General features: G+C 33.2%; 19 protein-coding genes and 1 pseudogene across 30 annotated transcripts in view; 7 read left to right on the forward strand and 13 right to left on the reverse strand.

Annotated features, from left to right (window-relative positions):
• Nucleotides 1-13,098: 13,098 nt before the first annotated feature.
• LOC107031230 (heterogeneous nuclear ribonucleoprotein Q) lies at nt 13,099-20,445 on the reverse strand. 3 transcript variants are annotated; one of them, XM_015232521.2, is made up of 9 exons: nt 20,251-20,445; nt 16,836-17,869; nt 16,640-16,756; nt 16,315-16,455; nt 15,924-16,094; nt 15,235-15,442; nt 14,952-15,139; nt 13,741-13,826; nt 13,099-13,389 (listed from the first exon to the last, which is right to left on the reverse strand). In XM_015232521.2, the coding sequence occupies exons 2-9, from the start codon at nt 17,253-17,255 to the stop codon at nt 13,263-13,265; spliced, it is 1,458 nt and encodes a 485-aa protein (XP_015088007.1). In that variant the 5' UTR covers nt 17,256-17,869; nt 20,251-20,445; the 3' UTR covers nt 13,099-13,262. The 3 variants fall into 3 exon arrangements, with proteins under 3 accessions (XP_015088007.1, XP_015088006.1, XP_015088008.1); XM_015232520.2 differs by having other exon boundaries at nt 16,836-17,291; nt 20,251-20,406; XM_015232522.2 differs by having other exon boundaries at nt 13,121-13,389; nt 16,836-17,350; nt 20,251-20,394.
• Nucleotides 20,446-23,343: 2,898 nt separating this feature from the next.
• Nucleotides 23,344-26,290, reverse strand: LOC107029685 (replication protein A 14 kDa subunit B). Its single transcript, XM_015231124.2, has 3 exons — nt 26,187-26,290; nt 24,862-25,119; nt 23,344-23,761 (listed from the first exon to the last, which is right to left on the reverse strand). The coding sequence occupies exons 2-3, from the start codon at nt 25,115-25,117 to the stop codon at nt 23,697-23,699; spliced, it is 321 nt and encodes a 106-aa protein (XP_015086610.1). The 5' UTR covers nt 25,118-25,119; nt 26,187-26,290; the 3' UTR covers nt 23,344-23,696.
• A 589-nt stretch (nt 26,291-26,879) lies between these two features.
• Nucleotides 26,880-36,059, reverse strand: LOC107031804 (ABC transporter B family member 29, chloroplastic). 6 transcript variants are annotated; one of them, XM_027911785.1, is made up of 11 exons: nt 35,362-36,059; nt 34,416-34,502; nt 34,212-34,319; nt 33,712-33,852; nt 32,575-32,658; nt 31,067-31,283; nt 30,861-30,946; nt 28,729-28,916; nt 28,019-28,148; nt 27,810-27,914; nt 26,880-27,326 (listed from the first exon to the last, which is right to left on the reverse strand). In XM_027911785.1, exons 1-11 carry the CDS (start codon nt 35,965-35,967, stop codon nt 27,180-27,182), a joined length of 1,899 nt encoding a protein of 632 aa, XP_027767586.1. In that variant the 5' UTR covers nt 35,968-36,059; the 3' UTR covers nt 26,880-27,179. The 6 variants fall into 6 exon arrangements, 5 of the variants coding, with proteins under 5 accessions (XP_027767586.1, XP_027767585.1, XP_015088765.1 ...); XM_027911784.1 differs by having other exon boundaries at nt 33,586-33,852; XR_003574447.1 differs by having other exon boundaries at nt 27,217-27,326; nt 27,727-27,914; nt 33,586-33,852; nt 35,362-36,058.
• Nucleotides 36,060-36,714: 655 nt separating this feature from the next.
• LOC107029525 (FBD-associated F-box protein At2g26860) lies at nt 36,715-39,021 on the reverse strand. Its single transcript, XM_015230957.2, has one exon. It carries the CDS (start codon nt 38,805-38,807, stop codon nt 37,368-37,370), a length of 1,440 nt encoding a protein of 479 aa, XP_015086443.1. The 5' UTR covers nt 38,808-39,021; the 3' UTR covers nt 36,715-37,367.
• Nucleotides 39,022-40,607: 1,586 nt separating this feature from the next.
• LOC107030944 lies at nt 40,608-41,838 on the reverse strand. The gene is made up of 2 exons (XM_015232160.2): nt 41,635-41,838; nt 40,608-40,973 (listed from the first exon to the last, which is right to left on the reverse strand). Exons 1-2 carry the CDS (start codon nt 41,755-41,757, stop codon nt 40,821-40,823), a joined length of 276 nt encoding a protein of 91 aa, XP_015087646.1. The 5' UTR covers nt 41,758-41,838; the 3' UTR covers nt 40,608-40,820.
• Nucleotides 41,839-42,649: 811 nt separating this feature from the next.
• On the reverse strand, nt 42,650-49,826 carry LOC107031228 (signal recognition particle 54 kDa protein, chloroplastic). The gene is made up of 15 exons (XM_015232517.2): nt 49,583-49,826; nt 49,368-49,503; nt 47,685-47,752; nt 47,510-47,611; nt 47,215-47,367; nt 46,937-47,014; nt 46,639-46,764; nt 46,456-46,558; nt 45,440-45,540; nt 44,692-44,829; nt 44,462-44,605; nt 44,119-44,194; nt 43,730-43,815; nt 43,494-43,619; nt 42,650-43,026 (listed from the first exon to the last, which is right to left on the reverse strand). The coding sequence occupies exons 1-15, from the start codon at nt 49,745-49,747 to the stop codon at nt 42,919-42,921; spliced, it is 1,710 nt and encodes a 569-aa protein (XP_015088003.1). The 5' UTR covers nt 49,748-49,826; the 3' UTR covers nt 42,650-42,918.
• Nucleotides 49,827-50,679: 853 nt separating this feature from the next.
• Nucleotides 50,680-53,284, forward strand: LOC107029246 (putative pentatricopeptide repeat-containing protein At3g11460, mitochondrial). Its single transcript, XM_015230620.2, has one exon. The coding sequence runs from the start codon at nt 50,804-50,806 to the stop codon at nt 52,733-52,735; it is 1,932 nt and encodes a 643-aa protein (XP_015086106.1). The 5' UTR covers nt 50,680-50,803; the 3' UTR covers nt 52,736-53,284.
• A 225-nt stretch (nt 53,285-53,509) lies between these two features.
• LOC107029247 (4'-phosphopantetheinyl transferase HetI) lies at nt 53,510-57,658 on the reverse strand. 4 transcript variants are annotated; one of them, XM_015230622.2, is made up of 9 exons: nt 57,504-57,658; nt 57,232-57,341; nt 56,630-56,805; nt 55,593-55,660; nt 55,396-55,497; nt 55,167-55,322; nt 54,284-54,403; nt 53,864-53,993; nt 53,510-53,771 (listed from the first exon to the last, which is right to left on the reverse strand). In XM_015230622.2, the coding sequence occupies exons 2-9, from the start codon at nt 57,330-57,332 to the stop codon at nt 53,659-53,661; spliced, it is 966 nt and encodes a 321-aa protein (XP_015086108.1). In that variant the 5' UTR covers nt 57,333-57,341; nt 57,504-57,658; the 3' UTR covers nt 53,510-53,658. The 4 variants fall into 4 exon arrangements, with proteins under 4 accessions (XP_015086108.1, XP_015086109.1, XP_015086107.1 ...); XM_015230623.2 differs by having other exon boundaries at nt 57,452-57,610; XM_015230621.2 differs by having other exon boundaries at nt 57,446-57,604.
• Nucleotides 57,659-59,505: 1,847 nt separating this feature from the next.
• Nucleotides 59,506-63,865, reverse strand: LOC107029279 (rho GTPase-activating protein 5-like). Its single transcript, XM_015230661.2, has 5 exons — nt 63,345-63,865; nt 61,635-61,755; nt 61,376-61,495; nt 60,628-60,858; nt 59,506-60,391 (listed from the first exon to the last, which is right to left on the reverse strand). The coding sequence occupies exons 1-5, from the start codon at nt 63,863-63,865 to the stop codon at nt 59,795-59,797; spliced, it is 1,590 nt and encodes a 529-aa protein (XP_015086147.1). The 3' UTR covers nt 59,506-59,794.
• An 11,781-nt stretch (nt 63,866-75,646) lies between these two features.
• Nucleotides 75,647-76,472, forward strand: LOC107030771 (auxin-responsive protein SAUR41-like). The gene has a single exon (XM_015232027.2). The coding sequence runs from the start codon at nt 75,714-75,716 to the stop codon at nt 76,164-76,166; it is 453 nt and encodes a 150-aa protein (XP_015087513.1). The 5' UTR covers nt 75,647-75,713; the 3' UTR covers nt 76,167-76,472.
• Nucleotides 76,473-77,439: 967 nt separating this feature from the next.
• On the reverse strand, nt 77,440-81,761 carry LOC107031580. The gene is made up of 3 exons (XM_015232999.2): nt 80,918-81,761; nt 78,821-78,989; nt 77,440-77,965 (listed from the first exon to the last, which is right to left on the reverse strand). The coding sequence occupies exons 1-3, from the start codon at nt 81,722-81,724 to the stop codon at nt 77,523-77,525; spliced, it is 1,419 nt and encodes a 472-aa protein (XP_015088485.1). The 5' UTR covers nt 81,725-81,761; the 3' UTR covers nt 77,440-77,522.
• A 2,718-nt stretch (nt 81,762-84,479) lies between these two features.
• Nucleotides 84,480-86,086, reverse strand: LOC107031209 (1-aminocyclopropane-1-carboxylate oxidase homolog 1-like). Its single transcript, XM_015232496.2, has 3 exons — nt 85,444-86,086; nt 84,924-85,245; nt 84,480-84,843 (listed from the first exon to the last, which is right to left on the reverse strand). The coding sequence occupies exons 1-3, from the start codon at nt 85,980-85,982 to the stop codon at nt 84,592-84,594; spliced, it is 1,113 nt and encodes a 370-aa protein (XP_015087982.1). The 5' UTR covers nt 85,983-86,086; the 3' UTR covers nt 84,480-84,591.
• A 681-nt stretch (nt 86,087-86,767) lies between these two features.
• Nucleotides 86,768-87,499, reverse strand: LOC114078672 (annotated as a pseudogene).
• Nucleotides 87,500-87,635: 136 nt separating this feature from the next.
• Nucleotides 87,636-90,097, reverse strand: LOC107031208 (1-aminocyclopropane-1-carboxylate oxidase homolog 1-like). The gene is made up of 3 exons (XM_015232495.2): nt 89,375-90,097; nt 88,705-89,026; nt 87,636-88,032 (listed from the first exon to the last, which is right to left on the reverse strand). The coding sequence occupies exons 1-3, from the start codon at nt 89,938-89,940 to the stop codon at nt 87,781-87,783; spliced, it is 1,140 nt and encodes a 379-aa protein (XP_015087981.1). The 5' UTR covers nt 89,941-90,097; the 3' UTR covers nt 87,636-87,780.
• A 1,047-nt stretch (nt 90,098-91,144) lies between these two features.
• On the forward strand, nt 91,145-93,220 carry LOC107031210 (50S ribosomal protein L7/L12). 2 transcript variants are annotated; one of them, XM_015232498.2, is made up of 2 exons: nt 91,145-91,291; nt 92,201-93,220. In XM_015232498.2, exon 2 carries the CDS (start codon nt 92,342-92,344, stop codon nt 92,924-92,926), a length of 585 nt encoding a protein of 194 aa, XP_015087984.1. In that variant the 5' UTR covers nt 91,145-91,291; nt 92,201-92,341; the 3' UTR covers nt 92,927-93,220. The 2 variants fall into 2 exon arrangements, with proteins under 2 accessions (XP_015087984.1, XP_015087983.1); XM_015232497.2 differs by having other exon boundaries at nt 91,147-91,291; nt 92,197-93,220.
• An 845-nt stretch (nt 93,221-94,065) lies between these two features.
• LOC107031211 (1-aminocyclopropane-1-carboxylate oxidase homolog 1-like) lies at nt 94,066-95,235 on the forward strand. Its single transcript, XM_027919712.1, has 2 exons — nt 94,066-94,666; nt 94,749-95,235. Exons 1-2 carry the CDS (start codon nt 94,146-94,148, stop codon nt 95,125-95,127), a joined length of 900 nt encoding a protein of 299 aa, XP_027775513.1. The 5' UTR covers nt 94,066-94,145; the 3' UTR covers nt 95,128-95,235.
• Nucleotides 95,236-95,520: 285 nt separating this feature from the next.
• On the reverse strand, nt 95,521-98,042 carry LOC107030669 (cullin-1-like). Its single transcript, XM_015231940.2, has one exon. It carries the CDS (start codon nt 97,827-97,829, stop codon nt 95,622-95,624), a length of 2,208 nt encoding a protein of 735 aa, XP_015087426.1. The 5' UTR covers nt 97,830-98,042; the 3' UTR covers nt 95,521-95,621.
• Nucleotides 98,043-100,022: 1,980 nt separating this feature from the next.
• Nucleotides 100,023-108,135, forward strand: LOC107031686 (kinesin-like protein KIN-5C). Its single transcript, XM_015233132.2, has 23 exons — nt 100,023-100,342; nt 100,467-100,596; nt 100,941-101,099; nt 101,191-101,540; nt 101,621-101,759; nt 102,020-102,117; nt 102,197-102,353; nt 103,040-103,109; nt 103,212-103,288; nt 103,646-103,699; nt 103,801-103,881; nt 103,958-104,069; nt 104,144-104,230; nt 104,307-104,482; nt 104,631-104,792; nt 104,907-105,014; nt 105,163-105,321; nt 105,394-105,477; nt 105,564-105,769; nt 105,972-106,073; nt 106,786-106,895; nt 107,280-107,431; nt 107,722-108,135. The coding sequence occupies exons 1-23, from the start codon at nt 100,293-100,295 to the stop codon at nt 107,920-107,922; spliced, it is 3,024 nt and encodes a 1,007-aa protein (XP_015088618.1). The 5' UTR covers nt 100,023-100,292; the 3' UTR covers nt 107,923-108,135.
• Nucleotides 108,136-108,255: 120 nt separating this feature from the next.
• Nucleotides 108,256-110,712, forward strand: LOC107031687 (pentatricopeptide repeat-containing protein At4g21065). Its single transcript, XM_015233133.2, has one exon. The coding sequence runs from the start codon at nt 108,380-108,382 to the stop codon at nt 110,255-110,257; it is 1,878 nt and encodes a 625-aa protein (XP_015088619.1). The 5' UTR covers nt 108,256-108,379; the 3' UTR covers nt 110,258-110,712.
• Nucleotides 110,713-115,640: 4,928 nt separating this feature from the next.
• LOC107029797 (beta-fructofuranosidase, insoluble isoenzyme 1-like) overlaps nt 115,641-116,792 on the forward strand; it is a 4,745-nt gene continuing 3,593 nt past the window's right edge. The window contains 1 exon segment of the mRNA NM_001323458.1: nt 115,641-115,839. Within this exon segment, the coding sequence (NP_001310387.1) occupies nt 115,641-115,839 (199 nt within the window).

The raw sequence follows: 116,792 nt of genomic DNA on the forward strand, positions 1-116,792 counted from the left end.
CACGAAAAAAATTGGCATTTTTGACGTCGGAATCCGGATCACCCAAAAAATGGTGTGCTATATTAGCCTACGAATCTGGTGTCCTAAACACCTAATTTTTTTTCTCAAAAAAATTTATGAAGACCTATGTATTAAGTTTTGGAACGTTTACATATACTCAAATCATTTTTTGAGTCCATTTTTTTATTTACAGAAATTCGTGCAAATTAATAAATATTTTATGTGTATTAGATCATGGATCTGATGACTAGAGCACCTAAGTTTTTTTCTTAAAAAACTTTATGAGGACCTCCATATTGAATTGGGGAACCTTCACGTATACTCATAACATTTTTCACGTCAATTTCCTCATTTACATGCCATTTATTTGGAATTGCTTAAATTCCCCATTTTTATCGTGTTTAATGGCCCATGGATCTGGCCCCCGGAGCGCCCAAAATTTTTTTCTCAAAAAATGTTATGAGGACCTCCATATTGAGTTGAAGAACATTCATGTATACTAACGTCATTTTTTCATTCCCATTTTCTAATTTACAAGCCTTTTTTAGGAATCGCACAAATTTTATAATTTTTCGTGTGTATTATCCAATGGATCTGGTACCCAGAGCTCCCAGTTTTTTTCTCAAAAAACTTTATGAAGACCTCCGTATTGAGTTGGGGAACCTTCACGTATACTCACACCATTGTTTCGCACTCATTTTCGCATTTACAAGCCCTTTCTTAGAAATCACAAAAACTCCTCAATTTTTCGTATTATATTAGCCTATGAATTTGGTGCCCAGAGTACTAAATTTTATTTTTCTTGAAAAATTTTATAAGGACCTCTATATTGAGTTGGAGAACGTTTACTTATACTCACACTATTTTCTTCAAGCCTATTTTCGCATTTACATGTCATTTTTTAGAAATCACGCAAATTTCTCAATTTTATGTGTATTAAACTATGAATCTGGTGTCCAAAGTACCCAAATTATTTTCTAAAAAAAATTATGAGGACATCCTTACTTAGTTAATGAACATTCATATATACTCACATTTTTTTGCGTCATTTCAACATTTACAAGCTCTTTTTAGGTTATGCGCAAATTTCTCAATTTTTTTGTGTATATCAGCCGATGGATCTGGTGTTCAAACAAAAAAAATCTCAAAAAAAATTATGAGGACATTTGTGTTGAATTGGAGAATATTCATGTATACTCAAACCATTTTTTCGCGCTCATTTCTACATTTACGAAACTTTTTTAGAAATCACTACAAATTCCTCACTTTTTCGTGTGTATTAGCCTATGAATTTGGCGTCCGAGCTTGCAAAACTTCACTTATACTCACATCATTTTTTTCGCGCTCATTTTCTTATCTACATGCCTTTTTCAGAAATTACGCAAATTTCTCATTTTTTCGTGTGTTTTAAGCCCATAGATCTGGCGCGCGGAGCACCCTAATATTTGCTTCAACAAAAATTTTATGAGAACCTCCATATTGAGTTGGGAAACCTTCATGTTACTCACACCATTTTTCCCCCTCATTTCCGCATTTACATGCCTTTTTAGGAATGAAGCAAATTCCTCAATTTATCGTGTGTATTAGCCCATATATCTGGTGCCCGAGCACCCAAAATTTCTTTCTCAAAAAATTTTATAAGGACCTCTGTATTAATTTGGGTAACCTTCATGAATACTCTTACCAATTTTTTCGCGCCCATTTCTATATTTACAGGCTCTTTTAGGAATCACACAAATTTCTCAATGTTTCGTACGTATCAACAAATTGATTTGGCGTCCAGAGTATCCAAATTTTTTATCTCAAAAAACTATATGAGGACCTCCGTATTAAGTTGTAAAACCTTCACGTATAATCACATTTTTTTCGCAAACCATTTGCTCATTTTCATGTCCTTTTTAGGAATCACACAAATATCTCAATTTTTCGCATGCATGACTCCATGAAAGGTGTCCACATCACCAAAACTTTTTTTCTCAAAAAACTTTATGAGGACCTCCATATTGAATTAAGAAACTTCATACATATTCACATCATTTTTTTCGCGTGTATCCCTCATTACATGCCCTTTTTAGGAATCACACAAATTACTCAATTTTTCGTGTGTATTAGCCTCTTGATCTTGCGCCCAGAGTATCCAAATTTTTTTTCAAAATCTTATAAGGACCTCCGTATTGAGTTGTGGAACCTTCAAGTATATTCACCTCATTTTTTTCGCGCCCATTTTCTAATTTACATTTCATTTTTAGGAATCACACAAATTTCTCAATTTTTCGTATGTATTGCTTCATGCAGTGCGCCAAGCGCACCAAAGCTTTTTTCATAAAAAACTCTATGATGACCTCCATATTGAATTATGAAACTTCATATACACTCATACCATTTTTTCACGCATATTTCCTTATTTACATGCCCTTCTTAGGAATCGAGCAAATTCTAAATTATTTGTGTGTATTTTCCCATGAATCTGGTGTCCTGAACACCCAAAAAAAAATTTTCTCAAAAAGCTTTATGAGGACCTCTGAATCGAGTTGGTGAACCTCACTTATACTCACACCATTTTTGCGCACCCATTTTCGCATTTACCTATTGAGTTGGGAAACCTTCACGTGTACATACACCATTTTTCTCGCGTCCATTTCTGTATTTACAAGCCTTTGTTAAGAATTGCACAAATTTTTCAATTTTTCATGTGTTAATATTAACCCATGGTTCTGGCACCGAGAGCACCCAAAAAATTTTCTCAAAAAATTTTATGAGGACCTCTGTACTGAATTGTGAAACTTTCACATATACTTACACTATTTTTTCCGCGTCCATTTCTGGATTATAGATCCTTTTTTAGGAATCCAAGAAATATCATAATTTTTCGTGTGTATTATCCAATGGATATGCCGCCTAGAGAACCCGTGTATCTTACTCAAAAAATTTATAAGAACCTCTGTAACCTTCACATATACCACACTATTTTTTTGTACCCATTTCCTGACTTATTGGCCCTTTTTAAGAAATTGCGCAAATTTCATAATTTTTCGTGTGTAGTAGCCCATCGATCTGACGTTCGAAGCACGTAAAAGATTTTTTTCTCAAAAAACTTTATGAGGACCTACGTATTGAGTTTAGGAACTTTTACATATACTATCAACATTTTTTGAGCGCATATCCACATTTACAAGCCCTTTTTAGGAATCACACAAATTTCTCAATTTTTCGTGTGTATTAGCCCATGGATTTGGCGCCCGGAGCACCCAAAATGTTTTTCGCAAAAAAGTTTATGAGGACTTTCGTGTTGAGTTGGGAACCTTCACGTATACTCACACCATTTTTTGTGTCCATTTCCGTATTTACACGCCCTTTATTATGATTAACATAAAATCCACAATTTTTCATATGCATGAGTCGATAAATCTGGCACCTAGAGCACCAAAGATATTTTTCTCAAAATACTTTATGTGGACCTCCGTATTGAGTAGGAAAACCTTCATGTATACTCAAGATATTTCTTTATCGCCCATTTCCGCCTTTACAAGCTTGTTTTTCTAGAATCACACAAATTCTTCAATTTTTCGTGTGTATTAACCCATGAATCTGGCGCCCCTAGCACTCAAATTTTTTTCTCAAAAAACCTTATTGCCCAAACGAGATCCAAAGTAGTTAAATGCAAATTTTGCTGATTTTTTTACTCAGAATTACAAAATTAAAATGACCGAAAATTTTCATGCACGTTCGTAGAGACGTCAGCAATGTATCTGATTTGTCCAACAGGGAAAAATAGGCGCAGTTTCAAGTTCAAAGAGTCCAAAAATGGGTAAACTTAGATTTTTCCAATTTTCGTCCGATATAGTCCATTGAACTTCTCTGAATCAAAATTCCGAGACGAAATGATCAAAAACTTTCATGGATGTCCGTAAAGATGTTGAAAATGTTTCCAATTCGTCCGGCAGGGAAGACAGACGCATTTTCAAGTTCAAACGAGCCTCAAAGAAGGTAAACAAAGATTTTGTCGATCTTCGTGTGATATAGTGCATGAAATTTTTGTGATCCATAATTGCCAAAGTGAAACGAAATTTTTTCATGGACGTCTTTTAAGATGTTGACAATGTATAAAGTTCATCCCGAATGGAAAGAGGATGCATTTTCAAGTTCAACCGACTCGCAAAGCAGGTAAACACAGATTTTATCGATTTTCGTGTGCTATAGTTCCTGAGATTTTTGTGATCCGAAATTCCTATAATGAAATGGCCAAAAATTTTCATAGAGGTCCGTAAGATGTTGACAATGTATCCTGTTCATTCCGCGGAAAAATGAGTACATTATAAACTTCAAACAAGCCCAAAACAGGTAAATATTTATCGATTTTTGTGTGTTATAGTCCATGGAATTTTTGTAATTTAGAATTTTCAAAATGAAATGGGCGAAATTTTTCATAAACGTCTGATAAGACGTTGGCAATGTATCTTGGCCGTCCCGCATGGAAAACGAATGCATTTTTAAGTTCAAACAAGATTTAAAGAAGGTAAACGCAGATTTTATCGATTTTCGTGTTCAATAGTCTATGAAATTTTTGTGATCCGAAATTCTCAAAAATAAATGCTCGAACTTTTCATGGACGTTCATTAAGACGTTGTCAATGTATCTAGTTCGTTCCGTGAGAAAACAAATATATTTTCAAGTTCAAATGAGCCCCAAGCAGGTAAACATATATGATGCTGATTTTTTGTGCTATAGTCCATTGAATTTCATGGATGTTCGGTAAGATGTAGGCAATGTATCGAATTCCTCCTGCAGAAAAATTATTGCATTTTCAAGTTCAAACGAGTCTCAAAGAAGGTAAACACAATTTTGTCAATTTTCGTGTGCAATAGTCCATTGAATTTTTGAAATGAAATGTCCGTAAAGACGTTGGCAATGTATACAGTTCGTTCCGTGGTAAATACTGGCGCATTTTCAAATTCAAACGAGCCCCAAAGCAGGTAAACGCAGATTTTGTCGAATTATGTAAGCGATAGTCCATGAAATTTTTGTGATCCAAAATTCCCAAAACAAAATGATTAAATTTTTCTCATCGATGTTTATTGAGATGTTGGCAACGTATACAGTTCGTCCCGCATGAAAAACATGCGCATTTCAAGTTCAAATGAGCCCCAAAGCAGGTAAACGTAATTTTTTAAATTTTTTGTGCTATATTTTATTGAAATTTTGTGATCCAAAATTCTCAAAACAAAATAATAGAAATTATTCATGGACGTCCCTTAACACATTGACAATGTATTCAGTTCATCCCGCAGAAAATATTGATGCATTTTAAAGTTTAAACGAGTCCTAATACAGGTAAACGTAGATTTTGCCTATTTTCGTGTGCATAGTCCATGAAAATTTTGTTACTCGGAATATCCGAAATAAAATGGCCAAAATATTTCATGGACGTCCGTTAAGACGTTGGCAATGTATACAATTTATCCATCGAGGAAAATTGACAATTTAAAACTTCAAATGAGATTCAAAGCAGGTAAACACAAATTTTGTCAATTTTCATGTGCTTTAGTCTATGAAATTTTTGTGATACGGAATTCCCGCAATGAAATGACTAAATTTTTACAATGACGTCCACTATGACGTTTGCAATGTATCTAGTTCATCTCGCATTGAAAACAGGTATATTTTGAAGTTCAAACAAGCCTAACGCAGGTAAAGATAGATTTTTTCGATTTTAGTGAGCTATAATTCATGAAATCCGTTAAGACAATGACAATGTATTCAGTTTGTTCCACAGGGAAAACATACGCATTTTACAATTCAAACGAGTCTCAAAATAGGAAAACACAGATTTTGATAATTTTCATGTGCTAACTTACATAGAATTTTTGGGATCCCAAAACTCTAAAACGAAATAACAGAAATTTTTTCATGACCATCCGTTAAGACATTGGCAATATATACAGTTCATCTCGTGAGGAAAAGTGTCGCATTTTCTAGTTCAAACGAGCCCCGAAGCAGGTATGCAGATTTTGCCAATTTCTGTGTGCTATAGTCCATGGAATTTTTGTGATCCGTAATTCTCGAAGCGAAATGACTGAAATTTTTTCATCAACATCCGTTTAGACATTGGCAATGAATATAGTACGTTACCGCATTTTCAAGTTCGAATGAGCCTAAAATAGGTAAATGTAGATGTTGCCATTTTTTGTGTACTATAATTCATAGAATTTTTGTGATCCAGAATTTCCGAAACGTAATGAAAAAAATTATTCATGGACGTCCGTTAAGACGTTGAAAATGTATCCAGTTCATTCCACAAGGATAAAAGACGCATTTTCAAGTTCTAACGAGCCTAAAGCAGGTAAACGTAGATTTTGTTGATTTTCATGTGCTATAGTCCATGAAATTTTTGTGATCCAAAATTTTTGAAACGAAATGGATGAAATTTTTTGATGGACAATCATTAAGACGTTGACAATATATATACAGTTCGTGCCGGGAGAAAAATGGGCGCTTTTTCAAGTTCAAAAAAGTAGGTAAATGCAGATTTTGCTGATTATCGTGTGCTATAGCCCATGGAATTTTTTGTAATACGGAATTATCGCATTCAAATGACTAAATTATTTTAGGGACGTCCGTTAAGACGTTTTCAACGTATCCAGTTCATCTCCTGTGGAAAATGGGTGTTGTTTCAAGTTCAAATAAGCCTCAAAGCTGGTAAACGCATATTTTGTCGATTTTCTTGTGCTATAGTCCATTAAATTTTCCTGATGCGGAATTTCCAAAACAAAATGGCTAAAAATTTCATGGACGTCCACTAAGACGTTAGCAATGTAAACAATTTGTTCAGCGGGAAAGACATTCGTATTTCAAGTTCAAACGAGCCCCAAAGCAGGTATACACAGATTTTGCTAATTTTTGTGTGATATAGTCCGTGAAATATTTGTGATTCGGAATTCCCAAAATGAAATAGCATAAGTTATTCATGGACGTTCGTTAAGACGTTGTCAATGTATCTAGTTTGTCCCGCGGAGAAAATGGACCTATTTTTTGTGATCCGGATTTTCCAAAATCAAATGATCGAAATTTTTTATGGGTGTTCGTTTAGATGTTTGTAATGTATACAATTCGTCCCGCGATGAATATGAACGCATTTTCAAGTTCAAACGAGCCCTAAAGCTGGTTAACGCACCAATTTTAAAGTGCTTTAGTCCATGAAATTTTTTGTGATCCAAAATTCACGAAATAAAAGGCCAAAAATTTTCATGAACATCCGTTAAGACGTTGGCAATGATTCAAGTTCGTCCAGCGAGAAAAACAGGTGAATTTTCAAGTTCAAACAATTCCTAAAGTAGGTAACACCGATTTCTTGATTTTCATGTGCTATAGTCCATTAAATTTTTTTGATTCGGAATTTTCGAAATTAAATTGCTAAAAATTTTCATGGAAGTTCGTTAAGACTTAAGCAATGCATATAGTTCGTCTCGCGGAGAAAATGGACGCATTTTCAAGTTCAAACGAACCCTAAAGTAGGAAAACATAGACTTTGTCGATTTTCGTGTACTATAGTTCATGAAATTTTTGTGATCCAAAATTTTCAAAATGAAACGGCAAAAACTTTTCATAGACGGCTGTTAAGACGTTGGGAATGTATCCAGTTCGTTCAACTGGGATAACTGACACATTATAAAGTTCAAACAAGCCCCAAAGCAAGTAAACGCAGATTTTACCGATTTTCATGTGCTATAGTCCATAAAATTTTTGTGATCCAAATTTCCCAAAACGAAATGGCCGAAATTTTTCATAGGTGTCCTTTAAGACGTGTGCAATATATCTAATTTGTTCCGCGGGGAAAACTGACGCATTTTCCAGTTCAAACAAGTCCCAAAGCAGGTAAACGCAGATTTTGTCGATTTTCGTGTGCTTTAATCCATGAAATTTTTGTGATCCGAAATTCCTATAACGGAATGACTGAAATTTTTCATAGACGTCTGTTAAGACGTTGGCAATGTATCCAGCTTATCCGGCGGGAAAATGAGCGCATTTTAAGTTAAAACGAGCCCCAAAGTAGGTAAAAATAAATTTTGCTGATTTTCATGTGCTATATTCCATGGAATTTTTGTGGTCTGGTATTCTCGAAATGAAATGGTCAATATTTTTCATGGATATTCGTTAACACGTTGACAATGTATATAGTTCGTTTCGCGGGAAAAACAGACGCATTTTCAATTTCATACTAGCCCCAAATAATATTTTGCCGATTAAGACGTTGGTAATGTATACAGTTCATCTTTTGAGGAAAATTAGCGCATTTTCAAGTTCAAATGAGCACCAAAGCAAGTAAACACAAATTTTATCGATTTTCATATGCTATAGTCCATGAAATTTTTGTGATCTGGAATTTATAAAACGAATTGTCAGAATTTTTTCATGGACGTCCGTAATTGTTGGAGATTGTATTCGGTTCGTCCCGCGGGAAGAACGGATGCATTTTCAAGTTCAAACGAGCCCCAAAGTAGGTAAACACTGATTTTGTTAATTTTCTTGTGCTATAATCTATGGAATTTTTGTGATCTAGATTTCCAAAATGAAATGTCTGAAATTTTTCATGGACGTCCATTAAGACGTTGGCAATGTATGTAGTTCATCGCGCAAGAAAAACGGGTGCATTTTAAAATTCAATCAAGCCCAAAAGCATGTAAATGCAGATTTTATCGAATTTCATGTGCTAAAGCCCATGAAATTTTTATGATCCAAAATTTCCAAAATGATATGCCCAATGATTTTCATAGACGTCCGTTAAGGCACTGACAATATCCAATTCGTCCCGCATGTAAAACGGGTGAATTTTCAAGTTCAAACAAGCCACAAAGTAAGTAAATACAGATTTTATCGATTTTCATGTGCTATAATACATTGATATGACGCCTAGTGCACCCAAAAATTTCTTTTAAGAAACTTTTATGAGTACCTCTACATTGAATTCGGGACCCTTCACGTATAGTTACACCATTTTTTTCGTGCCCATCTCCTCATCTTCATGCCTTTTTTTAAAGAATTGTGAGAATTTCTTCATTTTTCATGTGTATTAGCTCGTGGATCTAGCGCCTAGAGCACCTAAAAATTTCTTTTGCAAAACATATTCGAGGACCTCTGTACTGAGTTGGGAACCTTCATGTATACTTACGCTATTTTTCTCGAGCCCATTTTCTCATTTCTCTGTGTATTAGATCATGGATCTGGCAACCAGAGGAACGAAAAAAAAATTCTCAAAAACCTTTATGAGGACCTCTGTGTTGAGTTGAAGAACCTTCACATATATTCACACAAATTTTTTTTTCCCATTTCCTCATTTACAGGCCTTGTTTAAGGAATCACGCAAATTCTTCAATTTTTCGTGTGTATTAGTCCATGGATATGGCGCCCGGAGCACCTATATCTTTTTCTAAAAATAATTCATGAGGAACTCCGTATTGAGTTGGGAACCTTCACGTATACTCACACATTCTTTTTGCGCTCAATTACGCATTTTCATGCCCTTTTTAGGAATAACTCAAATTCCTCAAAAAAAATTTATGTATATTAGCCCATAGATATGGCGCCCAGACCACCCAAATTATTTATCTCTAAAACTTAATGAGGACTTGGCATTTGGGTCACCTAAATTTTTATCCTCAAAAAACTTTGTAAGAACCCACAGATATGTTGTCCGGAGCACCCACAACATTTTTGTCAAAAAATTTTATGTGGACATACGTATTGAGTAGGGGAACCTTCACGTATGCTCAAATCATTTTTTCGTGCCCATTTTCTCATTAACGGGCCCCTTTTTAGAAATCGTGTAAATTTCTCAATTATTCGTATGTAATAGCTCATAGATATGGTGCCCAAGGCACCTAAAATCATTCTCTAAAAACTTTATGAGAATCTCTGTATTGATTTAGGGAACATTCACATATACTTATACCATTTATTTCACGCTCATTTCAGCATTTACAGACCCTTTAGGAATCAAGAAAAATTCTCAATTTTTCGTGTGTTACCCATGATCTGGCGCCTATAGCACCTAAAATTTTTTCTCAATAAACCTTATGATGACCTCTGTACTAAGTTGGAAAACTCTTCATGTATACTCGTACCATTTGGTTTGCGCCCATTTCTATATTTACATGCCTTTTTTTAGAAATTGCACAAATTCCTCAACACTTTGTGAGTATTAGCCCATTGAATGGCGCCTAAAGAACCCAAAAAATTTCTCATAAAAACTTTACAAAGATCTCTGCATTTAGTTGGAGAACCTTCACGTATTCTCATACATCTTTTCGCGCCCATATCCTCATTTACATGCCCTTATTTAGGAATCACACAAATTTCTCAATTTTTCATGTTTATTAGCCCATGGATTTGGCGCTCGGAACATCCTAAAATATTTTCTCACAAAGCTTAATGAGGACCTCCGTATTGAGTTGGAGAATCTTTATGTATACTCACACCATTTTATTCGTTTTTATTTCTTCAATATAGGCCATTTTTAGGAATTGCAGAAATTTTCAATTTTGTGTACTAGCCCATGAATATAGCGCCCAGAGCAGTCAAAAAAATTCTTAAAAAACTTTATAAGGACCTTCGTATTGAGTTGGGGAATCTTCACGTATACTCAAATTCGCGTCCATTTTGTCATTTAGCAGCAACTTTTAAGGAATCGTGCAAATTCTTCAATTTTCGTGTGTATTATTAATCCATAGATTTAACGCCCGGAGCACCTAAAATCTTTTTCTAAAAAACTTTCTGAGGATAACTGTATTGAGTTGGGGAGCCTTCACGTATACTCACACCATTTGTTTCGCGCTCATTTTTGCATTTACAGGCCTTTTTTTAGGAATCGCGTAAATTTCTCAATTTTTCGTGGGTATAAGCCTATGAATCTGGAGCAAGGAGCACCCAATTTTTTTTCCAAAAAACTTTACAAAGACCTCCGTATTTAGTTGGAGAACATTCACTTATACTCCCACTATTTTTTTCACGTCCATTTCCTCATTTAAAAGCCTTTATCTAGGAATCACGCAAATTTCTTAATTTTTCGTGTGTATTAGCCCATGGATCTAACACTCGGAACACCAAAAAAAATTCTCAAAAAACTTTATGAGGACCTCCGTGATGAGTTGGAGAACCTTCATATATGCTCACACCCATTTTTCGTGACCATTTCCCCATTATAGGCAATTTTTAGGAATTGCACAATTTCTCAACTTTTTATGTGTATAAGCCTATGGATATGGCGTCCAGGGCATCCAAAAAAAATTCAAAAAGTTTTATGAGTACCTCCGATTGAGTTGAGAAAACTTCATCGCAACATTTTTTTCGCGTCCATTTTCGCATCTACTACCCCTTTTGACAAATCACACAAATTTCTCAATTTTTCATGTGTATTAGCCCACAGAATTTGTGTCTGGAGCTTTCGAATTTTTCTTAATAAACTTTATGAGTATCTCGGTATTGAGCTGGAGAACTTTCACGTATACTCACAATATTTTTTCGTGCTCATTTCCACATTTACGGGCTTTTTTTAGAAATCAAACAAATTACTCAATTTTTCGTGTGTATTAGCCCATAAATATGACGCTTAGAGCACCCAAAAAAAATTTCTTAAAAAACTTTATGTCGACCTGTATATTAAATTGGGGAACATTCACGAATACTCACCATTTTTTCGAGTCCATTTTCGCATTTATAGGACTATTTTATGGAATCGAGCAAATGTCTCAATATTTTGTGTATATTAGTCCATGAATCTGGCACCTGGAGTACCAAAATTGTTTTCTCAAAAAACTTTATAAGGACCTCCGTATTGAGTTGGGGTACCTTTACATACAGTCACACCATATTTTTTGAGTCATTTTCACATTTACAAGCCCTTGTTTAAGAATCGTGCAAATTCCTTAATTTTTCGTGTGTATTAATTAGCCTATGGATCTAGCGCTCAGAGCACCCAAAAAGAAATCTTAAAAAACTTTATGAGAACCTCCATATTGAGTTGGGAACTTTCATGTATACTCACACCAATTTCTCGTGTCCATTTCCTCATTTATAGACCCTTATTCAAGAATGACGCAAATTTTTCAATTTTTATTGTGTATTATTAGCCTATAGATCTAGCTCCGAAGCACCCAAATATTTTTTCTCAAAAAACATTATGAGGACATCCGTACGGAGTGGGGAAACCTTCACCTATACTCACACCATTTTCTTCTACTCTCATGTCGTCATTTACATGTCCTTTTTTAGGAATCATGCAAATTTCTCAATTTCTTGTATGTTAATCCATAGATCTAGCATCCGGAGCATCCAAAAAATTTTCCCAAATAACTCACACCATTTCTTTTGCTCCCATTTGTGCATTTAGATGTCTTTTCTTTAAGAATCGATCAAATTTCTCAATTTTTCGTGTATGTGATTCTCGGTAAATAAAAATTTAAATTGATATCAATAGAAGCAAATGTGTAATTTAATATTTTAATACATGTATAACTAATATCTACGTAACTTATTTTATCTTTTATCCTGCAGATTTTATACATAGATTCCCTCAAAACTTATACATAACTTCCCTCATAATATTTGTAGGTATTAATTAATTATGTAGGATTACAAAAAGCACAATCACACCCCGTATAAAACTTAAATATGAATAACTTATACACAATATTTAAAATCCTATCAACCAAACATGTTATAAGTTCTATTGACTTTCATATCTCGCACAAAACTTTAACTAATACTATAACAACAAAAAGGCAACACATGTTTATCTAGCGTAAAATCACAAGTTCCATATTATATCTCATGGATTTCGTTTTTTTTAGTATTATAATTATCACACTGTAATCACAATAAAACTTTATTCACAAAACAAACGCGCCTTAAGAGTATGGCTTAGTAATCATATAAAATTGCTAAAACTGTATCACTAAGGAACATATTTTACTCACTATACGTTAACAAGTGAAATAGTCGAGGTGTGTGATAACTTAACGCAAACAGCACGATTCGAATAAATAAAAAAAAATAGAGTAAAGATAAATATCTACTCCTACTGAGTGAAAATAGGTAGCTCAGAGATGTGCAAAAATAAGAGACTTACTTTTAACAGAGAAGAACAGAATTTGTCTTTGAGAGTAGAGATGAGAGTCTATTCTTTAAACAGGCTACAGATACATCAGTCAAATATTGTCAAAGTGACAGCAAACATTGTGCTTTATAACATAAATGGCGTTCATTTACACCTAGTATGGGTTGTAACGGGGACGCCCTCGTCCACCACTGTCACCCCGCCTTCCGTCACTTGAACTGCCTCCACTACGTCCACCTCGTGATGTTGGAGGAGGAGAATGCATAACTCCTGGTTGTTGCCTGGATGGGAAAGAAAGATCAGAAATAGTACAACGAAAACAAGCTTAAACACCATTGAAGCATTTGGGAACAAGCACTTCTGATGGAACCTAATTAAACATCCTATTACTAATAGTATGGTATTTAATGCTTCACTAGAAGTGAAGCCTGTCTTCAGATAATATGGCATTAATGGTCTTCTATTTCGTTAATTTCAGCCACGACTCACAATAAATGGAGTTCAGAAAACGCAGAAAGAAGTTGTTTTGCTCCAGGACACTAGTTTTCCTTTATATCATAAAATCAGAGATTGGACTTTTCCATTCATTATCACGCTTAGCGAAGCAACTGCTATAGACAGGTTGTACTTACAGGACATATCCAATCCTTCCATCAGGTAAAAGCATCGGCATCATTGCCAAACCACCAGGTGTAGCTCCTCTTCCATAAACCATTGACTGTGAAGTGAGGAGCAACGAGTGTTAGTAAAGCTGCAGATTCACAAATCTATCTAAACACAAGCTAATACAAGAGGATGACAATAGAAGGCCTGTGATTTTCATCTATTTAGATTTAATCAAACTGAAATCTTGAAATAGGTATTTTTTGGTCTCTGAATGAGCATATGTAATATTAACACATCGGAAACAGGTGTTATCTCCACAGTTTTTGCATATTGCACACAGTTGACAAAATTGTGTAGATGATAAATCATCTTCATCATCATTAATAGAAAAGCCACACACAACCTGCCACATAATAAACTAACAGACCCTAGCAACTGAATACTTTGCTTACAAGCTACAGAACAGGAAAGTTATTTAAGATTAGTCTTTTATAATGGGAAAATCATTGAGGGCTAGTAGCATGCAGTACGAAACTCAATGGATAATGAGCCCATCCCTTTATACTTCTTCACTAGAATACCGAGCTTTTGTGCAGCAAGATTCGAACCCGTTACGTGCGCATAACCTACACATCACGTGCTGTGCGCTCCGCTATGCTAAAGCCAAGGGGATCAAATGTTTGAAATTATCCAAACAACAAATATCTTTTTGCTTGTTCTTTGTTGGGATGGGTGGGGCAGGTATCCATCACTGAGTATTATGGTTCAACAACGTGACAATTAAAGGTGATAAGAAGAAACAAAGTAGACCAAAATCAAGTGGAGCAAAGTTGCCTCAAAACACTCCTTTCCGAAGGTCAAGATTTAACTTGTCCCAAAACCCCAATAACCGCTCACGATCAATGCAAACTAAGTTAAGAATACAACATAAGAAAAAAACATGACATGCAAATGATACATATATAAACATTATTAACTCATTGGGATTAAAACTCCATTCATACACTTCAACTATGCCTAGGTACTATTCCGGAGTCTTTCCTTTGGAAAACGCACATCTCCGTGTAGGGAGAAGTAGTTTTGAGAAGTGTATTTTTCAAAACTATGTATTTTTACCAGACAAATTATTTAGTATTAGAATGTAATGACCTAAATATAACGAAAATTATGCAAAGACCTAGAACATCAACGGCAAATACAAGCATTCACCATCAAAGATGGTAAAAAAAGCTCTTACTTGGGCTACACCTGGACCACCAAATCCTGCACCAAAACCTGCACCTAGAGCACCATAAGGGGCTCCCATCATGCCATATCCAATACGAGGAGGGTAAGTTGGAAGAGTGGCTCCCTTTTGTGAGCTTGATCCTCCTGAAGATTTTTGATCTACCTGAGGCTTTGCAAGTGAACACTCCAGAATTTTCCCTGATCCAAAGAGAGCAGCAATGCATCAGTGTCCCTATACATTTTGTTGTATGAAGTGAACTCCAATCCAAAGAAAGAAGTGGAAACGGATATACCATCTATCTCATATTTTTCAGTGTTCTTCAGGGCCCTCATAGCACTTGACCTATCAGCAAAGTGAACAAAGCCATATCTGCTCTGTTCTTGCCCTGGTTTAGCTGGAGGAAGAACTACTTTTGTAATTTTTCCATGATGTTCAAACAACTCTCTTAGCTTGTCTTGGTTAATGTGTTGGGGCAAGTTCTTCACATACACTGCCTTAACCTATAGAGTTCCAAAGGAGACAAAACATGATGCTTACATTATAATTCCACATCTTCAGACATTTGTCAATCAACCAAGCTGGACCATATTGCAGTGTTTTATGCACCAAACAATAAACAATTCTTAAGGAAATATAGCTACTAGGTAGTACAGTAACTTAGTATAAGATACCCCAAATGAAATCCCTAAAGCAAAGAAGAATGCATATATGCCCAAAAGCATTGTATTTTAATCAGTTGGAACTGCGGCAATATTTTAGTCCTTTTCGTTATGGGGTTTGGGGGCAGGGGAGCTTTTGCAGGAGATGAAATGTTCACAGATATATTCCTTGTTAGAAAGAGACTTTACCAACAAATAGCACAGAAGAATTATGTTGAATAGAAATCACCATATGTGTGAGTATCTTAAGAAAGCACCCTGCAGCATATTAGTCTGTACGCAGAGGAAAGATAAAATTTGCAAGAATTCTGGAAGTAGGAACCTGTGAAGAAGCAGTTTCAGCATTTTTGGGATCTGCCCAGCTAACAGTTGGTGCATTATCATCAAGCTTAAAATCTGAATTTGACATCTCTTGTCTTGAATACTCTGCACATGCATGATTGTAATACTCTATAAAAGCGAATCCACGATTTTTACCGGAATTCAGAGGATCCTGCAACATAGAAGTAGAAAAAAAATTAAAGCAACAAAATAGTTTTTTTCTTGCATATAGAGAGAGGGAACTGGGGGTTAATCTTCTTTCCATGAACAGGATATAATTGGAAGAGTAACTATCGTGGAGCAGCACATGTACACCTATGACAATAAGAACTGTACCAAAAGGTGAGAAAACAGACTAACTAAACATATGTCAAAAAAAAGCCAAGTCCTACCTTCACTAACTCAATAGTAATAACCCCAGGCCCTACATTTGTTACAGCCGTCCTCATATCTTCCTCGCCCCAGGATCTAGGAACATTACCAATGAATAACTTATGTTTAGCTTGAGCTGGAGAACATTTGACCCTTTTTCCCTGATACAGAAACAGCTGTGTTAGAGAATCCAAAGAGTTGGAAACAAGAAAACAAAATTTCCGTTAACTTTCAGAAACGCACATTAGGACTGTAAACTGTAAAATATATGATTCGATTAAACTAGGGAAGATGAGAGACAACAAATAAGTACAAACCAGTTGAGAAAACTAGCATTTTGTGTACCTTCAGCTCAGTGTTGTTGAGCTCTTTAATAGCCTTGGTTGCCAATTCCTTGTTTCTATAGGTAACAAATGCATATCCTTTGTTCTGAGTTGAGTCCTTCCCTTTCATTATTCTTACCTGGCATTTTCATGCATGTCATCCGTGTAAAATTAGGGATACCAATAAAGAACAGATAATGAACAAGAAAAGAATTTACCTCTGTAACTTCCCCAATTGTCTCACAAAATTCCCTCACATCTGCCTCAGAAATATCATGAGTAATGCCACCTATGTACACTTCTGAACCATGAGGAGGAAGGGCGAGGAGCTCAGCATGCTTTTTCTCCATATCCTCAGCATCTACATCAACTTTCATTTTTACATCCTCTGACCCCTTTCCTTCACCAGCTCCATCACTTCCATTTTCCTCCTCTTCCTCCTCCTCTTCTTCTTCTTCCACCTCCTCTTCGACCTCCTCTTCTTCTTCCTCTTCCATTTCCACCTCTTCTTCTACCTCTTCATACTCAATCTCTTCCTCTTCTTCATTATCACCTTCAAAGTCAACATGCTCTTCAGTCTCAACAGGTTTCTCGGGTTCAGATTTAACAGCTGCAACACTGGCCCTTGTTCTCGGCATCTTATATTTCTATGAAGATAATCTGGCGCTGCAACTCTGACGGAACCACAGAAGCCGGAAGCATTTGCAAAAGAAAGAAGACAAATGTGGACAGGCTGAACCAAAATGAAAGGCCAAGAGGATTTCCAGAGTAAAGAATATCTCAATTGAACTTGTTCCATGAGAAATGGCCAAGGAGTTCCAATGTCCATTTTCAGTAAAAGGCTGACTAAATTTTACCAATACAAACAAAGACAGGCAAGAGAAGAATACTGAATGACTATCAAGAGGGTAATATCCTCCATCAGGTGCAAAAACAATGAACCAATGAATTCCATAAAAGGTAGATACTGATTGATTTCTGAAGGAAAGTCAGCCTTTAGTTTAAACTATAATTAGGACCAATGCATTCATAACAATGGAACAAGGAAAAGAAAGAAAAATAAAAGAATACAAGGAAAGAGAAAAAGAGAGGAGAGGAGATTATGAAAGGCTTAATCTATCCCCAGGCAATACCAGGGAAAATAGAATGCTTAAATGGGATGTTCATCAAGGTTTAGATCCCACCAGACCCCTCCCCATAAAACATAATTCCAGTTCCAAAATACATGTCCCATTCTGTAAGTGAGACCTCCCTGCAGTAAATTAATGGATATACAGTGAATGTACTGATAGAGGAGCAACCTCGACTGCACTTTTTAGAAAACCATTGCTCAATATCAGAACAGTCCGTGAGTCGTTTTACTGGCCATTAGAGTTAAAACTTGACCTCAAGAAGCAGATTAATTCATAGCTAGCTTAAGCAGAAGTCTAATCGGTCTCTTAATGATGTTAGACTGTGAATATTAATTAGTACATAAATCTGATAGCCTACACCCACGAGCTTGAATAAACGGTTAAAAAGTGAGATCAACCATTGAAGGCAATAACTAAGAAATAAACGTCACTGATGTCCTTTTCTTTTGGGGAGGGTGGTAGACAAATCCAAATATGCCATTGATGCATATGTCACTAAGTTGACTGTTGACACAATAAAATCCATTTGCAAAGTCAAGACCGGTTAAGAAATGTCAGCCAGTGATCACTGAGTTTCTTTCTCCAACTATATTTTCTAGTGGAAAGAACACAAGAGGATCTCAAAAGTACAGAACTTCTTCTCCCCTACATTAAACCTAAGCTTGTTTTTTAGGATGGAAGCAGTAAACCAGAGTTCTTTTATTAGAAATCAAAACCATTTGCTCAAAATTCCAACGTTCAGAACATAATTATTATCTCCCAAGTTCAGTAGCATCGCAATCGTGCAGTCATAACTACTTCACCAGCGATTTGCTTATTACTAAATTTTATAATATTTACTTTCTATATACTCCCTGTCCCAATTTATATGCTCACTTTTCTTTTAAGTCAGCCCAAAAAGAATGACGCATTTCAATATTCAGTAACAATCTAACTTTAAAGTACCTATTTTACCCTTACTAAAATGATTTACAGCTACACCAACATCTATAACCTATTTTAGACTGTTTTCTTAAACTGCCAAGTCAAACTACCTCACATTGGGACGGAGGGAGTAATAAACATTAGCCTTGAGCTCTAAAACTTAAGGTGAATTCTCAACTATGCAATACAGCAATATTGAACATTTAAGACTCTGAGAAGCATTCTATGTTGTAAAAGGGACAGGAAAGCTAGAACAAACAGAACCTTGTGGAGAAGTAGCCAGTCTTTAGCCTTAAAAAGATAGATAGATGAGATGACAGAGCATAATGTGAGAATAATGCATCTGGATCATGCATTGACTCTAAGTTAAGAACACTATTTTGTGGTCTTCGAAAATGCATAATATAGTAAGTGATTTTAAAGTCCAAACTAGGTATATTTGTATGATGCAAAACATTTTATAGTGCTTAATTGCCTGAAAATATTTTTTCACCAAAAGGAAAAAACAGACTTCCCTACTCTATGTGCAGATATCATTCTTCTACCCAACTATTTCAACTGTTAACTTCAAATCACTACTCTAACCAGCATTTCGACATTATTATCAATCTTTTATAACTTATTTTCATCAAAATATGCAACTTGCTACAAGGATAATCATCCATGTTTAATAAATATGCTTTTTCTTTCCATACATCAGCTAAACACAGAACATTTTTCTGAAACATCACCTATTTCTTGGAAAATGTCTACTGCGTACCACTGCAGTTTTAGAACAATTAGTCTGTAAGAGTCTAAAACAGAGAAGTACTAATATGGTGCAATGAATTCCCATCCTCCTACTACCTTCCTAGACCAATCTAAGAGCAGAATAGCTAGGTATAGCTTATTACAAATTCTAGTTCAAAGAAATTTCAAAATATTGAGCTTTATTTAATTCAGAAGATTCTCCAACACAAAATCAAGAATATTTCAGTGGTACTATACATCCTGGAAACCCAGTTATGCACTCTTTCCAAACATGTAACTTTCAACAATGACAACAACCCACCATTAATCATTTCCTTTTAACAACGCACCTCAACTATTCCACAGAATGCCTACCACCTCCCACCAGCAATATCAATTCAACCTGAAACCTCATGGTGTCCAATCCACTTCATTAACCACTAAGTCACACCCTCTGGTGTCCCGCTAAATGCCTAATGTCTCAATTTTCACCTATCAGCAAACTAACCCACATCTATGTTCTCCTTTTAGGTTTAAAAAACCAACATTATAGTGGTACAGTCTCAATATATCCTCTCTAACTCATTTAACCTCTAAAGCGGCAAAAATCAAGCTTATTCAAGGAAACAAAACAACAACATCAATCCACAGGTCATTTCAAACAGATCCATGTACGTATACCCACAAAAATTTGATAACCAGTTGCATCGCAAAGAACAAAACAAATCTAATCTGGATAAACCCGCAAAAAGGGTTCTCAAAAATAGCAGAAAAATGCTGAATTGCAAACAAACAAACACAAATCATAATTTAACAAGTAGTACTACAAAACAGAAGTAATTGTTACCCTGAGATAGAAATTGAAAACCCTTTTTCCTTCTTCAACTACGGAAGCAAAAGCGATAATCGACAGCTGATTTTAGTTTCTCTGAAAGTAAATTTCTTCTTTCTCTCTCTCTCTCTCGCTTTGAGGGGATATTATATAAACCCTAGATTGGTTAGGGTTTTGATTTGGGGATTTCTTTTTTTTTTTGCTTTTTGTATATTCCTATTTAGTCCTTATATTTCTTTTGTCCTTTGCGTGCTAAGTAAATATCTATGAGGGTATTTATGTCACTTCATATATCTAGTGAGAACATGTGGTGACACAAGGATAATCTTTTTTTTTTTTTCTTTTTTTTTGTATATTGAAGGAAGAACAATTTTAGATAAATATATATATTATTGTTTCAAACACCCACCAAATTAAATTTTCTTACAAATATCAAATCGAAATAGAGTTTTTCTATATCAGAAATTAACATTTAAAACCAAAATTATAAACGTTTAAAATTTCTCTTCTTTACAACTATATTAGTCTCTGATAAATTAGTCATAATGTTTTACTTCAAAGTTCAAACTATAACATTTAAAAAGAAACTCATCAACTGAAATTTCATATGTCGTGTCTCACCTAATTCATTATGTACTAAAAGATATTATAATATATATTGTTTGCCTTCAATATAGGCACATGTTGATTGCATATAGTTTTTTGACCAAAATTTTTTGTTGGTGTTTGTAATGATTTTATAAATTATGTGTGTTAGTTCGAATAAGTAACTATAGATATTTATAAGTTCAAATAAGGTATGTACAGTGAAATAGACTTTTTCTATACCATAAATTAATATATAAAGTTAAAATTATGAACATTCGAACTTTCTCTGATTTACAACAACACTAGTCTCTCGTAAAACGATCATAATGTTTTACTTCAAACATTAAATGATACAAAATCGGTGGCATTTGAAAGAAAACTCATCGACCTAAAAATTCATATGTCATGGCACACCTAATTCATTACGTACTAAAAGATATGGTAGATACATTGTTTGCTTCGCGAGAGGCACACATTGATTGCATTTAGTTTGTTACCAAATTTTTTTGTAGATGTTTGGGATGATTTAATAAATTATATGTGTTAGTTTGAATGGGTAATTATAGGTATTTATTAATTCAAATGAGGTACGAGCTGTGAAATAGAGTTTCTCTAAACCCGAAATTAATATATAAAGCCAAAATTATAAACATTCGAAGTTTCTCTTATATACAACTACATTATGCTTTGGTAAAATGGTCTTAGTGCTTTACTTCAAACATTAAATGATACAAAATCGATGTCATTTAAAAGAAAACTCATCAACCTAAAATTTCATATGTCATGGCTTACCTAATTCATTACGTACTAAAAGATATGGTAGTAGACATTGTTTGCCTTCAAGAGAGGCACACATTGATTGCATGAAGTTTTTCTACCAAAATTTTTTGAGGGTGTTCGTGATGATTTAATAAATTATGTGCATTAGTTCGAATAGGTAATTATAGGTATTTATAAGTTCAAATGAGTTATGGATCGTTAGATAGTATCTTTCTATACCCGAAATTAATCTAAAATTATGGACGCTCGAAGTTTCTCTTATTTACAACAACACTATTATTTAGTAAAATGGTCATAATATTTTATTTCAAACATGAAAAGACACAAATCAGAGTACATTTGAAAGAAAACTCATCGAACTGCTATATCATATGTCATGACACACCTAATTCATTACGAATAAAAGATATGGTAGTATATGTTGTTTGTCTTTAAGAGAGACATATATTGATTGCATGTAGTTTTTTGACCAATTTTCTTTGAATGTTTGTGATAATTTAATAAATTATGCTTGTTAGTTCGATTGGGTAATTATAGGTATTTATAAGTTCAAATGAGGTACGATCGTGAAATAGAGTTTTTCTATACCCAAAGTTGAAATCTAAAACCAAAATTATGAAAATTTGAAGTTTTTCTTATTTATAACTTCACTAATCTATGGTAAAATGATCCTAATGCTTTACTTCAAACATTAAATGATACAAAATCGGTGGCATTTGAAGGAGTGGCACAATGTCACCGATTTTGTATTATTTGATATTTGAATTAAAGCATTATGATCATTTTACGAGAGACTAGTGTAGTTGTATACTAGAGAAACTTCGAATGTTCATAATTTTGATGTTAGTTTTGGATATAGAAAAACTCTATTTTGATTTGGTATTATGACCATTTTAGCTAGATTGTATTGTTTGCGGCTGTTTAATAACATTTTTATTGTTGTTTGGTTGTATCGTATGGTATAGTATAGTACAATTTATAAATTTACCAAAATATCCTTAATTATTCTAGGATAGGAGATTTGACTAGGATTAAATAATATATGGTAAAAGATAAAATAGTATTATGAAATATCAAGTAAGGATATAATTGGAAAAAGAAATTAAGTAACAACGAGAACAGACCAAAATGATTGTTTTATAAAATGGAGATTTTCATTGTTATTTAACAACAAAATTTAACAATACAATACATTTTAAATAACAACCGAAACAAACATAGTATGTATGATAATAATACAATACAATATGATACCATACAATACGATACTATACAATAAAGAGTGTTAATGTCACATACATGACTTATCAAGAATGTGATTTTATAGAGACTGTTTTTGTAATTAGGATTATTATTATTAGTCTCCTACTAGATTATCCTTCGATTTCAGTTTTACTATGGGTTTTTTTTAAAATTTATTTTGCTTCAATTATCAACTTGTTGTTTGTTATAGTACTCTCTTAACTGTGTTATTTTCTTTACATACTTGATTATTGATATGCATAACTTGAGTTGAGGATCTATAAAAAATGATTTTTATATCTTCGTAAGACTATGTACACATGATTATCTTTATAAATCATATGATGTCCTACATATCATGGGGCTTGTAATAGTAGATAGAATATGGTAGTTTAATACATATATTTGAAGCTAAAAGTGGGAATTCAAGAACATGAAGATCTCACCTTTAAATAGGTTTTTGCCTAATAAAGAACACCTGAGCAAGTCTCCCATTGCTTTCGCAAACCAGTGGACATAACTCCGAAATGAACAAGTCTTCTAGAACTAGATATAGTTCATACTTACAAGTTACAACTTATGTATGTAACACAGCTAGTTTGATGTCAAGTTGACTAACTAGTGGAACCACAAATATTAGTGTTCAAAATACCAAATAGCATAAGTTGAAGAAAAACAAGTTTACATCTAAGCACAGAGCTTAACTTCTGTTGATGAAACCCTAAATAGAAGCTAAAAATCCAAAGTTTTCAGAAGTACTTCAAACTACTTATAATACATTGAAACTCTTGAACAATGCAGCAGAAATAAGAGGATGCATGTCCTCTTTTATAGCATCCAATCATCATTTCTCAGATAAACAAGTGCTTACTGTCACCATTTGCTAGTCTGCACACCTTGTCATAGCTATTAACGTCTGTCACATATCGAAGAATGTGTAGATTAGCAAGTATATATCATCAAGAGACAAGCACTAGATACATATCATAAAGTTTCTATAAACCTTAAGTCATAAGTAGAAGTTTAACTAGCTACATGAAATGCTTATACAATGTGTCAAAAATAAATGCAGTTTGGACATAATTGATGACTACATTGGTCTTGAATATGTTTGACAGAGCAAGTATAAAAACAGCTATCGCATGATGATAGGATTGTAAACAAAGTAGAACACTACCGTAAATATAGATATCATAACCTGAAAAGTCGCACTAACCAAATCTCCCTTTGTTTTAATCCTTGAATTTCATAGAGAAACAGGGACATCGTAAACTTTACCCTCCCCAGTCACCATTTGTATAGAAACATTTCAGAGAAGTGAAGGAATGAAGATAAAATTGGCCGAGTTGGGAAGGACAATAATGTTTAACTCTACAATCTATTATTCAGTTCACTTAATTGACTACAATCCACTCATCTGTTGAATATCTATAGATCTTAAGGTTTCTGGTAAATGATAACCATAAAGTTTGCATATTCATAGTGTTATCATCAATTATAGGGTTATGAACTTTATCAAAGAACACCATCCTTTTCCTTTTCAGTGATGAGTATGAAGACTATATGGTTCATTGGCCTTAGGTAGTTCTATATTCCCAACTTACAAAATGACCTTGAAAAACTACGCAGAACAAGACACAAAGAAGGGCAAAACAATAATAACAAACCCAGTGTAATTCCAAGAGTGGAGTTTGGGGAGGGTGGTGTGTATATAGTCTTACCTCTACCTTGTGAAGATAGAGTGACTATTTGTGATAGACCCTCCGTTCAAGTATAACAATCAAACTCAAGTATGGAAGAAAAATACAGTAATGAGAAAATAATGCTAAAGATAAAGGAGAAGAACAGTAGCAAAACGACAAAAAAGACGTAAATGAAGCAAAAGAAACAAGAAGTAATAAAATCATGGATTTGATTGCCAGTAAAAACATGTTTGGTACAAATTGACATTCAAATGCATTAACGGATATAGGAGAAGCCAAGTGTATATATATGAATAACATAAGCAAGACATACCAAATGTATCACCAAAATTGGTCCAAATTTCTGCTTCAATAGACTGGATAGTGTCAGCTATACCAATTACTTCAACAAAAGTTGAAAGAGCATTAGGTGGATTTCCTTTCACAACTAACTCTTTTTCATCCGTGGATTTTCCAATGACTTTATCACCATCAGATTGCATAACCTGAACCACTGTTCGAACCTTCCGTCCTACATGCTCCTTGAGGAACTCAGCATTGACAAAGACGGCAGGATTTGACATGTCCATGTCTACCAAACAAAAACAAAATAAAAGCTCAAAATTGAGATTCTGTTTCTTCATGCCATTGCATTTCCTGTCTCATGACATCCATCATTAACTTCCAATGAACAACAGAAATCAACTCAAATATATCAAATTTTCCATCTGTATCTCAAATTCATTCGCTACACGAAATTTAGGATTTTGAGTGATATATCACATCTACAAGCATTTCAACGACTAGCTGTACCAATGAAGAAAATCAAATTCAGAACTCGGAAATGCTTAAAAACCTTTCCATCTCTTTCCAATATTAAGTTTCTGGTTCAAGAGCTCTAGTAAACAAATAGTAAACCTTATACACTTTCACAAGCTCTTGCAATTAAAACTTTAAAAGACAACAAATCAGAAGCCTGTGAGTTAAAAGTTTCCTAAACCATCGAAAATCAGAATACGACAATACTATTAACAGTTGCTTATATAAAAACAATCACCTCCATCATCAAACATGCACATTACGCATCTACTAAACAAGATTAAACAATTCTAACCCGCTAAAACTTCTAACATCATATTTTACATCAAACCATTACCTCAATAGATTCCATTGTTCAAAGAATGACATAATTATCATTTGGGAATCATAATTTACCATTGACTGCATTTTTTTCAAGGATTTTTTTTAAAAAAATTGCAAAACACTTCCAAGAACCTTGATTTTTCAAATTACCCATAATTACAGAAACTACAAAACCAATTACACAAATTAACAAAGTGTAACAACCCAAATCATTAAAAAAAGAAAAGATCTATGTTATCACAATTTTGTAGCAACTTGATACACTATTAAATGTAAATCAGGGTAATCTCTACACAGAAAATTATGGGTGGACACTGGGAAACAAAAACCCATTATTAAAACAAAACTGAAGGGTTCAAAATCAAAAGCAGTAAACACACAAACTAGCCGAAGGGATTCAACATGTACATATTCTTTATATTTTTTAACAGAAGATCGGACACTGAATTCATTCACGAAGATCAAATTAACACTAATTATGCAGAGAATTTAAATTAAAAAAAAAAAAAAACTCACCTCGGCTATGGATGATTTACTGCAGAGAGTGATGAGTTTGAATCAAAATTTGGGAAAATGGAGTTTTTTCTACTCTCAAATGGCGGCAAAACTTCCCGCGCAATTCATCTTATTGGGCTAAGCTTTGCAGCCCTCTGGCCCATGGACCATATAAATGTATATTGTTGGGCCTAATTGAACAATTTGTTCATCTTTAAATTTTGTTTACGTGGTTAAACAAACATATGCTAGTTAATTAGTTATCATAGCTATAGTTTTAATTAAATATAATTACCACTCGCGACCAACATCCGGTGATCATTATATGGGCTGAGGTTTCGAGTTTGTATAATTCAAAATTTGTATAGCTTTTGTATAATATAGTTTGCATATATGTTTAGAGTTCAGATGTTTGTATTTGTATGAAATTCACTATTTTGAGTTTATACAAAGATAGCTCTATTATACAAACATACCCGTGAAACATACAAATTCACCTGCAAATTATACAAATAAGCAAGCTTAAAATATAGCTACTACAACCCGTAAATATGTAAACTATAACTATGAAACAATAATTAAGATTATTATAGTGACTTTTTGCTAATATTCCTCAATTATATTATGAAGCGAAAATATATGCTAAAAAAGTTTATTTTTTTGTCTCACGGGGGGTAAAAATTAAAGTAATTGATCTATAATCCCCAAACTTAAATTTAATTGATCATTTACCACTAGAATATACGAGGCCCAAAAAAAACCAAAACATCATTGTATTGCCTCTAGTGCATTTTCTAACGTATGTAAAGATATACAATGATATACATCACTCTGTAAGTACTTGTACGAGCAATTTACAACACTTTACAGACCTTTAGCTTCATATAAAGGGGCATTTGACGCGACGAGCAGCTTACATGGGAAGGATAAGGAAGTTGTAGAACATTACTTCCATACTAGAGCAACAAATGCATATTCATTTCCAAGAAGCAGACCTTTAGCTTCATATAAACATCATATTGTTAAACCCATCGATGCTAGTGAACCACTTTGACTGTCCAAAAGAGAGGCGCGAGGAACCTCCTGCAAGTTTCCATCCTCTAAAAGGAAAACTCGTTCAGCCATTAAAACTGTTTCCAAGCGGTGAGCAATCACTAGTACCTGCATGTAAAGATTGAGACGATAATTAGAACTGCCCTGAAGGATAGGTGTGTGTGTGTGTGTGCACGTGTGAAAGATATCGTCAAATATTCTTGGCAATAAAATGTGTCAGCAATTAGCAAACTTCAAATCAAGATGGCTTAAGACACTTCTAGTTCCAACAAAGTCGGATTTCTCACATCTCAGGCACGTTTTCAACAGCACCCAGTAAGAATGTTTGCCAGAAGCCAAGAATTTAGTTCTTTCATACGTGTGTAAAAAATTATGCAGAAGAAAATTAAATCAAACAGGGTGAGGTCTAAGGGGTATCCACAGTTTTACTATGTGGTACATAATTCAATAATGATAAAGGTACAGAACATGTAAATCAGTACCAAACATGCATATAACTACCCCCTACCAGCTGTATTGCGAGGTTCCCTATCTTGTGGAGACTGTTAACCTACGTCCTCATCACTCATTTACTGTGTCTGTGAGACTTACCCGCTTTACCAGAATAGGCATTTGCTTTTTTGTACTTCCTTTTTGGTAGGTAAGATTCGTATATATTTCCATTCCATATGCTACATCATGGTTAACAGAGAGAACCTGAATTTTAACTTCGGTAAAAATAATTACGACGAGGGACAGGAGAGGTTGAGGAGCCATGGTACTGAACTATTAACAAAACTATAGAAGCTTCTTTCACTTACAGTACGATTTTGCATCAGGTGCTGCAGAGCTTGTCTTACCAACAGCTCTGACTTGCTGTCCAATGCTGAAGTAGCTTCATCCAATATTAGAATAGATGGATCCTGATAAAGAGCCCGAGCAATAGCTATTCTGAGATGAAAATAAAAAGGAATGAGAGAATTTCCTAGATCAAACAGGTTAGCTATGCCTATGACAGCCCCTATGTTTACAATTGCAGTAAGCCTTAAGGTAACAAGAGCATTGGTATAGGTTCCATAGCAGTCCCAAAATATCTATCCCTTGAGAAGGTAGAGAATAATCTCATTCAGTAAAGAACTAAGGAGAGAATGAATTCAAACACACCCTGGATCCACAGGAATTATCCAATTAAAATTGATGAAAACAAAGAAGCTCAAGTACACGAAAAGGGGACCCAAAATGAATTTGGAAAAACATTAATCTGATGAGAAAAATCAACTGAAGAGGAAGACTACAGTCAATCCTGAGATCAAGGACTAGTCAAGATTAGATCGACTTCTCTTCCTACCATTTTTGGATTGACACAACTTTCTTGGTGTGAGATTCTGTTACTCCCTTAGTTTGAGAAGACGTTCTCAAGAGGGGAAAGTTTTCTTTCTAAAAAAGTAAGGCATACTACTGATTGATTGTGTGTGAGAAATATATAAGAAAATTCAGAAAATCAAAGGTATTGGTGGGAAAAGTATCATACCTTTGCTTCTGCCCTCCACTGAAAATTGAGCCCCTAGGTCCAACATTTGTCTCATAGCTAAGAGGCAGCGCTTCAATAAATTCTTCCGCACTTGCATTTCTGGCAGCAAGCTTCACCCTCTCCATATCAATACCAGCCATTCTATCCCTATATCCAATGTTCTCGGCAACACTTCCAGAAAATAATGTCTGATAGAATTTTTAAAAAATTGGAAAACAATTCAGCTGAGTAGTTTCTATTTCCCACTTCAGTTGACCTTGCTAGCGTGAATTTAAGGAATGTGTTTACAACGTAAGAGTTAGCTCCAGATTATTACAGAGTATCAACCCAAGTGTGAAAAGCGGACAGTTGGTTCAACAAGATGCTATCTCTTTGCTAGAAAATGTACTTATATTAAATGAAATGTTTCAATTAACTTCTAGATAATAAAAGCAATGTCCCCCCACTTTCAGGAACAGGTATTTTGAATTGAAATGTAAAATTTGAAGTCCAACTAATAGCCAGTAGTTCCACTTATTTTTAGGAAGCTTTTATTTTTTTGAAACTGAAAAAATAAAAGCTGCCTAAAATAAGTGGAACTACTATATATTAGTCTATGAGGCATGAGCACAAACATGGAAAAAGTTGAGCAAGTATTAGTTCAACTTTTTCGAGATGAGGAGCTTTGCCAAAACGGAAGTAAATTTAGTTGAGATGGACTCAAAACATAAGGAGGTCAATCAGAAGGACAGGTACCATTATTCAAAAATAGATGCTTAATAGCTAATCAAGTAAGATTGTAGGAAATATTTGTTAGAACAAAAGTACTCAAGAAACTGATTTGAAAAAATAAAAATAGAGTGAACTTATGAAACTCCTTATATATAGTAATCTACAGAAAGTCTGAATTTATACAAGGAAAAAACATCAACATTAAAACTAAATAAGAACATGTGTCACTAACTACCATAAAAGGGGCCACTAACAGCCATAATGGGGCCACTAACTTCAGAAAGTTGAGCAACTAAAGTTGACTAAGTCTAGCTAGAAAATAGGAAGCACTAAACTAAAATAAGTAAAAACAGTAAAAATAATAATAAGCTGGAAAAATGCCAATTGTCTAACAATATTTTCACATAGTATTTATAAGCAGATTTCACAAAGTATATTGCACATTTATATTTTATCCGATGTCGGTCTTTAGTGTTTTCACTATTACACATTTACATATCCAAATATCTACCTACTTAGAAAGAATTTCAACTTCCTGTCATTTGATATCCCAGAAATAGACTGGATCAATATAATTAGGAAACATAGCTAAATCCTTACAATGCCCAATTAGTTCCTGAGGAACATCCATTGGTAAAGAACCTGGAAGCACTCCCTTCGCTAAGAAGATTTTCTAAACTTAATGTGGTAACTTTTCTTAATGTTTCTCGGATACAAAGAAGAAAAATGAAACAAATATTAGAGCAAAATCAAGGACTAAAGCTTAAAAAGAGGAAACAGTCCCCACATTTGAAACACTGCAGTACAAAATTCAAATTTGAGTCAAAAAGCCATGGGAAATTGTTGCTTTGGAGAATCTTTAGACGATTTGTCTAAAATTTCTCTCCTTCAACTAGATCCTTATAGTGTAAAAACCTCAGTTTTAGCAACAAACTAATCATCGAACCTCTATTGGCTCTAACATAATTTGAGTCTCCAATTCTTACCATCCACAACGAGGATATCAATCATCTGCTTAGCCCATACTGCCAGGTGATTCTGGTTAAATATCATGTAGCTTAGCCCTCCAGAACATGGAAGTTTTTGATTGTATAGAACATGGTAGATTGAGGTGAAATGCTCCACTCTATGGAATGTAACAGGAGGATCATGCAAAGAAGTAGAGTATAAACTAGCACCAGGTAACGAGTCTCCATTCCCAACCCCCAAATTCCAACAAATATAATTACACATTAACAAAAGAAAATGGAGAAAACTTAACACAACTACTGTCTGCTATTCGAAAGTGAAATGCATAAGCATCAAAAGTCCTGAACACTACAACAACTAACCACTAATAAAGGATTAGCAGTATGTGGAAATAATTAAGGCAAAAGAATTCATCATATCATGGTTGTAAAGAGGGAGAGGCTTGGAATTACTGTATCTTGAGAGACCAAGCCAATGTTTCTCCTTAAACTCTTGATTCGTATGCCTCTAATATCCAAACCATCAATGAGAATGGAACCTGTCAGTGAGGAAGTAAACCTTGTCATGCTTCAGTAGAAGACAACTTTCATATTCATCATAGAGGATCAGGGCTAAAGAGAATGCTAGACTGTGGTTTTGTGGTGATTAAACTGCTAACCTTGTAAAGGATCATATAAGCGAAGAAGGAGTTTTACAAGAGTCGTTTTTCCTCCTCCTGATGGTCCACAGAGAGCAACTATTTCTCCAGATTTAATATGTAAGTCCGTGTTTTTCAATACAAGAGGTCCATTGTCTCCATATCTAAAAGAGACGTTAGAGTATTTTACTTCTCCAGCAACACAATCTAAGTCAACAGCATCTGGGTTCACAATTTCCTGTATATATGTACATCATAGGTATTCAGGCACACTTGGTTGCATGATCCTAGTTGAAAGTAGTTAAAATAACAATATTAAATGCAAGGATGTTCAACATAGAAGTAACCTATATTGAAAGAACTTAAGAAATTTTATATTAGCGAAGATCAATCAATCATACCAAGTTGAAGATGAAAGAAGCAAAGTGTAAAACAACTACCTAATAAGATTGGACTTTCTAAATTATAAGAAGATAATGAAAAATAGATAGAACTGAATTGGTAGCCACTGGAGTGCTATCCCTTTTTTCCTTCACCAATCATGACATGAATGTTATTTTGCTATTGTTATTGCCCTTCCAATCCTGCTTTGATAACACTACTTTTGAGCCATAGGTCTACAGGAAAAAGCTTCTCCACTGCACAAAGGTAGGGGTAAGGTCCGCCTACATCCTACCCTCCCCATAACCCACTTATGGGATCACACCGGGTATGTTGTCGGAATGATGATATAAATAAAACATGATGATTATATGCTTGCAATAATGATATTAATGGAAGCAGTTGTAAGCAGTGTTGTCAAAGGTTAGAACTCTAAAAAGCGCTCTAGGTAGATTGTGGTTTAAGCGCAACAGCCGATTTAACTGTAGGTTTTAGTGAAGAAGAAGGCGCAATTGAAGAAAAACTAGAAATATATACATAATTCAAGGAAAAGTATAAATTCATTCAAACTATTTTCCTTAACAACTACTCCCTTAGTTTTAATCTAAGTTTCTTATTTTCCTTTTAGTATATCTCAAAAGGAATGCCTCTTTCTTTCTTTTTTATTTATCAGGTAAATGTATCTCATTCATAAACATGACAAAAAATCTGACTGTGTATACACCAAAAGGTAAAGAATCTACAAAAAGACACGATTCTATACAAACTAAGACCCATAAACTGAAATGAAGGGAGTAAGACACTAGTGCTTATTGTATTTGTTGTTTAATACCCGCTTGATTCAAGATAGAACTCATGCACAATGAGGTGCACACCATACTGCCTTGCCTACACTAAAAACTAATCGAGTTAAAGCGCCTTCCCTGAGCTTTTCAGGGCTAGCGCGCCTTAAATAAGCCTTAGACAACACAGGTTGTAAGTATTTGACTCTTAAATCTGACAGCATGTGTTTTTTGGTTTCAGGTTCAACAATGCTATACTAAATTACTTTGTATCGTTACTTAAGAAGAGACCTAATTCTAGTTCTGCCGCTCTCTATCTTACATGCCATTACCAAAGTCATAGAAATCAACAAGTTATATACTTACCTCTGGTTCAAATGTTTTCAAACTAAATAGGCGCTGAATTGCTGGCTCTCCTTGTTTTAATTCATTGTAAGCTTTTCCCGCATCCTGCACAACTCTTAGATTCAGATTGATAGTCAAAATTGCTGCACATGCTAAACCATAATATCAACATGAAGCAGTATGAGAAAAGTCCAACCAAACAAGAAAAAGAAATAGTCAAAAGAGGAGAGGGTAACATAAAAGTGTAAGTCACTTCCAATATAAATGGGATCGAGAAGTTGATCAAATTTATGAAGCCTCTGTCTCGAGAAAAGCTTCTTCTATTAAGGGAAAGTTTTGAGTGATTTACAGTTCTATTCAAAACTTCCTATGGATGCCTTCTGATGTGACAACCTCCTGACTAAGTTCCACGCCATTCAGTTCAAGTACCTGGATAATTTGGTACTATTAGATCAGCAATTCATAAGGTAACTATCTCATGATTAATTGTACTTGTAGGTTGTGCTGCTTGATTCTTATCCCAACGCCCAAACAAAGCCATGTATGGGGTCCAGACTCCCAGGTAAAACCTACTGCTATATGCTTTCATTTTTTTAAAGAGTAAAATAACAACCTACTTTAATACGCTTCTTTCTTTCAAGTAATACCAGACTCGAAGCAATGTGCATTGCAACAGTTGAAGTAATATAAAAAATATATATAAAGTAGTCATTCAAAAGTTGGTTTAACGGAAGACAACAACAACAACATAGCCAGTGAAACCCCAAAAGCGGGGTCCGGGGAGGGTAGAATGTAGTCAGACTTTACCTCTACTTTGTGGAGTTGGTTTAAGGGAAGAACATCACATAAAGTTCAAATCTCGATTCTTTGAAATTTGTCAAAGTTGATCAGGAAAATAATTAGTTTAGAAGTGTGTTGTGCACATGATAGAAGTAATATAACCTATTTATCTTGTTTCAGATATACGAGACAGATCAAATTTCAAACAAATGAACTTACAGAAACATAATCCTTCAATAATCTAAACATAACCTGGATTGGGGAGATCAAAAGAACCAGGGATGTCACAAAAGAAACCATGGCAGAGCAATCAATTGAACCTTTTGAAACAAGCAGCGTTCCAGCGCTAAATGTGAGTAAGGTGCCAAAATATATTGCCTGTACCAACTGAGGAATAAATGACTTCAACTTCTTCTTTCCCATAGTCGCAGATAGATCAGCAAAAGCAAGTGACTGGAACTTCTTTCTTTCACAGGACTCTGCATTGTTTGCCTTCACGAAAAGAATTGATGGGAGGATCTGTAACAAGTAGTAATTTTCCTTCAGTTACTGTCGAAAGCTTGATTCTTTGAATATAAGGAAGAGAGTAACATTAGAACAAAAAAGCTAGAAAAGAAGGGAGAAGGTAGAAAAAATTTTCTCCATGTGTTGGAATGTCCATGAGCATACATTCATTTTGGAAAAACAAAAGCTATACCGAACTTCAAACTTAAGAAGACTAAGAAACTATTGCGCTTTGACTGAAAATTTCATATTGGAATGAAATGGCCTCGAATTACACAATGGATATAGAGAATTCATATGGAAAAAACCAACTAGTTTTGGATCAAAGCTAGTTGACTGATTCATTATATGCTAATGTAACCAAAAACACTTACCTCATTCAGATAGGAAGAGAGAGAAGCAGCAGCAAGATGTGCCTTGTTTGATACATCACGAAGTTTTTCGCCCAAGTAACCAATCACAAAACCCATCAATGGGATCACCTTAAATAACACCCATCAAGATTCGATATAAACTCATCCAACATTCATAAATAATTCATAATAATAGAAGCAAAGAACTAATGCATCTTTAGTCACCAAGGCGGAAAGTAATGATAAAACAGGGTTGATGACCAACATCTGAACTGCCATTGCTGATAATTGAAGACTACTTGGAACAATAGTCTGTAAATAGCAAAACACGAGATTTAGGAAGAGAAAAGAAAGAGTTTGGTGAAGACATAAAAGTAAAAGCATCAATTCTCTAACAGCTTAAATTTTTAGTGAAACAAATCATATCGTTCAGCATGGTACTAATAGCACTCATGACGTTGGAGTCCAATGAACTCTTCCAAAATAGTATTTCTATGTGCTTATCCAACAAAACAATCACACAAGTGAGGGACATCTTGCAGACATAAATAAGTATCTGAGATCGAATTTCATCGCCACTGAGGCCGAAACTCTTCGCCGGAAAATTATCCTACACAAAGACAGCAAAACCAATTCTTTTTTGGTTATATATAAGGTGAATCCTCTTGACATAAGAGAAGGCTCTAGTCTAATGTAGTGTTAAGGGGGTTCAAAAATCGTTTCTTTAGATCAGAGGTTCATATCTTATATATGATATCCCACCCATCGAAACAAAATTTCACATTCATGATCCAAGAGAGTAATCGTGAAAGGGTACTTGCAAGCACAACAAATAAATATAAGTGTACCCTTATAACCGTTAAAACGTTACGATTATGCAGTTCACACAGTTCAACAACATAAAACATACAGAAAACACAGATGATCCATCAGCTTTGTTGTTGGGAGTAACAACGCATCATTGTCTTAATGTGGTTCATTCAACATTATAAAAATACACAAAACTTGAGGCTCAAGGGCTAGGTAGTAAGAAACTATGCTGCTTGGACTCTTCAAAGATATTGGTGGATTTGTGTAGCATCAGCTATACATTTTTGGAGATCTAACACAGGTGCAGCAACATCTTTAGAGAGTTCGAGCAACATAGGTTAGCATCATTTTCTCAACTCACATTCAAGAGAGAATAAACAGTATCAGCAACATCAGAAGCTTCAGCAGTAATCCTATAAGCAACATCTCCAGCAGCAATCCCTTTTTCTCCCTCAAAAAACCCTAAATCTCTCTGCAAAACCTTATGGAAAACACAAATCCTCATCTTATACACGCAATTCAACGCAGCTTCCCATAGAAACGCTTGTTGCAGATAATTACCAACGAGTCGAACGAAAAACAAACCTCCCAAAACCAAACACTCCGCTCTCAGCCTCACAACATCCAACGGATTCACGAGAGACGAGAATTTTCCCACTTTGGGAATAATTTTGGACAGAGAGTAAACAGATAATACACTACAGAGCCATCCACAGAGAATTGGTTTCCATTCCGAAAGGAGATAAGGTTTAAGAGGAGCTATAGAGGTGAATGGAGAAATAAACTTGCCGGAGTTTGCAGCGGCGCGTGTAGATGATGATTTTACTGTTAAGGCAGAGGTGGAAATGGAGAAATTGAAGATGATGTTAGTGATTGGTTTGGTTACCTGGCGGGGCACTGTGAGTTTGTGGCGGCGAAGGGGCGGCGAACGGCCGTGATACGGCGGTTTCAGGTGAATTAGGGACATTTCCCGGTGATAAATTTAGGTATTTGCGTTTTTGGTCCCTTAACATCCATACACTCTAATTTTGGTCCTTATAATATATACTTAATTAAATACATTGAACCTACAATTAAGAAATATACAATTTTTGTCCTTCTAGTTGAGCATTGTCTTATTTATCCTTTCGACTTTCATAATAGTAGTCGTAGTATTTATCCCGTAAGTTCTTGTTATTTGGTTTCTGTTGCTATATATATTATCTCATGTACTTCGATTATTGTATTATCTTATTATATATTTATTGTTCTTATTAATAATTTCTATAGTATTTTGTCATGATTTGCTTTCTTTCGGATTTTTTTTCCAATCTGCTTTAATATGTTTTTTCTTGAATCAGATCTGTCGAAAACAATTTCTCTACTCTCATTGACATGTTGTATTATAGTAAAAATATGTATTACTGTTTTATTTACGAGTAGTCGCTCTTAATCCCTTCGTTTAGATCCAAACTAGTCCGTTTGTACTTCCATCGTTCTTTAACGTAAATATGACGACAACAAAAGTGTAGTCCCACAAGTGGGGTTTGGAGAAGGGGTGTGTATCCAATCTTATTCAAACCTTATTAAGGTAGAGAGATCTAGAGTTTCCGATAAACTCTCAGCTCAAGTAAAGCACATCAAAATATTAGAAGAGAACAATAGAAACAACAAATACTACGAAAACTGAAGCAAATAAAACAACATACAATAATAATACGAAAAAAACAAAGCAAAGTGAAAGTATCCTTTCTCTTTGATGAAATAAGTAAGTTCCATTGAGAAAAACATCATGAAGATGCAAAAGTTACAAAAGAGATCAAGTAATTTACATGACTCAAGTTGTTCATCAAGCTAAATAAGTTACACAAACATCTAGCTTATAGTTGGGAGGAGTAGTTTGGAGTTGAAATACACCAAAAACACCAAAAAAACAAAATACTTGCAGGGACATCCAGATCTTCTTCATGCTTACAGCATTCATATACATCTTTAATAGTGTATAGCATGACCCACGCACGAGTCCGAAAACATAATAAAACACGTTTCAGAGGTCAACAACAACCATATAGTGCAGAAAGAGATGACTGATACTTCCTAAATCTTGTAGACGCGTGTAACATCTGTTGACAAGTTGAATGCTTCTTTGTCCAGAGTCAAATATGCTTCATTGAAGTCTGTCCAGTGCTCTTTGAAAAGGCGAAACAGTAGTAGAAATTCATAAAGTTAAGGCTTCATGTGCTTGCTCATGCACTAGTTCTCAAAAAGGGTACTTCTAACCTATGTTGCTTGGACACTTCAAATGTATGTCGGATCTTCCAAAAGTAGTACAACATTTTTGGAGAGTCCAAGTCCAAGCAACATAGCGTCTCACAATCAGAACCTCTTTCAAACTGAATTGTACCGGTAACGAGATCTTGATTTGGGTTTGAAATTAAGAAATGACACAACAACATGTGAAGAAGCTCTAGGAAAGTTGGAAACCTCCTCTATTGCCTCTTCTGATATGCCACTACAGCTATCCCAAACAATTATCAGTTCTTCTAATACTTGTGCATTCTTGAGGAAAAACCTCAGTAGCTCTATCTCTTTATCTTCATTTTTGAAACCAGCCAACTGAATCAACTTTAGATGAGACTCCAGGCACAAAACGCTTTCACTAGGATCATGGAACTTCCAGTTTTCATCCCAACCGTAATTCTCATCAGAAAACAAATTAAGAACCTCTAAATTAGGAGAATGCTTGAGCAATAGCATCATGATTTCCATGCAAGATTCGTCAATTGCCACTGCCAATTTTAAGGACTTGAGCTTATAAAACGTGACCGGGAAGTTTCTTACTCCATGAAATACACTATACAGACCAACAACAGAACCTTTGCATAATTTCAAAGCTGATGTAGAAGCAACATTCTTGAACATCTTATGCAGACGCATTCCAATTTCTTTTATTACATCGTCTGAATAAAAAAATAAGATGTGAACAACTTCTATAGACAAGAGATTCTCTATGATCATATCCTTTGCCAATGGAGCACCATATTTCAAGACCTTGAGATTCGGGCAAGAAATCTTGACGATACAATTGTTGTAAGCTTCTACGTTATTGACATAGTTCAGTAGAGACACATAAACCAGAGACGTTGAAACAATATCAAGCATAGTCATAGTTCCAAAAGTACAACTATCCAATACCAGTTTCTCTAGTCTTGAGAACAAGCAACTCGTCAAATGCTCGTTTGATAACTCAACTTTTTCAAGATGAAGAAATTTAAGCTGATAAAATCCAAAATGATTAGACAACTTAAGTACAGACCCATCAAGCCGTAATTTCAAAACTCGTAAGGATTCACAAGTCACAACACAATATGGCAACTCAAATGGCTCAGCAGGACAAAAATCTAACACAAGTTCTTGAACATTTCGAGCTGTCACAACACGAACCCGTCGAAAAATAGCCCTTTTACCAAAAATATCCCCACAACAAAGCTTAAAACAAACAAGGCTATCCCCACATCGGTTAATCAACACCCAATTGATAAAATCTTTGAATTTCTCAGCCATACCCATATCCCAAAGCCTATCAATCCTTTCACAACCAAAGCTATTAATATCAAAATTCAAGTAAGGCATTGTCCTCCATATATAGTTCCATCTTTTCGACAAAATGCTTAGCTGAACAACATCAAAGATGTACAGATACGAAAGTATATTGTGCAATATATCATCAGGCAAATAGCTAATTCTATCAATTCCTTCACTTGTACTGTTAGTAAATACAGCTAAAAAATCGGGGGTTTTCAGTGATTTTTGCATCAAATCATCCATTTTTTGAAGGATTTAAAAGCAGAAAACACTACTGATTACAAATATATAGTGAGATTACCTCGCATCCGCAGATTTATCAGTCAAATGAGAGTGAATAGAGAGCTCGATCAGCCATTTTTAGGGTTTTCCGATCTTCTTATATGTTGAGACTAATAAAAGGTTGTGATGAGGTTCGAGTCTCTTTTGTCAGAGAGCGTTTAATTCTTAATGAGGTCTGTGAAATTTTTCGAGATGAATATGATATAATTATAAATATAATGTGTTCATGTGAATATAAATACCTTTAAAATAAATTATCAAATAGTACAGAGAAATAGATTATCTATAAAGTTTAAGATTGTAATAACAATTTTGGTTAAAGTTAAAATATTTCTTCATATTAAAAGCTCGAAATTGAGACTTCGCTCAATCATTTTAGGTATTCGGTCTTGAGAGAAATTTGTTAATGTTAATAGTAAATTTGAGTATATATGCTAGTAGGTAGGAATGTTTTGTCTTATTGTCCTTATTAGTATTAGTAAGATGAGAGTTTTGGTTCGTGTAGTTCGATTTTAATATTGTTATGTTACTATCTATTGTTTCTCTATTTTATTATGTCTTTATTAAGACTTGAAGAATGTTTATCGATGACAATCTCTCTACTACACCTATGAGATCTACCCTCCACACACTCCACTTTATAAGATTATATTGAGAAGGTTATTATTGTTATTGAAACGGAAAAGGGTCAAAATTGCTCTTGAAATATGTGAAATAGATCACTAATACCCTTCATTACATTTTGGAATAAAAAATGCGTCTGCTGTTATCCTAAGAGACTACATATACCCTCAAAAGTTAACACCTCATATTTTTATTGACTTGGCAAGCCACGCGGGATTAATCTTTCCACCTAAGCATTGCCAACTAAGATTCACTATAAAAGAACTAGACCTTTAGCGGCGATAATAGTCGCCACAAAGCCCAAAATTCGTCGCTAAAAGTTTTTAACATTAAATTTTAATTTTGTGTTTTTTTCTTCATTGTTTTTTAAAATATAAATGATATCGATTAAGTAGGAGTTTGAAGACATTGTATGTTTTATGTTTATGTTCTATGTAAATGTATACAATGTACTGATGCATTATATAGTAAGAGATGTGAATCGAGAAATAATTTTCATGATTTTTCGTAATAAGGTGTTTGATATTGCAAGTTATTTATTTTAGAAAATTAGGTTGCAATCAAAAATTAATTATCATTATTTTTGTTGAAAAAATGGATTTTACTAGCGAAAGATTGTTGGAGCCTTAGTCATCACTAAAAATAACTGATAACCTTTAGTGGCAATATTTTGGGATTTTGTGGCAACTTTGTCGCCACGAAAAGTCAAGTTCTTTTGTAGTGAATCATAGTTGGCAACGCGTAGGTGGAGGGATTAGTCCCATGTGGCATGACACGTCACTAAAAAATTGAGGTGTTAACTCTTGAGGGTATTTGTGGTCTCCTAAGATAACGACAGGGGTATTTTTGATCCCAAAATATAATGAAAGATATAAGTGGTCTATTTCGCATAGTTCAGGGGCAATTTTGATCCTTTTTCGTTATTGAAATAAATATTTAGAAAATATTAATTATGTGGTTTGTTGGTTCATAATTCATTAAAATTTATAATAATTCATGAAAATAAAATTTTAATTAATTAAAAACTAAATATATTTAATCATATTCACAAATATATCTTTAAAAATAGAAAATTAAAATATATTTTAGGAATATAAAACTCAAATAATTCATTGAGATTTTAAACATATCTCAAATTCAATGTATACACCTATCAAAATGACACAAAATTGTCCTCATAAACATTATCCCATAACAAAATTATAAATTACCTCTTCACTCTAAAACATTAAAACCTAAAACATAAAATAAACATTAGCAAATTCTTTATATATATGAATTTGATGAATATTAAAAAAAAATTTAAAAAAGGGTTCAAAACTATATATTATAAATAAATAAAGTGCTAATTTAATTTGATCTCTCCCTGAGCTTTTTGGTAATGGCAAAAATAGCCCCAGCAACAGCAACAACAACTCCAGAGATAATCATAGCAGTCTTGAAATTTTGTATTGCATCCTTTCTATCTTTTTCATTTTTCATTTTGTCCAATTTTTCCTTTGCCTGCGTTAAAATAACAATAACGTATTCAGTATAATTATATAAATTATAATCTTCATAAATATATAGATCTTACTTGCAAAACCATTTTATAGAAGAAAAGAAAATGAAAATATATACTATGGTTTATTATTCTCATGCATGAAAAATTGATCTTGTATCATTTTTTTTTCATTCAATGGAATGCTAGTAAGTTATGAATAAGTTAATACTCTCAATCTCATAATTATAAATTATATCTTAATTACATTCGATCAATGGTTGTGGTGAGATAGATAAGATTTCTTCATTTTTAAGATATTTCAGATTCGATCAAATTAACTATTACTGTGATAAAAATATTTTGTTATTTCGAAGTTCGTTAACGAGAAATAATTGTCAAGTTTACCAATGAAGAGGTCATACAACATCATCAAACTTCGATCTATTATTGAAAATTATAAATATTTATCTAAGAACCACGATTAGACATGTCTAGATGGGAAACAAATCAGTATGTTGATTTTTTTTAAAACAAATTTCAGATAATCATGTATATGCTTAAATTTCTACGATAACGCGTTTAAGAATATGAAGTTTCTTCTCTTAGCAAATTTGAGTCTGAACGATTTTAATATCTCGATTAGTTTTTTTTTTTTAAAAAAAAAAATTAGAAATGATTTACCTCTTTTTCAAGTGAGGAAGCAACTTGTGATGACACTGAATCAACTTGAAATTCCTTATTGGTTTGTGGATTCAATTCTTTTTCAGCATCCACTGCTGGAAAACTTTCAACTCCACTTGCCATATTTTGCTTTTATCCAAACAAAAAAATTTGTAAATATTTTAATATTTTACTCTCTTTTGTTGTTTTACTTCACTTTGTTTATGAAATTATAATATATGAATTATGAGATTTTGGGTGCAAAAGTAAGATTAAAAAGAATAGGTTTACCTAACACATGGATGACATTCCTTGAAATGATGCTACCATATATAGAGGATCTCAACTACTTATTATTTTTTGTTTCAACTGTCTCGTAAAATGTAGATTATATTTTTTTTTACTAGAAAATAACAACTTGATATATCATTAACTTAATATTTAACAAATGACATTTTTACCATTTTCTTTTATTAACCGTTCAAATACAATCTCCCTACCAAGGAGGATTTAGGTTGTGCACACACCATACTCTCCGTACCAAACAGTAATAGAATTACACGATTCTGTACACATCACCTTTCACAGACTTCACTTATAGAATTACATTGACTATAAAAACAAGTTCTAAAAATTTGAACTTTTTATATGAGTGCTACATATATCTTATTATTTTGGCTTTTATTGCAACTCAAAAACACTTGCACCCTTTGTTCACTTTTACGTGCCACATTTGAACTTGACACATCTATTAATTAATGTTCAGTATTATGTGTGAAAATATTTTTGTTAACCTTAAATAAAAAAATTCTTGATATATTACAAGTAATAAGTAAAAGTAATCTGTTTTTGTAATAGTGGACAAGTAAAAGTAAATCGATGTAGTATTTTATGATGAAAAGATGGCTCAAACAACATTCATTTTCTAAAATAAGTGCTTTTGAAAGAAAAGAGAAAAAACACTTTAGGTATTTTAAAGTTTGACCGAACATGCTATAATTAAGCAGAAAACTTTTGAATGTAAAATTTAGAGGAGTGGGAAAAACAATGAAATTTTCAAGATTACAAGATGGTATGTGAAGAAATCAAAGCCTTTAGATACATCAAGAAACAATAGTTACACAAGAAGAGGGACAAAATTATATAGTTGAGAGCACATACAATGTACTATATATTATCTTGTCAAGAACTTCCCTTTTTCTAGTTGATGATTTCCTTTTTTGCTCACAATTCCTTTTTCTAGTTGATACTCATAGATAGCTAGTCAAAGATTCAAAAATTTGTTTGACATACTAGTCTTATACTTCAGTTCTTGGCCCCGAAACCACGAGGGCTAGGTCTAGCTGATCCCGAGTCTGCAAATTGTTTCCTTGGTTCTGACCTTCGCTTCCTTCTTGCAGTACCGGGAGGAGCCTGAAGAAAGAAGGGAACAAGATGACCATTCGAATCCATCAGCTTAAGTTAGAGCTAATGAATGATAAGATAACAGAAGTGCAAATCTAAGAAAACATGACAAACATGCACTTTTCGGGTATAAGTCCAGTCAAAAAAACAAATGCATAGTAGAATAGGTTTCTACATCTCATACAATAGAAATGTGTATTAGATCGAACAGATGTATTAGCATATCCTCGAACAAGTGGAATTTACAATCTTGAAGGCATATTGGAAGAGAAAAGAAACACTATGTAAGAACTCTTTTTTTCCCCGATAAGTATGGTGTTTGGGGCCTGTTTGTACGCGCCACGACTAATATGTAAGAAGAAATGATTAAAGCATAGTAAGGAGGTAAGGAGCTCAAAATTGGAACTGACTGCTATATTCACATATTCTAATTTGATAACAAGTAATTCAGCCAAAAATTTAGACAAGATAAGCACCTGCTGTTCAGATTTTAGTGCCTCCTCTAGATTACTCAGTGCAGGAATCGAACCACCTTCCATAACGCCCATCAAATTCTTCATACGTACACGCATTTGAAAAAGTTGAGCAACAAGTTGACTCACCTACGAATTGCAATAAGTTATGTAGGTGCATGCAAGGAGTACCAAACGTTCTTCGACAAAGAATTATGTTTTATGGCATATTAGCATCAGTACTCCACACAGATATTTACCTGTTGCTCAGTTTTCCCAGATTCTTGAGCGATACGTTTCCTTCTAGCAGGAGATTCTGCTAACAATTCTGGTTGCTCCCTCTCCTCTGAGAAAAAAGATGAAAGACAACGAAATATGACTTGAGCTAGCAGCACTAGTACTCCTTCCTTTTCAATTTGATTCTGGTTTTCAACTAAAGATACGTAGAATGTATCAAAATATCCTTTAATCTTGTAGTCTTAAACATGCCACGTGAAAAGTTCAGAGTTGCCAAAAAAAGAAAGAGACATTCTTTTAAAACGGACTAAAAAGGAAAGTAAGACAAACAAATTTAACCAGATGAAGTATGCATGTTCAGGTTAGACGAAGTAACACATGTCCTTAGAAACCTTGAAATAAGATAAATAACCTGGTGTCATGACATCTATCATTGACTCCATTATCTTTAAGCTCTTCTCTGCCTCTCGAATTTGTGCAGGAGTAACCTGTTTATGCATGAACAAGAAGGAATTTGGTCCCATTTCATCACATATATAAAAACAAAGGATTGTAGCTCATACAAGGTTTGATCGTTTGATCGTCTTATTTTTTTTTGAGAATTGATAACATTGTTCGATTGTTTGATCTGAAATCGGTCGTTACATTTGTAACAAGTTAAAGTATGTATGATAGCTAGAAAAACATGAATTGCACCATACAATAATTACGACATGGAAAGGAGAAATAGATTTAACAAGAACCGGGTATTTTACCTTTCCCATGCCAGGCATCATACCAATAACACGGGACATGGTACCCATCCGAGCAACTGCCCGAGTTTGCTTCAGGAAGTCATTGAAATCAAATTTCGCACTCATGATCTTCTTCTGCAAATCTTCAGCATCTTCTTGACGCATCTAAAATCATTTATAAGGAGTCAAATGAAACTACTTGAACCAAGTAAAAAGAAAAAAAATAGGAGCATTAATACTTTGCCACTTACAACTTCTTGGGCTTTCTCAACAAACGATAGAACATCTCCCATTCCTAAAATACGTCCAGCCATGCGGTCAGGATAGAAAGGTTCAAGGTCCTCCATACGTTCACCCCTTCCTACGAGCTTGATTGGCTTTCCTGATACCTGTGGTAGTGAACATATAATTGTGATGCAAAATCTTAGTTCATTTAACCAAAAACCTGACTGTTAAAGAGCAATCAGTGATTTTCTTTTGTCTATAACATATGATTCGTGTCCAATCTCTACCCCACAAAAGGTAGGAGTAAGATCTGCTTAAATCCTACCCTCCCCATTACACACATGTGGGACTACACTGGGTTGTTGTTGTGTTGTAACTTGTGATCCATATTGGCAACATTTGACACAACCACTTAAACAGATGTCATCAATTGCCTATTGGCTTCAAATCTATTCCATTCAGTTTAAACCTTGACAAAAGTAATTTTCTTCCAAGATAATAGGCAAAAGATATGTTGAACATAGAGGAAATCTGAAGTTTATGGTCCAACCACTCTTTACATATTAGTATTTGTTTCGCCGCATGATCCCTCCAAGGAAGAAAAGCTTTTGGATATTTATAATCATCTACTTCCATCATTAACTCTCCTTCATCTTTGCTGCTCTAAGTTCAAAAGTAGAAATGTTGACTTTGCTAATCAAGAGAAAAACTGCAAGGTTAAACTTAGAACAAGGAAAAAACGAATGTATGACTCGTGTAGTAATAAGACCCCACCTCCTTGACACTTAAAGCTGCTCCACCCCTAGAATCTCCATCTAGCTTCGTCAAGATGGCACCAGTAATTCCAATTTCGAGATTGAATGTTGTGACCAAAGCTACAATTTCATCAATGTAAACGATAAGAGAGAAAACAAATCGGAATTTTCTGTTTTCAACATGAAATGATTGGTAAAGGGCAGAAATTATGTCCTTGTGTCAGTAATAACTCAATGAAAGTGCACTACTATGATTTCTGTTTTGAGATGTTACAGAATTTTAATGCACTATCTAGTAACAAATTTCAAGAGTTCAGATTCATTTAACAACTCAGATATGGAATGCCTTTCTCCATTAACCTCAAAAAACCAATTCCGTTTATTTTTTTCTGACTAAAAAAGTTTCAAGTAAATGAAACGAATTCCTCAAACTCCATATCAACCAAGCATGTCGCGTGAATAGAGGGAGTATTAAAATAGTTAAACAGCTTCAGATTATCAAAGATAACATCCATATTTATGTGATGAAGTACCAAAAATAACTTTTATTCGTACAAGACAAGCACAAGAAAGAAATTAACTGTCATATACAGCTGTGCTATAAGTCTCAAGCTTCGATGAAAAGCAATATAATGTTCTCTTGAGAAAAACGCTCGGTGGCAACATTACACAAACAACAGATATTTTGCTCTCTCTGTGAGAAGCAGACCTCAGATAACAGTATGGCCTGGATTGTTAAGGAAAGTTTTTCATATCAGACGGTTAGTTCTTGGAGCATGAAAATGCAAGTGTGGTAAGTCAAAAGTATGCATGGCAAGATACACTTCTTTGGAAATATGTGAATGTCCATGGTTAAGAAAAAAAAGATGTTCCTCAACGATCAACAACAGAGCATAAATATTAGTGCGACCTTGCTGTAGATCAAAGTATGTGAAAAGTGATATGACCATGCTAGTCAAAAGCCATATTTCACAAGAAGCAAACTGTCTGTGGCATGTAATAGATCATTTGCATGTTTTATGAGTGTAGAAGTACCTGCAGCTTCTTGGCCAGTCATTGCATCCACAACAAGTAAAACCTCTGTGGGGTTCAGTACCCGTTTCACGTCTTTTAATTCATCCATCATAGTTTTATCTATCTACAAGAACTAAGAGAAAGGTTTAAATACAAACTACTAGGAAAAGTTATAGTGGAATTCAAAAACTAAGATGATATGACCTGAAGTCTTCCAGCTGTATCCATTATGACTACATCTACATTCTTCTTTTTGGCCTCTTGTAATCCTTGTCGGGCTATTTCTGCAGGTTTTACATCTGTTCCTGCTGCATAAACAGGTACATCAACCTGTTCCCCCACTTATCAGTGAACATGAGAATGGATAAAGTTGTGTTTAGATATTCTGTGTACTCGTAAAGAAGATATATAGGTAAAGATTGTTAATGTGTAGAACAACAGAAAGAAGCATCTAAAATAAAATGATATATAATCTTATTGTTGCTAATGTGACATGGCACACCTGTTTACCCAAAATAACAAGTTGGTCAATAGCAGCAGGTCTGTACACGTCTCCAGCAATCAGCATGCAACTCTTACCCTGCAGACCATGCCAATAGTGCCCATCAATGGTTTGACAATAGAATGAGCAAAAGGGAAAATGCTAATATTAGAAGGCACTTGGAGAAATGCAGGTTCTACGACCATATATGTAAATTGCAATAGAATGAGCTAGAGAGAGGGAGCGAGAGAAAGTAAAGGAAGGTCAGGAAAGGGAGAAGGTGAAGTTTGGAAGTGCACCTGCTTCTTTAGATATAAAGCTAACTTTGCACTAACAGTTGTCTTCCCAACACCTTGTAGACCGGCCAATAGTATTACGGTGGGTTTAGATTTAGCAAAAACCAGTTCAGAAACCTCTCCACCCATCAGTTTCACAAGCTCGTCACGTACAGTCTACACCAACCAAATGAGACAAAGAAAATGTTCAGATCGAGCTGATAGCCAATTGTGCAAGCAATTAACAACAGAAGGGTGACCGTCTGTTGTCAATGTACAAATGTGTATTTTTCAGAGTCATCAGTTCGAAAATACATACTTTAACTAGTTGCTGATCTGGTTTTACACCTCGAATCAAACCAGTGCCAACGGCTTCTTCACTAACAGACTGAACAAACCTTCTGACAACTGGGAGACTAACCTGCCGATTAAAGTTAAATAAGTGGCGAAATTTTATGTATAGAGATTAGTTGTTGAAATAGTAAGCAACATACATCAGCTTCTAAGAGAGCCCTTCTGATGTCCCTCATAGGTTCCACGATGTTTTCCTTGGTCAAAACCTCTGAGACACAAGGAATTCAAACAACAGCCACTTCATCATTATATATAACCACATATTTAGTAACAAGGGCAACGAGAACTTCAACCTCTAAAATTTGAAAGATTGAGGATATAGAAAATATGATTAGAAATTTGAATTTGGACAAGGCAGACAAGTCACATTTTTAACAGTAAAATACTCTCCAATTAGTTTATTCCTACAACTTTATAGTATCCAGCAATAATGTATGGAACTAAAAAGGAGAAGTATATCCCTGTTATAGAAATCCAATGACCCATAGGCCATGGTTGTTAATATGTTCTACTCTTTGCATTTAAAATCTTATAGTAGCAAGGGCCCCTCCCTTTCCATACACTTCATTGGAGTTTAACAATCAATTATACATCTTCCCGGTTTCTTCTCTTGAAGTATAATTCATTATACCCCATCTGGCACCTCCTCGAATGGATCAATATTACCATCTTTGACAACTCATCATCCACACTGAAAATGAAATCAGTCATGTTGTTGAATCCTCTAAACACGCGGGGTTTAAGTCTAGACATTAAGCTTCATGTTCCAACTTATATATAGCTTCTATCTCCACATCACCCCGTCCTGACAGCCCACATTTCCACTAAACATTCTCATAGCAGAAGGTTGGCTCAACTACTTACCACTTCAAGAATCAATTGGCTTGGGCATAAAACACTGGGATTTCCTGTCCCACTCTATCTCCAAAGCCTCAACATCCATAAAGGAACTCCTCACTGATACATTTTCAGCTCTGATGTATGTTAAAATCTTGGATATGAGACGTAATTCCTAATTAAGGATCTATTCCAGGTTGTGTTTATTTTGTATTTCAGCATGTTAAAATCTTGTAAAATGAAACTTAATTCCTATTTAAGGATCGATTCCAGGTTTTTATATTTTTTTTGTAAGTATTGCTGAACTCATTCACCAAGATTGGTATGACCCTTGGATGACTACATGCCACATTTTATAGAAGCTTTAGTTCACTCCTATCTTATCTGACAGCCTTTACTTAGCAAAGGCATTTACTTTAACTGAAATTGTGATGACAGCAAATAAACACCTATGATGTACTAATGAATTATCTTAAGATATTATCCTGAATATGAAAAAACAAGAAGACATTGTTCTTGAAGTCATATTTTTGAACTATCGTCCCTATCCAAGGTATCGATTTTAAGTTCCATTTCAAAACTGTCCAGATATGACACCCGGGCCTAACTCCAAAAACTAGCTCATGACGGAAGGATTACCCAATCCATATAAACTGATTTAAGACTGTAACCCACTTTAACACCTCATGCCTAACTAGAGCATGAACCGGGAGTCCAAACAGGTATGAACCTAGCTAAGTAGCTAAGATAGCATATAAAGATACGACACTTAGGCCTAACTCAACCTCAAAGATTAGCTCATGAAGAGAGAATCGTCCAAGTCCACATAACAGACGACCGGTCCATTCCCAACCAACCAACATGCGACTCTAACACACTCTAACATATACCTACTCAAGATTAACAATTTAAGCTCCCATACTTCAAATTTTCACATAAAACTAGCTCATTTTTAAATTTAAAAAAGAGTCTTTTTTTGCTTTTACCTTCTCCTTTGAGCTTGTTCCAAGCATTTTCAAGTCCGCTAGTGAGCTGTCCAAACATCTCAGCTCTAATAACTCCACTCATTTCCCTTCTTATAGTAACCACATTCTTGGAATTGATCACCCTCCATGTATCCCTCTACATAAAAATTCAATCTTTAACCAAAAACTACAAAAAAAAAACCAAGAAAACTAACCAAAATCCAAAAGGGTCTTACAGTAAATGAATTTCTTGAAGAAAATGAAAGAGAATGAGTAGAACCAATCCAAGAAGAAGAAGAATTACAAGTGGGGTTAAGTTTAGAAGTTGAAAGGGTGGCTTTAGAAAGTGGAAAGAAATGGTGAGAAGCCATAGTTGAAGTGAAAGAAGCAGTGGCTTCCATGGTAGGATTAAAGAACAAACAATCAAAAGAAGAAGCAAAAATTGAAGCTTTTTTCTTCTTCTTTTATGCTTTATCCATTAGAAAAAACAAAAATGTAATCTATGGTCTATCTACTAGGGGGATTTTTACAGTATTCTGTGCATCGCAGGCTATCGTAATATCCTACTCTATCAACTTATTTTATTTTTAATAAATTTTTTATTTACTTCACTTTATTAGAGTCGAGATGATTTTTACTAAGTGATGGAAAAATATAACCTAAAAAAATAGATATATACTCTCAATGTCTTGTTTTGTCAACACTTAAATATATATATTCGTTAAATCAAATTTTAATTTATATACACAATGTAATTTTCGAACGAAGACACCCTTGTCCTAGGATAGCTTCGCTCCTGCTAACGAATGTGTTCAAATTGCGAGGAAGGCTTTTTAATTGGAATTGACGTAAGTAAACAATAAGACATTATAAGTGATAGAATAATTGACGATCGTATCAGTATATAATTTTTTTTAATTAGAACTCATTAGAGTATTTATCACGGCTCAAATTCATGTTTTTCTTGTGAGCTTTGCTCAAGCTACCTCATAAATGTATCCTTTAATATAATTGTAGGACAAATTTTAGCGAAAACTAAATCTATGAGGATGGCACGACTGGGATTGCTTCGAAGAAGAAATTCCATTGAGCCATCAGGCGACTTAGTCTCAAATCTCAATCCTACGCGAACCAGAAGTCTTATACCACATCTGAAGATATAAATGCTTTCGTAGAAACTAAAACTCTCTCTCTTTCTTGAGATCCAAAGACGAGCAGAGCTTCAACACCGACTATCCTTCTATTTTATCAGGAGAAACGCACCCATGAACACGTCTCGCCTCAACAGGCCATTGTGTAGCATGCACGTTTTTAGATTCGATAATAACATATGTTGAGAAAATATTTCATGATATTCGTTAAGCTAAAACAGATAATACGTGTCATGAGCTTGACTTGTTAGGCTTCTATAAAAATGCATTAAAGCAATCATTCACCCCTTTTTTTGTCTAAAATAAATGACCAAACATCTCCACCTTCACAAAAACACCAAATTCTTGTCACTTTTCCATACTAACAAATCCACCATTTTCACCAAAGCTTCAAGCTTTACTACTACTGCTGTTACTCCATGGAATACCCATTTGAGAAATCTCTCAAAACATGGTCAGTACAAAGAAGCACTCATTCTTTACCGTCAAATGCTTCAATCTGGAGCTACACCAAATGCATTCACTTTCCCTTTTGCTCTCAAATCTTCAGCTTCAGTTTCCCTTCCCATTACCGGAAAACAACTCCATTGTCATGTAATCAAGTTGGGTTGTGAATCTGAGCCTTTTGTTCAAACTGCATTGATGTCTATGTACTGTAGATGTAAGTTAACTGAGTTTGCACAGAAAGTGTTTGATGAAATGCCTCAAAGAAATCTTACTGTTTGTTACAATGCTTTGATTTCTGGGTATGTTCAGAATGGTAATTTCTTGAATGGGTTTTTGTTGTTTAATGAAATGAGGTTGATAGGAGTGTTGTTTAATGCGGTTACTGTTTTGGGATTGGTTCCAGGTTGTACTGCTTCGCGGTATCTGTGGTTGGGGATGTCGTTGCATTGTTTGAATGTTAAGTGTGGATTGGTGAATGATTTGGCTGTTGCAAATTGCTTGTTGACAATGTATGTGCGTTGTGCGTCTATGGAGTTTGCGAGGAAGTTGTTTGATCATATACCAGAAAAGGGTTTGATCACTTGGAATGCGATGATATCTGGATACGCGCAAAATGGGTTGGCTGGTGAAGTATTGGAGCTTTATCATGAGATGGAATTGTTGCAGGTGAATCCTGATGCTGTGACATTTGTTGGAGTTTTGTCAGCTTGTGCTAATCTTGGTGCTCAAAAGATTGGTTTCGAGGTGGAACAGAAAATAAGGTCTAGTTGTATGAGGTGGAATGTATTCTTGAAGAATGCTCTAATAAATATGTATGCTAGATGTGGTAATTTGGCGAAAGCACGGATTGTATTTGATGAGATGCCAGAGAAAAGCTTGGTCTCCTGGACAGCCATAATAGGTGGTTATGGAATACATGGGCTTGGAAACATTGCTGTGGAGCTTTTTGATAAGATGATCGAAAGTGGCATTCAACCTGATGGAACGGTGTTTGTTAGTGTTCTGTCTGCATGTAGTCATGCAGGGTTGACTGAAAAGGGGTTAAATTATCTTGATCTGATGAAGAGGGAGTATGGGTTGAAGCCATGCTCAGAGCACTACTCTTGTGTTGTGGATCTATTAGGTCGTGCTGGTCGACTTGAGGAAGCTCGGAAACTTATTGAATTGATGGAAGATAAGCCTGATGGTGCTGTATGGGGTGCCCTTTTAGGTGCTTGCAAGATCCATAAAAATGTTGAACTTGCAGAATTAGCCTTTAACAAGGTTGTTGAGCTTGAACCAACAAACGTAGGCTATTACGTGCTACTTTCAAATATCTACACAGAGGCAAATAATTCAGAAGGTATATTAAGAGTTAGATTGATGATGAGAGAACGAAAGCTCAAAAAGGATCCAGGTTATAGCTATTTTGAGTGTAAAGGGAAAACTTACCTCTTCGTGGCTGGCGATAGAAGTCATCCTCAAACAAAAGAGATATACAAATTGTTGAACAGATTGGAGGATACTGAAAGTGAGTATGCAGGAGCAAACGAAAATGGTCAAGAGGTAACAAATCAAGAACCTTCTAATATTATTGGTGTGCATAGTGAACGTTTGGCAATTGCATTTGCTCTCCTTAACACTGGAATAGGAACTGACATTCTTGTTATAAAGAACTTAAGAATATGCAATGACTGTCACTCGTTTGTAAAGCGAGTCAGCAAAACTGTAGACCGGTTATTCGTGGTCAGAGATGCCACTCGTTTCCACCATTTTAGAAATGGTACATGTTCTTGTAATGATTATTGGTGACTGGTGAGACTGGACAAATGATAACAAGAACTTAGCAGTGAAGCTCATTACAAAGATGGAAAACAGTCATGTATGATCTACGAACCTTGAAGCCTGTAGCAACATTGTGCAACTCTGTTTTCATCAAGTCCTCGGGACCTAACTGAACACAACCTACACCCCATGCAATGGATCATATCGATGGTTGAACCTCTTCCGAGCTGACCTATGTAGTCCATATAAGAAGGAGCATGCATTCACCAGAAGTTGAAAAGTTGAGTGACCATGAGATGTGAATTGTCAAATGTCTTTCAAAAGTTTGCATCACAAGAAAATAAGGGCAAACAAGGGACCACTAGTGATGAACAGATGTATTTGGATGTTTGATGGAGGCATCTCCTTCCTTGGCATGTTGAGACCTTTCAAGGAGGGGCAGAAATTTGGTTAACTTCTAGATCCCTAAAACCATTTTGATGTACTGGAGCTGAATTCGAAAAAAAACAGTTACATGTTTGGCTAAAATAAACAAAGAACTATACCATCATTCTACAAAATGTTTTTTGATTATGATGTATGTTCTCCTCTTTTTTGCCATACTAGTGCCTCAACTATCAATTCTATCCTTATATGTGTGTAAGCACCAACTCTTAAATGTTGTCGCGCAGCATTCATACTACTGAATGACACTCCACACTAACTCAAATGATTTTTCATCGTCTCATGGAAGAAAAAGTACTATGTGACAGAAGCAATGTTTACTATCATGAAGAAAACTAGCCATCTTACAGACAAGAATGCAAAATAATGAGAATTCATTCACTTCTATAATCTGTTTTCCCAGCATAAAATTGATGGATGCAATATAAGTTGCTACTCTGAATCCAAGGATTCTAATGTATAATGATAGATTGTCAGATTAAGTATCATCGCGGATGTAATAATCATTATCTCAAGCCACAAACTTTAAGAACTGTGTCTGTTCCAGAGACACAACTATCTTCGACAAATGGAATTGTCTTCCAAACTGTTAATTTCAATGGATTATTATCGCAATCACCTGTGGTAATCACAAAACATGTTTAGAACTCTGTTTAGAACTCTTCTTAATCGACATTCTCAACTTCATGGGGAGAAAAGAACTTTTCTTACCTTTTGTTTTGACATCCTTTTCGGTGCAAATGGCAACATAATGAGAACTAGCAAACTCCAGGAGCATAAATTGCCAATTACTTGTAAGGTTCTCTGTGTTGTCAAGAGAATCCACTACTATTTCACTTGCCTGAAAGAAAAGTATGTGTATCAACAAAAACATTCAGTGTGACGTTGATATAAAAATATGATATCTTCTATATGCTAGCTAGCACTTGCTCGAGAAAAAAACAGTACCAAGGAAATGCTCTGTTTGGACAAGGCTTAAGAGTGCATTTATTTCTCAAATGGTTTAACCTGACTACTTTTTTTCTTAAAAACGTGGCTAAACACATAGAAAGATGCACCTAAGACGAATACAACATAGACCCCTCTGAAGTAGACGTCAAAGTTGAATAAAAAGTAACTGTGGTGGCATACCTCAGCACTTGAATTCTGAGATGGATGAAAGTGTTCTCCAATAGAGCTCCCAAGACGAATGGTAAACGTCTTGAAAGGTGCACCTGAGAAACCCTTCCCAAGTGCTTTAACATATGCCTCCTGCGAACGATATATTTCTTCAGAGAACTTACATAATATATAATACAAGGAAATAATGTTCCTCCTTCACATTTACATAGCATAAAAGCAGTGAAACGACCGTCTTTATTGATAAAGCAGTGAAGACAACATGTTCCAAGAAGGTGGATCAGATATGACGCATAAAGCCAAGTTATGGATCAGTTATAACTCTCCAGTCACTATAAGCAAAACATCAGTCCATTCCCCAACCCACATGGGTCTCTAACCCACTAACACCCCCCCCTCCCTTCACGCCCAGGCCCAACTGTAGCATGGACCAAGAGCCCAAATAGGGATATAGCTAGCTCTATAAAGATATAACACATGGACCTAACTCAACCCCAATAACTAGCTCATGAGAGGAGGATTTCCTATGTTCAAATTCCCAAACAATGTGGGACTCTAACCCACTCCAACATTTATAATGCCTCATGTATGTAATGTACGTACATACAGATGAATGAGTTTGACCTTGAGTTCTCGTGGCTGGCAGTGCTTTCTTTGGCCTTGCAAAGCTGGCATTGGCAACAGTGCATAGCATCCACTAGTGGATGTTGGGGTTGATGTTTGGCGTGCATTGACGGATTACTAAATAAAATGCATTTCAAGTCTTAAATCATGACTTATACAATCTTCATTTCTTAATCTGTCTTATTGCAAATGACTGATAATTAAGCATGATTCAGCCGTAAACATGTAGACAAACTTGAAACAATTATCAAGGACCTAAAGGTAAATTTACCTTCAGCGTCCATAACTTTATAAACTCCTGCTGCTGGATATAGGGATCTTCAATAGCAGTTAACACTTCAAGCTCATGTTTGGAGAAGTATCTTCTAGCTAACGTCAATATGTTGTGCTTCGTTGTTCTTTCTTTTTCCTCCACGTCCACACCGATCTGTTAGAAAAAGAAGTGATTTACCACTTACCTGAATATACACACAAACTGACTTGAGGACTAGAATGTTTACAGGAGAATTTATTGTCACACCACAGGCTATCAGAGACGATGTATGTGTGATGTTAAAATGCAACGCGGGAGGCTCCCAATTGTAACTGCATGGCCAATCTACCTATTGACATACTCATATAAAGTTAATTGTACTCAACTATAACAAACCAAAAGGAAAACACGAACAAACCAATGGAAATACATTGAATGACGAACCTCTGGTTTACCGTAAACGTTATTCCTAAACTTGATGGATTTGGGTGTCACTGAAGAATTTATCTGATCTAGCAAAAACCAATGCCTTCATGAGCCATCAGACAGTCAAATTCTCTTACTCTATTATGATAACTAATGTTAAAGCAAATTATTATACAGAACTAAAAATCTCGTTGAACGTTGATGACTTATAAACTAATAGAGTTCAGAATCTGACACTGAAATGAAACAATTGGAAAGACATCATTTACTTTACAATTTCTTTGAATTCTACATTAGCAGCTAACAAATGCATTTATACGTCAATACTCAGTAATCACAAAAAATAAATCGTAGACATGAGAAAAAGCTGAATAGTTACAATTGTGGAAGACAGACTGAATCTCTAACCCAACCAAATGAAACATGCTTCAACCAGATATTTTAATTGCAACAAGATGAACTAAAATGCAAAACGTTGTTCACTCTCCCATCATCCATATTTTGATCCGAATATTTCAAAGTGACCGCATCATTTGCCGGGTGTTTACACCAACCCAATGGATACATGATATATGTCTTAACACATACTGCACTTGTCGGATTACACTGGTATGTTGTTGTTGTACAGATACACTCTTATCACTAAACCAAAGCTAACTAGTAAACATTTTCAACTTAATTTATGACGTAACCCTGATGAATTAGCATGATTCGGGTAAACACCAAGTGCCGATACGTTTTTACATTATTTGCCTACATCGCTAATAAAGAGACAACTAAAGCTACAACATACCTAGAGTAAACCCCCAACTGAGGTCTGATGGGGGTGATAGACCCTCAGCTCACGGAAAAAGAAATAGCGGAAGTAGATATCGCTAATAAAGAGAAGATAACTAAAACAACTGCAGACAGTAAGTATAAAAAGTAATACACATAACCTTCTAACCAGTCATAATAATTAGTTTTCTCTTCTTGCCAATAATCAATTATTCTTAAACAACAACATGCCAAAGAAAATCCAATTCAACACGAAAAACTCAGCTATAATATCTTACATCTAGCAATGGTAGTTCTGACGAGTGCACGAGCAAGCAGAGCACTTTTCCTCAGCTCATCTCTTCGAAAACTCAAAACTTTTTCAATCTCACATGGGGATAGAATCTCCATATACTTGTTCATAAGGGATTCACCCTTTACCTCATTGGGTATCACATACCAAAGATGTATCTCCCTAAGAATAATGCATTAAACAACACAGTTAGTAAAATAGAGAGTTAATGGTCAAAAACACACCTGAAATATCACCATTTTTCGAGTTTCAAACCTTAACTATTAGGTACGGGAGTTTCCTACCTAAATTATCATCAAATATTTACCGACACACCTCGACTATATGTTGTTCCTATTCTTACCAGAAAAACATCACCATCATAGGAAAAAGAAACATAATTAGGTGTGTTTCCATAAATATTTGGTAATGATAATGATTAGTTTAGGTATAGAACTCAAAAATCCTATACTTTAGGCATGTATTTAACCCTTTACTCAACAAAGAAACCCCAAAATCCATTCTTTGCAGAACAATTAAACACTTCTGTTTATATCCATCTAACAGCAAAAAACTTAACAAAGAGAAAATTAAAGAATTGAACCTTACTTTGGAGATGGGAGTGAAATAGGACTTAAAGGGGGCAAAGAACTGAACAATTTCCCATCAATACAACAATGGATCCTCATTCTTGAAAACCCACAAAGCATTTAAATTTTCTGCAAAACAAAAAAAAATGAAAAAAAATTGAGTCTTTACGAATAAGAATCTACAAATTTACTGATTTAGTAATCTAAAAGAGATCAAAAATGAAAACCCATACGCATACAAAGTTAAATTAATCAAAAAGTTTGAAGAATTTGAAGGATTTTGGAATCCACCCTTTTCAGTTATAGTGATGATGTAGTTTTCTCTTCAAGAATGTGAATCGGGTTTCATTTTTGGGAATGAATTGTATGGATTGAAAATGTTTTTGTTTTTTTTTAAAAAAATTAAAATAAATGGAATTAATATTCAGGTTAACTTGGTTGTACCTCGACAATAACTACGTCAAATACATGTAATAGATAACTTTATTTATCATGAACAAGGCGAAGCTATTGTAGCGAAAGGGGGTTCGAACGAACTCACTTGCTTTTTCGCAGATTCTATATTCATATTAAAAATATCAAATAAAACGTATATATAAATATCCTGCGAATCCTATAGCATAATGAGACGAATAGTCCAGTGGTCTCCAAGCACCCAGTGAAGTCTTTAAGTACGCGGGTCGTCGGTTTGAATCCTACTCTCGATACTATGTTATTGGAATTAATTTCAGATAAAAATATTGAATTTTTTAATAAAAAAATAGAAAATTGGCAAATGATAATTTATATTTTTTTCAAAAAAAAAACAAAAAATCGATATAGAAAATTGGCAAATGATAATTTATATATATAAAAAAAAACGCAAAACGGTTAATAATAAAAAAAATGTTCGGGTTATACTCAAACAATATCAATCTCTACTCAGACATTCAAAAAAATTTAGCCTAAATATATTTGCATTGATTTCTACTCAGTTATTCAAAAACTTTAACTCGGATTTATTTTCAAAAGAGGTTTAACTTTTATTGTTGATTTGATTGCTGTCATTAGATCTTTGTCCCTAGATATGTACTATGTACTCTCGCCTTACCTTTTTCATTTTTTTCTTATTTGTTTGCTTTTACACGGAAGAATTATCTATTCAAAAATCAATTTTTAATCTTTCCTAGGGTTATCTCACGTATCGATAATTAATTATAGTGAATAATTGTTATTTGCCTTTCGAAATTTTAACTTTTGAAGATAGTAACGGTCACAATAATACTAATAAAATATATTTTTTAGGTGCAGAAATATTAATGGTAAGTTTAATAATTTTTCTCACTTAAAATAGTATTCTAGATTATAATAAAAATGTCTGAAATCTATATTTTAAAATTATTATCTTTTATTAACAATATTTTAGAACTTTAAAATAAATTACTAACTCTTCATATTATTAAAATAAGATTTAGAATAACAATATCTAAGGTAATGTTTTCAAACATGATAAATATCTCATTACATAATTTATGTTTTGTGATTTTTAAGATCGTTATCCTCTATAAATTTTAGAACACCCCACAAGCCTGGGATCCTGGTTCTGCCTCTGATCGGGAAGGCTTGTATCACCTAGTATTTATTTGGTTGAGATTTGAATTTAATACGATTTTTTAAAAAATATTCAAAGATTTAATGTAAAAATATACTTCAATTTTCATTGTTTCACGAGTTTTATGTTTTAACTATTCATTTTTCTCTTTCTCTACCTAAATTATGAGTCACTTAGTATTTGAACACACTTCGATGTTGAAATTAGTATTTGAACACACTTCGATGTTGAATTGATCCTAATATTGATAATAGCTGCGTGTAGAACAACTCAATATCAAGGTATATTTTAATACAAAGTGAGTGATAATTAAGATATGACACTCAACACACGCGAAAAGACAAATAGTTGATAGTTTATGTTTCACTTTTACCACTATTATATTTGTTTGGATATTTTTATGAAGAAAAATTAAATTCCTAAACATAATGCTACTTTTTCAATAACAACAGAAAAAATAATCCAACAACCAAATTTAACGTAATTTAATATGCTATATTATGATTAATCACTCAATTGAAAATCCAATCTGCAATGCAATTATTTTTATTTTATTTTCACTTGTTTAATATTCACTTAAAAGCCATATAGTCAAGGTTTATACTGAATAACATGTTTTTTATCAAAAACGACTTAATTTCTTGAATTCAAATCCGACGTTGGTTAAGGGTGAAGAAATAAGTTGAAAACACTAGCGATCACTTGTTTATGTCAAAATGAAGAAAATCATATTGAAATTGGAAACCACAACAATGTTCATTCTAAAAATAAAAAAAAACACATAAATTACATTCATCCTGCTAGTTTCCCCAGCCAAACATGCCTATAGAGAAAGGTGACAGAATTCCTGTTGAACTACTAAGAAAGTAACCAATATCCAAGCACAAACATAACTGGATAATACATTGTCTTCTTTTTTTTCCAAACATAAATCACAACCATTCAACTTCTTGATGAGGTAGCAGCAATAGCCCCTTGAGGCGAGATGTGTTCATCGCCATGCTTCCACCCTTTCTGTTGTCGAATTCAACCTATCGATGATTCTGACTCCTTTGCCCTTCTCTAAACTACCAGATATGTGACCTATTGGCCATTCAATCATTTTCTTTGATCCTTTCAGACTAGAACTACTCGAATGCACGCTTTTAGTCCTTCGGATTTTTGGTTGACTTCTTCCACTTGTAGAATTGATGTTACCAGATCCAAGCTCATCATCCTTTGTGCTGTCTGGTAGGTTTGAGATTTCACTGAGACAATCAACGAACGCATCTTTCTGAAGAACGTTCTCTACGGTACATGGTAATCCATGGGATTTATTCTCAACTATTATCTCTCTGAGGGTAGAATTAGCAGCGCCACTTGAGGGTCGTTCTTTGGATATAACGATATCCTCCTCGATCTCGTTAGACTTCTGAACTATTGGTTGTGAAGCACTATGATGTCCATTTTCATCGAATGGCTCCAGTTCTGGTGCAGGACCAGCTTCTACAACAGTTTCTTCTCGGTCTTTCAAAGTCCGGAGAATAAGAGTTTTGAGAAAGTTCATAACTTGAACTGCATACATCAAAGCAGTCAACGGATCTGCCATCTGCAGGAAAAAGAAGTTGCACCATCTGTTAATCAAGAAAACACTCGCTGACTATGAAATGGAAATTGCACTCCTTTCATATAGGAAATATCACAACCACGACGACTTTCCTAACAAGTTGTAACCCCGCAAACGCTTACCCACACCCGAAACTAAGAAAACGAAAAGAGACGTTATAGGAGCAACAATATGATTCCTTCATGTTTCTTTTAAATTGCATGAAAGTTTTGAGTTACCTGTGTCATATTTGGAGCAAACACCATAGCGATATTACGTGCATTCATTTTGTTAAAACTTTCCAGTTGAGCAACATCAGCCATCAAGTTAATAGCCCAATCTAATAGAGCAGCTTCAGTTGGAGGAAGAAGTCTCACGAGCCGCACACACTCTTCTTCCGATTGAGCACGCATAATTTCCTCTGGCGAGAGAGAATCCAAAACTCCCATTGGTAACTCTCTGAACCAAGCCTATAAAAGTATCATCACTTTACGTCAATTACCAGATACAAATGTAACGAAAAATCAAAACAACCATAAAATGCATAAAGAAACAAATATTGATGTCAATAGAACCATCTCCTACCGCTGTCCATATAGGGAGAGGAGAAAGAACTCTTTGAACTTGATCAGAACATAACAATGTACCTCTTCTTCATTAATGAAGAAGATAAGGAATTTTAATTCAAGTTCAAATGCAATTTAGAGGAAGTATACTTCCTCCAAAATGAGACATTTCGCCTCAAAAGCTGATATGGAAAGATATTGATCACTTGCAATCCGAGTAAATAATTTCCTCTCAACAATTACCTAAAAATGTCAAATGGAATCTATGTCGCCCTGACTCTTCAAAAATATCGTAAGTGTGTGTCAGATCCTCTAAAAGTAGTGCTTTTTTGGAGGATCTGACACGGGACCGGCAGCATTTTTGGAGAGGCTGAGCAACATAGAATGAAACATATTCCGAGAGCAAGGTGCAGAATATCACCTTTATAAGACCTGCTAAGCAATGGACGTCGATGTTATCTGGGATAATTCCCCTATTTAGCTGCTCCCTGACAAATTCTTCTTGGCCATTTTCGGCATTGATCCTGAAGATCCCTTCAGCCTGCAAGTGAATAACTAATTCTCATCATTGAAAAGTTATACTTGCGAACTTCTAGAGATCACACATACCAGTGATAGATGCCTAGTCAAACATTTAATTGATCTACATGAGGGAGATTAAAGAGTTGGTGAATCCGCACCTGCAAGCCACCTTGGACGTATAAGCGCCCTTGCATCATCAGAAGGATCGTGGGGACACTATTTCCTCGAGAGTCAAATGAAAGCTGCATGCAATCTGTCGAAACTCCAAAGACTCTTGTACTGCAAAAAAACAACACCAATATCAATTAGAAGAGCGTGACACTTTTTCACTAGGCAACAATCTGAACAAGTTGTTCTACACCATATAAAGCTCGTAAAAAGGTAGGATCAGAAGTTACTAGAATACAAAAGAAGTTACACAAAAGTAATACGCCATCACAAAACATGTATGATATATGATATAGTTTTTCAGTACTAGGTCGGTATCAACTTTAACAATTATGAAATAGAAGTATTGTAATGAAACAGGCACATACGAAGTTGAAAAATATAGAGGATTCATATCGCCTTACCCCAATTGTTTGGGACTGTAACATAGTTATTATTGTAACAATTATGAAGCAACGGCTTGTTTGCCAAACAAAGAGAACTAATTTTTTCTTTTCTTTTTTACAGTTCTCATTTTCTTTTACTATGTTGAAGGATGTCATATTCCCACAGTGCTCGAGGACATATGAAACTAGAAGGTAAAATTAAAAGGCCTATACTTCATTTTCTTCAATTTTTGCTCATCTATCCCGGGATTTCCTAAGCAACTACCATTTCAAAATGTTCAAAGAACTTTCTTAATTAGAAGAGTAATTATACTAAGCTTTCACTACGTTTCTCTGCACCCTTTTCTTAACCATTTTCATACACAACATATATATTGCCAACACGTGATAAAATTTCTACATTACTGAATAAGCAATATGCTTTTAAATTCCCCAACCAAATAAAAATAGTCAATTTTTGGTAAGTGTAGTCATCATGAAGAAAGGAAAATCTGAACTTGAAGCAAAAGAACATGTTACTTTCGATCTAATTATAGTCTAGTAAGGAAGACAAGGACACACCAATTACTCATCAATTCACAGATATATTAATCAACTATTCATGCATTCCACTGCATATTAGTTTTCTCCGAATAATTTAAACCATAATTATATGTTCTCCTTACCATAAGCATTTGCTGGACAAGGCTGTCAAAAGCCTAAACAACTAAACTAAAAGAAGCCAACAGCCCTTTTTCAGCTCACCATAAAGAGAAAAGAACAAAAAGATAAAACTTGATTAATAATAACAATAATAATGAATTATGGAATTTCACAAAATCATATCCTACTACTCCGTCCGACCCAAAATATATAGTAGTTATATTTTGCTTCTCGAGATTCAAATTACATGAACTATAACCAAATATTTTAAGATGTATTTCTTCACCATATTGATATGAGAAAAGTTGCAACTTATAAGTATAGGTTTCGAATATCAAATTAAACTAATTCAGTGTAGGTCGAAAGATTGATCAAAGCTGACTCTCAAAAAGCAAAACATGACAACTAGCTTAGGACAGCGGAAATATTCGAACATTAAATGTCATCAGAACACAACAAAACTAGAAGCACATACAAGGGAAAAAACAAAAGAATAATAATGGTTATAAAGTAACACCAAGCACATATCCTAACTCATGAATGATTTAGAAACAAACAACAACAATTACGTCTCAGTTCCAATCAAGTTAGAGTCGACTATATGAATCTCTACTTAGAAAACCCCGCGAATTCACAAAAAAAGTAAATTAAAAGAAAAGAAAAAGATCAAACCTGGCACTTGGGGGTCTTCTAGGTACTTCAGGTTCAAACTCAACAGGAAGACCAAGAAATCCATTAAACCTATCAAAAGTGACATGAGCAACATGTCTGACATTACTAGGCCAACTAATCTCCATTGATGAATTAGCAGAACTAGAACTAAAACCAGAACAAGATGAAGAAAGCAGCTCTTCAACACCAACACCACTAATAATATCAAAATTGCTCTTACAAGCAACCAAAGATTTCCTAAAACCAGTTAAACAAAGTGTTAACAAAGACAGCTGATCTCCCCCTTCTTCTCTTTCTCTCCTTTTTCTCTCTCTTTTTCTACCAGAAATACTAACTCCTCTTACTTCTACCTCACTATTATCTCCCCCTCTGTATACATCTACAACAGAATACACATTGGGTCCACTAATTACACTCTCTTGGTGAGACCCATCATTATCTCTAGCAACTAAACATGGTAGTATACTAATGGAGCTTGAAGCTGAAGGTAACTCATGTTGGGGTTGTATAATTTCAGTCATTTTCAAGAAACCCACAATAAAAAGATTGGATTTTTAATGGTACAACAAATCAAGAAAAGCTCCTACCTTATAATTTCAGTCATTTTCAAGAAACCCACAAAAAAAATCTTTTTTTTATTTAAAGATTGGGTTTTTTTTTTGGTGAGTTCTAAATTTAATGGTAGAACAAATCAAGAAAAGCTCCTACCTTATAATATCAATCATTTTCAAGAAACCCACAAAAAAAAATCCTTTTTTTTATTTAAAGATTGGATTTTTATATAAAGATTGGATTTTTCTTGGTGGGTTTTAATTGTATAACAAGAAGCAAGAAAAGTTTGGTGAAAAATTTTACAACAACTTGAGTAAAACCCTTCTTTATGATAAGTTGGGTAGATTAGTAGAAATGGGGTTTGAGTAGAGTTGGATTCAAGCAAAGGTTGGTTTTTGGAAGGTGAGATATTAATATCATCATCACTTTCAATACATTCTCATTTTCTTCTCCTTATTTTATGGAAGCACTTCAATTCTTTATATGAAAAAAAAACTCAATAGGGGAGAATATGGTATAGTTTGAGGAGAAAAAAGAGAAAGAAACTATACTATAGAAAGAAGGGGATTAGTACATAATAGAGCTTCTTGTTTTGGAATCAAAATGGCTTAGTTGGATTTGGCTCCTCTACCATGGCACTTTTTGTATACGATCCGTTTAGTTAAGATGTGTCTTAGAGATTTTGGTTATAATATAAGAGGTAATTATGTTTTATTCCTAAATGATATGATAAAGTTGCGAAGGAATAATAAGTATATTTATATTTATATTTTAGTAAGAAGTTTTAATTTGAATTTGGTCGTATAGTCACTTCTATTAGAAGGTGTTTACAATTTTCTTTTATAAAATAAAGTATTAAATAAGAATCGTAGTAGAGTAATAAATAATTTTATATTTTCAATTAAAAAGTCTGAATATGATCATGGAGCCACTTTTATTGGATGTGTTTATACCAATTGATATGATGATTAAAAAAAAATGCGATGGAATAGTGAGTAAATTTTTATTTTTGATTAAAAAATTTAAATACATGTCTGATTATGAAGTCATTTTTATTAGGAGATGTTTATAAATTTTGTAGGATACTAAATTGATATGATAATAAATAAGAGTCGTGATAAAGTGATAGATTATCCTATATTTTACGTCAAAAATATTAAATTTGAGCCTGATCATAAAGCCATTTATTATTAAAAGGTATTTATACTAAACGATAATAAAAGTTACAATGAAATCTTTATTTTTAGTTTAATACCTTGAATCCAAATTGGTCATGGAGTCACTTTTATCCTTAAAAAAGAATTAAGGATATTAATTGATACGATAATAAATAAGAATCACGATAAAATAATAAATAATTCTTTAATTTCTGTCAAAAATCTCAAATTTAAATTCATATATGAGTCCTTTTTATTAGAAGATATTTATAAATTTTACAAGATTCTAATTGATATAATAATAATAATAATAATAGATAAAAAGTCATCATGAAATAGCAAGTAATTTTTTGGTTTTAATCAACAATTTTGAATCAAATTTAAATTTGATCATAGTGACTCTTTTGTCATAAGGTGTTTATAAAATTTGGATATTAATCGATCTAATAAGAGATAAAAGTTTTGTTAAAGTGGTAAATAATCTTTTATTTTAATTAAATATATTGCATTTAAATTTATCACAAAGTCATTTTTATTAGAAGATGTTTATAAATTTCTATAAAATACTAATTGATATAATAATAGTAAAGAGTCTTAAAGAAGTAAGGAGTTTTTATTTTTGGTCAAAAATCCTAAAATCAAATAAATTTAAAATATAATATATATTTTCCATTTTCTAATACTCCTTCTTTCCAATTAATGTATAGGGAATGGAGTATGTGAATTAAAATATTTAATTGTTGTGAATTTAAGCATAGCTTTTCTAAATATTTTAACATAAAATAAAAAATGAAATTTTTTATGAAAGTTACTCTTAAATCCTTCCCAAAATATTTGGTACTCTTAACTTCTTGAGATTTAACTACATGAACTTTAAGAATCAAATTATGATATATATTTCACTCTATTAATATGAAAAAATTATAATTGAAATTATTATTTTTTGTAATTTTGAGTATATAAATTTTAATTTTAAAATATAAATAAAATATAAATCATTTTAGTTTTAAACATTAGACAAACAGATTTTTAGAAGCAAAATGTAATAAATTATACTATTAATATAATTTATTTTAGCTTTGAAAATTAGTTGAAATTGACTCTCTAGAAGCAAAACGTAACAAATCATATTACTAATATAATTAATTTTAGCTTTAAAGACTATAAGTTGATGGAAACTCTAGAAGCAAAATGTAACAAGTTATATTATTACTGTATTTCTTCTTTACTTTGAAGATTAGTCAAAATTAACTCTCTAAAAGTAAAATATATCAAATCATATTATCAATATAATTCATTTTAATTTTAAAAATTAATCAAATTAACTGTTTAGAAACAAAATATAACCAAGTATATAAACGAAATATGCTATTTTAACTTCAAAACTTAGTCAAATCAACTCACCAAAACCAAAACTTGACTAATTATATGACTTTGCATTGTTTAATTAAAGGGACTCAAGAGTATAATGATGAAAACTTAATATTCCTAATCCAATAATTATATTACCTAATCATGTGTAGATCCTATCTACTCTTTTAACACTTTTAATTTATTTCTTTTGAAGGTCATATTAATATCTTTAGTTGAATTATCAATTGTTTATTTATTATTCTGGTATAAATGAAACCTTTATTTTAATGTACATGACAACTTGTATTGTGTAGGAAGCTACCTGGTTCTGTTAAAGTAGTTGGAGATCTAAGGAAGAATAATATTTAAATGTCCTAACACATGAGCCGGATCGAAATGACAGAGTCAAGATTTTCACTTATAAAATTAAAAATATATTTTAATAAAATAATAAGAAAAGTTAATATTTATTCTATATTTGTAAAAATTATACATAAACTTTGATAAGACATCTCTTATATTTGTCAATACTCTAATGAAACTCTCATTTATGCATGCTTATTCTTTTTTCTTTTCTTTTTATCATTCGATGTATAATTTCAATTCTGATTAATTTAAATTTATATTTGAGATTTTTTGTTTGAAGAAAATTATTTTTTATTCAAGATGCTTATATTTTAAAAATTTAAATATGAGACTGATTAAGAATAAAAAAATATTTATCACTCAGATAAGCATACTTATCCATTTGAACACTAAGAAAAACAATCAAGATGAAAAATTCCCTTTCACTTTAGGGTGGTTAAGATGTGACCTTTTATTTTGGGAATTTTAAATTGGAGAATGATTTAGCTTACCAAAAAAACTTGTAACTTTCAATTGTGTCATCAAGAAAATGTGTAAAATTCAAGAATATGACAATTGATCATAACAAAAATCATATTGTAGTTAAACCATCCAATGTACTTGTGTTTTTCTCTTTTATTTTTGGGAAAAGTCATAATTATCCGCTTAAACCTATACATAAAATCTCATAGATACACTTATACTATACTTAGGTTTTATTACTCTCTCAAGTTATTTTATATATAATTTTATATCCATTTTCGGCTTACTTGACACTAGCTTGAAAAAAAATATCAACATATGATGGACCCACAAGATAGTGCCACATAGGCCGAAAAGGGTAGAAAATTACTTATAAAATAAGTTTAGGGGAATAATAGGACCTTAGTATAGTATAAGTGTGTCTTTGAGATTTCGGGCATAGGTTGAGGGGGTACTTGTACATTTTTCCTTTATTTTAAAAATAAGGGAAAATGTACAATTAACCCCCTAGATTATGACCGAAATCTCAAAGACAAATCTTAACTAAACTAAGGTCCTATTACCCCTAGAATATATTTTTTTTTGTAATTTTTTGCACCTTTTTGGCTTACGTGGCATCCAAATATCTCCCACGCGCTTCAATCGCGTGGAGTCACGGAGTGCGCCACGTAAAACAAAAGGTATACAAAATTACAAAAAAAAAAAAAAGTTCAGAGGGGTAATAGGGCCTTAGTTTAGTTAAGGTGTGTCTCTAGAATTTCAGTCATAGTCTAGGGGGTACTTGTACATTATCCCTAAAAAGAATGATACAACTTCACTAGTTTAATGATAGATGGACTAATATATGTTCTTTTGAGAAGAAATTGGACCTTCTTACTTATATTGTTTTGTAAAACTATATATTCGTAGCCGCTATTCTTTGATGGACACAAAGTAAATTTTATTCTAGTATAATAACTATAGACCTCAAAAAAATTATATCGCACTTAACATGTCACATATGATGAGCTCGATCGAGAAAATATGTAGTTCTGGTGCTTCATTTTACCATCATAAGTTACTTTTTCTGTCCATTATTTATCATGTTACGTTTTTCGAAAATTAATTTGATTAATTTTATAGTTAAATTAGATTACGTTAATTCGATAATTTTTTTTAAAAAAAATAATATTCAAAAGCTATACAAAAAGTACTATAAGTTGTAATTTTTTACATATCAATATGATAAAAATATACATCGTAAAATATTAATTAATATTATTGTACTTTGACTCTAAAAAATGAAATAATGACTATTACTTGTGAACAGAGAGAGTATTAATTATCATTAAAAAATTTGCAGGATTTTCTAGAATTAGGAATAAAGGGACTATAGACAAAATAAGTAGGAAATGTCGATAATACCCCTCACCATTTATATCAAATGACTTAATTATCGTAATTTTCTTTTTAGAGTCAAACGACAAGAATTTTGACTAATATTTTATGATGTATTTTTCATTATATTGAAAAATTGGAATTTATAGTATTTTTCAAATAATTTTTTGAATACCTAAATTTTTTGTTTAAAATATCAAATTAATGTAATCTAATGTAACTTTGAAAAAAAAGGTCTGAAAAATACTTCAATTTTGGTCGGAATCGTTGTTACGATACCAAATTTTATGAATGACCTTTTACTGTCCTGCACTTTTCAAAAGTGTATTTTAAAGGTATATATTTGTCAACGTGAACATATTACTATTTAAAATGATGCAATATTTATAATGTCCACGGGGCACATATATACCAATACAGTACACTATTAAATAGTACAGAAATAAAAAGTTCTCCATAAAATTTGATATCGTAACAATAATTTCGATCAAAATTTAAATATATTTCGTATAATTTTTCCCTAATTAAAAGTGGATGAAAGATAATAATAATAAATTTTAAAAGTACTAAAATGGACCACTTTTTTTTCTCACAAACACAAAAAATTAGGTGACTGTCTAATTATGTCTATAAAAAGCTTTGAACTTGTGGTAGACATAATTAATGGCCTTAATTCGTGGTTAAATTAGGTGAATTTGTCTAATTATATCTTCAATCATTGATTACATCAAAATGCATTTTTTGTACCTCAAATTTAAAGAACATTGAAAAATAATTTATTTTTCATTTCATAAACTTCGATTAATGTAATTTATGGTCAAAATATGGTCTAACTTTATTATATTTAGTGGGAATAGTAAATGTGAATATTTATAGCTAACGTTTTATATTAATGTCTCTAAAGATTTTAGCGATGTCAATGACATTAATTCAATTATCTTTAAATATTTTAAATAAATGTGAATATTTATAGCTAACATTTAATGTAAATATTTTTAAAGGCTTTAGCGACTTGAGATACAAATTGCAATGACAAATAATTATAACTGACAATTGTAACTTATGATGTTTTTTCTTTGTTTTTTTATTTTCATTGGTACTCGATACTCGTATTAAGCGACTAAACTAAATTTGCGCTGTAAGACTTACTTAAGAAAATTGATAATTTGTAACTTGATTATTTTCTTATATTCAAAAACTTAAATTTGAAACCTTTCAAATTGAATTTATTAACTTGGATAAATTTTAAAAATTAATTTATTAAAAAAAAACTTATAGGCTCTATGTATATACTAAATTCAAAGAGACAAAGACAGAGAAAAACATGGAAAAAGATACATAAAAAGATGATACAACGGAAGAAAACTTTTTTTTTTTTGGTTTTTAGAAATAAAACAATAATTTGCACTTTTTATGTTTACAATATTCACTATTCAAAAATTCAAATTCATCATAATGGTGGACCCCAAAAAAATTGATTTTTATATTTTATTTTATGTGTCATTATCTTTTACTAGTTTATTTTTAAAAAAATAAATGTTTATAATGTAAATTGAAAATTTTGAAATCTCGTAGAAGCTGATGTAGAGCAATAATATAATCACGTGAACTCAATACTTTTAGGTATGATTTCATAAAAATTACAACAAAATGTAGATATAACTTATAATCTAAAAAACAGAACGAGTTCTATACTCAAAATTTAGAAATTGAATCCATAAAGGTTAAATTCCATATCTGTCTTAAAGTTTCGGATTCAAATTTCAATAGAAGTAACATAAATATATTAGGCTATTTCTTTTTATTTTGTGCAAACTTTTAACGTTTAAGTCACCCGACACCTGTATTAATAGACACAAACGAATCTAAACACCACGCTTATTTAAAAAACAAAAAAAATATTATACCAAAAGGATTATTAACGGTCATTTTGGCCCAATGACCAATTGTACAAATTTTCTTTTGGACCAAAAGAACCTCTTTATTATCCAACAAAATATTGTCTTTTAATTCTTTTAATCCACTTTTTTATTTTATTTTTGCAACGGGCTGTATACTGTAAAGTTATATAATATTAGGGTCATTTTTGTCATTTTTGTTTCTTTTTAGACTAGTACTTTTATTTATTTTTTATCATATATTATCTATAAATTAGAATTATATTTTAAATATTATGTTCAGTCAAACATAATCATATATAACAAAAACACAAGTGAACTAATTACTAAGATTTAGATATGGAGAATAAATATTAATCGTAGTTAGAGATACATTAGTGATAAGCATGTGTTTACCTACTTAATTAGACTATAATCTATGTTAGAATTTGACATATATGTAAGTTTTGAACTTCTGTTGATTTTTCATTTGTTTTAAGCCTCGATCTTTGACGTTCTATTTAGATTTATCTTTTACATTAAAAATGATTAATTTTCAATTAAAAGTTAACCTATTTCATGACTCATGGTGATAATCCAAGAAATTACCCCTAATACTTTATTGGAGTCGAAGTTATAATTATACGGTAAATATTTTTTTATGATAGTATATTTATGGAAGTTTCCTATTATAAAAATAGAACTTTACATTATATGACAAAATATAATCATCACTTTTATATATAACAATAATTTTGAAAAAAATAGCACCTTAAGTTAAATTTAATATGTATATATATATATATATAAATTTAAATTACATATAAAACAAAAATTTAAAAGAATTGGATAAGACTTAATTTAGGCCCAAGCAATTTTATTAGGCCCACTAGCCCAATTTAACAGCCCACTTACCTATTGACCTGTTAAAATCCCAAACTAAATTAGTCCTTCCGTCTTGATTTATGTGACATTTTCTGGATTTCAAAATTCAAATAAGTCTATCTTTGATTGTAAATTTTTTTAATATATTTTTTAAATATTTTGAATTGTTAATTTATATGACTTATAATATTGTTTACGTAGTTTACAAATATATAAATTTCATTTGAGAAAAATTGAAAATTTCATGCGTAAATTTTCAGTCAAACTTAAATTGTTTGACTCTTAAAAAATGTAAAGTATAATATAAATTGAGACAGAACGAGTATTAATTGAGGACTTGTGATAGATTAACTTGTGAAAAAAAGTCATTTACTTGAAATAAAAAGTTGACTTTGACAACACTCTCAAGACTTAAACCAAGAAAAATAAGAATTACTTTAAATAAAAAGTTGACTTGACAATATTTTCCAGACTTAGTATGAAATTGTTTATTTAGACGTTTAAGATTTGAATCTTAAGAATAAAGTCGTTTTTGATTAAAAAAAAAGATTTTATTATCGAGGTGAGATAAATAAAAAGTTGACTTCACAACACTCTCAAGACTTGTGTAATTAGAAGTTTCAGATTTGAATCATGAGAATAAAGTGACCTTTGATAAGAAAGATTTTACTATCGAGGTCAGATTTTTAGGGCACAAATTTGAATAAGTCAGACACGTTCCAAAATGAATATCGAACGAGTGAAGAAAAAAAAAGTATGAAACTCGATTTGTTACGATAAAGTCTTTTTTTGATTATAAAAAAAGATTTTATTATTGAGGTGAGATAAATAAAAAATTGACTTCACAATACTCTCAAGACTTGTTTAATTAGAAGTTTCAGATTTGAATCATGAAAACAAAGTGATCTTTGATAAGAAAGATTTTACTATCGAGGTCAGATTTTTAGGGCACAAATTTGAATAAGTCAGACACGTTCCAAAATGAATATCGAACGAGTGAAGAAAAAAAAAGTATGAAACTCAATTTGTTACGACAAATATAATTTTTTAGATAAACATTTCACTTATTCTTTCATAACAAATCCAGAAACAATCGAAGGGTGATGAAATAATTATAGTTCCTTTATTCTTAATTAGAGATTCGGATTACACTTTATCAGCTTTCTTACCATGTCTTTCACTTGGAATGAATTTAGATTAATCAGCTTAGCAAATTTCATTGTAGCATATGAATTATGATAAGTTGAGTGTGATCCCTCCATTCGAATTTACTTGTCAAATTTAGACTTAACATATCTATTAATAAAATAACGATTAATATAGTGAATTTTATTATTTTATTCCTATTGATTAATAGGACCTCAAACATATTTATTCACTACATTTTTAAAGACATTAACTTAATATAAATAAATTAAGGATATAATAGAAAAAATTGTACTTTTTTAATTTGTCAAAAATAGCGACTAGACGTAGAATCAAAGAAAAAAATATATGACGAATAAAAATAAACGAAAGAAGGAATTTTATGAAAGAGACATGCTTGATTGGAATCTTCTAATAGAATTTTGTGTCTTTTTTTTTTCCTCTCCTTTGAATATGATTCAATTTGTCCAAATTATGATATCATGTTAGGCAATTAAAACACTAGTAAGTCAACTATTTTCCTTTTTTATAATCGTGAATTATTGGAGACTTTAAAACATAACATTTTAAATAATATTAAAATATTACAATTTAAAAGTGGAAAATTTTTATTGGACACTTTAAAATTCAACGTTTTAGATAATACTAAAATATTACAATTTAGAAATGAAAAACTTCTATAGGAGACTTTAAACACAATGTTTAAAAGATTATCTACTTCTATATATATATTTTGGGCAAAAGATATGTCCTACCAATATGGATTATGATGGATAAACATGATTTTTTTTTATTTTTTTATCGTAGATTTCGAATTCTAGTTTCTGTATGAGAAGTTTTATATTAGGATGAATTTTCTCTTAACCCTTGCGATATACGTTTGAAATAATCAAAATCCAATACACTTTATCGTTATGCACCTTTCAAACATATTTTTCTTACTCCGACTAGCGCGGTTTTTTTCCCTGATCAATTTGAATTCCATTTCATTTTTGATTTTAAGTTACTGGCTCTGAATAACTAGCCCAACAATAAGCTCAATTATTCCATAACTTGCTTCTTCAGATGGAAAGTATAGATAGAAAGACAGAAAAAAATTCGTAACATTAGACTTATTCCTATTTTTTTAACTGTAGATCTCGAATTCTAGTTTCTGTATGAGAAGTTTTATATTAGGAAGAACTTCCTCTTAACCCTTGCGATATACGTTTGAAATAATCAGAATTCAATACACTTTATCGCTATGCACCTTTCAAACATATTTTTCTTACTTCGACTAGCGGAGTTTCTTTCCCCGATCAATTTGAATTCCATTTCATCTTTGATTTTAAGTTACTGGCTCTGAATAACTAGCCCAACAATAAACTCAATTATTCCATAACTTGCTTCCTCAAATGGAAAGTATAGATAGAAAGACAGAAAAAAATTCGTAACATTAGACTTATTCCTATTTTTTTAACTGTAGATCTCGAATTCTAGTTTCTGTATGAGAAGATTTATATTAGGAAGAACTTTCTCTTAAGCCTTGCGATATACGTTTGACATAATCAGAATCCAATACACTTTACCGTTATGCACCTTTCAAACATATTTTTTTACTCCGACTAATGAAATTTCTTTCCCCGACCAATTTGAGTTCCATTTATCTTAAGTTACTGGCTCTGAATAACTAGTCCAACAATAAATTCAATTATTTCATAATTTATTATTTCGAACGAAAAGTATAGATAGAAAAATAAAATAGAAATCGCAGAATTAAATTTATTATAAGTCAATAAAAATATTATAACTGTAAGTGAAAATAACAATCATTCGATCGAAAAAAATTTGTCCTTTTGGAAGCAAATATTCCTTTTCATTTCAACCATTTACTTTGACAATTGGCAAGTAGTGCCGTCCTTGTTTACTTATTTTCCCAAAATTCTCTTTGTTTTTTTTCTTCTTATCTTTTAATTTTAATAATAAAAATGTGTCCTCCACTCTTCAACTCTCTTCATTCTTTTTTTGTTTTTATATAACTATTTTTATTTTATAATTTTGACTAATTTTTAATCACATAAACTGATAAATATTCCAACCGTCTAATTAATTATAATTTATAATATATACTTTATAATCCTTTTAACTTTTTTAATTTCATGGGTACCCACAATTTTCAGCCGTCTAATATATTAAAGGGTTGGTGATTAGTCAATTTTTTGCTAGTTGATTTAGAGTTAATTAAGTTAAAATTATTCTTGATTATTCAATTATGTAATGGTTAAAATTATTTTTTTGTTGGTTATAAAGGAATATATTGGTTGTAACTAATCCAGTATGCCACTTTAAGTAATGGATTAATGGCTAAAATATAACATGAGTTATTGCTATTCTATTTTAAATAAAGTGATATTTTTGTTTCTTTTTAAAATTTTATAAATGTTTGTAATTATTACTATTTGATAAAACCAACTCTATATCTCTACCATCTATTTACCTAATTAATTAAGGTATAATAATTTTTTAAAAAAGTGATATAGGTATAAAATAGACGTAACATATTTCGTTTTTCGAGAGTCAAACAATTAAAATTTGCACATGAAATCTTAAAAAAAAAATTGAAATAGAATCTATATATTTGTAAACTACGTAAAAAAGGTACTACAAGTCACAATAATTGACAATTCAAAATATTTATAAAGTATACGAAAAATTTATAGTCAAAGATAAACTTGTTAGATTCTCAAAATCCGAAATGTATCACATAAATTGAGATAAAAAGTTTAATTCTTTACGTTAATGATATAATTGGACATAATTTCTATAATAAAAAATCCCCGATCTCCAGTTGAAACTTTCATCGAGATACTTTTAGTTTTTAATTGATGGAATATGATAGAATTTAAGTACGAACACATAAAATTCAAATTCTGACTATTTCTTCTTTGATCTATATAGGCTATATAAGTTTAATATGCACTAATTGTTATTATTGATAAGTCAAAAGTGCATATATAGAGACAACAATTTAAGGACAAATAAATTAAACCACCACAATCATATAGCCACTCACTCTTCCAATTTTTTAAAAGTCAAAAGTTGGCCCTCTTTTGACAATTTCTCCACACTACAAAAAGCCAATTGCCACCCACTCTTTTTTCATTGCAAAAATATTCAAGAAATTAACTTCTTTCTCATTTTCTTGTACACAAAAAATGCTAGGCAAGAAGTTTGGTTCAATGAAGAAATTAGCCAAAAAGGCTAAGGTTATTAGATCACCAAGTGCTAATTCTATTTATAACCATGATCAATCCCAACATCTTGAATATTTACTTGTTAAGGATGATCATGATCATGATCATGATCATGATGATCAAGATCAAGATTATCAAGGGGTTAGTCCAACAAGTGCTAAATCATCAAAAAAGATGGGAACATTTGCAGTGTATGTAGGGGAAGAAAGGGAACGATTCGCGGTGCCAACGAGCTATCTCTCACATCCATTGTTCAAGATTTTGTTGGAGAAGACATATAATGAGTTTGGTTTTGAGCAAACAAATGGACTTGTGGTTCCATGTAGTGTTGTTGCATTTCAAGAAGTGGTCAATGCTGTGGAGTGTTGCAATGGGAAGTTTGATTTTGGTGGCTTGGTTGAGGAATTTCTATAATTAGGTCGATATTATTCTAAGGTCTTATATATTATGGCTTTGATTCACAACTACGTACAACATTTCAGTCTCGAACAAGTTGGAATCAACTACTTTTCTAGCTAGGGTGAAAAAATAGCATTTGGTGAAATAGATTTTAAATCATATCTTAAGGAGGTAATTTACAATTTAAAGTCTTAGTTACTTTTGTACCAAAAGAGATAGTGTAAATTATTACACCTTTAATATCATAGGTAATTAAGCTTCCTTTTGTTTTTTTTCCCATGAGGAGAAATATCAATTGAGAGAAGTAAATCTTGTTGTTTATATTTCTCTTTAAATTAATGTCAACTAGCTAAATTGTAAAATTTTAAGTGACAAGATCAATTGAAAGAGAAATGTAGTTGTTAATTATTTACTTTTTGCCCTTTCAAATACGTTAAAGACCACTTTGAGAATGTTCATCTCATGAGCACGTTCAAACAGTCAGTCTCAAAGTCAAAGTCAAAGACAGATAAAAAAAGATAGTTATGTAAACTGACATTTAACTTAAATAAACTAAGGATGTACATTTCTATCGTTTTAATCTCGCTCCTCACCTTGTTTTTCTTGTCATTTCACATGAGCGAAAGACTTTCTATAGATTCGATAGAGAAGAGATTTCAGACGCTCTTTATCCTAAGCCCCAGACATCCAGTTACCTTTTGCGCAATTATTACTAACTACATTTCTTTTCATATACAATTCCTGACTAGTTATAATTTTTCTAAAGACCGGAATAAGAGGGTTCAACATTTTCCATTAGAAATGGAATGTAGTTAGTCATAGTTATCAAGTCAAAAGGAATTTCTAATTAGTCAAAATGGATTATTGGTAGTTTGATTATCATCAAGAGGTGCATGCATGTTATACAATTATTTAATTTTGACTTGGTCAAAAATTAGATACTGAACATAGTGGTAACCACATTTACCAAAAAAACAAAACCAAAAAAGTACTAATTGGCTGCATGTTGGTTGAAATTAGCAGCATTTTAGTAGTTAGGTGATATATTAGAGCCACAAATGACTCATGGAATGTTTTTAAATTTGTAATTTTCGAAAGAGTTTAAGTTATCTGCACTGTCAGTATATCAATCACATTAAGTTCATCTGGAGAATAGAAGAGTAACCTGTTATAATCAGTTAAATTTTGACATGATGTAAAATTTCGTTTACATCGTCAACGGCTCACACACTTGGAGTTGATAAACTCAGCATTTTTAAAAAGCAGAAAAAGAACAAGAACTTGAAACTTTTGATGTCAAAAACAAACAACTTACTGCATTTTCATTGAACATGATGAGTGGGAAAACATAGTGTTTGTTTTAGTAATATACTAGCAGTCAATAAGGATTTTTTTCATCTCACCAATGAGCTCCTGTATTTGCTCTCTATTATGCAAGGGGAAGGGATAAACACATGCACAATCCAAATGTCCGTCCCTAATTGTGTCGAATATGGCAATAGAAGGGCCTACCCCATGTACGGATGCACACCCGATGAAGTCTTCTAATCCGATTTCTTGATGCATTGTGCTGGAGGTATCGATCACAGTGTCTTCAAACACGGAGATCAGAGAAGTTCTAAGTGAAGAGGATGGAGTTAAGCCGGGATTATCAATGGCCCTGCACATGAGGAAATTCAGGTCTCCCATGTCTGTGAAATGCTTGTTATTGTTCTTGGCGTTGATAAAAGATGTGTAACTTCTCTTTGCTAGCTCCCATAAGTCATCTCCCCCCTTAACGTCATGCGTGTTGAGGATGGCAGAATGATAAAAGCCTGCACGATTTAGATCGTTTTAATATGCTCTGTTCAGTAAACATCACGATGCAGTAATCGAAATGACCAAAATAACAGAAGCTGACAATTAGTGAAATCTAGATAAGCGGGAACAATCAGCCTGAACCAGCTCAAAATGGGCATTTCAAACCAGTTTTGAGTTTAGAAGTCGGAGTTTTAAGACTCGAGAAAGGCTGATAAGATACAACAATAGAAATGAAAAGAAAAAGCTGAACAGAAGTGAGAGTTGCATCAAATGTAAGAACAATCACATGGTACTGACTACTGAAGTATGGTGTACTTGCTCAAGTTAAAAGGGCTAATAGGATGTTTCCAGCAGACTAAGGGTAATTTGAGCTTTTCCAAGTACATAGATTATGTGCAATGAACTTGCAAGTCACATATACCAACTCTATTATTTACCTTAAAATGAATCCTTGCATACCAATACTTGACTCCCGATTGAGTGTAGGTATGAGTTTATAGATTGACAGGTTCTCCCTCCCTTACTTAATAGGCTGAGGTTTTCTATTTAGTCTATAACAACTACTATCAAAGCAACGCTTGAGCCTGAAAATCAAAGAGGGGGTTCTAGAGTGTGTCATGTGTGCTGGCCTTGATCAATTGGGAGTAGTTACCCGGACCCAAGAGTGTACTAGCCTTGACCAACTGGTAGAACATCAGTAGCTGTACCATTTATGACTAACTTGGGTCCAAAAAAAAGAACAAAAAGATCGGATACCAGTAGACAGTAGTAATCAATGGGGTTAGATGGGTGTCAAGAGTGGAGGCCTAGGTACAAGAAATATAAAGACCCGATATAAGTAAGTTTTTACCATGAATGCATTAACGAACCTGGAAAATCAGGGCTAAGCACTGGATCAAGAACTGAACGGCAGTTAATAAGGGTTACAATTGCATACTTCTCCCATTGATTCTCCTTTAGGCCTTTTGAGGAATGAGCTGCAATTAATCCAGCAGCAGCCAATAGTCCACACAGTTTTATACCTCTCGTTTTACAGCCCTGCCAAAATTCAGATTTTGTTACTTACCTCTAATGCTCTAAAGTGCAAACAATGTAAATTTAGATAGGGAGTCGTAACCTGTTGCTCAGACTCTTCAAAAATGTTTTTCAGGTGCATGTTGGATAAAGTAATATAATTTTGGAAGATTTGACATTGGCGAACAACATTTTTGTAGTGTCGCACACACTTATCACAGGCAGTTACATACAACTAACTTCTAAATAATGTGATCTTGCACTGTCGATGTATAAAATTTAAACCATTAATCAGGCTATAAACCTGATCTTAGTTGAGCCGAATTGGATCTTTTGATTTAACGGTATTAGTTTATACCATTCTCGGTGAACAGAGTTATTTGATACACATGCAGATGGAAAGTACTGAGGTAACTACTAGTCGACCCGAACACCACGAGTTATTTTTAGAAAAATTAGGTAATACCATTACTCACAATCAGGCCAGATTCTAGTCATGTGAAAGATGTAGCATGCAAATTGGCCAATTCACAATTCAAATGTGATTAAAGTTGGACATCATGTGAAGAGAATAGTACATCTGCATTCAATGAGGGCCATAAATGAGACTAACCTAAAAAAGAAAATTGGGCCAAGCAAGTTTTCATAGAGTAGCTTTACCTTATTTCTAAAGAAAATGAAAATAAGATGTCAACCTAACTTGACAATTTGAAAATGACATTTAAAATCTATTTTTGTATGACGATGATGTTCAACTCAGTTTGCAAACGTTATCAATTAGATAACTACTATTTGCCATCTACGATAAATACCAGATAACTTTATCAATCAAAACTTAGGCAATACCAGATAACTTTATCAATCAAAACTTAGGCACCGAATCGAAGTTTCAAAAGCCAAAAAGAGAGATTTGGAAACAAGAAAAAAGTTGGTTGAGACACGGGATGATAGGGCGGGCGGCCGACTTTCGATACTTTTTGCCAACTCGATTTCAATACTAGAGAAAGAAATTTGAATCATCTAATGTATTGTCTCCACTTAAATTTAAACCATAATATCTATTTTCATATTTTTAATATACCACTAAGGATATTATAATTAATTTATGATTAAGTGAGAGAAATATACATTATCAAATAATACTAAGGAAATTATAATTAATTATGATAAAGTGAGAAAAATATATGATTAAAAACAACACACCATACATCGAGAAAATGACAAAAATAATCCTTTTAATCTAGATAGGTTTAACATACTTCCTTAAATATAGTATTTTAAAAGTTTTAAATTCTTTAAGTTTGTCAAACATTAGTGTTTGTCTCTATCAATTATCAAATATATATTTAACACACTAACAATTAAATTTATTGAAAGGGAAAAAGGAATATCACTATCTTGCTCTAAATTAACGAAGCTAAAGAAAAATAATATTTATGTTTTAATTTATTTATGTGATTATAATTTAAAATGTAATTTTAGAAAATTGACTTCTACCCTTTTAAACTAAAGATACATGAAATATATTAAAATAACTTTTAATCTTGTGAGAAAAAGTATCAGATGAAAAAATAAAATTAATGAAACGTCAACCAAAAAAAGAAGAAAGAGTCGTCCTTATTTGAAACGACTAAAAAGAGATTAAAATAAACAAATTGAAACGAGAGAGTATGTGATCTCTTCTTATCTACCCAAGCTTTAATAAACATAAAATTAGTCGATATATACACAAGCTAATATGATATTACTATTATAAAAAAGAAATAAGCGTAAAAAATTAAAATTAATGAGTTATTAAAAAAAGGGAAAAAACAAACTATCAAGGACTTAACGAGTGACTATATAATTTCTTTCTCATCTAACTAAATTTCGATGAATAAAATCATAAATAAAATAAAATTAATCGAGATGTGCAAAAAGATAAGAAATTTACTAAAATGTGAAAAACTTACGTCAAGAATGTGATCAGTCTCTTCTTTATTCAACTGCAATTTCACAACTTGTGATCCTCTCGTTGATTCCGAATCCATAAACTTCAAATTACAAAATCTCAATGAATTCAAACCATACCCCACCATATCAATCCCACGCGCCCAAAATGGTTTACTCGCTTTACCATCTGGAATATACTCTTCAATCCCCAAACCAACCTCCATCTTTTTCAATATTTCCAATTCTGTCCCTTCTTCATCTTCCTTCTCACAACTCACCAGCTTCAATAATTTCTTCAGCACCGCCAATGCCGCCGCCCGATCACACACCGATGTATGAATCCTTAAAGCGAACACCGATTTTTCGTTTTCTAATTGATAAATGCTCGCGAAGAAAATATCCGTGTCGGAATCTGATGAAGTGCCGGTGTTTATCCATGAGTTGTGGTTGATTTCGTGTTCAAGGATGAGATGAAAATCGGAGACGGAGGTGAGATCGGAGGTTTTGAGGCGTCGGAGAATCTGAACCGTTGATGAGAGATCGAACGGCTGGATTTGAAGATGAGAAGTGGAGGGAATGATGTAAGAGTAGGAATTTGTGCTTGATTCGTAATGGAGTTGAGATTTGAGGATAGGATTGGAATTTTGGAGTTTGTGAAGGGCATTTTGGAGAAGTGAAATGTCTGGTGGTTTTGACAAGAGTAGAGCTAAGACTGTTATACCTGTGCCACCGGGAACCGCCTTGCACCAGCTGTGCTCGGTGCTTCCGGCCGGCCGGATTTTAAACTCAGACGACGGAGCTGCGGCTGCGCTTCCTTGCTCAGCCATGACTCAGATTAGCTAAATGGGAATGAAAAGTACTATAAAGCAGACAAATGAAGCCTAACCACTTATTTATACATATATTTTTAGTGATAAAATTAATGATTAAGAAAAGTTTGATTACTTTTTTTTTTTTCATGTCACACTATTTGATTTGCAAATTAAATTATCTCGAGATTATTTAAATGAAAAAAAGAATAAATATATTTTGAACTATCATAAATAATATATAAATATTATTCGTCCTACTTTTGGGACATTAATATTCCTGTCGTTCAAAAACTAGAATATATATATATATATATATATATATATATATCCTTTATATTAATAGATATACACGTGTCATAATCTTATCCACTAATCCGACATTTATCAATAGATAAGATTGAGTCATGTGTCTATTTAGTCTTCCGTTAGAGTGAAGGGTATATATGCGCTAGTTTTTGGACAACATAGGCACCAATGTCCTAAAATTACAACGAAGAGTATTCGCATATCATTTAAAATAGTTCGAGAATATATTTATCTTTTTTTTGTTTTAAATTCATTTATCTATCGGAGCAATGAGATACAATAATATTAAACTTGATGGAAAATTTTAAAAAATAAACACAATATCAATTTAATTTTAAAATATCTCATTTTATCGAATGTTAATGGGTAAGAAAAGAAGAAAGCATGACAACTATAAACTTTGGACTCATTTACCAACCAAAGCATTGGGATATGATTATGTCAAATTTGATTTTATTTTTTTTTTTTTAAAAATGAGATAAATTTATATCGTCAATTAACGGTTAACATAAATATATTTTTTGTGATTTGAAAAAATGAGGTTCTATTTGGGATTGAATTTTGATGACATGATCATCAAGTGTCCTTCGATACTTTTAATAGGGCTACAATTACTTACATTTAGTTTCTGTAAGTTGTTTAAGATAGATATACTGATAAGTTTAATATACATATATTTATATATTTTTATTTTGAAATTAACAAGTGCTTATACATCCTCACGTATACATATAGATCCGCCCATGCAATAATATATTTGAGTGATCTTAAGTAGCAAATCATAAGATAATAAAAAACTTTTTTCTTGTATGAAAAATACTTTAGTAAACGTAGTTATTAAGTCATGCCTTAATTAATATCTTTCTTGCTTACACTATTGTACAATAATAGGTTGACTTGGCTATCTATTCTGGTGGACATTTATATTTTCTTAATTTATCACCTTTTAAATAATTTAAAAAAAAAGGAAAAATTTGTATTTTACTTTTTATTTATGATTTACTCGATAACTATAGCGTATGAGTTAGGTTATATACGTATATGTCAACTAAGTTCACAAGATATTTATGAGCTACTTATAATTTTTTTATGTATACGATCCTCTTTTTCAAATAAATTTATTTATCTTCCTTCTCTGCTTCATAAATAAAATAAAAATAAGCAAATTTGTTTTACCTCTTCATTCTTTCAACTACTTATATGCTATCCTCTCAATCAGGGACGAATCTAGCTGTTCGGGTGGGGGTGCCACAATACCCGATGGCCTCGATTAAAACTTATAAAGCCACTTAATCTAATTCTCAAGGAAAAAATAATGCTTACATCAGCCTATTCCATATTGATAGCTTAAATAAGCTATCGAGGCACACATGAAAAATCATAAACTTAATTGGAATCGCATCTAACTTGAGTATATGTGATGGTTCCTAAACTCATTACGAAGGTCCTCATAAAGTTCTTTGAGAAAAGAAATTTGGGTGATCCGAGACGCTAGATCCATTGGCTAATACACACAAAAAATCGAGAAATTTGCATAATTCCTAAAAAGGACCTGTAAGTGCAGAAATGAACGTTCACGCTCCAGTCAGGCATGAACGTGAAGGGGGATGTTAGAGTGGGTGAAAGTTTCTCATTGATTGGTGATTGGACTGGTTTGCTATATCTTTACAATTATAATGTCTAATTTTTTTTTCTTCAAAATCTCTAATTTCTGAATGTTTTAATTTTGTAGATAATGATGACAAGTTTGGAAAATGTATGGCAAGTTGCAGTGAGAGCTATTGCATTGACAATAATTCTCTAAAGAAAGTATTTTAAGAATTATTGCCACAAAATTATGTGTCTATATATGACACAAAATAATTTAATTTGTGGTTGTAATCCTTATCCTAAATTATGTAATTTTTATGTATTGAATAAAACTTTGGTGCTTCAACATTCATATATATTAAAGCATGAGATAAGTTGTAGTTGCTCTTGGTGTTCTATTTTTATGTATGAGTCAATTCATATAAAAAAATTATTTTTACCTATCGACGATGTGTAATGTTATCATCAATCTCCCCACTTCCTTGGATTATCGACTACAAATTCTTGAAACGTCCTTTCATCGAGATGACTTGGGGTTTCAATCCTTACATCAGCATCCATCAAATGAGTTACATCACTTGAACGTACACTCCAGATATTTTGTCTTAGTCTTACTCAACCTATACACCCTTTAAACTCCAGGGTCTGTCTCCAAACCTCCCACCTATATCGTTAACTATGTCGCGTGTCTCATCAATCAACATTATTTCATCATACACCATGACACCTCTTGGGATCCATCATACATATCCTTAATTGCTCTAACGTAAACTATATGTACACCTTTAGCATAAGCTTTTTCTAGGTCGATGAAAACCATATGTAAATCGCTCTTCATCTCCCTATGAGTAATGAACATAACAAGAAGTGAATCTAAACATAATCATGAAAATTACTTAGTATGAGTAGAATTTATTGATGGTTACATAATGAACATACTTAGTTTGACATATAAAGTATTACAAACCTTATTTGAACAATTTAGTCTAAAGTCTAAAATGCAACAGAGTGGAAGTGCCATCCAGCCCTTTGTTATTGAAATGAGTTGTGAACTCCTTAATCGTCGTTTCCCTGTACTTTGGAGGATTCTGTTCTGATATCAGCTCCTTTATAGGTCCATACAACCTTTGTGTTTGCACAAAGTTTGTCATGAAGAAGCATGCCAACGATACCCTTGGACCGACCTTATTAGCCAGTACTCTATGATCAACACTTTTGAACTTGTCATTCGTTATAAGCTGAAAATGATCGAGTTCAAAAGTATGATAAGTGATAAGAAATGTATGTTTCTGATATGTTTAAATGTAACACTACTTGCCTGTAGAATATCTCCTATATTGACAACGAGAGCTCCGGGAGTAGGAGGAACATCTACCCAATGATTCTGATGTAAGACTTGAAGACCGCCTATGTTGTCTTGGAGAAGCACGGTGAGGAAGTCGTTGTCAGCATGCTTACTGGTGCCTAGAGTTAGTTCTGGCTGTGGGCATGCTGGATAATAATGGCCTAACGCCATAAGCCCCTCGGCACAACCCATATCCTTGAGGTGATTTGGTTCGAGGCCAATAGCTTCAGACAGTATTTCAAATAGAGTATCACCTAATTTCATCACTTGGTTTGTGTACTCAAGGAGAACATCCCTATCATAGATGAAGAAGAAGCAAATAAAAGCACAATACAGTCAAACCTCTCTATAACAACGTCATTTGTCTGAATATGAATGCTATTGAAAATATTGTTACAGAGAACATATAATATAACGTAACATAACATGAAAAATCTATTCGAGATAAATGATGTTATAGAAAGGTAGGATTGTAGATTAGAATTTATGATACCTGCAAACAGAAGGTAATTCTTCAGGTTTTGGAGGTATAGGAGCTGTGGTAGCACTAAAAGTGTCTCTCCAGTTGGTTACTGGAGCTCCAAACAGGTCAAAATTGCTGTTAAATGTAAACACTTTTGTCAAATCTCGCGTATACCACTGTTTCTTCTCCTCGGTATCTTGTTCAAAGAAACTGAGAACACCGTCTTTCATTTCCTCCAGAAGATGACTAGGAATCCCATGATTGATCACTTGAAAGAATCCCCAAGTCTCGGATGCTTGACTGACTTCCTGGACTATGTTCTTTCGTTTGATCGAATCTTCCTTGATACCATCAAGATCAATTATTGGAAAACTGAACTTCTTGTTGCTGTGAATTGTTGAATCTTCAATCCTTGATGGTTGAACAAACATTCTTGGTACTTTAGTGATACCTGTATCGACTAGTCCCTTAACACCGGCTTTCGTCTCATCAAAAGCTTGTAGTTCAGCCTTCCTGTCATACTTTGCTTCACTTGGAACCTGGACTTCAGTTGTGTTGATCAACTCCATTTTTTTCTTAGCTGATATTTGAAGTAAAATATGCCTCAGATGTATTGAATATGTTGTAAATGTTAAGATATATACAAATTTATTTGCACATCAATTAAGTATTAGTCAAAATTTAAGAGGTAAATCAACAAATAATGCAACTAAGAATTGACAGTTTTAACAAGTCAAGATTATTCAGCTTCAAGACAAATCTGTCATCGTCGTCAGCTGGAAACGAAGACCAGTTCAAATTTCTGGTTCACAAGGCAATGGAGAAAGAATACATGCATCATCGGTATTACTGGTACTGATATCCATGCATATCTTCAGAATATAGATTTAACTTTGATCTGTCTTTGTTTTGAATTTCAGTGTTTCTTCCTCACAAGATACGATATTATAATCTACCGTTGATTCTTAATACTGAACAGATATGATTGCTATAGTATAGAAAGATACCAATACTGATTATTCATTTCAAAAGCACGCTGGATATCTGTTTCATTTCCCTGACATTATTCCGCCTGTGTGAGCTTGCTAACATTGCTGGTCTCAATCTCGGATAAAAGTGGATGATCGTGGTATAAATTGACCGCCACTGTATAACTAGTCACTTCATGATGATACCTCACATTACAGAATATACTTATTCTGGAGTGACAGTATCATATAGACAGCCAACTCAACTTGCTTTGGATTTACTTGAGCAAAAGTCATGTCAAATCATCTTGAACAGTAGTAGTATCATTTTTTTCCCTTCAACTTTGAAGATAAGGCTAATGAATGAGTTGTCGAGTCGGAGGAAATGAAAGTAAAGAAGAGAAAACAATCTATCAGTTTCAACATTTTTAAGTGTATCATCATAATCAGCATACTTTTAAGATTACACATAGTTTCACATAAATAATTGTGTTTAGTCTAAAGCCGAAAATGCAGCAAAAGAAGAGTACTCCTTAATAGTTGTTTCCCTGTACTTTGGAGGATTGTGATCAGATATCAACTCCTCGATAGGTCCATACAGTTTTTGTGTTGGTAGTAAGCCTGTCGTGAAGAAGCACGCCATTGATACCCTTGGACCAATCTTATTTGCTAGTACTCTACGTTCAACACTTTTGAATTTGTCATTTGATATAAGCTGAAAATGATTCGAGTTAAAAGCATATCAACCTACATAACATAAGTAATTAGAGACAAGTATGTTTCTGATACAGGTTTATATGCTAAATGTAACACTACTTGCCTGTAGCATATCTCCTATAATGATTACGAGAGCTCCGGGAGTAGGGGAACATCTACCCAATGGTTCTGATGTAAGACTTGAAGACCGCCTATGTTGTCTTGGAGAAGCACGGTGAGGAAGTCGCTGTCAGCATTTTTACTGGTGCCTGGAGTAATTTCAGGTTGTGTGACCTAAAGCAAAAAGCCCCTTGGTACAACACATATCTTTAAAGGTGGTTTGGTTCAAGGACAATAGCCTCGGACAGTAGTTCGAATAGAGTTTCACCTAATTCCATCACTTGGTTTGTGTACTCAAGGCGAATATCGCTATGACAGATGCAGAATAACTAATAAGCAACTAAAAACATAATACAGTCATCAAACCTCTCTATAACAACGTCGTTTGTTAAATATTAGCTGGCAAATACAACCACTTGTAAGTTCTGGTCCATGAAGCAAAATAACCAAGAAAGTAACTATGAGATTCATTGTAACTTGAAGATTACAATGCATAAATAGTGATTATCTATACTAATATGTGTTACAATATGACATATATTACTTTGAATAAGTAGCATGAAGAGACAAATGAAAAGATAGTTTAAAGTCGAAAATGTTGCAGAGCAGAAGTCCCATCAAGTCCTTTTGCAGTAAAATAGGCAGCATATTCCTGAATTGTTGTTTCTCTGTATTTTGACGGATTTTCTTCTGATAACAACTCCTTAATAGGACCATAAAGTCTTGAAGCTGCTAGAAAAAATGTGGAGAAGAAGCATGCTATCGATATCCTTGGACCAACACGATTTGCCAGTACACGATGTTCAACGCTTTTAAACTTGTCATTTGATATTAACTGTACATTTTCATGACAAAACAACATTACTACTTGTTTTCTCTGCATGAATGACCTTCAAGTGTAGTAATATCTGATAATTCAAATTAATCATTGTACCGTTGTTTTGACGTCTGATGTTTGTGTCAGGGTAGGCTGCCTACATTACACCCTCTTGAGGTGTGGCCCTTCCCTGAACTTCGCATAAACATGGAATGTTTCATGCACTGGACAAGTTGTCCCAGTGATGGACCTAACGACTTGATGTTGGTTCATTTGAACATAATTCTTTTGACATAATCACACAACATACGCGTGTGTGTGTGTGTGTGAAATTAGAGATCAGTGCATACTATGAAATAGTGATTCCCTATGAGTCCACTAATTCTGTATAATGTAACTCAAGTGTACACATGACCGGTACATACTAGTCTATGGAGCCTCTAACATATGAAATGAACTGTATAGGTGTCGGGACAAGGCTCCGATATACCTTAAAATCATATATGTACATCATATGAATATGACAAGGCCCTCAATGATATTGGGGTCTCACCTACTATAGCTACAAGCATGAGAGCGATTCGCGAGCTCAAAGTGTAGCCAACGAGCTACTCATTTTTACAATATTCGACTTGCATGAATTTGAATGATCACTACTCATTTTCAGTACAGATAGGTGAGAAGACATACCTGCAGAAGATCTGCGATATTTACAACAAGAGCACCAGGGGTAGGAGGGACATCAACCCAATGATTTCGATGAAGAACTTGCAATCCCCCTATATGGTCTTGAAGAAGCAAAGTCAAGAATCCGTCATCAGCATGTTTACTAGCACCTAATGTTAGTTCTGGTTCTGGACAAGATGGATAATAGTGACATACAACTGAAAGTCCTTCACCACAATCCATGTCATTCAGATAGTTTATATTGAGCCCAAGTGCTTCTGCTAATAGTTCAAACAAAGAACGCCCGAGTTTCTTCACTTCCTCGGAGTATTTAACAATGATATCCCTTTTACCACATCATAAAGAAAACACTAAACAATATCAGTATCGGAATTAGGAATTCTAACACGGGGATTCAAGAAATGATAGTGTGTCACAACTAGGATTCGAACTTATATCTGCAGGGGATCGGAGTAGCGATGTTGTAGTCAGGGCGGTCAGTTAAACACCCTCAGTCGAAAAATTATGCTATCCACATATACAAAATCTTGAACACCCCTTAGCAGAATTGCTAGCTTAGCTACTGGTCTTCTGTCAAGGGGATTCAACGAGTTTCATACACATCGATATACTTTTTCAACGAAGAGGATTCAATCGAACCCCTTTTAGACCACGTGTCGTATAAATGACATACCTACAGATTGGAGGCAATTCTTCAGGACTAGGAGGGTTAGGAGCCATAATGCAGAAAAAAGTATCCCTCCAATTAGTTGCTGGTGCATTATACAAATCAAAGTTACTGTTATAAACTACTCTTTTAGTCAACTCTCGCGTATACCATTGTTTCTTGATATCAGTATCTTGTTCATGAAAACTACAAACACCTCGTATCATTTCTTCCATAACATCACACGGAACGCCATGATTGATCACTTGAAAGAAACCCCACGTCTCTGATGCATCGCGGACTTCCTCAATGACTTTTTTTCGATTGATTTGATCGTGACTATCCATATCTTGGAGGTCTATAACTGGAAAAATGAACTGTCCTGTGTTGGAATTTGAGTATGTATCTGGAGGTGAAATGAATATCTGAGGGACTTTACTTACTCCTGCATCAACAAGTCCTTTGACACCAGATTTTGTGTCATCAAAGGCTTTTAACTCACTTTTTCTATCATGTTTTGATTCATTTGTATCCATTTTCTTGATATCTCTTGTTCTATTATTCATATCAATAGGATATAGTACTCTTATCATTTTACAAAAGTGATGTCTCGGTCAGCTTGCGTCCACCTGTCGAGGTAGATGTTACCTCCCACCAGAATAGACGTCGAGTATCTTTATTTACCAATAATTAAACAGACGTGAACAAATCACCTATTTTTAAACTTGAAACTTCATGGTTCTCGATCATCGACTACTAAACCACTTTCTTTTTTAATAATTAGATGGATAATACAAGATTACAAATTTGTAGCCATAACTTAGTGAGTCATCCATTGTTGACTTTGAAAAATGCAATAAATAAACAAACAATAAATCCAATCAATGCAAGTTGTGACTTATGGACCACTCATTGTCATATTTAGAATTTTATGTCAAGTTGTAGAGAAAATACAAATTGCTTTTATTGATAGAAAAAAAAATATTTATCAAGGGAAATATACAAACGAGTAGAAATATACAATCGAATTTTTTATAGCAAACAAAATTATAATTATGAAGCATAATTATTAAAATATACATATAAAATCTTATTATATTTATTATATTTGTTATTTCTGAAGTTTTCTCGAACTTCTATAATTTATGAAAGTAATTTCTGATAATATACATCATGTACAAATTAGAAAGAAAAAAATCAATGTAGCAAATATCTGTTCAAAATTGTCCTTTTTTCTATTTTTTTGGTTGTACCAACTACAAAAACAGTTGTAACTAATTAAAAATGGAAATTCATAATAGTGGCTATTTGTTAAAGACATAGGCAAAAGTGGCTATTTTTTTTGTCATTTCAAATTATTTAATTCAAAAATTAATGATGATTCCTATATCTAGGGATTGCACCCTATAGCCAATTTTTACCTATTATTTATAGGTTGTATTTCTTTTTTTTTTAAAAAAAAATTGTTATAACACAAGTTATACTTCTTTGAAGGAAACTATTATTGGTAAATGTCAATATATTGCCTATGGCAAAACTCACGAGATATTGAGTGACTCGAGTCGGAATTATGATCGAACATGACACTGACTTGATAAACTTAGTTTAAAAATATAAAATTGATATTAATGTTAAGCTTTTGACTCTAAAAAGTTGTATCAAAATCAATATCGTGAGTCTGATTCCCTATATGAAGAAGGTGTTAATCACTCGAAAGTCGAAAGGACAAAAATTAAAAATCAAACTCAATAGTCAAAAGTGTTAACTTTTTCGTTGGATTGGGCCGATGAGTCCAATACCCAATTTATGGGCCTAAACGGACTCAAATTTTTATTTTCTATCAGCCCTAAATTTCAAATTTCACCCGTCTTCTTCGGCCAGTCGACACTGCACTCGCCGGAATCTCTCACGGCGGCGATCTCTTTCTCCGGAGGATTTAAAGTCGTAAGTCTCTTCATTTATATCTTCAATTCACGAATTTCCTTTCGTTAGTGTTCATGAGCCATAAACGCTACTTTTTATTTTTTGATTTGGTGAAATGTGACTTTTGAATTGGATCTATGTACTGCTTGAAAAGCCTCAGATTCAATTTTTCTTAGCTCTGCGTGAATATTTACGTCGCTGTGCTTCGGCTACCTGTAGAAATGATAATTTAAAATCAAAGGAAAATATCATAAGTTTGGCCTATGCGACTGTTAGAGCGATTTGTCTGCTGTGCTTTTGGTTCTTCGTTTAATCTTTGCTTCTTGCTGGAAATTTTTTCTTTTTTTCTGCTTCTTCGATATGTTTTGGAAACTGAATTTGGGGTTATTTTTTGGGTCTAAAGCCACTGTTGAGCTGCCCTTGTGTGTTAGCAGTTAGTACATTATCTGGAATTGATTGTTTTCGTCTTTGCAGTCTGCTGCAATAGCATCAAAGGATACTTCTGTGCTTCCTTTGATAGATGAACAACTAGTTTTCCTCGTAAATTGATGTAAAGGTTTAATTTGAATTCAGTATCATTCGTTCTTTGTCGTAGTTGTTATCTGTATATCTTTCGTAAATTCTTTTCGTTGTAAATTAAAATGTCACATTTGCCTTCTTTGTTATTATTGAAGATGACCACTGGCCTGTTATCCATCTTTGGTGCGTTTTGTTGCGTTTATAATACACTGATGATTTTGTCAATCTAAAGTCATATATTAAAGCTTCATTTTAGGAACTTTTATTAGTGTCCGTTCGTAAACTAAAACCAATGAAAGTTTTAGTTTTTGAGGAATTTATGTGTATGTGTCTATTGATAGATAGGGTGATTGGAGTGTATTTTTTGTTTCTATTGTATGAACTGAATTTCGAATTTTCTTTTCAAGGCAGGAGTGAGTGTAAAGCACAAGTTTTACCAAGTGGTTGAAGTGGAAATCATCCGAGTTCTTTTGCATTAGCACAACACGCGTATATAATCTGATCAAGCTAACATCATTTGCAATTCATTGCTTGGAAAGTGATATCTTAAGCATGAAGCTCATAGCACGGTTAAGACCCATCCAAACCTGTACAGCTCTTCGTGAAATTATAGGGCCTCTGCAGTCTCGTTCGTTTCAACCTGATTTTGTTCCCAGAGATCCTAATGTCAAGCCCATAAGGTACAAATATCCTGCTGCCTATGATCCATATGGCCCGAGACCCCCACCATCAGACAAGATAGTTCAGCTTGCTGAACGTATTGCTTCTTTAGCCCCAGAAGAACGTAGACAAATTGGTCCTTTACTCAGGGAGATACTAAGGCACCCTACTTTGAAACCAATTTCAGTAGAAGGCATGGATTTGGGTGCAATGGGAGGAGCAGGTGGTGGACCGGCAAAGGCTGAGGAGAAGAAGGTTGAGAAAACAGCATTTGACGTGAAGTTAGAGAAATTTGATGCAGCTGCAAAAATCAAGGTGATCAAAGAGGTTAGATCCTTCACGAGTCTAGGTCTGAAGGAAGCCAAGGACCTTGTCGAAAAGGTTCCTGCTATACTTAAGCAAGGAGTAACCAAAGAGGAAGCTAATGAAATAATAGAAAAGATCAAAGCTGTTGGAGGAGTCGCGGTTATGGAGTAACAACCTCTGTTGGATTTAGCAGGTTCCCTCATCCTGCATTTCTTCTTTTTCACAACGGAACATGCCAAAATTAACATAATTTCTCTTTGTTGGATTTAGTTTCTTGGGTTAGGACGATCACATTTTGTTTAATAGGTTTTGTGCTTTTTACAGCTTTGAACAGGCATGTTGATTACAATATTTTGTATCTGATCTTGCTGCTAGACTGTTAAGAATTCGAAATAATCTCGTGGAATTAGTCCAGGTGCACTTGAGCTTGCCCCTAACAATCCAATACTAGTATCTGTTTTGCAATGTTTTTTTCTCAGACTTGCTTATTAGTCCCTTTATACATCACCTTTACATTATAGTGTCAAAAGAAGTATATTGTTGGTTCAAAAAAGTTAAAACTCATTATAAGAATTATATGTTATCTTCTTTCTCATATATTCTATCCCTTGTCCACAAAACTCAAAGGAAGACAATCACTATTTATCGGTGATGAATTCTTTCTTACGTAATTGGAGAGCTGGTTACGTAAGTTACTAACAATTAATGATCACTTTCTTCCACAAATTGATGAGAGTAAAGAGACACAAATGTAATATTCACCGGTAGACATAACATGATATATAATGTAATATATGATATATTTTTATTAATATTAAAATGTTATATTAACTGTCTGGATTTGTCTAAACTCAGTTACGTAAAAACAAGCTATCTAAGTATCAACATAATTGTAAAATTAGCAGAAGCTTTATTTTTAAACATACAACTGATATTATAAAATTAGCAATTTCATTATAATAATTAGATGTTAGTTAGAGATCAAATAATGCCTAATTAGTAAACAAATGCAACAAGAATAGACAATAAATCTTCGTGATTCCATTAACAACTCAACATACATGTTCGAAAATAGTTCTGATAGCCCAAGATCATTAACTAAGATCGAACAAACAAACTGAAATTATTATTATTTCATTGATATCACAGGGAATATTATGAACGAGCAGAAGTATTATTTTTAAACTCAGTTCTAATCTTCAATCATTAGCAATTTTTAGTACTTAATTAATAATTAGGTTAGTTAGAAAACATCTAATTTTGGAAAAAATCCAATGATATATATATATGTATGTATCTTTTACTTTTACAAGGTATTCATTGAATACCTCTGAGATAGATTTAACTTAACATCTCAGATTTAGACAAAAGCATAAGAAAATTGGGAGTGATGAAAACCAACATACATGTAGAGAAGTATGAAAGAATGGCTGAACTACAAGCCTTTGATAAGACGAAAGCCGGTGTTAAGGGACTAGTCGATGCAGGTATAACCAAAGTACCACGAATGTTTGTACAGCCATCGATGATTGAACATTCGAGGAGTGAAAACAACAACAAGTTCATCGAGTTTCCAATAATTGATCTTGATGGCATCAAGGAAGATCCGATCAAACAAAAGAACATAGTCCAAGAAGTTGGTCATGCATCCGAGAGTTGGGGTTTCTTTCAAGTGATCAATCATGGGATTCCTAGTCATGTTATGGAAGCAATGAAAGACGGTGTTGCCAGTTTCTTTGAGCAAGATAATGAGGTGAAGAAGCAGTGGTATACGCGAGACTTGAACAAAGAGTTCACATTTAACAGCAATTTTGATCTGTTTAGAGCACCGGTAACCAACTGGAGGGACACTTTTCGTGCCACTGTAGCTCCTATACCTCCAAAACCCGAACAACTCCCTTCTGTCTGCAGGTATTATAGAGAAACAACGTTGTTATAGAGAGGTTTGAATATTGTATTGTGTTTTGATTTGCTTATTGTGCATTTGTGATAGGGATATTCTCCTCGAGTACACGAACCAAGTGATGAAATTAGGTGAAACTCTATTTGAACTAGTGTCCGAGGCTATTGGCCTCGAACCAAATCACCTCAAGGATATGGGTTGTGCAGAGGGGCTTCTTGCTTTAGGCCAATATTATCCAGCATGCCCACAACCTGAACTTACTCTAGGCACCAGTAAGCATGCTGACAACGACTTCCTCACCGTGCTTCTCCAAGACAACATAGGCGGTCTTCAAGTCTTACATCAGAACCATTGGGTAGATGTTCCCCCTACTCCCGGAGCACTCGTGGTCAATATAGGAGATCTTCTACAGGCAAGTAGTGTTACATTTAGACTACTATTAAAAACATTATTGTCTTATAACATATGATATTGTTGACTCGATCATTTTCAGCTTATAACGAATGACAAGTTCAAAGGTGTTGATCATAGAGTACTGGCAAATAAAGTTGGTCCAAGGATATCGTTGGTATGCTTCTTCATGACGAATTCTATGACAACACATAGGCTGTATGGACCTATAAAGGGGCTGATATCGGAACAGAACCCTCCGAAGTACAGGGAAACAACAATTAAGGAGTTCACAACTTATTTCAATAACAAAGGGCTGGATGGCACTTCCACTCTGTTGCATTTTAGACTCTAATCATCGCGATTGTAACAGGTAATGTAGTTGTGGAAATGAGAGATATGGTATCAAATATTTATGTATGTAAACATCAATAAAGATACAAGTTGATAACAATATGAAGAAAGGAGCAGATAAAGACTAAAAAATGTATTCATATATGAAATAAGACAAACAAATCCTAACTAGACAACAATTAAATAAATATCAAAAATAACAAATCCTAAATTACTGGTTTAGGCTAAATACTTGAACAAATTTGGGTTCTCTTCATCTCTTTCCAAGTATTCTCTAGTGATGAGATCTTCTATCTGCTTTTTGATTGCTTTTAAGTCAGGCTTAAACATTGAGCTCAACTGCTCAACACACTCTGCTACTAGTTGTTGATGAGGAAGAACTTTTCGACTCTTCATAATACGTACTATACATGCATCAATTGCATAACGTCTATCTTTGCCTACATCCTCCACCACCTTTTTCCTTTCATCCACAAGAGATAACGGTACCCTAATCCGTCTCATCCTGTCAGTGAACTTGGAGTTGAATTCGAAATGATCAGATGACGTAACAGTTGCATTGCTAGGATCCTTAATCAGAATTTTATACTTAGCACATGAAAGAGATTGAAGCAATCTGATCAAGTCATCATCAGCCAAATTTAACTGACTTTTGATTTCCGAGTAACTCAATCTATCTGACGAATTAAACAATAACAGAACAGCAGCCTGATAGGTTCCCAGAATCAATTCAATGGTTTTTGAATCAAACTTCCCAATGACGTTACACGTACCCAATGAATAAATCCATGTCAGTTTCCTGTGTTTCGTTGTTGTCTGATAGAATTCGTTGAAGACTTGTACACACTTAGCCATTTCGACAGGTAGACTCAAATCACAAGATTTATAGCTAGGCCAGAACCCACTTGTAAGTACTGTGACAGTTAAATCAATTCCAGTACTCGCGTTGTTGCTGAGATATTCTTGAAAATCGTTCTGATTTTCCTTAGCTAACGTCAAGTCTGTTACCATTCCCTCCATCTTTGATGTAAACTGTCCACCACAATATTGCTTTAGCTTCGTTAACATAAGCCTTTCGTGTTCATCATTAGCACTTTTATCAAAGAGCAATCTACGAGAAAGCTTCTTCCTGCAGAACTCTCCAAAAAGGTCTTTGTCATTAATGTACGATAGAAGCTTTACCACCTTATCCAACGTCTCCTCGATAGCATCATCACTAAGTTTTTCACTTCCACGTTTCTTAAGAATACTATCACAATACGAAGCAAGGAGCTCTGCACTTGAACAACCCGATACAATCTTGTTACAAAACACCTCAAATGCCTCCTTGATAGCCTTATGAAACAGAGAGTGATTAGCAAAACAGCTCGTAACATAACTCATATACTTATCGTAAAGCTCAATGACCTTCCTAACAAAGAAGGGAGTTTCAGACTGTCTATTTGTCGTATCATCAGCCTGTTGCACTAAGTACATCCCTTCAGCAACGACGTGCTGCTTAAACATAGCTGAAACAGGTACCAATCCCTTGTCGATTTTGTAGAATAGCCTATACATTCGAGATAAATCATCTACCTTATCATCTCTAAGCAATACTAGGATTCCAGAATGCTCCTTCTCGAGTAACTGATTCGTATATACAACCAACAATTCACATCGCACTTTCTCTAAAAGTTTCGTCTCACTAACAACATGGAGATAATTCGAAACTCTCTCCTTCTCCTTCTTCAAACACTCCTCTGCCTTCAACATATAATCAGGACACGAATCTTCGACAATCCAACTTGAAGATTTACGAGAATAATAACCTGCAGTATCTTCAAGCATTGCAAATTCAAAATCATTCATGTAGCACTCCATATTCCCCATCCCAATTGCAACGAATATATCAACCACACTCTTCAATAAACTTCTGTCAATCTTCTCCCCATCTCGTTCTCGTTCAATCAACACAAAAACCACATCTCTAGCTTTAACTTTCAATTCCTCGTAAACCAGATCACGAAAACACATCAAACCAACTTCCTTGAGTCCAGGTAGAGATTTTGCATTAATAAAAAAACGTTCCAGGTATTGGAAGAAACGCGAGAGCCACCTAATCATAATTTTGTGATTCGCCCATCGTTTCACAATCTCCATCAATAGGAACTCATCGTGCCGGTCTCGTAAACAGGGCAGTACAGTAGAATCGATGTATTCTACAAATACTTGCTTGTAGTTTTCATACAACTGTTTTGAGTGATTATTAATACATGGCGGCGGCATACTCTGTGTACACATGTTGAATATTGTTGTATAGAGCATCATATACTCTTCGGAATCGAAACAAATTTCTTCTTCTTCTTGTAAAATTTTCTTCAATTTAGTGATTCCCTTCTCCATAAATTCCCATCCTTCCTCAAACTCGATAATCTTCACCTCGCTCATCGCCGACTTAGTTTACGTCTACGTCCACCGGAGAAAAGGATCGATCACCGGAGAGCTGAATCACAGTCGCCGGAGAGTTTATGAGTAAAAAAGTTGTTGAATGTGACTTCAATTTCTTATGTCTACGTCCACCGGAGAGAAGGATCGATCACCGGAGAGCTGAATCACAGTCGCCGGAGAGTTTATGAGTAAAAAAGTTGTTGAATGTGTGACTTCAATTTCTGTAGTATGTTAATTTATAATAGTAAGAAACCAAATTAAACTATGACTCGAAAATCTATTCATATATGAATTAGGACAAATAAAAACAATAATTGAATAAATACCAAAAATAACAAATTTTAAATAAATTAGGGTTTTGATTTCAATTTTGAATTGTTTTTTGATTGATAAATAATCTTAAATAAACTTGATATTTTTTCATCTCTACAAATATTACTACCCTTTTCTATATTATAAGTCGTCTCGTTCTAAAAATAGTTGGATTGCATTATATGTTATTTTATAAAATTCACGCATAAAATATACGATTGATTAATTAATTAATCTTAAAAATGTATTTACTTTGACTAACCTGGAAATCTACAACTAATTAAATAAGGGCATAGGGATACAATTATCTTGTTTCTTAATGCAAGTGCAAATGGAAAAGATGATCTATAATATGGGACGGAGGGAGTAATAGACAAAGTTACGTGTTATATTTGTGGGATATCTCATCTTATTCGTCACGTTAGGATTATTTTATGAAAATATCTATCTAATTACGTAATATTCTTATAAAATATTGATTTATTATATAGTTTGAAATAATCACATATTGTCTTACTAATTAATAATTGAGTAACTTTCACGTGTAGTAAACATAAAAATCATATTTTAATGTTATAGTTATAATTTGCATAATTGCGCTCCATAACAAACATAAATATGTATATTTTGCTATAAATATACAAAAAAAAATAATTGTATAATTCGCTATACATATACAAAAAAAAAGCAGTTGTATAATTCGCTAAAAATATACAAAAGAAAGCAGTTGTATATAAAAGGTCAATTTATTATTTGTGTATGTATAAAACGAGAAAGGGAAAAAGACGAAAGAAAACTGAACAGGAAAATATTTGTTTTGTATAATTATAAGTATATAGAATGAAGATTTATGTACATGCATGTGTATATACAATTTTTTCTCATTTTATACAAAAAGAAACATTATTTTATACATTTCGTTTATGTTTGTATAAGCGGGAGAGGCGAAGGTGGTGAGTGAGATCTGGGAGAGGGGAATGAAAATATATGTATATATACAATTTTCTCTCGCTTTATACAAACACAAACACATTTTATATGAGAGAGGCGAGCGAGACTGCCACAAACGAGAGTGGCGAGGGAGATTCCACCAGGGAGAGAGACGAAATTAGCAATAGTTTGTTATAGGGTACAATTAAATCAAAGTATATTTACAGCATTTAATTTAAATTAATAGTTTGCTATTACATACAATTTTCCCATAATAATTTCGTATTTAATTTCAAATAAGATAAATACACTATTTCTTCAGATTTCAAGACAGATGCATATGTCAAGGATACTAGATACATTTATCTTTGGTACCATATACATTATGAAATACAAAAGATTCCAAGTCAGATACATGTACCAAATATTGTATATACATGTATCTTTGATACCAAATACATTTTAAGGCGAGCCAGAGAGTTAGTGTATTCTAAATTACACGTGAATCACACTTGATTATAGTGTATTTGAAAAACAACTTACATCTAATTTGACCCAACATATATCATAGATACACGTATCTGAGTGTGTTAGACATATATCTAGTAAAGTAAACGTGGTACGAAAGTTAATTTAAAAAACCGAAGTGAAGACACGTAATAAAAACCTAAACTAGGTAGGACAAGAAGCAAATAAAATAATCAAAAAAACTATAATTTAAAAAAAAACTTGTTAGTTATGAGAGCAAGTAGAGGCAAAGGTACAAAGGACCCATATTAATCCAATTATTGGGCTTAACAAAAGCCCATTTAAGAGCTTGAAAATTTGAAAAATTAGCCAAAAATCTAAAATTCAAACAATCATAATTCATCTCCACCGTCCGATCAAATCCCCTGCAAATCAACGGCCAGATCAATCCCCACACGCGCCTCTCTCAAATTTCAAAATTCATCTTCTTCTTCCTCCCGCTTCCATTTTCAGATCTTCCCAAAACCCGAACGGCTACACTCTCTCTCTCTATCAGTCACTGAAAACCCACAAAAAAACACGCACAAACACCTAAAACACACAGTTGCTCGCACAAATATCATTACAAACGGAGAAGAATAAGTTCGGTTCGTCATTTTTCTGTCAAACGCTTAGAAATACCTGAAACACACAGTGGCTCAGTCAAGTACACCTAATAGAAGCATAGGTTCACCCTGTGTTCAACGATTGAAGATGTCGAATAAGGAGAAAGGTGTAAACGTTCAGGTTTTGCTTCGTTGCAGGTAACTTGTGAATTTTTTTTTAAAAAATTTGTGATTTTGCGATTAGGGTTTTTTAATTTACGGTGTTTGGTAATTGGGTTTTCGATTTTCTTGGTGTTTTGATGTTTTATGGGTTGATTTTCAGGCCGTTTAGTAATGATGAGTTGCGGAGTAATGCTCCGCAAGTGGTAACTTGCAATGAGTTTCAGAGAGAGGTTGCTGTTTCACAGAACATTGCTGGAAAACACATAGATAGAATTTTTACTTTCGATAAGGTAATGTTTCGATTGATTGATTATTATAATGTTTTTGTTGAGCTGGTTAAGTACATGGACTAGAACTAGTTTTTTAGAAATTGAACATAAACTTCAAGTGGTTACTGATATAACTAAGCATTTTAGTTTAGTTCGAAGCTAATATCTTGCTGCAGAAAAGGAAAGAAAGTTTAGTTTTTGCTTCATTAAGGCATTTCAGAAAAAAGAGAGGATACTTTGTTATTTGATATTGTTATGAAAGGTCATGTCATTCACAGTGCTAAAATGTATCAATTTGGTACTTCTATGTAATTCAGAAAGTATTACTTATATATTGTTATGCTTGCTCTATTGTTGAAGTACAGGTTTTTGGCCCCTCTGCACAACAAAGGGACCTCTATGATCAAGCAATTATCCCCATTGTCAATGAAGTTTTAGAGGGGTTCAATTGTACGATTTTTGCTTATGGACAAACTGGTACCGGGAAGACATACACTATGGAAGGTGAATGCAAGAGGTCCAAGGTACTGAATATAGCAGGCTTTTGAGATTTTTTTCATTTTAAAAGCTTGCTTAAGCACATAGTTTCTTATTTTTGATTGCATGACATTGCAGAGTGGGCCTAACGGAGAGCTTCCACAAGGAGCAGGTGTTATACCTAGAGCCGTCAAGCAAATTTTTGATACATTAGAGAGTCAAAATGCAGAATACAGTGTGAAAGTTACATTCTTAGAGTTGTATAATGAAGAAATCACTGACTTGTTAGCCCCTGAGGATTTGTGTAAAGTCGCTTTAGAAGACAGACAGAAGAAACAATTGCCACTCATGGAAGATGGGAAAGGTGGAGTTCTAGTTAGAGGGCTTGAAGAAGAAATTGTGACAAGTGCCAATGAGATATTCACCTTAATTGAAAGGGGTTCATCAAAACGCCGGACTGCAGAAACCTTGCTCAATAAGCAATCAAGGTATACTTTTTTTGCTCATATTGATAGTCATTATATTATCATTTGCGTACAAGATGACAAAAGTAATAGTTTTGTTTCAGTCGGTCACATTCTCTTTTTTCCATCACAATACACATCAAGGAAGCAACCCCCGAAGGCGAAGAACTAATAAAATGTGGCAAGTTGAATTTAGTTGATTTGGCTGGTTCAGAGAATATTTCTCGCTCTGGGGCTAGGGAGGTAACACATATGCTCGTCCATCTATCAACTCATTAGAAATTGATTTTTTTGATCTCATTTAATTTTAATCAAACACATACAATTGATTTATTTTTCTTCTTTCTGTAAGGCACCTCACTCTTAGTTTTTTCGTCTTTTTTTTCCTCATTTAGAGGTAGTTGTACTTTCATACCTCGTTGTTCTATCTTTCTTTTGTATTGCTTACAGTGAAATAGGAAATCATTCTGTTCTTTTAAAAACTTCACAATTTTAATTCCCAGGGTCGTGCAAGGGAAGCTGGAGAAATAAACAAAAGTCTACTCACACTTGGACGAGTGATTAATGCCCTTGTTGAGCATCTTGGGCATATTCCTTACAGGTAACTATGGTTTTTGTTGGTTCTTTAGCCATCTTTGGATCTGTATACTTATTATGCCATTTTTATGATGCTAATCCAGGGATAGCAAACTTACACGTTTGCTACGTGATTCATTGGGAGGAAGAACCAAAACATGTATCATTGCCACAGTGTCACCTGCTGTGCACTGTCTTGAGGAGACTCTGAGCACACTAGACTATGCCCACAGAGCAAAAAACATAAGGAATAAGCCTGAGGTAAATTTGGAAAAGAGCAAAATAATTTCCACGGCAGAATCACCTTATGCTGCTCTCTCACTCTTTCAATATAGAAATTTTTGTCTTATGTTCACTTCACTTTGTATTCAAATAACAACAGCTCTCCGTCTTCTGTTTGCATGCAAACTATGATCTTTGTAGTGTTTTATACTGCGACATGTGAGCATCCTTCATATTGCTGTCTGGAGCAAGTACTGAAGCTTGTATAAGTTTCGAAGTACCATGCACCAACTGTGGTTAGACTATATTCCTTTTGGAGGGGTGAGGCATGGAGTTTGGTTAATCAAGTTATTTAGTATGCTGATTTCCCGACAGCAAAATGTTTCAGATTTACTGCTATAACTGCTAATAGATTATTGTTAAGGTTGTTTGTCAGGAAGTGTTTATACCAGCCAGAAAGAGCTAAGAGCCATTGGGGGAATATGAATAACTTAGCTGACATTTTTAAAAGCAAATTTGTTACTGGTAGTGAATCTAGTCACTTTGGCTTCTTAGTTGAATTCTGCTCGTTAGACAATTTATCACATTTGTTGTGTGTGCAAGACTTGATGCATTATCTATAATCTAATACACTCTGTTCTTAAGATTAAAATAAATTGAACTGTAATAATTGTTATAGTTCTTCTTTGCTTCAATATCTTATTCCCTTTGATGCTAATCTGTAGGTGAATCAAAAAATGATGAAATCGACCCTCATCAAGGATTTGTATGGAGAAATTGAGCGGCTTAAAGGAGGTCATTGCTTTATAATTAGACTGAGTTATTTTAAAGGCTTCTTTCCACAATTTCAGAGCAACATTTTACTGATTCCCCTTTGTTTCAACTGCTTTCTTCCAGAGGTGTATGCTGCTCGTGAGAAGAATGGTGTTTATATACCAAAAGAACGATATTATCAGGAGGAGAGCGAGAGAAAAGTAGGCACTTTTGCTTTGTCTTTTCTTTATTCCCTTCCTTTGACTTTTCAAGGAATGAGTAGCAAAAATATTCTGTCTGTCTAGTATGCTCTGTATCGTCAAATCTTATCTTGATGAGATTCAACGGTTAATCTGCTTATACAGCTCTGTTCCCTTTATTTCTATATTTTACTTTACAAATTTACTCGGAAACAATCTCTCTACCTCCAAGAGGTAGGTGTAAGGTCTACGTACTCTCCTCCCTAGACACTATCTAGGATTTAACTGGATATATTGTTGTTGTTGTATAAGGATTTATTCAGTTTGTTTATTGCAAGAGTCTCTGATATAGAATCTTTTACTGCCTTCTATTTTTAGGCAATGTCAGATCAAATTGAACAAATGGGCGTTAGCATAGAAAACCAACAGAAGGTCTGTACTTGACTGACCCTCGTAGTTGAATAGTTCTTTTATATTCGACTTATTATGTGATGACTGATGAGTAACTTTTGTTATTGTCTGTGATAAATCAGCAACTCGAGGAGTTACAAAGTAGACATGATTGTCAGGTTCAACAGTGCTCAGATTTGACTTGTAAACTTGATGCAACACAGGTGATTAGCGGCCTTTTATTACTTCGTCGTGTTTTGCAACCTTTTAGGAAGTTCTTATGGTTGAGGGTTCTTGCAGAAACAATTGAATCAAACAAGCAAATTGCTAGCCTACACTGAGGAACAGCTGAGACAAAATCTATACACTCTCAAGGAGCGGGATTTTATCATCTCTGAACAAAAAAAAGCTGGTATAGCTATCTGACCATTCATTTTGAAGTGTGCTTACCCATTCAGTATTAACTTTGAAATCTGATATTTTCAGAAAATGCCCTGGCTCACCAAGCATGTGTTTTACGGGCTGACTTAGAGAAATCAATTCAAGAGAATGCTTCCTTGTTTCAAAAAATTGGTAAGTAATTTAATCACTTCTGCTGCATGATTTGTCAGGATTATTTATTTCATCCTATCGGTTTTATTTTTTCCAGCTAGAGAGGATAAACTGAGTACTGATAATCGGTCAGTGGTAGACAATTATCAAACTGAGCTTGCAAAGCAACTTGGTAGTCTTTCCAGCACTGTGGCAACATCTGTGTCTCGACAAAATGAACACCTCCACCACGTCGAGAAAATCTGTCATAATTTTCTTGCATCACATGAGAAGGTTATTACTGGATTCCAGTGGCTCTTCTCCTGTTTTATTTTCTGCTTTTCCCTTCTATTTTTTTCGCTTGTTCTGCTAGTGATTTCTGTGCTTTTCTTTGGTTCTCTCTAGTTGTTTTTAACCTTCTATGTCATAACTTCTCTTGTAGGCTGCCTTAGACTTGACGAATAAAATTAATTCTTCAAAGGCCTTGTACATATCTCACTTTGAGGCTATGCAAAATGTAGTGAAGCTGCATAAAGCCACTTCTAATGCTGCTCTGGAGGAAATTTCGACTTTGGCTTCTTCTAATTCAATTTCCACTAAAGAAGTATGACATGAAAGTTTTGCTTTCAGCTTCTGATGTATTTGGATTTCTGTCCATGTAAAATAATAGATGTATTTGCGACTTGAATATCTTTCTTTCTTCCTCTACTTGTTGCAGTTTTTAGATGCAGAGTCTGTTGAAACAAATTTAATTTTTGATGAACTTCAGAACACTCTGTCAACCCACCAAGGAGAAATGGCAAATTTTGCTAGAGAGCTTCGTCAGGTTTCCTTATGCACTTTACTTGTAAATTTTGATTGATAATCAACACTTGTTACATCCAGAGATTTGGTAGTTAAAGTTCATTTGAGGATATAGTTCTGCATTGTTCATTCTTTTCATGTTCATCATTGTTTTTTTTCCAATCATGTAGAGATTTAATGACAGTACAGAGCATTTGACAAATATCTCTGAGATCATACAAGGATTTTTTGACAAACTTTTAGAAGAATCAAAAAGACTTGAAAGACATTCAACAACAGCTGATGAGATTCAAACGAAGTCTATTGCTGAATTTGAGAAGGCATATGAGGTATGCCTTATAGACCTGATACAACAATGTTGTTGTTCCTCTAATTTTGATGTCTGTGTTTGTCTACTTTAGGAGCAATCAAGATCAGATGCAGAAAAGCTTATTGCTGAGGTGACTTCCTTGGTCTCCAATCACATGCGTCGCCAAAAAGAACTGGTTTGTTTTTTACTCTAAGATCTCCAATCTTATGTAATATACATATGATCTTTCTTCTGTTCCCTTTCTCAAAGTCTACCTGACAGGTTGGTGCGAGGCTTGGTGATCTTAGAGAAACTGTTTCTGGAAATAAGACATTCTTGGATGGGCATGTATCCTCTATGGAAGGTATTACAACAGATACAAAAAGAAAATGGCAGGACTTATATACGCAAGCAGAAGGTGAGACCAAAGAAAATGCTGATTTCTCAGCTGCTAAACATTGCCGAATGGAGTTACTCATGCAGAAGTGGTAAGTATCTGAATTTGCACCTTATATATGTGATTTTTAAAATTCTTCTATGTTTCAGTAGTTGTTATTTGGTTAACTCAACTCTGATCTGAATTTGTTGGCCTTTTTCAACGAATAGTTGTTTCTCCTTTACTCTATTTCATTTTAAATATATTTGCTTCTACTTTCTCCGTAAGCAATTTTGTCTGGCTTTTATATCCAGTGTAAGCACAACTGAAACAACTGTGAAACGGTGGCAAAGTACTCATGAATTGGCAAAAGACATGTGCAATCAACATGTTTCAACAATGCATTCAGTTGTCAGGTGAACTTTCGATGTTACTTGGTATTTTATTCTGCCTGAAGAGAGCAGATAAGTAACACATTGGTTACTTCTAATAAATGAAAGATGTTTTGTAAATGTATAAGAATTCAACTCCTTAGTCTAAACATTTTATTTCGTTTATTTATGACAAGAAAACTGCCTTCCTTTGCAAACAGATAAATAGAAATAAGCAACAGGTGTAATTTCCTACCACCATCTAATTAAATTGTTGATGGGGATTGGGGAGGTTTCCAAGTTTTTGTACAATTTTCAGTTCCTTTTTTTTTTTGCCTATTAACACTGTTAGTTAAAGAAACTATTTTGGGAAATGTGTTTCCTATTTATTGAGACAACTTCATTGGAGCTGGGAATTGAGAGTGTTCTCATGGATGTTATGTATTATTTTGTACTGGTGAAAGAGAACCATCAAGTAGTTGAAATTTGTTGGGACTTTGGAGAATATAAGATAATTGCCTATATCTAGAAGCGCTTAGGGAATTTGTGAGTGGTTACACTTGTATTGTCAGCAAGAATGGATCTCGGAAGGTTTATGACAAACAACAGGACATGAGCCTGCAGAAATATAATATATATTGACTATGGTGTTGGTATTTGAAAAACAAATATGAGCTTATTACTTTTTTTTGAAGAGAAATTTTAGCACTGCATCCAACATCATTATGACATCCCTTTTTTTTTTGTGCTGTTACAGGAACATATGCGATAGCAATGAGCAACATGTTATTGAATTCGATTCCACAAGGGAAGCTGCTGAAGAAGCTGTGAAAAAGAATAGTGAAGATATCATTAAATCTATTGACGGTAAGTTTTCAAAAATTTGTCTTGTATGTTCTGATTTTGGGTTGTCGCTTTTGAGTTTTTTTAAAAAAGAACAAAAGGTAGGCATGCTGTTCAGTACTAAAGAAACTCTCTATAGATAGGCAATAAGTTAGACATTTTGGAAGTAAATTGTGCTCATACAAGCAATAATTCTAACATGGTAAAATGATGTAGCACATTTCGTTGTAGATTATCTAGTTTCGTCTGTCATGATTAGTTCATATTTTGGTTTGGGTGCTGCTGCCAAGTAGTAATTTTTCCAGGAAAGTAACTTATACAATGGTGTCTTTTTTATGGTTGGCGTGATTTGGTGATGACTATTATGTGCTGTTTTGTAATGTTTCCCCTGGTTTCATTCTTATCCAGGCTTGTCAGGGGAAGAGAGAGGATCTATATCTGGCATTCTGGATACTGCCAGTGCACACTCGGAGACCCTAGATGAACTTAAGAAAGATCATTGCACACAGTCTACCTCCATTGAACAGAAGGCCATTGAAACATTTCAGCAGAAGTTTATGGTATGTTGATCAAGAATTTTACTATACTTTTAAAATGTTCAGGACTTTTTGCTGTTGGTTAGAAGATAAGACAATGCTGTCACATACCATTTTCCGCATAAGTAGTGCAGTTCTGTTGGCCGAATAAGAAAAATAAATCCCTATACACCTAATACCTGTTTGGTTGACGTTATTAGATAATAGAAACACTAAGCTAATAATCCATTCGTAGCTCTTGTCATTTTCTAGTTAAGAAAAGGCGTACTGTGTACTTGTGCTGAACTTTTATTACTTTTCTGATTGATGTTCAGGATTATGAGCCAACTGGAACAACACCAATTAGGTCTGAACCAGATGTACCAAGCAAGGGAACAATTGAGTCGTTGCGAGCCATGCCAATGGAGACTCTACTAGAGGAATTTCGAGAGAACAATTCATTGGAGTCCTTCCAAGTAAAGGAACTAAAGCCATCACTTATACCACGATCTCCTCTCTCACTGATTAACAATTAGCAGATTGGTCTCATCGTTCCCTCGTGCATATGATCACTTAATCTGTATCGGTATTTTCCTTGTATACTGAGTGAATACTGCAAACTGCAGTATATATTGTAGGTTGATTGGTACAGTCTTAAACAATAAATCCCACCTTGGGATTTAGAAAAATGGCTGTAAATGAGTAACTCTTGGTACATTTATTTAGTAAAAAATGGTGCTCTCTATGTATTGTGAAAGTGTTATATTCCTTGAAGAGTTGATAATTCAACCGCCAAAAATCACAAATCGCTTTTTTTTCCTAACTTGGTTTGTCGATTCGATTTGACTTGTGTTTCATGACCCCAAAATATAACACACAAAGTATAACCAAATTCTTGAATTTATAAGCAATGGCTATTTTCAGGCAAATTATAGTCCAACTCTATATATGAACTAAATTTCAAGAAACAATACCATTGATACCAAATTCCCAATGTTCAAATCCAAAACCCTAAAGATTTTTCCTTCCAAATATGCAAAACTTTGTTATTCTTCAGCTCCCTCTATAGCTGAGGCCAACACTCATCATCATCATCATCATCAACTAGTTCTTGAACAAACACCAATTTCACAATTTTCTCATTATTTTGATCCAAGATTCTATCTTTCTCAACTTATAAAGTGTAAAAATCTTTATCAAGTAAAACAAGTTCATGCTTCAATAACAACTAATGGATTTCTTGAAAATCTAATTGTTGCTAATAAGCTTCTATACATATATTGTATGCATAAGTCTTTAGATGATTCATATGCTTTGTTTTGTAGATTTAATGAGAAAAACGCTGTTTCTTGGAGTGTTATGGTTGGTGGGTATGCTAAAGCTGGAGACTTTATGAACTGTTTTAGGATTTTTAAGGAGTATTTAAGATCTGGGGTTAGACCTGATACTTATACATTGCCTTTTGTGATAAGGGTTTGTAGAGATACAATGGATCTGCAAATGGGTAGATTGATTCATAATGTTGTTTACAAATGTGGGTTGCTGTTAGATAACTTTGTTGTTGCAGCGCTTGTTGATATGTATTCGAAATGTAAGGTAATTGGGGATGCAAAGCAACTGTTTGATGGAATGCCTAAGAGGGATGTTGTGACTTGGACGGTTATGATTGGGGCGTGTACGGAGTGTGGGGATGCGACTGAGGCTTTAGTTTTGTTTGATCAAATGAGGGAGGAAGGAGTTGTTCCGGATAAAGTCGTTTTGGTAAATGTAGTTAATGCTTGTGCAAAGATAGGGGCAATGCATAAGGCTAAGTTAGTACATGAATATATAGTGAAGAACAAGTTTTCGTTCGATGTTATCTTGGGTACAGCGATGGTTGATATGTATGCTAAATGTGGATCGATTGATGTTGCGAGGGAAGTGTTTGATGGTTTGAGAGAAAAGAACGTTATAACTTGGAGTGCGATGATAGCAGCTTATGGTTATCATGGCCAAGGAAACAAAGCTGTTGATATGTTCCCTATGATGTTAAGGACGGGGATATTGCCTAACAAGATCACATTTGTTTCTCTTCTGTATGCGTGTAGTCATAGCGGGCTGGTTGAAGAAGGTAAACAACTTTTCATTTCTATGCAGAAAGAGTACGGAGTGAAGCCTGATATCAAACATTTCACTTGTATGGTGGACCTCTTGGGCCGCGCTGGGAAAATTGACGAGTCATTAAAGTTAATAGAGGATATGGCTGTTGAAAAAGATGAAGGGCTTTGGGGGGCATTACTTGGAGCATGTAGAATTCATGGCTGTGTAGAGCTTGCCGAAATGGCAGCAAAATCGTTGATTGAACTGCAACCTGAAAACGCAGGGCACTACGTCTTGCTATCAAATATATATGCTAAAGCAGGTAAGTGGCAGGATATGGCCAATATTAGGGAGTTAATGAGCCATCAGAGATTGAAGAAAGTTCCCGGTTGGACATGGATTGAAGTTGATAACAAGATTCATCGATTCAGCGTTGGAGACCACACCCATCCTCTATCGAAAGAGATTTACGAGAAGTTAAAATATCTGCTGAAGGAACTAGAGATTTCTGGTTATGTTCCAGATACAAACTTTGTGTTGCATGATGTTGATGAGGAACTTAAGCTTGGAAACCTATTCTCTCATAGTGAAAAGTTGGCTATTGCATTTGGCCTCATAAGCACACCTGAACAATCTACTATTAGAATTATGAAGAACCTTAGAGTATGTGGTGACTGCCACACATTCTGTAAGTTTGTTTCTCAGGTTACAAGTAGGGTGATCATTGTCCGCGATGCAAATCGGTTTCACCACTTCAAAGAAGGTGCCTGTTCTTGCAAAGATTACTGGTGATTGGTGATTAGCTTTAGTTCCAGTCTTATGAGGTGATTGGTATGTCTGTAATGCTGCTGGATGTGTGTCGAATAGTGCATTTTTTTAGAGGATCCAACGCGGATACAACAATATTTTTGGAGATTTTGAGCAACATAGGATGAGAGGGGGATGAAGAAAGTGGACTAAACAGACTCACATTTCTCATCGAAAGTATAGTGAAAAGAATCATATCGAACACACCCCTAACCAATCCCTTCTTTCGTAGATCATGTGTATTGTAAGTGATCTGAGCCTGCCTGCAACAAGCCACTTGTCGAGGCAAGTGAAGTTGGCGAGCCGTATGATGGACAACTCTATCCTGCAGTTTGGACAGGACTCCACTTCTAGTTAGTATCCTCTTGATTTTGGTAAATCATGTGTATTGGTAGACAAGTTTGGGGGCCAATGAAGTCAATCTACTAATTTCCGAAAAATCAATGGACTAACAAACACGAAAAAATACCTAAAAGTACTACATGAGGCCAAAACCCATCAAGTACTACATGAACAACTAATTAAACACCAATTTCACATTTTTCTCATCAAGATTCTATCTTTCTTAACTTACTAAGTTTCTAACGTAGAACATTCAATAAATCGAGGTATTTCAAAACTCAATGTCTAAATTCTGGATCTGTCGTTGCTTAAAACCTTATGAATTTCTCCAATTCATTGAACTAAGGAATATTTTACTTTATGGGAAATTAAGTGAAAGCTGCAAAAGCTAAATCTTATAATTAGTATAGTTCACCACATACATTATGCCTTCTTATTGTAACCAATTAATTTTTGTGGCCACTACAAGAATTAAGACAAACATCTTTTCATTTCTAAGACAAATTGCCTAATCCAACTATGGCAAAAGAACAACTTGCTCACACACATACACACACTAAAGAAATATACGATTCATCGATATCCTACATGTCGTTATATGGTGTCTGTTGTTGATAAGAAAACGAACCTTAAGCCTAACTCAATTTGTACTTTTTATGGGTATTTGAATTCAACGAGATATGTTGCACTTTTTTTTTCTGAATAATGAAAGGGAATAAAATCTTGGGCAAATTACATAAATCACATACTTTTAAGTTAAAATTACAATTTTATCTCTTAGAAGTTTGTATTTACAAAAATCTTTCAAACGGATACATTAATGGAGGGCCCAGATACATTAATGGCCAAAAAATCAAAGCACTAAGATATTAAAAAGAGGGACGAATACATGCGTTGATACATTAAAAAGAGGATCGAATACATTAATAGAGTGTCGGATACATTAATGAAGGGTTTGGATACATTAATGGCCAAAAGATCAAAGCGCTGATACATTAAAAAGAGGATCAGATACATGCGCTGATACATTAAAAAGAGGGTCGGATACATTAATGGAGTGTCTGATTACATTAATGACATTTTTGACTTAAGAAAAAAATGAGAAATTTATAAAACTCATAGGAGATAATGATAATAAGTAAAATAAAAGATGGAATTTCTGTAATTATTTCTAAAATCTTCTTTTTGTTATTGTTACTATATATATATATATTTAAAGGTAGAGCTTTTTTTTCTCTCAAGAATATGATTATTACATCATGTTGACATGGGAACTAAAAATTTATTTATTATTTAAAAATTAGGTATTTATGGATAAGGGAAATTAGTGCAACATAAAAGTTTTGATATAGAAGTTGCAACAATTTTGGAGGTGCACATGTATTGCCAAATTTCCAATACCAAATGCATATCTTACACTTGGGTTCTTTTTGAGGTATCACCAAATTGTGTTAAGATTGTACTTAGAACTTTTCCAAAGTTATTGTGAAAACTTGTCATCAAGTGAGCAAAAACCTTAGTGGAATTTCTTGTGTTTTGATGAAAGAATGCTTAAGTAGGGGCGGATTCAGAATCTGAATATATCATTATAGATTTGAATTCGAGATTCTTTCATTCATTTGGTTTATAGGGTTAACGTTTGAGGTGTACATACTATTTGTATTTATTTAGTAAATTCTTTAAAGGCTTAAGTCATACACAGACCCTTAAAGTTGTTCTAATATTTTATTTAGCCACCCCGATTCAATCTTTTTCCTATTGAACATCTATATTACAGTAAATTTGTACCTAGTAGACATTTTTTGCTGACATGCCACTATGTCTGTAATACACACACCTAAAGAGCGTGGAAGATATATTTACTTAAAAAAAAGATTTTTTTTTAAAAAAATTAAAGTAATATCTCCTCTTTTTCTTTGACTAAACTTAACCACCATTGCTACCAACTTTCCTCCATCACCATTTTTTCATCTTTTATTTTTCAAGCCATCGTTTTCTTCCCCTTCTTTCACCACCCACCACCGACATCACAAATATTTAAATATATTGTGGTAAGAAATAGAATCAAAAATAATTTTGAGGAAGCTTCATTTTTTCGACGAATCTGAAATTATTTTTTTCAAAATTGTTAAGAAATTTAAATCCTACAAAACTCACAACATAGAAGAAAAAAAGTATCAACAAATTTAAATTAATATTTAAGAAAGTAGTGATATTGGGAGAAATACCAATTACAATAATGAGTAAGATTCAAGGAGAAAGATAGGTGGATGGATGGAAAACAAATTCATATAATTTTGAATTGAAAGGAAAAAGTGTCAAATTCAAAATTACTATCGAAATACTTCGATTTTGTATCTCGTGCTAAGGAAAATGATGAACGGATACTTATCTATTTTCATTTACATGCTATCATGGTTGAAAACATTCAGTGTTCAAAAAATTGCCACTTTGATGCAAAAACACCATTATAGTGTCACATATTTCAAACTTCAACAAGTTAGATATTGACACGATTTATGAGTTTTATAGAATTTGATTAATTAGTATTTAAGGACTATGGTGATAAATTCCATAATTTTTTTTTACTTTTTTTAAGGGAAGAAGGTCTGAAAAATATTTCAATTTTAGTTAAAATTGTAATTACGATACCAAATTTTATAGAGAACCTTTTACCACCTGCACTATTATTTAAAGGTATATACGTGCTCAAGTAGACACGTTATTATTTATAATGATGCAATTTTTATGATGTTCACGTAAGCACATATATATATATATATATATACACTATTAAATAGTGCAGGGATATATATCTTTAAAATACACTATTGAATAATATAGAAATAAAATGTCTTTTCCAGAGTTAGATATTATTACAATAATTTCGATCAAAATTCATCAGGTGTTTTTTCTTTTTTTACATACAATTCACTAATATTTGGCAATGGAATCCACTAAGAAAATCAAAGGTGGAAAAACTATTAACTGCAAATGTTGCAAGACATATTTATGCAAATGAAAAGTAGAAAGCTAATTCTTTTTGCCAAATTCATCAAAAAATGTAGTGTAATGCACTTTATTGTTGTTATGCATATATGTTCATCACCTATTCATCTATCCATTATATTTCATTTTCAATAATTACTATGGTCCTATTCATTTTATCATGGAACTCAAATATCATGATTACATATTATTTAAAATTCGAGTTACGCTGAAATATAGGCGAAAAAATTATTGATCTTTCTGATGAGGTGAGGTGAAAAAAATAAAACGTTAAATATTATTTGATGTCTTGTGTGAGGTGTCACTATTTTAGTCGTGTTTTATCTTCGTCTATACTCAAGTTTAAAAGTACATATATAGTCGAGAACATATCTTTATCATTGAAAATCATAAATTTTCTATGTACGTCAATGTTGTAACGTCGATGAAAATATTGAAAGTCCGTCAAAAATATTTCTGACAAAACAATTTTATTCCATCGAAAACTTTCACTACTCTTTTTTTTTTAAAAAATATTGATCAATTTATTCATCTAGAAGGATGAATTCCACACAATTTTTATTTCATTGTGCTTAAAGTCTACATTCGTATTTGTTTTCAACATATATTCACACAAATGGTTTTTTCAACTATATGTTATAGAATTTGTGAATTAAATCAAATATTATTTTTGTTATGATTTTAGGTTCGAGTCGCTTATAAAAAGATTTTAGTCCATAGCCAAAATTCTTCTCAAAGGAGGAATAGTAATTTTAAATTTATGAGCGTTTTAAATTCTAAAATAGATAATTTATTTAATAAATTATATTATATATATGAGAGATAATTTATTCAATAAATTATTTATTTATATTATATAAGTGGAACTTTAATATAAATATACTAACGTTTATGCTAAAATTGATATGGGTTAGGTTTCATTTGTATTTATTTTAATTTTAATGTTTTTGGAGGGAGAAGGTAGGTAAAATTTGAACATATATTGGTACGTGGCAATTCTAAAATGTCTTGAAAAGTCGTGGCGGTGCTACGATTTTTAACGAGGGAATTTAAAATTTAAAAAAGTAAAATAGATAATTTAATTATGTATAAATAATAATATTTTCTATCAGAAAGGATTCGAACGATTTTGAACATTATTTTGAATTAAAGGCAAAACAAACAATTTATATATGATTAATTTTCGTCAACCAATAGTCCCTTCTCTAGTTTTCTATACGTCAAATTAGATTGTTTAAATACAAATACTTATATGATAATCTTTATGTGTAATCGATACATAGAAAACAAGATTATTATTTTTTACAAAGAGTTTTATATATACTTTATTTGTAAATTATTACGTTAGGTTTAATACGTTAAATTACTTTGTTATGTAAATTAACTTTACTTTGGTAATATGAAAATACAAGTATCGGGTGTATAAATTGACTTTTATTCGATAAAAAATTACACTTTATATATAAAAATTAAAATTATATTTTATATTGTATAGTAAATATTGAACTTATTTATTGACGATATAAAATCACCCCCTCCCCTCCCTTCATTTCATTTTTTTTATATTGTTGCATGCTCGAATGAAGACATCTGATCGGTTTGATTTTTTCATACGACCCTTTCTGGCTCTTCTCTTTTACGAGTTTGAATTTTCACATAGTTTTAATTATCATGATAAAAATGAGTGAATATTTTTTTAAAAAATATATATTAATACATACATCGAGATAAAAGTCAAAACTAAATCTCGTAAATGAAAATTTTGATTTCGTGTCTAAGCTTTAGAAAGAAAGAGAAGTCTTGTGTAAGAAAAATACGGCTAATACAATTGAAGTTTATCTTTTAAGAAATATTACTTACATCCAATTTATTTTAATTAAAGAAAAAGAAAATATAAAAATGAACCGTTTTTTTTTATCCACTCATCGTAGTTGGTTTTTGTCTATAAATAATCCAATATTCTTTCTTTTCTTCTTCATTATTCTTCAATATCTTTCTCCAAAATCACAAAAAAAAAATGGAATTATTTATGAAAAACTCTTCTCTTTGGGGTTTAAAATTTTATTTATTTTGCCTATTTATAGTTTTATTAAACATTAATAGGGTATTTGCTTCTCATAATATTTTTTTGGACTTGCAATCTTCAAGTGCTATTAGTGTCAAGAATGTTCATAGAACTCGTTTTCATTTTCAACCTCCTAAACATTGGATTAATGGTATGTTCATTTTTTCGTTTTTTTATTTTATATAACGTACGATAAATTTAACGTTAGCAATGTTATTTGTTACTTAAATTCGAGTTTGATTATATGACTTTGCTTATATAGATATATATATAGTAATAAAAGTTTGTATATGAATACATGTCATATACATCTATTGACTTGCTATAAATATGAGTACGAATAAATTAAGTGATGGTGCAATTTTATTAAGATTAATATTGCATTATTTAGGTGATAAAACTACAGAAATAAACGAATTTTTTTTTATATATATAGAGAAGTTCAAATGTTGCTGTTTCTTTTATTGTTACATTTTTTAAAAATGATTTTCTTTTACTATCTTTATAGCTACATATATATAAGATTGATCATTTTTTATATTTCAAAATTATATCTATATACACACATACATCATTATGTGGTTCATTTGTGTTAGTTTTCAGTATTCGGTACTCATTTTAAAGTTTAATTCATATAATTTTAATTTTCAGTATTCGATACTCATTTTAAAGTTTAATTCATATAAATTTGCGTTAAAATATTTTACTTTTGGATGTAAATTAATCCTGACCTACTATAAGTAACTCGATTCTTAAAATTTAAATTCGAAATTAGATTAATTATCATGGCAAGAGTACTACAAGGTTTTGGATAAGAATGTGGAAAAGAGAAAAAGAAACATGAAATATATGAAAACCTAAGATTTTGGCCATGGAATTAAGGTGAAAATTAATTTGTTGGAGGCACCCTTTATATTCCCTATGGCATTTTCTTCTCCCTTATATATAATAATAATAATAATAATAATAATTATTATTATTATTATAGGTATTTATTATTATTATTATTGTTAATGAAACATAGTGACATTTCATACTCATATATTGTGTGCATTTAATTAATAATATGTAGGTCTTATGTTAATTTAAACTTACCAAACATAT

Source organism: Solanum pennellii, chromosome 9 (assembly GCF_001406875.1).
Source record: "Solanum pennellii chromosome 9, SPENNV200".
Lineage (NCBI taxonomy): Eukaryota > Viridiplantae > Streptophyta > Magnoliopsida > Solanales > Solanaceae > Solanum > Solanum pennellii.

What these genes read in the sequence shown, in the direction of transcription:
- LOC107029246 (XM_015230620.2), top strand. Translation starts at nt 50,804, where the DNA reads ATGACCAAACATCTCCACCTTCACAAAAACACCAAATTCTTGTCACTT.
- LOC107031230 (XM_015232521.2), bottom strand. Translation starts at nt 17,255, where the DNA reads ATGCCGAGAACAAGGGCCAGTGTTGCAGCTGTTAAATCTGAACCCGAG. An exon ending in TGAAAAATATGAGATAGATG is followed by an intron (nt 15,140 to 15,234) that starts GTATATCCGTTT and finishes TCTTTGGATCAG; the next exon opens with GGAAAATTCTGGAGTGTTCA. An exon ending in GTGGTCCAGGTGTAGCCCAA is followed by an intron (nt 13,827 to 14,951) that starts GTAAGAGCTTTT and finishes CTCACTTCACAG; the next exon opens with TCAATGGTTTATGGAAGAGG.
- LOC107031228 (XM_015232517.2), bottom strand. Translation starts at nt 49,747, where the DNA reads ATGGAAGCCACTGCTTCTTTCACTTCAACTATGGCTTCTCACCATTTC. An exon ending in GACTGGCCAAGAAGCTGCAG is followed by an intron (nt 45,541 to 46,455) that starts GTACTTCTACAC and finishes ATGAAATTGTAG; the next exon opens with CTTTGGTCACAACATTCAAT. An exon ending in CTGGGAAAACTGAGCAACAG is followed by an intron (nt 43,620 to 43,729) that starts GTAAATATCTGT and finishes TGCAATTCGTAG; the next exon opens with GTGAGTCAACTTGTTGCTCA.
- LOC107031580 (XM_015232999.2), bottom strand. Translation starts at nt 81,724, where the DNA reads ATGGCTGAGCAAGGAAGCGCAGCCGCAGCTCCGTCGTCTGAGTTTAAA. An exon ending in AGACTGATCACATTCTTGAC is followed by an intron (nt 78,990 to 80,917) that starts GTAAGTTTTTCA and finishes GAATTTTGGCAG; the next exon opens with GGCTGTAAAACGAGAGGTAT. An exon ending in GCTTAGCCCTGATTTTCCAG is followed by an intron (nt 77,966 to 78,820) that starts GTTCGTTAATGC and finishes TAAATCGTGCAG; the next exon opens with GCTTTTATCATTCTGCCATC.
- LOC107030669 (XM_015231940.2), bottom strand. Translation starts at nt 97,829, where the DNA reads ATGAGCGAGGTGAAGATTATCGAGTTTGAGGAAGGATGGGAATTTATG.
- LOC107031804 (XM_027911784.1), bottom strand. Translation starts at nt 35,967, where the DNA reads ATGTCCCTAATTCACCTGAAACCGCCGTATCACGGCCGTTCGCCGCCC. An exon ending in CTGTTTATTCTCTCTTGAAT is followed by an intron (nt 34,503 to 35,361) that starts GTGAGTTGAGAA and finishes TGCTATTTACAG; the next exon opens with ACTATTGTTCCAAGTAGTCT. An exon ending in ACCTGATGCAAAATCGTACT is followed by an intron (nt 27,915 to 28,018) that starts GTAAGTGAAAGA and finishes GTTAAAATTCAG; the next exon opens with GTTCTCTCTGTTAACCATGA.
- LOC107029685 (XM_015231124.2), bottom strand. Translation starts at nt 25,117, where the DNA reads ATGGACATGTCAAATCCTGCCGTCTTTGTCAATGCTGAGTTCCTCAAG. An exon ending in CAATTTTGGTGATACATTTG is followed by an intron (nt 23,762 to 24,861) that starts GTATGTCTTGCT and finishes GATATGTGACAG; the next exon opens with ACGTTAATAGCTATGACAAG.
- LOC107030944 (XM_015232160.2), bottom strand. Translation starts at nt 41,757, where the DNA reads ATGGCAAGTGGAGTTGAAAGTTTTCCAGCAGTGGATGCTGAAAAAGAA. An exon ending in CTTCCTCACTTGAAAAAGAG is followed by an intron (nt 40,974 to 41,634) that starts GTAAATCATTTC and finishes ATTTTAACGCAG; the next exon opens with GCAAAGGAAAAATTGGACAA.
- LOC107031210 (XM_015232498.2), top strand. Translation starts at nt 92,342, where the DNA reads ATGAAGCTCATAGCACGGTTAAGACCCATCCAAACCTGTACAGCTCTT.
- LOC107031208 (XM_015232495.2), bottom strand. Translation starts at nt 89,940, where the DNA reads ATGATAAGAGTACTATATCCTATTGATATGAATAATAGAACAAGAGAT. An exon ending in GAATTGCCTCCAATCTGTAG is followed by an intron (nt 89,027 to 89,374) that starts GTATGTCATTTA and finishes ATGTGGTAAAAG; the next exon opens with GGATATCATTGTTAAATACT. An exon ending in ATATCGCAGATCTTCTGCAG is followed by an intron (nt 88,033 to 88,704) that starts GTATGTCTTCTC and finishes GAAAATGTACAG; the next exon opens with TTAATATCAAATGACAAGTT.
- LOC107030771 (XM_015232027.2), top strand. Translation starts at nt 75,714, where the DNA reads ATGCTAGGCAAGAAGTTTGGTTCAATGAAGAAATTAGCCAAAAAGGCT.
- LOC107029279 (XM_015230661.2), bottom strand. Translation starts at nt 63,865, where the DNA reads ATGACTGAAATTATACAACCCCAACATGAGTTACCTTCAGCTTCAAGC. An exon ending in ACGTCCAAGGTGGCTTGCAG is followed by an intron (nt 61,496 to 61,634) that starts GTGCGGATTCAC and finishes ATTCACTTGCAG; the next exon opens with GCTGAAGGGATCTTCAGGAT. An exon ending in TTGCTCCAAATATGACACAG is followed by an intron (nt 60,392 to 60,627) that starts GTAACTCAAAAC and finishes TTTTTCCTGCAG; the next exon opens with ATGGCAGATCCGTTGACTGC.
- LOC107029247 (XM_015230622.2), bottom strand. Translation starts at nt 57,332, where the DNA reads ATGCTTTGTGGGTTTTCAAGAATGAGGATCCATTGTTGTATTGATGGG. An exon ending in CAGAACTACCATTGCTAGAT is followed by an intron (nt 55,661 to 56,629) that starts GTAAGATATTAT and finishes GGTTTTTGCTAG; the next exon opens with ATCAGATAAATTCTTCAGTG. An exon ending in ACGTTTACGGTAAACCAGAG is followed by an intron (nt 55,498 to 55,592) that starts GTTCGTCATTCA and finishes GTATGTCAATAG; the next exon opens with GTAGATTGGCCATGCAGTTA.
- LOC107029525 (XM_015230957.2), bottom strand. Translation starts at nt 38,807, where the DNA reads ATGGATGATTTGATGCAAAAATCACTGAAAACCCCCGATTTTTTAGCT.
- LOC107031211 (XM_027919712.1), top strand. Translation starts at nt 94,146, where the DNA reads ATGAAAACCAACATACATGTAGAGAAGTATGAAAGAATGGCTGAACTA. An exon ending in CAACTCCCTTCTGTCTGCAG is followed by an intron (nt 94,667 to 94,748) that starts GTATTATAGAGA and finishes CATTTGTGATAG; the next exon opens with GGATATTCTCCTCGAGTACA.
- LOC107031209 (XM_015232496.2), bottom strand. Translation starts at nt 85,982, where the DNA reads ATGGAGTTGATCAACACAACTGAAGTCCAGGTTCCAAGTGAAGCAAAG. An exon ending in GAATTACCTTCTGTTTGCAG is followed by an intron (nt 85,246 to 85,443) that starts GTATCATAAATT and finishes CATCTATGATAG; the next exon opens with GGATGTTCTCCTTGAGTACA. An exon ending in ATATAGGAGATATTCTACAG is followed by an intron (nt 84,844 to 84,923) that starts GCAAGTAGTGTT and finishes GATCATTTTCAG; the next exon opens with CTTATAACGAATGACAAGTT.
- LOC107031687 (XM_015233133.2), top strand. Translation starts at nt 108,380, where the DNA reads ATGTTCAAATCCAAAACCCTAAAGATTTTTCCTTCCAAATATGCAAAA.
- LOC107031686 (XM_015233132.2), top strand. Translation starts at nt 100,293, where the DNA reads ATGTCGAATAAGGAGAAAGGTGTAAACGTTCAGGTTTTGCTTCGTTGC. An exon ending in GTGAATGCAAGAGGTCCAAG is followed by an intron (nt 101,100 to 101,190) that starts GTACTGAATATA and finishes ATGACATTGCAG; the next exon opens with AGTGGGCCTAACGGAGAGCT. An exon ending in AATTTGAGAAGGCATATGAG is followed by an intron (nt 105,322 to 105,393) that starts GTATGCCTTATA and finishes TGTCTACTTTAG; the next exon opens with GAGCAATCAAGATCAGATGC.